Raw genomic sequence first — 108,863 nt, forward strand, 5'->3', positions numbered from 1 at the left:
ACCGCTGCTATTAGTTTAATTTGTTAACGACCTCTGCAGAGTGTTTAATTCTTCTAAGCTGCTATTCGCGGACGATTTTAAGTTTTTTCGGTGCATAAAATCTCTCATGGATTGCTGTGCACTTCAGTCCGACATTGATACGCTTACTGCGTGGTGTGATATCAACGGCATGGAAGTCAATATACGAAAATGTAATATTATGGCATTTTGTCGAGCACGTTCTTCCGCTTTTTTTATTGCAATATATCGTCAGCCAATCGCCATAAAAGATCTAGGCGTCTATTTGGATCAAAAACTAAAATTCTCCGAACACGTGACACAAACGACAGCCAAGGATTTCTCGATGCTGGGAATTATTTGTCTCAACCTTCAATCTTTCATAGATGTGCGAATCGTTCGTAGCATGTTGGAGTACGCTGCTCCAGTATGGACACCGTACTACATCGTTCATATTAACAGAATTGCAAAAATGCAAAATTGTTTCATACGCTACGCTCTTCGTCCCCCCCCCCCCCCCCCCAATTACGAGGATCTTAGACTTAGACTTATTAATTTGCCTGCACTGGAGAGCAGGAGAGCTGCTTCACAGCGTCTTGTGACTTTCGACATAATTACAAATGCTATCGACTGTGCTGAACTACTCGGAAAACTGCGATTTTACACTCCGCTTAGACAGCCACGACAAGCGGAGCTTTTTCGACTACCAACTCATCGTACTCAATATGGACGAAACAACCCACTGGAAGCATGCTGCCGATCATTTAACGACATTCACGATAAATTTGATTTTAATGCGTCTAAAAGTGTTTTTAGATTTAGAATTTGTATACAAGTGTCTGTATGGTGTAATCTATCGAAGACTAAATAAATAAATAATAACAGGGACTAATATCTTTGGGGGTAAGGGGAGGAGTTGCTTCTCTAATCTTCCGGTCATCACATCACATGCTTTGGTATTCTTAGTATGTATAACAAACATAAAGATGTGACACAAGGCGCCAAGAACGCACCAAAATCCTGTCAATCCTATTTTTCATTGGATTGTCTGCTCTAAAAATATCACCAGGGGACCATTCATAAGTGATATCGATATTGACAATAGGGGAAGAGCGTCACGCAACGAGATAAAAACTAAAAATGAATTTTAAACGTATCAGCGGATCAGGAATAAAACAAAACGAACAACATTGTTTATGAATGGCCCCCAAACAAAGAATATTCCATAACGAATATCACGTAACATCGGCGACAGAGCATTAGGATCAAGGCCAAGTTCTCCCTGGGTCGTGCAGAACTGAGAAGCAACATCAATTTAGGTACAGATAGCAGACGTCCATTTATTTTCATTTTTTGTCTTCATTTGTTTCTCTTGCTACAATATATGCAACTCGGTGCAAGAGAACGTGACGGCCAAGGAAACGGAAAGCCAATAACCCAAACAGATCAGGAACAGAAAGGAGGACTACGAACGAGGAAACAAACAACAGATGAGAAATCGTTCACTTATTTATTATAACTACGATACTAATCACAATTGTTTTGCTTTTCTTGTTTCGTTTCAGCAAACCAAAATCTATACGGACTAGCACATACGAACAGTTAGGCTTTGTAGGTTCTCATCTTGACAGAGTCTAGATGGGCGGATGAACGTCTGCCAGGGTGTGGGCTGAGAAATGACAATGACACTGTACGAGATGGCGCTGGGCCTGTGGCCTTCGACTGGCATGGTCTCCATTCTCATTGATTCGGAAGTCTTCTTGGCTGGTTGGTAGATATGTCGACTCTTTTGATCGTGAGTATGAGGCTAGGTCAAGAAAGGAGTGCAGGACTGGCACCAAAGAGATAGTCAATTATTCAGGACTTGTTCTTATGATTATTAAACTCGACCAAGCCCACCGGCTCTCAGAAATGATAAGCAACCCTTTCGGGTCGGTGTGGTCTATTCGAATCGAATCAGGCGCACATTCGGTTCGAGCAAGCTTTATGGGGAATAGTGGATAAATATTTCTTACGCCTTTATTGGCAGAGATTCTTTTTGCGAAATCCTAAAATACCTTCACTGGTATAGCTACTCAGCATAATAATAATAGAAAAATTAAGGGTTTGCCTGGTCCATAATGTAATGAATACGTATATAGAACAGGGATAATCGAGTTATGTTATAAGATAGAGAAGAAACAGCACAGTTGTAGGAAAAGTATTCGCGAGTAAGGACTAATAATACTGCTAGTATGTTTACCGTTTCAATTAATAGTCGATTGATCCGCTTCGGACCTAGGAGACAAAAATGAGATTAGGAAGAGACAGAAGCGGATTCGATGCAAAATTTACCAATATGACGTTGACCCTACGGCGATGGTAAAATGATTTTCCATAGGATGACATACTAGATGACACGACGTTACACGCCCTAAACTTGCGCCAAATAGTTTGTATGTATGTATGTATGAATGTAAGCCCGTATGTATGCCTGCATGCATGGATGTGTATAGGATCAATGCATCCCTGAGCAACATGGAAGGACTGTACACACTGTCAAGTGCAACGGAGAGACGGTAGGTGTACAGTTAATGCACATAGGTTGCAGAAAAAGGGTTGTTGGATTAGCGACAGATGCAAGTATTTTTTCGCTTGCGTCATTTTTTGTGAAAAATTTGAAGCTGCTCCAAGAATAAGATTTTTTCGGTTTTTGTTTGGTTTCGAAGTAAATGTGCTTGCAGTCACAAGTGTTGGGTCTCCGAACCGTTCCAAAATCACAGGATCGCTGTTATGTTTGTCTCCGATCTGGCTGTCACCGACGGACAGGAAGCATTTGAAGATTGCGCACGTCACGGTCTAATGCAGCCAACAACCGACAGGCTGCGGATTGGCCAGTGGAGGTGGCCCGAAGATGCGGTATGGTGCCCAGATCAGTGTACAGGCTGCGGAGTATTCTAATATATTGGTGAGATCCATCCTGTTTGTTTGGTTTTTCTGTTTGAATAGCTATGTGTCTGTATTTTTTTCTCTACTAAACAATAACAATAACCAATTAATTCATATATCTTCTAATTATCGCATCATATATATTTTTCGCCTTTTATTATCTCCGTCATCTATGGAAACTGTTTCGGTTCCGAGCGTTTTCATTAAGTAGATGATTGGACTATTATAAAATAAAAACGCTTGTAAGGACGTGGCCAGTTGTGTGGAGATGAGCGAGTCTACGCCATTGAGGATAGTGGCGAAATCTGATATGACAATGGATATGCTCATTTTCTGCAACTCCATCTACGATTTGTGCAGGTGTTCGTGCTATGCTATGCTATGCTATCTTCAAATCCAACTCTGCACAGGAGGTCTGTCTGTTTAAATATGTGTATTATATTTTAATATACTACAAATATTAATCTTGACAAGAAAAACACTAAAGCATAACTTCAGTGTTTTCCGAGCGAGTAAAGGCGCTTTATCCTAGGCTTATTAGCCAGGGCAAGGTGTAAATACCTCTGTCCCATCCCAAAGGCCCAAAGGAGTGACAATAACCTTCTTAGCAAAGTCACTCCCAACGATTTATCATATCCCCTTCAAATGGAAACGGTTGGTACGGTTGTCCTCGTTTCTTCCTCCTTTAAGATTCGAAATGATTCGTTAATTAAATTATTCATTATTTGAATAATTTAGGGTAGACGAGCCCTTATTCATCTCATTAGTCAGGATATCACACTATTTCGTTGGTAACTCGACTTAGAGTTAGTGGATTGCGCTTAAATAGGTATCATCATCTTTGCTTCGTTCCTAAGAAGCAGTACAGTTTAAAAAATTTTCCTGGGAAATGTAAAATATTCGCGTTTGAGCGAAGCGAAAAGTCGAGCACAACATACCCTTATTCATCCTACCATTTGAGCTAATGCGTTGAATAGAGATAGCAGATACTGCTCTAACTAATGTGTTCAAATGGGTGAGATGAATAGAGGTGCTAAGATGAATTAGGGAGCAGTTACCCTAATTGCCGTTTAACGTTGAATCATCTTTAAACCCAACTCTGCACAGTAGGCCTGGCCGTTTTAATATTTGCGACATATGAAAATATGCTTCATATATTAATATTGACAAGAAAAACACTATAGAATAACTGTAGTGTTTTCCAGGATGCTTTTCAATACTGGTTGTGTAAGGGTTAGAATAGAATAGAATAGAATAGGTTGCAGAAAAGGGTTGTTGAGACAGCCCGATTTGCACACTGATAAATAACAATAACAGGGACTAATATCTTTAAATTGAGCACTAATAGTTATAAATATTATCAGTACTAACAGAAGTTATTAAAATTAATCTGATTGGGTTTTGCTGAAGCAGTGCTGCCAGGAATAGTTCTGTTAATGGTGAAAATGACATCTTAGAATATTTTCGTAGCCTGGCCTGGGAAAAAAGTTGGCCAAGAAATGGTTAACAAGATTTTGATAAGAGACCCGGAAGTCACTGGAGGCGAATTCTTGGATAGCTCAATCAAAAACGGATATTAGGTTATGTAAAGAAAGTGTCCAGCAGTACTTCTCACTGAGGCGGCCGGGAACCAATCGTCTACGTAACCTTTGCTAGTCCTTCGCTGATAACAAATATGAGTGAGAGAGTTTGCGAAGGCTACATGCGTAGTGATCACCTGACAATCCGGTACGACGTTGGTCAACGAAATGATGGACAAGGATCGCTTTGTGGAGGTACAACGCGCACTCTTCTGACTGGAATGAGGGTTAAAAGAAAAGTTAGGTCGTGATATATGACACCACCACGTAAATTAAACTGGAGCCAAGAAACAGACGACCCTTAGCTTACTTACCTACTTTATTTTTTTGCTAGTATACGACTAATCGAATCATTTTCCCCGTAAAATCGAAGTCCCGGGTAATCGAGTTTGACCTGTATTGCAAAAGACACACCTTATTAAAAAGTTTGTCTTAGAATAATTGCACAAATGGCTACAAACAACTGATACATACCGTTAACTCGTAACCAATATAAATAATAAAAGAAAACCAACTAAAAAAATCACAACTTGAAATTCTGAAAAATCGACTAGGACCGAAATAGGTACATTTACATTTACTATAATAGAAAAAATTACTCTGACTATTTTATTCCCAATTTCTTCGCGAATGAAGCTTAAATTCATGAAGTAACAAAAAAAAAGTTTGACTCGATTATCCGTGGTGAGTTTTTTTTAAATCCCCGGATAATCGAGTCCGACCTGTATTTAGACTACGTTTTGTGAAGATTCTAGGATAATTGTGTTGAGCATTTGAACAGCTTCTAGGTCTGTGAGGAAAGTACCTATCTTCATAACAAAAAGTTTTTCGTGTTTCTTGACCACACCATTTTCAAAAAAAAAATACTTTTGGAACTCTAAAGCTTCAGTTAGTCTTTGGGCATGAAAGGGTCTAAATTGATTTAGTTACTTAAGCCATTACAATATTAAAAGTACAGCAAATCGTTAACCGTTTGGCAATGTACATTTTCTTACCCAAACACATTTTCTTTCTACTCGGACAATAGTAAAACGTTCATCATTCCGACAATCCCAGCATATCCCTCAGTATAGTAAAACCTGATCAGTTGCATCAGTTGATGACGTACCACACCAACATCTCACTTAATATAAAAGGTGCTTCTCCGCTGAGTGTCCTCCTAACTAAACGTACTTTGTGTAGCACCTATATTGAAAAGGCTGTCTACATACATGCGCATATGTAGGTACATATGATGTGGTCGCTAGCATCGCAGTCATTGTTTGCCTTCATCACTCGAGCCAGGTGTGCTTCAGCTGGTGTGTTTCTTTTGATTCTGCAGGAATCGGAAAAGGATATGTGTGCTCTTCTCGCGACGAGCCTACCTACCACCTACCTAGTCCAACAGCAAACGGCTAGCGGTATGGCTATAGACAATACAAATTAATTTGCCATCTTGCATTTCACTTGCAGATTTACGCTACTCTTCTCCCACGGCAATGCCGTCGATCTGGGACAAATGACGAGCTTCTTTATCGGGTTAGGCCAACGGATAAACTGCAATATATTTAGTTATGACTACTCTGGGTACGGCATGAGTACCGGAAAACCAACGGAGAAGAATCTATACGCAGACATTGACGCTGCCTGGCATGCCCTGCGGACCCGGTATGGCATTAGTCCGGAAAATATAATCCTATACGGACAGAGTATAGGAACGGTACCGACGGTGGACTTGGCCAGCCGGTATGAAGTAGGAGCGGTGATTCTGCACTCACCCCTGATGTCCGGCATGCGGGTGGCATTCCCAGCGACCAAGCGGACCTGGTTCTTTGACGCTTTTCCTAGGTACGATTAATCCGCAAAGTTATGATTCCGGGTATGATAACGTTTTTTTTCTCTATATTTTCTAGCATTGACAAAGTGCCCAAGGTAACCTCACCAGTTCTGGTGATACATGGAACCGAAGATGAGGTGATTGATTTTTCTCATGGAATGACGATTTATGAAAAGTGTCCCAGGGCGGTGGAACCGCTGTGGGTCGAAGGTGCTGGACACAACGACGTCGAAATGTACGAGCAGTATTTGGAGCGACTGAAGCAATTTGTGTCGGTGGAGTTGGTCAACTGACAAAAACTGAACAAGGGTGGTGGTGGTGGCATTGCGGACGGCGGAGCTAGTGTAAGTGGTGACAGTGGCCGGAACAAACGAAGCACAGAAAAAAAGAAACGCAACAAAGACGAAGGAGATGGAAAAGACGAAGACGTACTGCCGGAGGAGGATGAAAATGAAGACGATCTTGTAACAGGTAAGTTGTATATCCTACAATCATCGATACACTTTAATTTCAAATATTGATTTTTACCTTATGCAGACGATGAAATTCTCAATGCATCGATTACGATCAGCTCAAATTCAACGAACGTCTCGACAGGGGAGAAACTTCTCTAGCATCAGGGGTCGGACGCCGGGAGCGTGGTAAATCTTGCTTCTGGCGTCTCGGCCGTCATTCCGGCTTCCGCTGACGTACTGTCGCCTTCCGCTCCGGTTCACGGTAGCATTAGTAACAACAATAGCAACAACAATAGCAAACGGAGTTCCAATTCGGCCCGCAGCAATACCAAAGCCACGGTTCACATAAACGGCATCACGGTCGATCACTTTCAACAGAACTCGGATGTTGATGAAGATCGTGCCTCCATGATCGCCGGTTCTGAAGCTGCCTGCCGCAACAGCGATGTTCAAGGTTTCATTTCATACTCCAGCGATAGCAGCATGATTGAACTGAATCTGAAGTTTAAAAAGTGCGCCTGCAACGAGAACATAATCAACATTTCCAAAGAGAACTTACAACAGCAGCAACGGAAAGACCAACGAAATCCGGAGCCATTATTAGGCATCGGATCCAATCCAGCAGAAACGGAAACAACTACCGCCGCCAGCACCACGTTCAGCAAAGAAGGTAACCGTAAGAAATTACTACAGTTAAACAAAGACAATTTAAACAGTTTAGTGACACAACTTAACGATACGAATAGCTCATCCTCATCGTGTACAAAATGTAGATTATCCTTAGACATAAAAAATATTTTAAACCAGATCGTTAGCGATAGGAAACTTAAATACGGGACACAGTTGCAGACAGATCAAGACAAGCAAAGAGTAGTGAACCGAGCGCCTGTTCAACCCGAACCGGGCGTTAGAGCAGAGTGCAATCGAACCCTACAGGTGGTAGACAAGTTTGGTGGCAGCCCTTCAAAGGCAGCCAGCTGGTCTCCGTTACTTCCATCTCCCCTTTCCGTGTCCCCATCACCGAGCGTAGCCGATGACGACATCAATCGCCTTCAGCGTCGTCACAGCGAAACTGTAGAACGCAGGTCCATTGGCGTTCAACATGGACTACGTTCCGGGTACCGTAAAAGACCTCAGCTACGCAAAGGCAAAACGCAAGTAGAGGAAATCATTGTCATTTCTGATGAGTTCCGCCGACAATCACTATCCGACCAGAAGGTTAGAATCCACCGTGCAAGAAAAATTTCCAAATCAATGGAAAGCATCGATCAACAGGTGAACGAAACCTCGAAGGCACTCGGTGCGATAGAGTGCTTGCACCTGGAAGATGATACCTTGACCGTCGTGGTAGATTCCGATGCTACCCTTGGCAACGGTCACCAAAAGTCCAAATCCAAATCCGTCGATGACATTTCGCTCAGCTCCAACCACAACGAGGACGAGTTTGCACCGTTGACGAGAAGCTACAACGCGGCGAACAGCGTAGAACTGGTCTTCATTTCGGACGAGTTCGTGCAACGGAAAAGTAAACAAGACGTAATCATCGTCGACGCGAACCCAAACGTCCTGAGGAGAAAGAAATCAACCTCGAAAAATGCGATCGTCATCTCCGATGAGCACAAGCAGAAATCAACGGCCGCCAAGAGTAAAATGGTTAAAAGTGCTTCACTGAAATCTAAGGACCCACGCCGGAAGACAACCATATCCAATTCGAACAGCTTTCTAACCTACGAGGAACCATTTTCGCCGGATACGCTGGAAAATAAGGACATTGGGACGATGTTTGCTGAGGCGACGGCTACCGCAGAGAGCAAGTAGGCGAACAACTTTTTAAGCTCTCGCGACGTTTTATTGCAATTCGTAGCGGCTACTTGTTTGTTTCGTTCGTATGTTCAGTGGTTTCAGTGTCCGATACGAGGGGTGTTCATAGGAACAGCAAATTATTGATTGGCTTACACGATATTTTGCTATGTGGAAATTTTCTTCATTATATTAAAGAAATAATTGTTTGTTCGTTCCATATTCAATATGGATTTCAATGTTAACGATAAATCTTTTGTGCTACAAAAAAGTTTTCTTGTTTATTGTTAATTGCATACGTTGATTACGGTAAAATGCAATATATTTTCGTGATTTTTAGCAAACTACCTCTCCACGCACAATTGTCCCGTGTGCAGACGGAATCCCATAGCGCGTGAGGCATGGGACTCCAGCTACACGCAGTAAAAGTCTATCACAAACCTACAATAGAGTATCCTAAAGAATATTTTTAGTGTGTTCGTGGGAAATAAATATGTGAAAGTAGTTCAGAAAATACAAATTTCACTTGACCTTAAATACCTTTGTTGGTAAACTATATATTATAGCTAAAAATTACTGAAAAATAGGACGTGTCGATGAATTAGAAATAAAGATATTACGCGTACCGCAAACGCTTTGAAAAAAACAAGAACAGTTTTAAAACATCGGCCAACGTCAATTTTCATAATTTTTCCATTTTTTTTTCTACATATACATTGAAACTGGTCTAGGTCATTTAGCATGGTCATTTGACATCAAGTTATTTAGCATGACGGCCTCGGTCTCGGTTGACAAGTTTCGGCTTTACACTTCGACGACAAATCGCAAAACTTGAAAATTAGATTTGAATTAACAGTCCAAGTGACTTCACGACACTTCAGTTATGTCGTAGACATTACTACCATTTTTTCTTTATTGGGAGCCGCCTTTCTGGGACTGAGACGGTTTTTGTATCAGCATGGGGCTTGGATTTGGTGGAGCAGCTGAGAGTTTTGACGTTGGGGGAAGGTTGAGGCTACATTTCCGGGCTCGATTCAAACATTTGGTAGGTCCATAAATGACAATTCTCTTCGAAATGGCATTTCAGCGTTTCATGCATTTCTGGAGAATATGGAGTGGGGGTACCTAAATGATCTCTGGTAATTTTTCACGGTTGAGGGATTTCTGACTGACCGCTTTTCGGTGCCCTTGGTCGTGTTTGATTGGGCTGGGGTTTAACGTGGGGCCTTTTTCGGGGTACTCTGGCTTAACGGTGGGTTTGTGTAGTAAAATTCAAGGTAGCCATTTTTGTTGTCACCCATCCCCACGCGATCATGAATCTTCCACGCTCGAAAACCGAAAATCTCGGTCTTAGCAGTCTAGGTGCATGCCTTCAATTGGACAACTCATAAAAAATCTACATTAGAATCATGGCCTGCTCGAACCACCTCATGGGAATATACAAACTACAAAACGGCTATACAAACGAATGTATGCACACAAAATACAAATGCTCACGCGAACAAATACGTAGACATACGGCCGCTCGAGTCCTTCGCCATAATACAAACCAAGTCTGCAGCATGAAGTACAAAGTACTTTACGCTCGTCCGGACATGCCGCAGACTCAAGTAATTCGCATTTCTAATGCCAAAGGACCTGCGGTAGCAGACAAAAGGTTAAGTCGCCGGAAACTCTAAGCTTGCTCATATGATCCACGCTTTTCTTAACATTCTTCCATCAACTTGTTGCTCTCCCTTGAGTACTATGGCTCTTAATATTGAAAAATATACTTCATCTTCCAGTCTCTTGCTAATTAAACGCCGTTACAAGTTAAAAAATGTACCCAAAAGGTCGACAACAAAAAATGGGAAAAGGAAGTAAATGAAAATTGAAATACGCGACAAGGGTCGCTCGAACGGCATACTCAGCAAAAGGCGACTGTCGTCCATAAGACAGCGAAACTCGATGACGGCTACACATACAAGCAATCAGTATGAAACTAGCAAATAGTTGGTATAGCTGCCGGCTAGACCGGTCGAAGTGGCAAAACGTGGGTCACCCCAGAAAGAAGCGTCCCGAGTGAAAATAATCGAAGGTGTGTCGATTCTCATGCCAAAATGGAAAACTAATTGACACAAATAGCGCTATACTCTGTATTGTCCGCACGAGAAGCGTCAAACGGTGACGACATTGCATAGACCGGTAGGTTGGTTTTGTTTTTATGACAATCGCCATTTTGGGGTAAACGACGTTAGATATGCCACATTTCTGAAAAATCTCTACAATGAGGCGTTTTCAGATTCTTGAAATACTGCTTGGATACTGAGATATAGCGAGAAACGTGATGTGAAATTGTGAGTTTTCTGCTCTAAATCACTGAATCTTGGGATTGGCACAACTTATATTGAATTTTTAGATGTTTTTATGTGTAAAAATGTCTAAGAAACACAATGACAGAAGAAAAAATACATATGTTCCAAGAAAAATCAAGTTTTACTTTCAAACTGAAAACATTGCATGATTGGCAACACTGTAACCAAAAAATACTGTTTTTACTAGTTTCCTTGATTAATTTCCTTTAAAATGCATCTCACCGATTGTTTCTAGACCCACAATTAAGCCGAAGATATTAATAAAAGTTAATAATTAATGCGTTATTTGTATAGAAAATTTTCCATGCACAATTATGACACGTCATACAAATTTTGTCATGAATACGTATGACACGTGTGACTACGAGTTTTGTTTATATTTTAAGCAAAAACTCTCAACATAGTCAACGGATCTTCGTAATATTTGAAAGATTAATACAGAATGGATAGAAGCATAAATTAGGTTTTAGATTTGTTAGGAACTTCGTGAGTGTGAGCAGTACACCGTTTCTGATGTTCTGTAAGAATAGTAATAACGGCTCTTTGATATTTTTTCTCTTTTTTGACGGATTTCTTTTTGATGTATTATAACCGGCTCGGTAAGGCGTAGACAATGAGCTAAATACTATATTTTAACTAATTATTGCAATCTACCTACTTACATTTTATAGACAGCGCATGTGTTTAACTAATTACCCTTACTGCTGTTTACCCCAGTGTGTCTAGGTTTAATCCCAGTCGAGGTCTTGGGATTTTCTAAGATGAAAAATTCAAGCCTTCCTTCGTAAGGTAAAGTCTCATAGCTTGACTTTGCGTTCATCGGTTGACCTAAACTACGGTTAGTTTCTCGTAAAAATATTATTAATGACAAATAGAAATGAATCGCTATTTATTCACAATTTTCATGGTGTTTGAGTTTATTTGGGATTTGACGGCGTCAAGATAGCTCAATTGTTTTCGATAGGGCGAAGTTCTAGAATTTTGGAAAGTTGACCTCTTTGAGTTAAAAAAACGTACCAGCCTAAGAGGGTTCGGGCATAGTGGAAGATGGCAAATTCGGCCATAACTAGATTTGTAGATTTGTCCGTTGAAAGTCCGAAACGTGATGTAGACCTGAAACATTTTACCACATCCTCAGAACGCTTGCCAGACACAGTGTTATTGGGCATCGTGTTCTGTTTGTCACTACAGTTCGATAGCTTTCGAACTTTATATACGAGTAGTCCGGAATATATCATTGTCCTTGATCAAAATAAACTAAAACTTTAATTGAAATTTTCAAGCCTTGCGCTACCGCGTTTCCTGCCCCTGATATCACTCCGCTTGGTTGTCTGATGCTCTTTAAAAGGGATTAATGTGCAATTCCGAACTGCTCTGCTATCGATCCATCGATAGAAGGCATTGGAATATTGATAAAACAATATAAATATAAAAAATTAGTACGGATGTATATCCATCGTCAGTCCTAGTGTGCCCATGCGTAAAGACGGTACCGAGAAGCATATAAAAGCGCGACAGAATGCGAAGGAAGAAGACAGCTAGGGCGATAGAAGGGCAGTGATGCTTTTCATTTGTAGAAAATAAAAGGTTGCACATATTATTGTATACATTTGTGGCGTTCAATTTGTTTACCAGCCGACCGTCTCCATTCTGCAGCTGTCGTGTCACAACAAGTTAACGACAAAACTGATTAAGCTGATTCGTATGACGCTGGATGGGTCAAAATCAAGCGTCAAAATAGCCAAAGAGATTCGTTTGTGGCGTTAGAAGGACTGGAGCAGACTAATCTATTGTTCAACATAGCGCTCGAAGGTGCAATAGGAAGATCTGATGTGCAAAGGAACGGTGCGATCACCACAAGAACTCACATGCTTCTTGGCTTCGTGGACCATATCGACATCATTGGTGTTGATCGCAAAGCAGTGGAAGAGGCCTTTTTCGCCTATTAAATGGGAAGCTTGCGAGAATGGGACTGACTATAAACGGAGCAACGTACCTGGTAATTGGTAGAGAACAAGGCAGTCCGAACGGTGTTGATTATGAGGTGGAAATCGATACGGTACGAGGTTCCGATATATCTTGAGGTTGTTCCTATATCTTGGAACACTTGGAATGACATGTGATAACGATTTTGGCCGCCACTAACTTTAGTTAACTAAAATCCTATAGCCTACAAACGTGCGCAAAATTTGCTCTATATAAATCGCTGATAATCCCTGTTGTTCTGTACGGCCATGAGAAACGGGTGTTGAAGCCAGCAGACTATCGAGTGCTCGGTGCGCAATTTTGGAATTAATAGTCGGCGACAAACCAAGTATACAAAAATGTTGACATTGGAAGGTTAATAAAACATTGTGAACTATAGTGGGCTGTACACGTAGTGTGAATGCCTGAAGAGAGAAAAAACATCAGGAACAGGTTTTCCACTTCGTGGCAGTCCCCGCACTCGCCGGCTGTATGCAATGGAGGAAGATGCGCGTGCGCGGACGTTCAAGAAGACTGGAGACTGACGGCCCAAGATCGAGGACCCTGGAAATCTAAAGTACATTCGGTCAAAATTCGGAGTTCCCGGATTGTTCGGCCATTATGATGATGATGTTTTTGTTTCGGCATAGTTTCCACTAAGAACTGTTCGAAATTTTCCTTTTCATTTTTCGCTAATTACTGACTGTCGGTCAATTGAAGTCATAGTGAATAATTACAGGGTGGCTTTTTAAAACGGTCCTAATTTTTTGATCTGTGAAAATTCAATTACAAATCGCTCGGAACAAATTAAATGCCAGTGTATGTGGAAATGTTTTCTTCTGCGATAACATTAATGTAATAATCGTTTAATGAAATTGTGATTTTCCAGAACTATGGAGTGCGGTTTTGGAAGGAAATTAAGGAAACAAGTCCGCTTAAGACATAACGAGACTGCTTGGTGTGAACCGAAAATTTGTCTGGCTATGCAAAAATCTATTGCAGAATGGAAGAGGAGCAGCTAGACGTCCAGTATCGAAAAGGATTGATTAAAGCTGCGACCAGTAAAATACGTCGCAATCCGGCCAAATCCATGAACCAGATGGCTAAGGACAACAATGTATCACGTAAGGGACCATCCATAAATGACGTAGCATTATACGGGGGAGGGGGGAGTTTTGTATTTTGTGATGATGTGTGACGACAGGGAGGTAGTAGGTCATGTCATGCTACGTAGCTTTTTTAAAGGGGAATAAGGGTTGACCTGATGTCACGAGAATCTTACCCGTTTCCTCTAACCAACATCGTGTTTGATTTTTTTAATTTTTTTACGGGGACAACGAGGGGGGTGAGGGTTACGGTCAAGCTACGTAATTACCAGGGGGGGTATATAGAAGTTTGTGACGAAATGCTACGATGGGGGAGGGGGGTGTTAAAAATCACTCAAAAAATGCTACGTCATTTATGGATCATCCCTAAGACGGTCCGAATTTCGATGAAAAAGATCTTGGTTTATATCCATGCAAACATCGACAACACCTGCTTCTTTCTGAGGCAACACAAAAGAAATTGGAAGGATAAAAAATACTAAATGGGTTGGTTTGCAGATGCAGTCGTCGTTATCTATTCGGATAAGAAATTATTCGACGTAAGTCGCAAATTTTATCCTACAAAATATGGTACTCGGTAAAAATCTTGATTCCGTTGATTCCAGCAATAAATGTGTATACAGGACGCAAAAACCGGATTCGGTTATATTTTGGGCTGCAGCAGCTTTGAATGGTAAAAAATCTACTGTTCTCCGCATTCGGGATAGTATAAAATTCAACCAGTACGTCTACGTTTAAATTAGTTATGGAATTTGCGTTTCGACTTCGTCTCATGAAAATGCGACACTAACTTAGTGACATGAGTAAGCTAGCGCCGAATTGACGCGAGCTCCAAAAAACGGGGATACAATTTGTGTTTCTGAGCGAACCCATAGTCAAGGCGAATGTTCCGCAAGAAAACTATCCATAACTAATTTAGTTGTACGTTTTGTGCTTTTCACGCGCATGATCAACGACGGATCAAAGGTTTACAAATTAAACTCAGGAATTCAACTTGCGAACTCACCATCTGTTTATGGATTTTAAAGCGGTGTACGATTCAATGAAATGAAACGAACTGTGGTAGATTATGCTTAAACATAGTTTTTCAACGAAACTGATTAAGCTGATTCGTATGACGCTGGATGGATCAAAATCAAGCGTCATAAAACAGGAAAGACATTCGACTCGTTTATGACGTTAGATGGATTGAAACAGGCGGTGCATTCTCTAATCTAATCAACATAGCGCTTGAAGGTGCGATACGAAGATCTGATGTGCAAAAGAACGGACCCATCATTACAAGATTTTACATACTTCTTGGCTTCCCGGACAACTTTGGTTTCTTTAGCGTTGATCACAGAGCAACGGAAGAGGTATTTTTACCTTTTAAAAGGGAAGCTGCGAGAAGGGGACTATCTATAAACTTTGATAGAACAACGTACCTGTTAGCTGGTAGAGAACAAGGCAATCCGAACGGCAATGGTTCCGAGGTGGAAATCGATGGGATACGGTACGAGGTTATCGACGAATTCACATATTTTAAAAAACTTAACGAAGGTAGCCGCGATATAAAAAGGCATGCTGCGGCTGCGAATAGGACTTTTGTAGTGAACTAAAATCCAGTAGCCCACAGACGCGCACATAACCTGCTCTATGCATATCGCTGTGTACATCCAGGAGACATGAGCATTGAATGAATCAGATAAGCTTTTTTCGATTATTCTAATAATGCCATTAAATAAACTGCCTCAAGAATATTCTACGTTACTTCAAGTATGTCCCCGACATTACTCAACCATCTTTCTACGGCAACTTTTAGAGGACCTAAATTTTGGTGGCGACCAACAATCCATTCGCACTGTCAAATTCTCAACAAGTTTTACCTCTGTTAGATTCGAATTAAATCGACTTTGAAAGGATTATATTGTTTTGCCTGATTTCTTCTATCGGTTCGCCATTTAAATGTAGAAAAGCTTGTTTCCCTTGTGTTCGTATGTCCGAGTGAATTCATTTAAAATATTTATGATGGCCAATCTCTGCCGACATTTCTTTAACCCTGAAATGCACACTGTTGCCATTTATGAAAGAAATCCTCAAGAAGAGGTATATATCCCGAAAAATTTATGCCAAGAAGAAATAAAAATCATGCAAATATCGATTTTCATTGACAACTAGTATAGTACAGTCGTTATTCTTAAAATACACATTGGCTCACTTAAGGACGGTATCGGTTACAATGAACACTCGCAATTTGAAACCATTTTAAAAATTGTCCCTCTAGCACAAAAGAATAATAGTAGTAGTAGTAGTTATACACAACCCCTCTGAGAGGGGCACTAACATTCATACGCATACGAACTACACGTACCAGCAAACCAAATAGCAATCTAAAAGTACCGATAATCTCACACGATTGTTATTTTTCCACCTCTATTGCAGATCTGATCTGAATTCATCTAATTGCCGTCCCAAGTAGCAAAAAAAACTAAACACAAGTGAATATCACGTAGAGAAGACTTCTAAATAGTATATGACAAAAAAAACCATTACATTACATTACACTCGCACAAAACCTGAGTAGAATATGTGTGTATATACAAACCGGTGAACCGTGAGATACTAGCGATTCCTTCTCGTCAGATGCTTCCTAAAAGTATTTCACCATTAACTGATCGTGACCCAGAAACCCCTAATGTTGCACTAGAGACTGCATACTATGTCAACTGAATCATTCTTCCTTCCTACAACAGCCAACCATGCATTCCCTTTCTCCAGAATGAAGCACAATTAGTTTCCTCAGCTATAACCGTTCAGTGATAGCTTGAGCTATCTCGTAACAACACTATGTATTGCATTTACTCGTCGTATGTACTAATGCTAATTCAATCGAAAACTCGCGACATTTGATTGAGCTTTCTTCCCTCGGCAGTGGAACTCAGATGGTGCAATTTTTCAAAATTTTAGAAATAATGTGTCACGAACGCACTCGTGCAAACAAGGACTGCATTAACACTAATCTAAAAACTATGCTAAGGATCCCTCGACGTCTTACCTATATCATAAACGAATCCCACAAATCTATGACTGTACTAGGAAATTTCCTTCTAAATATTGATCTTCAAACATACAATAACATACTGACGCGATGAAAGTAGATAAGAAAAAAAACACATCGTATCTTGTAGATTAAACTGTACGGAAATTATCATTATGACATACGAAATTCTTCATCGGGTAGGTGTATAACATAGAAATAATCACATTATGTTCTGATAACACACACAAATAAACAAAATGGTAAATTATTCCGCAATATTATAAAAATAACAAAAACTGCAGCAATGCGAAACATAAATCAGAAAACACCCGCACATTGCAATTTAATAATCGAATCAAATGTTTGTTTTTGTTGTGATCTTTTAGCTTAAGTAGGATTGAAGCAAAGTGTTGAATAGTTGTACTGCAAAGTACCTTTATTCCAACAATATGGGTGTATGTGTGCGTGCATGTATGTGTGTGTGTAAAAGTGTGTAGTGTAATGTTGATTCAAGTGTGGCAGGCTGTGGATGAATAAATGGTCAGCCATCTAGCAATTGTGGGGAAGCAGATTTTTATCATAAATTAGTCCAAGCTGAAATTACCCGAAACCAGATTATTACGATTATATAAAGTAAAGGTATATATTAGTTGTCAGTTGTAAGATGATTATACAAGTAAAAGCAAGATAAACATAAGAAATTATATTAAATCAATTGTTATAAGTAAAATTCGGCAAATTAACGTGTTTTTCTTCATACTCTTTGTATTTTTGCAAATTGTTTCCGTCGATAATATCTATCCAATATTTGAGAATTTTGTGTTCGCTAAGTAACGTACCTACCTCCTAAGAACCAAGCGCAAGGAAAACTCCGATTGAGTACTTCAATTATCGCCTTACCATTTGAGCCAATGCTTTGAACAAAGATGACAAACGCTGATCTAACCAACGGTGTCAAATGGGTAGGATGATGATAGAAACAGGGCCAAAATAGCTATCTCAAATTTGAAAGATGGGTGAGTTGGAATTTTCACAGTAACAAAAGCAGGTGGGATCAATTTGATAATTTATCTAATAGTTCTCTTTGAAGTTTTTTTTTCAGATTCGTATAGTTTTGAGTTATAATGCTAATGGTAAAGTCTATGCAAGGAAATTTTTTTAAGTATCTGAAGGATTATTGAACTATCACTAAATGTTTTCTGCAAACTAGTATTCGGCTGCAAACTAATGTTTGTCTTTGAAAAAAGCAGAAACTCGGCGACAGGATATGGTACCATTGATATAGACAAAACAACATCTCTGGGATGTTCATATAGAAGGCAATAGAGACACGAAAACGTAATATGAACAATGAATTGCAACAGCTTCTACACAGCAAAAATTTTCAACACCAGTTGTTTCATTGCGTCGCCAAAATGTCAGACGGCAACCCGATGAAAATGGTTCTCGCGCAACTGTTCCATTCAGTGCAAGCGGAAAGGGAGTACATAATGCGGCAAAACTGAATAAGATCTAAGGAGTCTACGTGCATCCAGAGGTTGGTACCGAGCAACTATGGACCGAATAAACTGGAAACGTAAGGTAAGGTAAGTAACACAATGAATATGCGATTACATGAAATATAAACGCTCGTTCATGATAATTATATAGCGTTTATTTCATCGATTGGACGCGAGTTTTCCGAGCTTTTATAGACGAATGGGATTTATTATTTTTGGGAAAGAGCGCCCTATTTCATATTTTATCACCGTTTTACAGGGTGAATGCCAAACGGCATACGTTACTTATGAGAATCAAGTAACAACGTGTCAATACTGTCATATACCCACACCACAAAAATTTTGTTTTAGAGTAGTTAAGGAAAGAGAGACAGTCTAAGATATGATATGGAACACGCTATAAAATGAAAACGGTTTGAGATAAAAAGTTAGCATCTTCAATAAAGTTACTCAGAATTAATTATTCTAGAATATTGCAGAAGGAAGTATCATTCTATCTCAACTTGAATTTGAAATAATATCTACAATTTTGACACTTAAAGGACCACCCCAAAACCGTTTCAGCCAAACGATGCACTTTATCACGCACAATAAATGTTTTTAAGACACCAAATTTCTAAATCCAACGCTGAATGCGTGAACAATTGGTTTCCGCTAATTTCACTTCCTGGACCACTGTGGCATTATCGTATCATTGTCATACATCCTTGCTGTGATGGCAGTTGGCTAAGTCTGTCCAAAACGTAACGAGATCGTCTTAATGAAGAGTAACATCCGTTTGTTAAGGCACCTTCCTTACTTTCGAAATCAGAGTGTTATCTGTCACAAAAACGCTGGTGTTCATGCCACATATACATCCCTAGCTAAATCATAATTTTTTTGCATTTTTTTCATTTTTACTACTTTCAATTAGTAAGAGATTACTTGGTAGAGAAAGTTATGAAAATTTAGAGCCATAGTACTCAAGTGAGAGCAAGGATGTGAAGTATACAGATTGGAAAACTAGAAGTGGTAGGGTCATTAGAACAGGCCTTATATCGGCCTTAAATGCAATTTTTAAGTTCCTCAGGTAGCAGCAAAAAATATAAAAGGGTTGAATTTAATTATTTTTTTTTTTTGTTTTTAATGCATTTCTTTTTAAGGATTAACTGCACTGCTTACAGCCACATTACTGCTAACTTTGTTTACTAGTACTAAAAACATACACTGGTGTTTGATGTGGAATCTTTTTGTGACGTGATTAACATTAACAGTAGGTATCACAGCAAAATAAATATCAGAAAATTTTTATTTTTCTTCAATGTTCCGATTTATGTAAAATAATATCACTAGTTCATGAAGAATAAAATAATGTATGAGTGCTTTAAAACTAATTATTAGTCGAGTAGGTATGTCCATACGAGGTTTAATAAAAAATAACATCATTTAACGCAAATTTAATAATTACGGAATATTTTCTATAAGGAAAGGATTTTTTATTCCAAACTTTTAAAATTACCTTATATGACCGAAATGGGTATAAAAATATTTTTGAGAAAATTTTATGAACCCAATAGTACCCGAGCAGAGTCTGATAACAAATTGAGAACTAAACTTAATGTTGTGATGTAGTAGGGAATAATTGCTCAGGTTGTGATCATTTTGGTCGTTTTAACGGTTAAAAGATCAAAATCGAAAGCAGAAAAATTGCACTGTGACATCAAACAGAAAACTATTCATGCTATCAGTAAAAGCAAATTGAAAACTCATTGAGATGGTGAAATATTTCATTGTTAACAAATTAAGTAATCAATTTGATGTTTGTCAAAGAAATAGAAAGAAACATTTTTTTCTAAAAATGTAAGCACAGATCAAAATATGATGTCGTATCCGAAAAAGTTTAAACTGATATCAAAATAAGATTTCAATTTGATGCTTGATATCAAAATATGTTGTCTATTTGCTGTAATTTTGATGTTGGACTTTGCTCGGGTACACGTCATAGCACTTGGTCAAGTCTCCCCATGTTCCCCTACACTTCACATCCTTGGTCTCACTTGAGTACTATGGCTCTAAATTTTCGCTACCCAATAATCTCTAGCTAATTGAATGTCGTTAAAATGTAACGAAGAAAATGTAACTACATATAGTCAAAATTAAAAAAGGAAAAAAAAAGATTTTTTTGGCTAACCTATCCACGAAAAATTTGAACCACGGAATTTGTTTGAAATCGGATATCACATAGGTTCCATTGTCAATCAAAACACACCCATCAAGTGCTTAGAATTTTTTTGGCTCTATCGGATCCGAATGACCTTCAACCGCAATTGACAATATACGGTTGCATTCCGAGGCTTGATTTGCACTTAATTGCTGCGTACATCAGGGTTACCACATTCACAGATTTTTCTGTAATATCACAGATTTTTTTTCACAATTTTTGATCACAGATCACAGATTTTTGCACTTTGATGAAAATTTCACAGATTTTTTTCTGTATTCTGTATCACAGATGGCAAAGAGATTTTTTTGATCGAAACGCAGATTTCAATGTGGCATCCCTGACGCACATACTTTTTAAAACGTCTCAAGATTTCATCAAGATCGGAGCACAGCAACTTTAGTTACTCCAAACCAGCCATAGGTTGAAGCTGGTTAAAGTTGAATATGTGTTCTGAATGTTTGGATTCCTGTGCAATAAAAGCAGTTGTAGCCAACTGAGTTCACAAGAACCATGTATTTATTAAAAAGAATACAATCATTACTAGTAATCTTTGGGAAATCTGATCCAAGTTTTTCATATTTTTGTCGAGTCTACTTTTTTTTAAAGCTAACAAATTTCATTGTACTAAACTAAATTACATTATATGTGCATTGATCAGTTGGACAAATATTAACCAAAACGCAAAAACTGTCGAAAATGACACAGAAAACCCGAAATTTGGTAATGTATTTTAGGCAGAGTTGTAGATATGGTGCATCTAAGAAACCAAATCGAATATTAGGAAGTTATATAAGTCCCGTATGTATATTTGTGCTAAGTGCTTCATTCATCGTTCGCTAGTCGAATGAGAAGCATGTGGATACACGGTCAGACGATGTAGTAAGAAGAATACAATCAATCAAGTATTTTTGTTAATCAGCCGTATTCTGCATTATGACGGATCGCTTTTTAGAACAAATGTTATAATTCTCAACGTCGACAGCACAATCAAACGGGCGGCAAATTCGATCAACAATACAGTCGTAATGCAACAATTATAACATTTTGTCGTAAATATTTCGGGATGTAATATTTCAAAATAAATCTGAAGGCTACGAATATTTTCAAATAAAACACGATTTGTTCAGACTATTAATAAAAGATTCAGGTGGACAATACATGAGAAGTTTCCTAGAATTTCCAAAGAAAAATCTGGCAAGTTTTGGCAATATTTATTTGGTTTTTCAACCGAGCAAAATCTCAAAAATTTTATTTTATCGTCTTCCGCAGGCCCGTTTGGGGGTTCAAACCCCCCCCCCCCCCCATGAGCTTTCGAATTACTTTTAAAAATTTATTATTTTCCTGTCCAGGAAAAAATAAACTGCAAACCGTTTGGACACATAAAATGTCATTTAAGTTCGGTCATTCTAGAAACAAGTCAATGAAAAAACCAAGGACGAAACTTTGCGAGGGTGGCTGGAAAGGGATGTATGTCAAGTTGGACGGCTTCTCTGAAGGATCGGTTAACGTTTCGACAAGCTTCTGTATTAGCAAAAGTAGTGAGCAGACAGCAGATGTCGGTCAGCGGGCTAGCAACGGCAGTTAAAGAGGAAAAACACGAAGTTGGAGAAAATCGGAATATCGTTATCTAGATAAATTTTACCACCGATGATTATTCCGTTAGAGTGGCAGCGAAATGGATCGCGAAAATGGGCATCGATATAGGGTGAAATACTGCCGCCAAGAAGTTCTCAGCACCAGCTAGCATATAAATAGGAACGACTAGCACCAAGAAGAAACCCGGCGAAGGTGGTTGTAAACAGATGTAAATCCTTATGGTCGACACGCCCGGATCGGTTCATGTACCAACAGGGTACGATATTTGCAGCAGACCTGAGCAGTTGAGATATATCGCGAAGGTTTGACAGCTAGTAAGGAAAAGTAGCTATGGATAAAAACATAATCGTCAAATACAAAACAAAATAAGCAAGAACACAATCCTTACTAAAGCAATACTTAACGGTTGCCCCGGATGAGGATTACGGGATACAAGTTGGCTTAACAACTACTACAAACCAATCCGAATCCACCACGAGCCAGCAGGCAACGCACAGTGGTCGGAAATGCCAAAACGTCACTAGAGGCCAAACCATTGAATATATTCATAGGATATCCTTGGAGGAATTGTTCGTAAGAATATTCCCCACAATCTGATAAAAATTAAATAGAGGCATGGCTTACTATGATTGAACTAGAAAAATTAACTTTTTATACTGACGAGGCAGAAAGTTGGTGTCTTCAACAAAGTTTTAGGAATGCTCATAATAAAGAAATTTGTCGAACAAATCGAGCTTTTAGGACTTAATGTTATAGATTTATAAAGCGTTTTCTAAGGCAAACCCCTTAAATTTAGCTTTTTAATATAGATTTTTTCGCTGTGACAGACAAATGTTGAGGTATTAAAACCACATAATATTGTTGAAGACTGCATGTAAAAATTAAATTATTGTTGAACACTGCATATAAATTTTTTACCTAAAATCGGCGGCGCGGCGCACACCTCTTGTAAAAATACTCATTCGTTTTAGAGTTATTGAAGAATTTTAAATTTTTTACACTAAGTTAAACTGCGTATAAGAGAGAAAGGTGCAAACCAAAATGGACGAGCAGGCACTATTTTAAATGTCCGGACTACGCATAATAAAGGTAAGAAGGTTTTAAGCTCATTTTGTAATGTTTTTTTTTACTTGGGTATTTTTACTTACAGTTTTCAAAATATTATATGGTTTTAATGCCTCCACTTTTGTCTGGAGCACGGTTTGCACGAAAAGTCACAGTGGAAAAAGTTATTAAAAAAACTAAATTTGAGGGTGTTGCCATAGAAAACGCTTTACAAAACGATAACATTAAATCATACATACAAGTTCAACTAGTTCAACAAAATTCTTTATTATGAGCATTTCTAAAACTTTGTCGAAGACACCAACTTTCTACCTCGTCAGCATAAAAAGTTCATTTTTTTAAAAATTTGATTGTAGTAAGCCATGCTTAATTTAAATTTTTATCAGTTTATGGGGAATATTCTTACGAACAATTCGTCCAAAGATACCCTGTGAATATATTCGATGCTTTGGCCTCTAGTGAATTAAGTTCGCGTTTCTGGGATTTCCGGCCACTATGCAGCGGTGTCTTTTGATGACTTCTTCTCGATAACAAACATTTACCCAATTTGTTGAGCAGAGTCGTTTGGTTTACAAGACTGGGTCCAGGCCTCTGAAAAAATCATCAAAGTTTGAGGGTTTCTGTACGATTCTTTTAAAATAAACTTTAAAGTTTGAGGATTTCTGTACGTTTCTTTTAAAAGAAACGTTAAAAAAATCAAGCCCCCCCCCCTTAAGAATTTTCTGCGCACGGGCCTGGTCTTCCGTAACGACCGTTTTTGTCAGAAGCGTTATAACACATCTGGATTTTTGTACCATAGCCACAGAGAAACATACATATCAATATGAAGATCATTTTACCAGAACGCCATTTGCAAGTGCTCGGGAATAATCTTTCACTTATGTCAGTGACGCCATCATCGCATAAGCGACAAACATGTTTAAATTGATAGTTAAAGCAGACAAAGAATTTTGTTTTGTGTTTTTCTGTGCGATAGCGTTGTGGTTAATTGAAGCGCCCTCAGGCTTAACCGTAAATTGAAAAACAAAACATAGGGTTCAATAATGAAACCGCAAAATGATAAACTTACAATTATTGCATGTTTCTTGAAATGAAAATATAGAAAGCTTTTCTTTGAAAAATATATATTCTCATCATCAACAAAAATCAAAATCCTTGTGTAACAATGTCCAGGAGCTACATTATGTAACCAAGCGAACCGACCTTTTATACAAGCAAATCCTTTCGCTTCCAAATGCGGAATCTCACCACCTGGATTTCACCCTTCACGAATCGTCGGTTTGTCGCCAGCATAGATAATCTAAAAATTCTCCGCATCCAACACTCGGAACACATCCTTCCTGTAGTTTTGCAAATCCTCATTCTTCCTCCAGTTGCTCGCTATATGCATTTTTGCCATTACCGGTGGAATCGGTTCAATACCGGCTGTTTTTGCCAAGTCATCGTAGTATGCAGCCTGTACGGTACCGCCCATCATGTGCGCCTGCCGTTTCTTCAAACCTCGTACCCAACGAGCTTCCATTTCAGTGTTCTGATCGTCAACCATTACTGTCTGGGTTGGAAGTGGTTTCCGGCCCGAATAGTACTCGAGTGCAAATCGAGCCTGCAGATCGAACATCAATGTCGTACAAACATAATAAGGAATTCCTATAAAGGCCATCGTTGGATGATTGATGTTTAGAATGTGTTTGTACAGCGGTTTGACCCAGTTATTGTCAATTTCGATTTTGCACGACTCGTGCAAGAACGGGAAACTGTAGCGATATCCCGTACAGTAGACAATGAGATCAACCGATTGAAAGGATCCGTCGACAAATTCAACCTGAGTTTGATGTAGTCGAGTTACATCGGGGACCTGCACAACATTGGCCGGGAATCGCATGTCTTTCAGTTTATCTGGAACGTGGTGACTGAAGAAGACTTTATTGGCTTGAGGGGCAGCGGCAAAAACTAGATCTTTGCCGCTAGGGCCAGCTCCGATCAGTAGAACATTTCGATCCTTAAAAATGTCTGGTTTACGATACTCGTGACTGTGCAATTGAATACCTTGGAACAGATCATTTCCTTCAAAATTTGGTTTCACTGGTTCAAAATAATGACCATTACAAACCAACACGTAGTCAAATATCAACGTTTCACGTTCATTCCGTCTAAGATCTCTGACTTGGACTTCCCACTGATCGTTCCCGAAAGGCTTCACTTGTTCAACCGAATGTTCAAACTGTATGTGCTTCACCACACCAAAATGATTTGCATAATTTTGTACAAACTGTAACACCTCGCTCGAGTGAATGTAGGACCGATCTTGTGGGGGCATTTCATAATCCGGAAAACCCATGACCTCCTTCGGAAGGTTCGTCCACAGTCCTTCGTACATGCTGCTGTGAATCGGCAAACCATTCTTGTCTTTCCCGGTCGCATCGGTGTACACCCAAGTACCACCGATTTGGTCCGTTTGTTCGAAAATCACAACTTGTCCCCCAGCTTGTAGTGCACATTTGCCAGCACACAATCCAGCCACTCCAGCACCGATGACACAGTATCGCGGCTCTGACTTACTCTGAAAATGTGCAGTGTAATTAGAATGATTCTAAAAAGCTAGATATATAATCCAATCGTTACCATCGTAATACAGCTGGTATCAGTTGTATGTTGGTCTACTATCAGAAGAGAACTGACGATGTCACATAACCGGCAACTGTTCTGTTGCTACTGAAATCGGTGAGCAAATGAAATGAATTAAAAAGCTTTGCTGGGAAGAGAGAGAAGGAACAAACATACTATAAGCGTTCAGTTCATCAATGTGTTAGTTTCATAAACAAACAGCCGAGTTAATTAACATAAAGATAAATATTATAATTATTTTAATATTTGGCGCGGATTAAGTGGGCGTCTGGTGTAAAGTGCTCAAACTGAAGGTTATTTTGTTTCACGATTTTGAAGGCAAAGCAACAGTGGATCATTTGTGTAATGTTAAGATTTATTTATACATGGGTCATCCCACGCGAAGTGATAAAAAAAAGATGCAAACTTGAAATTGACCTTCGCGGATTTTAACCAAATTTTGAGGAATAGTTTATCTAGGGCCAATATATAAAAACTATACACTCAGGTTTTTTTACGCGGGGATACAGGACGCGTAAATGAAAACCGCGTAAATTTCAAAATCCGCGTGAATGAAAAGCGCGTAAATTTCAAAATCCGCGTAAATGAAGACTGTGTAAATTTAAGAATTCGCGTTAATGGAAACCTCGTTAATGGATACCGCGTAAATTAAAAAATCCACGTAAATGAAACCCGCGTAAATTTCAAAAACCACGTAAATGAAAACCGCGTAAATTTCAAAATCCGCGTAAAAAATGCTGCGCTAAAAAACCGCGTAAAAAATAATGTAAAAATCTCTGAGGAATACGATGGCATTAGAATTTTCAAAATTAAAATATATGGATTGGAAGAAAAATTAACTTTTAATATTTAGCTGAAAAAATCTTAGTTGGCAGCACTACCGCCAAAAATTAATGTTTTTTCCAGACTCCTTGAACAATTTTCTTCAAAAACCATCTTGCGGTTTGATTCTAGAGTAAATAGAACCGGAGATATGACCAAAAGGAAATCAACTGTTTTGGCAGTTTGTCAGAACGGAGGGGGGGGGGGAGGGTGCTCCCATGGCCCGAGAGGTCGTTCAATTGACACAAAAAATTGGATTTTTATATATTGACCCCAGATGACAATTCCACAAAATTTGGTTCAAATCCGTGAAGGTCGATGACCCACATTGATTGTGTATGAAAAAACCTGTTTTAATCCACCTAGCGGTGCAATTATGTCTTTCTCAATCATGAACAGGAGAATTATTGAGTTGTTCATATTCATTAAAAACTTTCAAATGTAAGGGAACCCGGGGGCTATTCGGACCTACTTAAGCAAATCGCCCTTTTAGGTGGATAGATGTGAAAAAAGTTACCGGTCAAAAGTCCTAATTGTTAGTTTGAAACCTCAGCTACATTTTGGTGCCATAAAAGGTTCATTTACACCACTCAATGGCAGCGATTTGCAAACCTTTACGTTTTTCCATCCTTTTACAATGTAGGGGTAATTCGGACCTCCCTACGGGGCAATTCAGACCGTCATTTTTCTTTAATTTTTTTACAATGGAATTATGTTAACCTATGAATTAGTTACAAGAGACTCCTTAAGAAGCAAAAAAAAATTGCTTTACAAAAACTTGATCTGTTGTGTCACAGCTGCCGATCGGCGGCCCAAGTATTTTCTTTGCTGTGACGTGTGCAATGGTGTGCGCAGCCGCAAGCCGCTGAACGATGGATGACGGAATAGGGGGTCCGAATAGCCCCGTACGCTCATATTGCACAAAAGCGGTGAGCGTCTCGAAAATATCTCTGTTTTCACCCAAACAAAAAGCATTCCATAAAATAGGAGCCTCAAGCTTTCCAAAACACTTACCTTTTATTTTTTCACTTTTATTTGTTGCTGTAATCCCGGTTTTTCCATTATAATGATTTTTGTTTTGAGAATGGCAAAATAACGAAACACCTTGTATCTCCTTTCTACAAAGAACAAAGAATCAACTTTAGCTCTCAAAATTTATGTTTCAGAATAGCGGTTCCACGAATATAAACGATAGTCAGAAAGTCTTGCTATTTTCTGAGAAATCGAGGTGGTCCAAATTACCCCCACTGTATTAATAGCCCCAGGTTCCCCTATATATGAAATTTTTATTATACACGACATGACAACTATATACAAGAAAAAAAATCGTTATTCGAGTTCTAAAATTTTGTAAAAGAAAAACCAGCTACGGCAATATTAAATTGAAATATTGAGAAAGGCAAAAAGTGCAAAATCGACAGTCCCAAAAAGTCGATTTTTATGAAATTTGTTTTTTTTTCGAGATAACATAAAATCTCGACGTTTCATGCATTTTAAAGATATTTGGCATCAAAAATACGAATTCGATTTCTGAAATTTCAGAATTTGAAAAAATTTGATTTCCGGCTTATATGGGAATTTCATATGTGACCGGACGATTCAGTCTATATTTCCGGAACCATATAAGCGATCCGTGCGAAATTTTATAGACATCTGTGGGGATAATATAGCTATCATTTGGGACTAAGTTTGTGAAAATCGGCCCAACCATTTCCAAAAAACTGATATGATTTTGCTAGTTTTGAACGATGGCCACTTTTCCCGGGCACTTCCGAAACCGTCTATGGTGGTCAATATAGTCAACGAAAGTTTGTTTGACCGTCGGTGACCTAGAACTGCAAATTCAAGATGTTTGAGAGACATTTTAGCGAAATTTTTACCTTTTTTGCTTTCATCGGAGTATCGGTTTGAATCACAATTTGCTATGTGATCGCACGCCACAACCCGTAACTCCGGAACCGGAAGTCGGTTCGGGATAAAATTTAATAGCCATTTACGGGGACGCAACATCTTGAGACTAAGTTTGGTTGATTCGGTCTAGCCATCTCCGAGAAACCGATGTGACTGTTATTCTGAATTTGGATACTTCCGCCGGGGCTTCCGGAACCGATGATGGTGGCCAATGTGACAAAAAAGACTTTGAATGGCTGTTAGTGACCTAGTACTACAAATCGAAGCAGTTGTGGTCACATTTTGGAAAAATTTGCACCATTATACATTCATTGCAGAATTTATTAAAATCGACGTTTTCTACGTGATCGTACTCATCACCCTGTAATTCCGGAACCGGAAGTCGGATCCATTAGTAATTCAATAGCAGCCTATGGGAACGTTGCACCTTGGGACTAAGTTTGTGAAAATCGGTTCAGCCATCTCTGAGAAAAGTGAGTGAGATTGTGTTCGCATACATACACACAGACGCACATACACGCACACATACATACATTTGCCGAACTCGTCGAGCTGAATCGAATGGCATATGTCACTCGACCCTCCGGGCCTCCGTTAACAAGTCGGTTTTCCAGAGCAATTGCAATACCTGTCTATTGAGAAAGGCAAAAAATGTTTTCAGTCACGCAGAGCCACACATACGAGTATTCCAAGAGTAGACGTCAAACCATTTCCACGTTGAGGAGCGCCGCGGCGAACACGATAACTCTTGATAAAATTGTCTGACACAGGAAATTCAATAACATTTGTAAGGCTTAGACTTGTAGTTAGTCGATGAACCAAAAACAAATTGAAAAAAGTTCGAGTTTCGGAAAATGGCTTCATAAAAACCATAAAAATCTCATAATTCGCTCACTTTTTTTTCTTTTTTTTATTCGGTTTTCTGTGGTTGATCGATAGGCTACACATATTGTGCATTCTCATAAAAAAATAAAAAAAGTCAATTCGTTGTTTAGTTTTTTAGTTATCGTGTTCGCCAATTTGAAAAACGCGGTTTCGAGAAAAACGCTATTAAAAGGTGTCCCACATCAAATTTCATCACGGAAAAACGCTGTAGATTGGATATTTTCTCTCGAAAATGTGGACAGAAGTAGTTTAGAGTGTATTGTTTACACTGTATTTTTTATCGCTGTCAGTTTTTCGAAAGCCACTGGATTGAAATCTGCGTGTATTACAGCAAATACGCGCGAAGAATGCATGGCTGTTTAAAACAAAAGAGGTTCATCGTGGCCACCGAGTTTGTGGTTCTTCGAGAGGTTCAATACTAACAATTAAGGCTCAAGTTACTTTCTTTGAGCATGTGTAAGAATTGAACGCTTGGTAGTATGCGTAGGAAAAATTTATCCTTATAAAGCATTCATTAAACTCTAAAAGAAGAAAATCTGTCGATTCATTAGATTATCAGGATTCCAACTATGCAAAATAGTTGGTGGAAAAACAATTGACCGGGCGGGATGATGCTTTTGAAAAAGCGGCTATGGTTTTTTCACTACGTAGTTGTGTTGCGTGCCCCGGGACAGTGTAGTGGTGTGAAGAAAAATCTCCAATTTTTCAAAATCACCATTCCACCCGGTCAATTGTTTTTCCACCAACTATTTTGCATGATTTGCATAAAAGCATAAAACAAATATCATGCGCCAATTCCAATTTCTACATAAAATCTGACAAGTATTTCAGAAATCTCATTGGAGATTTTTGATCATTTATTTATGTAGCCACTTTTAAACAGATTGAATTTACATTTTGATACATCAATTATATGAAGATATTGACAAAAACGTTCATATATGCCTGAATGCTATTTTTGGTTGTTGTAGGTACAAAGATGGGTGAGTAATGTCAGAGACATTACCGCAATAAAATAGAATACACACAAAAAATAATGAAATTTAAACGACATGTAAATCAGAACGAATGTAAACATACAAAGATTGAATCAAAACTTTGATTGAAAATTACGTTAAAATCAATGCACTCAATTGGAGAATTAAAAAGCATACAATTTTACACTTTCATTCTTGTAATATTACATGTCATTCATATTACAGCAATATACGTGTAAAAATACATTGAAGTCCATTGGTTTTCCGTTTGAAGAAACTGTAATTTTCAATCCACGTGTAGAATTATAATAAAATTCATTGAAGTATCCCAGCCAACATTTTGATTCACTTTAATAAGTTGCAATTTGATTAACTGTACTCTTCAACGATATGAATTGATTGTATAAAATGCACAGATCTCTTCTATGTGAACAAAAGTGGAGGCCATATACGTACAACAAATCGGTATAGTAGAACTATGTGATTTACGACGAATTTTGATTTCATCAGAAGCATTATACAATCATCTAGCTTATCATTTTGAGTTTATATATGATCAACTTTACAATCACACATGAAGGTTTACGCAGCTTAAGGTCCCCAATGTGGTAACAAAAAGTATTTTTAAAGAAATAATATGAAAATAAAAAATCAGGATGAAATTTCCATAATTCTGTTATAAGACACAGTTACGCCCACACAGGTAGATATGTTTTTCATGGGTGAGGTTGGAGTTACTGGAAAATCAATTATTAAAATTACCTGCTACGATTTACTTCCAGTTTCAAACCTGAGATCTTCGTATTCCCAGCATAGCCGCTATGTACTCATCTATTTATACACTGTCAAGTAACGATTATATTTGATCATTTTTATCGCTTTGTGATTACGATCTAAAAATACCATAATCCAACCTAAATATGGCACTCCAATGATACCTTCTATACCTGTCAAATCACAACCTACATTCTGTACTCAAGCCATTTTTTATTGCTCAAATATTGAACTAGTCTGGCGGAGAATTTGCGAAGTGCTATAAGGAGGTGACTATTTTTTTGGAACGATTTTGTAGCTTAATCCAATTGCAAATTAATTTCTATACAATGTTTCAAAATTGTCTTTATTATTCCGCATGTACAATTTTGTTTTAAGTTGTAGTGGACTAATAAATAACTTCAAGTCAACATTGTATTTCGATCACAGATTTGCATTTTATGTGAACTTTTTACAACAAAACATAATTTTTGCTTGCACTATCTGTAATTTTGATTTAGTCTGTCATTATTTGTAATTTATAGTAAACTTTTATATACGATTACTGGTTTGCTGGGTAAGCGCGACAAGTCGTGTGGATTTTGGTAGAACTTAATTTTACATTTATTTTCATGCTCCAAATATGTGCATGAAAATAAACTTAAAATTACAAAATATTTTGTTCTGTGTACACTTAAGTTTTTCTCTTCTAATTTATGCCGAAAATTGTCATCGCTATGTCCAAGTAAGGCGTTTTGGATGACTTCTTTTTAGTTATAGTTATCGCAATTAAAAAACTCCATTATTTGAAAAATGGCTGGTTAATATACAATGCACTTCTTGGATTTCCATTCGTTTTTTGTTTTCTCCTTTTCGTTTTCGTTCGTTATTTCGTGACGGCGCACAGTGGCGGATCTTTGAACAAATATCGGACAAAACCTAAAATGTTGTCTAATTTGGCTGAAAATCACAAGTTAAGGTAATTTTGAGATGCTAAGTTGAGTTTTGATGTCAAAAATCATACAATAATAGATTCATTTTTCTATGCAGTGTCATCGAATCTTTCTTATAATGTTAGGGGAATGTGGTCGGTTGTCAGCACCCTTTTGTATTTGGCTCATAACATTTCTCCAATTGCATAATATGGGGATATAAGCATACCAATGAAAAGCCAAAGGCCTTAGCTAATATCTGGTGGAAGAATTTAATTGACTCTGCCAACATGAAAAATTTTACTAACAATTTTGTCAACTTATAATTTTTTGTCATTTGCAAAAATCTGGTCGGTTGACGGCACCCTAAGAAAATTTGCTACAAATGGAAAACATATGTATGAAAATCATCAGGATTCAAAGGGGAAAGGAAGTTTAATCAATTCAACAACTATCGAATGCACTTTTAACATCATTCTTCATCAACAGCACAATGGGTGCATGTGAAAAGTTGGTATGCATATTTCGCACCACTAACGCACTGGCGGATCGCATTCAAGGCAAATGAGTGGCTTTCAGGCGATCAATTTTTCGACAAAAGCTTTAGACAAATAAGACTAAAGTCCACGCAGGTATGTAGTCAAAGGAGGATGGGGATAGGGGGTACCTCCCCTATATTTAATTAAAAAAATTAAAAAAAGGCGCAAATTAAAAAACTAAAAACAATAGAATAGTTTCCCTGGACGTGACAATCTGGTGTCTACAGTGCCACCCAGCGATGAAAACACGACCAGCGGCTCTATTCTGCGCGGCGTATGCCGTGAGACGACTAATCTCACCTCACTGGAGTGTCGAGTTCCACCATGAACAAGATAATACCGACTAAACTCCATTGAGCTCCGCCATTGTTCTCCTCAGGGACTACCTCTCGGTATTACTTCCGGGAGAACAACTGTATATCCGACGACAAACGTAACCGTGCCATTTTCCTGATGATTTTTAAACATTGAGGTTCAACTGAGAACATCTCTCACTTGAAAAACGAAAAAAGCAGTGCTCTCTAATACCGTTGGGAAAATCTTCATGAAAATGCATCAATATATTCGAGGCATTGGTAGAGTTTTACTGATTGATTTTCATGAAGATTTTTCCGACGGTGTTAAAAATACTGGTTGCTTTTCCAAGCTTTCTCAGTTGAACCTTAACGACTTCATCATTACGTAAAGGGTGACCAACTTATACCACACAGAGGTGAATTAGATTATTTATTAAAAGTCAGTATGTCACCCAGGTAATAAATAGGCATGGAAAGTGCTTTTTAAAAACCGCTTTTGCAAAATCTGTCGCTCCATTACTGCTGTGCCACGAAAATGTTTTTTTCTGCCTTCAAAATGCTGATTAATGAAAAGAAGTTTTAAAATAGTTTATTGAAAGCAGGTTTATAATAGTTATGCATTAAAATGCTAATATGCTGCAAAAGGCATCTGATACTTGCTGGTTACTTGGGTAATGTTGAGTTTCGAGATGATCTTTAGGCTTCAAAAATTGATGTTCGCCGTTATTCTAAAACAAAGATGGCGGAGGCAACAAAATTCAAAATGGTGACTGTTCCTTGGCGAGTTATCATATGAAACCGTACAATGTAGGTATTTTTGATTTGCGAAGGTTATACATATACCAAAGCTATAGTAAAAAATTCGTCATAATAGATGTGACGGATTTTTTACTCTAGACCAATCTGAAAACCTCCATTCTGGGAGCTTTTAGAATAGGAATGTCGCCATCTTGGATTTCAAAATGGCACCAGACATCGATTTTAGGCATCGACTTACAAAAACCGTGTCGATAATATCCGCATTGATTGGGATATAGAGATTTCCGCTAAACCGGACGTCATCTTAGTTTTCAAAATGGTGTCAAAAATCAATCTCTTGCTTGTTCCGAAAATACTCATACTGATTGGGTTATAGAGAATTCAGAATTCGTTTTCGTGTGTGTTTATACAATACATATCCCACTGCCCGACAGAGCTTTTATGGAAGAAACTTGTCTGCATCTATTTATTAATAAATTCTGTATTATCCATAGATGTACACATGTTTAGCCCTGGAGATGAAAGGCGATAGCTCTACTGTACGTCCAACGACCCATTCCAAGAATGCCTGGTCATACACGTACATTCTGAGGCCGTCTTCATATACAATAAGCCCCGTGCGAATACATCCACATATCAATTGGATATGTGCAATATGTTCACGCTTTCAGATTGAAAAAATATTTTAGATTCTGGCACGTATTAACAATAAGGTAAAATATATAAACATTGAAGAACAACACAAAACGATCTCACCAACGTGCTGCTCTGAATTTGTTAATTGATGGCATTTCTGCGAAGAATTCTCCTCCATCCACAATCAGTGAAATCGTTGCATCAACTAGCCAAGTTCAGATGGCGCTGTGGATGCTAAGTAGGCGTATTTTTTGGTGAGTTGATTCGCGAAAAAACATAAGTATGTGACGATAAAATCACTACGTACAATTACAAAATTCGCCCGACCGGGTTATAGAGAATTCAGCATTTGCCACAAATTGGGGTGCCGACAACCGGCCGAAAATCGATTATCGTAATCGTAACCATTTTGAAAACTGAACCAAAAAAATTGTGGCAAACATTTCTTAGCCATTCAATTTGAAGCACAATATAGAAATAATTCACTTCGTAAATATTCAATACGCATATTTTATCGATTGATTTACTTCTTTCTACAACACTAAGCAAATGATCAAAAAAAACTTTTGAGTAGATTTTGGTTGGAGAACAGAACATGACTAGTCTGTTTGCTTCATCTATCGGCACAAACATATCGTGCGGATATAACAAATAAATTTTGTCGGAATGATCATATCTACTTTCTGTCAAAAGTTACGTAGGGGTGCCGGCAACCGACCACTTTCCCTTACTGATGCAATTTCTATCCAATCGTATGACTAAGGGATTGCTTAGAAACACAACTAGTGTTTTCGTTTTTTGAAGCTATGGTCAATCCGACGCTAGCTTAGTCTTATCACTAAGTTAGTGTCGGATTCTGATGAGACGAAGTCGAACCGCAAATTCCATATCTTATTTAGTGATAGGTTTTGAGCTCTTCACAGGCAAAGATGGTTTATCTTCTTTTTAATGGAGAAAAAATAGTTTTTACCAAAATTTTCTCCACTAAGGAGAAATATAGCATAGTGGATATTTTGAGTCCTTACATCCTTATTATAAATAATGCAACTGGTAAATTTTGTGCCATGATCAGTATAACATAAATCTTAAAAGAAGTCAAGTTTTCACTAGAATTTTAGGATTCAAAAATACTGTTGATCTGTTGATTCAAAAGTACTGTTGATGATGAAACCACGAGTATAATATGAATATGAATTATATGATAAATCTTTTATCTCACTACTAGGTTGGTTACTTGGTGATCTGTGCTTTATAATACCATCCAACATCCACCTCGCGGTTGAACGGAACGCTTAATCCAAGAGGTAAATACATTAACTCTAGAAAAAGTTGAAGTGAACTTACACATTATTTTGTCTTTGAGGTGAACTTACTTTAATTTTTCAGAAATAGTTTGTTTATTATTAAACTACTTCACAAAATATTTTCGGAATTGAGTTCCTTGAATCACGTAGATGTGTTTTCATTCTGCCGATATGCAAAATCTGTTCAGTAATACAATAGGCTGTATGTAACGGTCTCAGTTAGTTATTATTGGTAAGTAAGGAATAAAACTATAAAATGTTCAATATCTCCGCCGTTCTTGAACGAATTTTGACAATCTATAGCTTATTATAATGGTATTGTTCTAAGCTTTTTAATTATGACTGCTACGTTCAAAATTTATATTCCTAAAACGTGTTTTGACAAAATTACTCATATCTCAGAAAGTAAGGAAAATATCCAAAAACAAAAATAATAGTGTCAAATTATCACGTTAGGCATTTCATTCGAAACTAGTTTCGATACGATCGGTTCAGCCATTCCTGAGGTAATTACATGGCATTAGTGCACATACATACATACATACATACACACACATACAGGCATTGTCCCAATTTGTCAAGCTGAGTCGATTAGTATATGAGACTCGGTGCTCTGGGCCTCGAAAAAAGTTTTCAAATATGAATCGAATCCTATACATTCCCTCTGTAAGAAATGTAAAAACGATCAATGATAAGAACTCGTAACCGCCTCTCCCTTAAATTTAGCTTCATTTCAAACCATTTTCGTCTGATGAACTGGAAAGTCTGTGAAGTACTCCACGCAAACCAAAACACGCCGTACATGATTTTCCACGGCCAACGATAACGTCCTCATCTTATTGAAAAATGCAATACATTTAGTTGAAAAAGGAATTTAAGAAACAATAAATGACAGCCAGATAGCCCCTCTCAATTTCTCGATTATTGAATAGTCTCGTTTAGTCACTTTCTGGGCTTCATGTTGTTCTACGTAATAAATTTTGAACTTGTCCAAATATCAAGAAACGCTGTTTAGTGAGTAAAATTCCATGCTTTCACATCGCAGCCACTCCGATCTACTACGTAGCTCGTGCTTACCCGCCTCACAAGCAAGCTGTTTGTCAATCAATAAACAAGCAAAGTTGATCACCACCATTCACGGGGGGTAATGCATATAGTGCATGGTCAATGTTCCTCTCTCGATCGATCGCTTTGTGCGTTCATTGTGCACAGCAAAAACGGGCACCTGATAAGGAAACGCAGTTCCAGTTTACATCAACTGCTCAGTATAAATGAATAGCGCTGAGAACTAACGGGATTTAGTTCACCGAGGCACTCGGATTCAGTTGCACTGTGGTATCGAAAGTAATGGAACACGGGACTCAGTTTTGTATAATCGGTGCTGGAACTGCTGGACTTGGTACGGCTAAGCGTGTACTGGAAGCCGGAGGTCAAGTTGTAATATTCGAACAGACTGACCAAATCGGTGGAACGTGGAACTACACGGACGCTGTCGGAAAGGATAAATATGGGCTGGATATCCACACTAGTATGTATCAAGGGTTGCGGACGAACCTACCGAAGGAGATTATGGGCTTTCCGGATTTTCCGATTCCTGAGCAAAAAGAATCGTACATTCCTTCGCAGGACATCTTAGGCTTTCTACGAATGTATGCGGACAAGTTCGATTTGACCCGACACGTGCGTTTCGAGCATCACGTTGTGATGGTTGATATTGTTGATATAGGGCTGAAAAAGTGGAAAGTACAAGTTAAAAATTTGCCTGAAGCTAAAATAGAACTCTTTTATTTCGACTACGTGTTTGTTTGCAATGGGCACTATCATACTCCACTGACGCCTAACTATAGGAATGCGAACCTTTTTCAAGGAAGGCAACTGCACAGTCATGATTACAGATCGGCGGAGCATTTTAAAGGTAAGGGCTGTGAATTTACAATAAAATTATAAACCAACTAGAACTGTGATTACAGATGAAAAAGTTCTTGTGATCGGTGCCGGCCCATCCGGGATGGATCTTGCGTTGGAAATCTCTAAGAAAGCACTTCACGTGTCCTTGAGCCATCACTCAAAGGATCCAATCAACACTATTTTCCCAAAAAACTTTAGGCAAAAACCAGACGTTCAAGAACTCACATCAACTGGTGCACTGTACGTGGATGGAACGAGCGAGAATTTCACCGTTATCCTTTATTGCACAGGATACCGGTACAGTTTTCCATTCCTGAGCTCAAACTGTGGAGTTACTGTCGAAGATAACTACGTACAACCGTTGTTCAAACACTGCATCAACATTAATCATCCGACGATGGCCTTCATCGGACTTCCGTACTACGTTTGTGCGGCGCAGATGTTCGATTTGCAGGCGAGATTTTGTCTCAAGTATTACTGCGGAGAGGTAAAGCTTCCCAGTCGGAAAGAGATGATCGCTGATATGAACGAAAAAATGGAACAACGATGGGGACAAGGATACAGAAAGCGTCAAGCGCATATGATGGGACCGGCACAAGGCGAGTACTACGAGGATTTGGCGAGAACAGCCGGACTGGAACCGCTCAAACCGGTGATGACCAAGCTGCATAACGAAAGCAGTCGGAGGTTTAATGATGATCTGCTTAACTTTCGAAGAGATAAATTCAGAATAGTCGACGATCAATCGTTTGAAGAAGTTGTTGACGATATGAAAAGTTGAAAGCATGTCAGTCAAGCTATTGCATTGCATTTTGTCAAATATTTATTTTAAGAGATATTATGGATAATTTTTTAGAGAGAACTTATGTTCCGCAAAGAGTTTAAAAGGTGTTGAATTGTTCGCAGAGTAGCGAGTAGATGTCTATGTAATTAGATAACAGGAACATTGACCAAAATTCTTTGGTCTGAAGAACAGCATTTTGGAATCGATCCTGTTATTTCCCGAAAATGTTGCTTACGAAAACCTACACTTTAGAGGCATGGAAAGTTAAAAGTTATTTTGGTGTGTCCAAAAATGTTTCCAATTTTTTTGAACTATAGCGTCAGTCTGGTGCCTTGGTCAAGTGCCAGATTTTGAGTTGAAACGTAAACAACTAGGTTATTTCATATTTTGTACAACAATATAATATGATAAAGAGTAATGTGTCTATTAGGGCAATAAAGCCTATTGTTACCATATTAAGCACCTCTTAGTTTTGAACCAAGTACAGGCCAGATTCGATTATCCGTAGGGTGCAGGAAAATTTCGCTTCGGATAACCGAATCAAAACAAATGTTTTTTTTTTCTTCATGAAATATATTTCTTATATGTTGAAAAACAGTATCTAAGGTACATGCATCAATGTTTGACTCTTAGAACATTTGTTTGATCAAACCCTTTTAATAACGAATCGATCACTTTATATTCTATAAAGTGATATTAAGAACAATAAGTTATATAGCCAAGTTATTTTATTTTAAAGTATTGTGTTCGATTGATTGGGATACTTATGTTTAGTCTAATAATCATGCGGCATAAAACTAAATTCTCTGCGTGAAACTTCAGTTATCTTAATGCTGGTTTCGGTAAATTCAGACAGAAATAACAACTGAATTTATGATTACGCACTACTGGTTTGTATATAACAACAAAACTTTGGGAATCCTCTAAGGGCCGATTTCTTCACCCTCGCTTAACGTTTAAACCAGGTTCACCGGTACGTTTAAACCCGGCTTAAGCGTAAAGCGAAGGTGATGAAATCGGCCCTAAGAGAAGCAACAAGCTAGATTCCACTGAGAAGCCTAAAAATTTGTTTCAAACCCGTCCAAAACAGGTCCAATAATGGACGCCAGCTGAACGGTCTGCTGGGCGTCGCTTAACGTTTGTCGAACGAAAGACCAGCATTGGACGATTTTAAAACATGGATTTCTAGAAGGATAAGTTTTGCACACGTTACAAGTAAAAAAACTTTACGCGCGACACCAAGGATCGTGCGTTGTTCAATCAGCAGCAGCATCATAATCGTCGTCATGCGCTCTAGGGCTTTGGAGAGCCACTCAGAAACTAGCTGATTCTTGGTTCTTGGAAGTTTTAGATATAAATATGTTCAAACGCATTGAGTGATTCAGTTTGTTATACAACACAGTAAACTTTTTTCTCTTGTTTGCTTGGTGGAAACATCATCCAGAATCTTTATTTGGCCATTGTTCGGTGTTCTACGTAGCCGAGCCACTTAAAGGATGTTCAGTGCATCTACTTCGTATCGAATTATTAGCGCTGTTCTACAGTGAAGATCCTATTTTACTGGTCCCCGTGTTTGTCTGCCTCCGAATTTGTCAGCTTTTTGACCCGATTTTGCCAGCCACATTTAAGACAAAGTCTTGTGGTTTGATTCTCCTATGTTACATGTTGGGATTAAAGTAAAAGTCTTTTACTTAAGTGTGCTAAGAATTCAAAATGTCGATGTTCTTAAAGTGATCAAAAAGTTTCGATTTTTTTAACTGATGCGATAATAGACTGATTCAGAAGATTTGAGTGGGGTTTTAGATAGTCCCAATCAATATGAAACATATATGTTCAGATTTTGTCAATCTTCAATACATAATGGGGCTGACAAAATCGGTTATTATATTCATTCTAAAAATTACAAAAAAAATCCCAGATTTTAAAGTTTTGTTCTTCTTGTAATTATAGCTGGCATCTACAGGAAATTATAGTTTGTATCCAATCTATTAGGTACATAAAATTTTATAGGACACTGCACTGAATTGAAAGATTTGTTGATTATATGAAATTTCTTTATTTTCCCAAATTAATTTTCACGAGAGTTTAAAATTTTGTACTACCAGGAATTTTAGCGGATATCCATTTCTATCGATTTTTGTATTTATATATTGGGACAAAAAAAGTTTTTTTGTGAATAATGCGATATTTCTGTATTTCTACGTATTTTTGTGAATATTTTTTGAGAACATAAAATTCTGGTCTTCCAGAAACTGTTGCTGGTATCAATTGTAATTCATTGGTGTACGAAAATATGTAAGTCATCGCATCGAATTCAAAATTATATGTTAAATAATTAAAATTTCTGTATTTCTACGAAGTTTTCATTATTTTTTAGAAAATACTTATTCTTTCAGAAACTGTAGTTGATAGCAAATAATAAATTATAAATATGTAATGTAGCTTGAGAAAAACTAATGTTCCGATAAGCGAAACAATTTGTTCGGATTGTCGTACTACGGATAATCGAATCATTTTCTACGGATAATCGAGACTACGGATAATCGAATATGGGCTGTATATGAGATAATGACATTATCTATTTGGCTAAAAAGCGTGCAATGCCAAGTTCATGTTAGATTGAAAATATTTGTTCAGAAATATCGACCAAATTCAATTTTTAGTTACAATAAAATTACATTATGTAGTGAACCGAAACAGGATGGAAATGGTCTTAGCAAAACTCATGAATACAGGCGCTCAATATCCCATCCTTTCGCCATCGATATTTTGACAGAAACACTGAGACATAACCAAGGACTTAACATTAGTTTAACTTAATAACCATTTATTATTAATTCTCAGTAAAACTATTTGTTAAACGCTAGGACACTCTTAGTGTCATACATTATTTCGAAATATGGTTGAGCAAATTATCGATATATTATTTCACACCACCACAATCAAAATAATCATCCTGCATCCGACACACAGCACAGTGTTTTTTTCGATCAAATTCATGCGATCTATTGATTAGGCCTAAATCGTTACATTTGGGTCAATGATGTATTTCCATATGGTGTTATTTAAATAATTAATCTTCAAAAAGTGAGATATATTTACCACCTTTCTTGTGAGTGCGTATATTAAAATGAAAGACATCAAAGTTGTAGATCAAGCTTTTGCCAACAACTTCGCTGAAGACACAAAATCTTTATCTTTAATATCTTTAACATTATTGCTGATTGTTTGTGGATGATCCCTTTAAAGCCAAATCAGTTATATTACTTTTTAAATATCATTCTGACAAGTTTGGAATGTTTCGTAAAATGGTTTGAAATATCAAAATGGACAAGTTACTGCGTTACAACATTGGTTGATCTCGTGTATCTTCAAATCAATTCGGCGAAAAATACGTTCAAATAGTAATTGGTTGTTTACGGTGAAACGGTTGAGTTTACGTCAATTGTGTTTTCGGGATACTTATCAAAAATTCAAATGTGTCAAGTCAGCATGCCGGTGGCTGTGTTTAGTGTCACCACCCGCACGACCCCGTCGTCTCCACGATGGATAGCGTGTATTCTTCCCATCTTCCAGCGTAGGGGAAGTTGATTATTGTCCTGTATGATAACAAGCTTTCCCACTTCCACTTGTATCAGCGGGCGCCAACGTTTTATTCGAGATTGGAGCTGAGAGAAATACTCCCTTCGCCATCTCGTCCAGAAATCTTGAAGGCTTCGCTGCATCAGTTGCCATCGGTTCAGACGATTTGTTTGGAGGGCTTTATAGTCGGTTTCGGGAAGGGGCGGTAATGACGTTCCTACTAAAAATGTGCTGGTGTCAACGGTTCCAGTTCGTTTGGGTCAGTAGAAAGAGCTGTAATAAGTCTGGAATTCAAGCATCCTTCCACTTGAATCAGCAACGTGTTTATATTCTCCGGCGTGACTGGATTATTTCCAAGGACTCATCGAATATGATGTTTGGCCAAACGGACAGCTGCTTCCCACAGTCCTCCTGAAATGCCACTTGGACACTTTGTCCCGGTGTTGCTTGCCATTTAGTAACTGCAAGAGCTCCAGTAGTTTGTTTCGTGCTCCGACGAAATTGGTACCATTGTCGGAATAAAGGTCAGTGTACCTGCCCCTTCTTGCCACAAACCTACGACGTGCTTGCAGGAACATGTCCGTAGAGAGGTCCGAAACGAGCTCTATATGTACTGCCTTTGTGCATAGACAGATAAAAATTGAGACGTACGCCTTCACCGCTGCTCGCCTGGGAACAGGTCTTAAATATATTGGTCCAAAATAATCTACCCCGTTTTTGAGAATGGGCGAGAGACTGTCACCCGAGCCGCTGGTAGTTCTCCCATGAACTGCTTCACGGGTGTAGGTTTAGGATCGAAAGCATCTCTGGCACTTGTACACTATCTGCCTTGCCATATCTCTCCCACGCAAAGGCCAGAAACGGAGTTTAACGACGCTCAAAAGCAGTTGAGGTCCAGCATGAAGTAACCGCTCATGATAGCGTTGCAGCAACATGCGAGTGAGACGACGGCGATCTGGGAGTGCCATGGTGTGTTTAGTATCTTCTGATGCCGTGGAGTGCTTTAGTCTTCCACCCAACCTAATGAGACGATCTTCGGCGATGCCTGAATTGTGCCACCGCAACGGTGACTGACCTGGTACCGGCTCACCCTTTGATAGTGCCTTCCACTCCTCGGAAAAAAAACTCCAATTGCGCACGGTGAACTCAAACACGTTCTGCTTCCCGTAGCTCGATACTAGTGAGAAACCCTGATCGACGATCGAATTGCTGTCTGTCGTATACCATTTCCGAATATGACGAAAATTCACCGATATACCAATTGTTGAATTTTCTCACTGGAGCCACAACCACTGTACGACGCCTTTCCTCTTCTCCCTCCTCGCTATTCAAATCGCCGGGGTACTGGGGCCACTGATCACGAGCTTCTGCCAAACAGGTTGGACCATTCCACCAAGTTTCGTTGTTTATAATATCTTGTGGGAAAATTCCCCTGGAGATCAAAACAGCAGGACTATGTATTCCGGGAACATGACGACATTCCCCACGTTCCGTTAGGTTTTGTATTTTCGCCACCCTGTTGGCAATAAACGTGCTCCATGAAGATGGTTCCGCTTTAATCCACCGCAACACACAAGTGGAATCTGTCCAGAAGAAAACGGGCGAATTGATTCTAATAGACTGCTGTACCTTCTCATATAATTGAGCGGCTATGAGCGCTCCACAAAGCTCAAGTCGCGGTATCGTTTGGCATTTTAAAGGGGCAACTCTCGATTTGGATGCTAACATACGAACCGCCACCTTCCCTTCTGCATCTTGGCATCTGTAAATGCACGCTCCATATGCCTTCTCAGAAGCATCCGAGAAGCAGTGTAACTCTATTGCCACCGCGCCGGGTAGAATAACACTTCGGTTAATTCGTATCTCATTCAATAACGGTAACTGCAGGTGGAACTTTCGCCAATTCTCACCCACCGTTGAAGGTATAAGTTGATCCCAGTCTAATCTGTTGCCATCTTCGTCTCTTAGCGTCCATAACAGCTGCATGAATAGCTTGGCGGTTGTGATAGTGCCTCCTATGAGTCCCAATGGACTAAACAGTGTGGCTATTATCGAAAGAATACGGCATTTAGAGAAGCCATCCATAGTATCAAGCGTCGGAATATTGAACTCAAACCTGAAAACATCGGTATTGGGCAACCATGTAAATCCCAAGGTTTTCACTGAGAGGTCTTGGTCCAAGTTGATCCCATCAGCATCACGTATCGCTAAGTTTTCTTCAGCGATTCCATCCAAAACTGGAGCTGCATTCGATGCCCATTTCCTGAGACGAAATCCACTGCTGGACATCATCTCATCTAATTGGATTCGTAGTTAGGTCGCTTCTTCAACATTATCCGATCCTGTCAAAACGTCATCCATGTACGTGTCCTTGATAGCTGCTTGGGATGCCAACGGAAATCTTCATCTAACGTCAGTTGCTTTAGTGTGCGCGTTGCCAGTTCGCACGTTGCTACCTCATCCGTAGGCGATGGACGCCAAAAAATCCATTGCAGTGGACTCTCCTCCTGTTTGACATCGATTTGCCAATCGATCGATTTTTTTCGACGTCGGCTACAATCATGATTTGCTTGGTTCTTCATCGCATGATTATCGACCGTAAATCCTCCTGAATTACCGGCCCCACCATTAGTACATCGTTCAACGAGACGCCCAACGAAGTTTTGCAAAATGCGTCAAAGACCACTCGAACCTTTGTGGTCATGCTTGCCTCCTTAACCACCGGATGATGTGGTAGATAGGAACGCTTGATCGTATCGTGCACATTTTTTCCCAGACGACAATACTCGTCCATAAACAAAAGTACTGTTCCTTTAGGTCAGCGTTCCTTGCTAACCTGCGCTCCGTTCCTAGGAGCCGTCGGAATGTGATGTCCTTTAAATCGCCCATTCTTCATATAAATGAAATTTTCCAACTAAATATTTTTTTGGTAAAAGAAATGAGTCTTTGGAAAAGGTGTGCAGATTGCTTTCACGAATAAACTACTGAATAAACGAAGTCTCTTCTTTAAAAGATGTTATAGCTCATTATATTTAGACGACTCCCATTTTTTTGAATATCTTTTCAATTGTTATTCCTACGGGTTTCATATATTCTACGAAGTTATTTCATTTGTCAAAATGCACAATTTTTATTATAACGTAATTTTTGATATCTCGAGTATTTTCGAAGATATTGTCTTCCTTCGGAAGGGAAGTAAACCGTTGGTCCCCGGTGCATGAGTTGATGGATCGATATCTAGTCCAGATAGTGGAGTCACCTCTCTGGCGTCGGTAAAGAAGATGTAAAATTCAACTTCTATACTTACTCACAAATATCTCCTCCTCCCGTGATACTTGTGAAGTGCGCAGTAGTATATACGGTCTTTAGCAAAAAGTAAGTATGGGACTAGCATTCCTTTCCTTCTGCGATCTACGTTCGGGACTGGCCGGCACCAGTATTGATCAATAAAAATCACTTTAGGATTACCAGGAGTTGCACATTGAAAGATGTTTTGCTATTCGATAACGGAGTGACAGCTAGAGGTGATCGCACAAGCTCAAGCTCTCGAATATTTTCAAAGATATTGGACTTTTTTTTAAACAGCAACAGACAAATGAGCTTTATTGAGTTTTGTTGTGTTGATGTAGCATTTCTAATTGCAACTAGAGCTGGATACCCGATTTTTTCCCGTTCGAAAGTTATTACTTTTAAAACTTTTGCTAATTGTACCAAAAATATCGAATAACTTCTTAGTGCCAAGAGATAGACCGATGATCTTCTGGAAAGATATGTATCTTGATAAAACGAACAACTTTTTTGAACTTAGCGAATCTACGATATTTAAGGAGTTAGGTTTAAAACAAGGGTTTTATGAAGTCATTCACAAACAACGGTCAATAACTTCGAGTCAACTGTAAATAGAGACTTTTGGTCTTCAGTAAAGATGTTGGCATAAACAAGTTGTTTTGCATTTCTGAAGACTTCATCTTGCTTTTCAAACTTTGAAAAAAATGTTGCAAGGATCTCACTTCAAGAGGGATTAATCGCTATATCATCATAAAACATCCTAGAAGACATCATTCCTGTACGCTGGACCGTTTTCGCGTGAATAATTTTTCGCACGTCTTTGGCGATTTTTTTTAACTTCTAATTATAAAGGTTTTATCCTTAGGGTATTCGCCTCTTTTCGGATTAGAGAATCCTCTTTTTTCATAAATCTCTAACCCTATGTGCGGGGTTGGGAATCGAACCCAGGGGAGCTGCGTACAATGCAATCGATTAACCAACTACGTTATACCCGTCCCCCAATTTTTGGCGATAAAAACCACTGTGCATAGGAAAGCATCACCAGTGTCGCCAAACCATAGCATTTACTAGAAAAGTTATTATACAGCAATTTTGAAAATAAGTAACCAATTCTAGAGAAAATTTTCAATAGGACGTAAGTAACATTGAGAGCCTCTCTTTGTTCACTTTCTCTTTCGTTTATTACGACGTCATTATAACACTTTGCACTAATTTTCCAGTACATATCGAAAGGCGACGGTTTTTACTAGAATATTATGCAAAGAGTAGAGTAGTAAATGTTGAAATGGCCGAGTAATGAACAGAAGAGAAAGACCCCAAAGAGAATCTCTCATTGTTACTTAAGTCCTACTAAAAATTTTCTCTAGAATTCATTGAACTCGTGTAATAGAACTGATTGTTGAATGCTGTAATAGAATTTTCATTAATGAGAAACTAATCATTACCAGTTGTTTCCTTTTAGCTTGGTAACGTTCTGGAAGCTCTTCTCCTAACAGCTGATGACGTACTTACATGTGTGTGTGATGTTTACGTTTGTTTTTATCCGGAGAGGACAGTAAAATGATTCATAAAAATTTTCACAAATCATGCGAAGGCGTCCATGTTTGGTATAGTTAGATATTCGTTCAAAGCACGGAAATCCAAAATTCGGGTATGCGTCTGCGAACGTCTATTGTATAAACCTCTCATGTCAGACAAACGGCAGCGATTCTTAATAATTTATTGCTCGGCGTCATCCGGACGTTTTATGGCCGTTATCACCGTCCATCCTTTATCAAGCACAAACGTCCAGCTAAAAGCAAATACGGTAGTGTGATAAGCACTCTCGACTAACCATCTTGCGTGCCTCGGCCAGTTGGGTGAAAACGATGACACTGCACAGACCAAAATACTGTATCATAGGTGCGGGAGCAGGCGGTCTAACCTGCGCCAGACACGCCCTGAACACAGGAGCCGAAGTGGTGGTATTCGAGCAGACGGATCGTATCGGCGGTACCTGGGTGTACACAGAACAGGTCGGTCAGGACCGGAATGGGTTGCCGATCCATACCAGCATGTACCGGGGATTACGCTCGAACATTCCCAAACAAACCATGGGCTATCCGGATTCAGATATCGAATCGAACGATTCCTACGTCAGCCAGGAAGAAGTACTCAAATGGTTGATGGGATATGCCGATAAGCACGATCTAAGTAGATTAATCAAACTGGAGCATCAAGTGATTAGGGTTGCTCCATTTCGCGGCGACGGGGATCAGTGGGTAGTGAATGTGAAAGATTTGCGTGACAATTTATTTTTCACATATAAATTTGATTTCATTATGGTTTGCAATGGGCATTACTCTACGCCACTGATCCCTGAGTATCCGGGATCCGATCAGTTTAAAGGATTGCTCATGCACAGTCACGATTACCGCAGCGAGGACCGATTTAAAGGACACGATGTATTATTGGTAGGAGCAGGCTATAGTGCTTCAGACATTGCAATCGCGACCGTTAAGCATGCGAAAAGTTTGGTGATTAGTCATCACAACCCAGAGAAAGTAAAATTCAATTTTTCATCTCTGATTAAAATCAAGCCAAGTATTTCGGAACTGATGGCTACAGGTGCCCGATTTGTTGACGGTACAGAGATCAATTGTACGACCATAATCTTCTGTACCGGATACAAGTATTCGTTTCCGTTCCTGAGCTCGGAATGTGGAATCCGCATCGAGGAAAATCACGTTACACCGCTGTTCAAACATGTTATCAACATTTCCCATCCAACAATGGCACTGATCGGAATCCCGTTCTATGTCTGTCCCACTCAGATGATGGATTTGCAGGCACGGTTTTGTATTCAATTTTTCACGGGAGCCTTACAATTGCCTGGAAAAGAGAAAATGCTGCGCGACATGGAGGCAGATATTGAGGAACGTCGAAGGCGAGGTTTGCCGAAAAAATCGATGCATAAGTTGGAAGGTGATTTACAACCAAGATACTACGATGATCTAGCAAAGACGGCTCAGGTTGAACCACTGAAGCCCATAGTGATGAAACTATTTGACGAGTGCATGAGACGCCGGGCGGAGGATCTGCTAAACTATCGGAACGACAAATTCGTGGTTACTGGCGACGGTCATTTTAGAGTGCTGTAGAGAGGTATAGTTGATTGGTATTATATGAATAAAAATCGTTTTCGGAAGATATAAAGAATATATTTATGCTTTGGGACAAAGTGTGAGGATATTTAATTTATGCCATTTTTATTTGGCTCTGAAACGGAGTAAAACTCTAAGTTGGGATTAGCATCTAACTCAGATTTGTGTCAAGCAAAATCCACATTAGACATTCCAACAGTTTGTTACAGCTATAGAGTACTCACAGACTCAGAAAAAAGGAAAAAGCTCTACAGTCTCAAAGCATTCACTAGGCGAACAACATATAGGTGGTGGTTAGAGTCTCTATACAATATAGAGTCCCGTACAGAGGAATGCGCAACACTGCGTGGAATACAGACTATTTATTTTTTTCTGGCAACCGGAATATTTGCTGTAACTTTGAGTGACTTTGATCAAATCACAAAATAAATTCATACTGAATGAAAAATTAAGCAACTTTATCGTGGCAAACGGAACATCCCAGCGAAAACCATTTCAAACATTATTTAATCTGATTTATTGAATGCTATTTAATCAATGAATAACGTGTTTAAATTTATTCAAAGGATTTGAGTCAACGCAGGACTCAGGTTATTTTAAGCGGATTTTTCAGGTTATCACCATATCACTGTGACAGAACAATAATTACCATTTGCAGTGAAGTCCAATGTTATACTATAATACCAAAACAAGACTTTTACAGTATTTAGGGTTGGCTATGTGTTGATTTTTATTTTTTCAATGTTATTTAACAAATCATTTTGTTCCACGCATTTCACATTAATGCTAATTTACTGAATCATTGTTTATTAGAAAATGAAATTAATTATCACTTGAAATTTTAGTGTAAATTTATTGCAACACACTGCTTGAATAACGTCCAACTGTTCTTCAATTTAAAGATAACTTGAAGTTGCTTTCTTTATCATAGTTCATATCTGAAATTCCTTCATCATCTTATAAGTTGGACGATATAAAATGGTTAAAATCAGTTCAGATCAAAAAGAGTATAATGAACAGATGGAAGAAAAAGTAAACCAGGTGGTACCAAATATAGTCTTGGTCTAAAATGTCTTCCTTTTTTCAGGTGGTTCTTGTGGAGTTGGAAAATTCTGAAGATTTTTGACGATAGCGTGTTCGATAACTCAGAACGTAATCTAGTGTACCATATTGCAGGATACCTTCTTAAGAGGGCTGGATGTTGTTGGCTCGAATCAAAACTTGTCGAAAGTAAACAAAGTTCATTTTATATCGTCAAACTGGCGCCCAGGTGGTGAAATTGTTAGAATTCCACAGGGTGCTGGAGTGACTAGTTAGAATCGCTTGTGTTACTGGTGCCCGAAAACGAATTAGAACCAGCTAGATTTCCGGCTCCTTTACGGTTGAACTTTACTGGGTTCCGGTAACCATCCAATACCCTTCAGGAACCTCTGTTTAAGGGGTACCATTTCAATGCGGCTTAGACGCATAACCGATGCCTAGGAACCGAAGCGGCGCAAAGCCGTACTTGTTTTGATCGCGCTGGAGAGAATATTTCGGGACGTCACGAGTCTCGTCACTTGTAATGAAAACGTTTCATCAAACCTGGTAACACTCAGGAAATCACCTACCATAAATACCTTTGAAGAAGAATGTCATAATATTCGCAATTAGATAATAGAGTGTTTTGTAACGTTCCGTTTGTGAATTTATCAACTATACAAAAAAGGGAAAATAAGCCTGATAGTCGTTCAATGGCACTGTAGAAGTTCGATGAATCAATTAAAATATGCATTCATCACGTTCTTGTGAACTTGCTGATTTTTATAAGCAATATAAGAAATGAGAAAAGGTAAATATATAAACAAATAGTTTTTCACTCCTATTAATGTAATATTTTTCCTGCCAATAACAATACTCCCCTTGCGAGCACGCATGATGGCATTGCTAAAGAAGTATGTTTGTTTACTTTGCACGATAGGTAGCCGGTGACATGTTCGATTGGTAGATTTGGCTTCATTCTGTGCGAGCCTTTATATAAGTAAACAACGCCTTTGGTGGTGGTATGGATCCATAGACCAATGGACCAATGTTTCCTATAAGCAAATCGTAACCGCCCCCTCTGCTTATAGGAGACATTGGGGGTCAATGGGCCCCTTAATAGGTATTAGAGCTATAGTGGAGATCAAAATACTGATAGAAATTTGTGATGACATCATCATAGTTCCTCGATGGCGGAGTGGTTAACGCACCCAACTAGAGACTGGGAGATCGCAGGTTCGATTCCTGCTTGAGGACATATCTTTTCTAAGTGTGCCAAATAAAAAAGAGTGAATTTTCACCGTATCTTCATTCTCACCGTTCAGGTCATTCTTTCTCTGTCTATTTTCCATTGGGCACGTTCCTAAAACATTATCATATCATTTCTTCTCTTAGCTTGTTATAAAAAAAATATTCGAATTTAGATCAATATTTTTATTTAAGTGTTTAATATAAATAGTGAATAACCCATAACTACCTTACCCTTATCTAACAAATCTTAACATACGTCTCATCGTCCACAATTCGGAACTTGTCATTCCGGAAGTTAACCAAATCTTCACTGAACCTAAATGCGCACAGCTTATGCAGTTTCTTCACAACCGGCTTGATGGGATCCACCTCCGCCGTCGTAGCCAAATCGTCATAGTACCGATCCTCCTGGGGTCCCATCATGTGGGCCTGTCTCTTCTTCAAACCTCGGCGCCAGCGTTCCTCCATTTCCGCACTGGTATCCTCTTCCATTTCCTGCCTCGAAGGCAACTGTTTGGCACCGCTGAAAAACTTGATACAAAACCTTGCCTGCAGATCCATCATCTGAGCAGCGCAAACGTAGTAGGGCAAACCGATGAACGCCATCGACGGATAGCGGATGTTGATGCAATGTTTATACAACTTCTGGACGTAGTTATCTTCTACGATGATTCCACAGTCGCAACTTAGGAAGGGAAACGTGTACCTATAACCGGTACTGTAGCAGATGACACTAAAATCCTGCGAGGTTCCATCCTCAAAAACGGCACCCGTTTCTGTCAGCCGAACAACGTCCGGTTTTGGTGTTACATTGTCTGAGAAAACCGTTTGAGGTTTATCCTTGAGATGGTGACTCAATGTGACGCGGTCTGCTTTCTTCGATATCTCATGGGCAAGATCCATCCCAGATGGACCAGCACCGATTACCAGAACGGTATCACCTATACACAATACAATTGTTAACTCAAGTTAATTTGAATAAGATGAAAGTTTCGAAACTTACCCACAAATGGATCATTGCATCGATAATCGTGACTGTGCATTTGTTTTCCTTTGTATATGTTCGTTCCCGGATAGTTCGGTAACTTTGGCGTATGGTAGTGACCATTGCATATTAACACGAAGTCAAAATAGTACGTATCCAGCTTATCGTTGGGACAATCGCGAACAATTACCTCCCACTGCTTCTCATCCTTAGTTGGTTTAACTCGTATCACATAGTGGTTGAACTTGATGTTTTCCGTTATCCCGAAACTGTCGGAAAACAGCTGAAAGAAGGCAAGCATATCCTCCGCCGGTATATAGCTACTGTCCTGTTCCGGAATCGGGAAATCCGGATAACCCATGATCTCCTTCGGTAGGTTAGTCCGCAGTCCTTTGTACATACTCGAGTGCACATCGATGCCATACTCGTTTTTGTCCACCTGTTCGTTATACACCCAAGTACCGCCGAGCTGTTTGGCCATTTCGAATACGGTCACCTCGCCGCCGGATTGAAGGGCGTGGCGGGTTGCACACAGGCCAGCCGTTCCGGCTCCGATCACGCAATATGTGGGCTTTTTGCCGCATACGGCCTAGAACGGGGAAGATGGAGAATGGGATGGCGTTAGTGTTGTGTTCATGCATGATCTTTCCATGCAGCTACTCGAAGAAATGATAATTTTTTTCCGATCGTACCACGCTAATATACAGTATACATCCAAACTGCTCTAAGAAATAAAGCATAATAGCAAAGAAATGAACTTCTATTCGAGCAAGATTTTTCCAAACTTATTGAGTGCACTATGATACAGAGAAACTATAGAGAAATAGCTGAACATACATTAAAGTCGATTTTTTTTATATTGTAACGACATATAATTAGCAATTATATGTCGTTACAATATAAAAAAAAGGAAAAAGATTGACTCACTATAAGTCGTTAATAAAAAAGGAAAAAATTAAAGTCGATATATATAAACTCCTGTCTAAAAGTTCTACCTGGAAACTGGTCGTGGATATTCTTCGACAGATACAAATATGTCTTTGTTGATAAATTCACATAAAACGAATGATATGGCAAGGAAACTGCAGCTGTAGTCTTAAATCCAAGGCTTCACATCATCCACAATGATATCAAAAATCTGCCGGTTATGTGGACTACAAAGAATCATCAGTATAACAAACTCTACGTATTCTTCAAGTTGTAGTTTCAAATAGTCGGATTTCCACTAGATAGAGTTCTCATATTGACAACTGTGAGGGTAGGGTGTAAGAAATTAATCTTGTTAAGGTCTGGTCGTGTGGGGATTTTAATTAGTCTTGAGTCGGTTTTGAGAGTCTTGCAACTGACCGATGTATTACCTATAATGGATCAGAACGCTATTTTTCTTAGTAGTTTATTCTTAACTTTTTTACTTTTTTAACGACATTCAATTAGCTAGAGATTATTAAGTATGGAAAGTTATAAAAATTTTATCTACCAACAGTAAAATGGTGTTACTGGATAAGATGTGTAGTTTGTGATTGATTCGATATAATTAGCAGAAAAATATTGTGAGCTCGACTCACATAATGTTTATGCTTCACTCTCAATTTCCTGTACCGATGGAATTCTACAGAAATCAAATGAGATGAACCTTACAGTATAACAATAATCACTTATGCCGTCATTCAAGGTCTTGTCTCCATTATCATTGCTTACTGTTGCCAAGTCTGGTGTAACTCTCTGATCTCCGAGTTGCTTTCGTTTTCCTGGTCGGCGCAAATCACTTTCCTCAGTCGATGTGCTCATATAATCTTATTGAGTTCCGACAGCGTTCCCGGAATGTTTACAAACAGACCGACTAATGCGCTGCGACTACAATCCCCCATATTGACGTCGCCCACGTTCACATATAGATTGATTTTTGCATGTACTCCATTAAACTACATACACCTTTCTCGCAGTACATAAACAACTGGCAGCATCGTTTACTGCCCGTCTACTGATAAGCGATGCATCGCTAATGGCACCGAGCTAGACCAATTTACGCCCGTCCTCCAGCTAATGGGATTCCAAAGCGCGATTGCGTCTCTCCTGTCCAATTTTCGCAAGAAGCATGATGTGGCATCAGAACCCAAATATGTACACCAAAAAAGAAACAAAAATTATGTTGTCACGCAGGTTTCATTCATTCAATAACCATTAGCACGACTGATAAAGAGTAATTTTTTTAAGTGAAGCAAAGAATGTGTCGTTACACTTTAACTTTTGGATTTGGTTTTCGTCGGTTGCAAACAAACTTCACTCCAGATGTTTTTTTGCCTCTCATCCTATCAAGCGTTCGCGTAATATTCATTAGAAACTTAAAACACTGTTGCCGGCCGTTCTTATTTATAGTACGAGTTCTTATCAATCACGATTTGCTTTAGTGGCAGTTTATAAGATGCAAATTATGCATCTATACAATGTAGCTGGGTTGAAATCCTGCTTCGTTTCTGTTCGCTATTCATAATTTGTCGTTAATTTGACGGCGATAAGTAACTGAATCTAATACGCGGTAAAGCAGCTCACCTTATATTGCTCTTGTAGGCTAGACAGATGAATTCGCGTTGAAAAATTTGATTATAAACATCATGATGAATGCTTTCACGATAGCATGATTGTCGTCAATCCGACTAGGGGTTTGCTCTGAAACGGAAATTGTGTTTTCGTTTTTAGACCTAGCGTCAATCTGGCGCTAGCTTATCCCTGTCACTAAGTTAGTGTCGGAATCTGATGAGACGAAGTCGAAACGCAAATTCCATAGCTAGTTTAGTTATAAGTGTCCTTAACACGCAAATTTGATTTCAACAATTTTCGCCTTAATCGAGAAAAAAATTATTTTGGCTAATTTTTTTTTCCAATTTCTAGTCGACAAACGTTTTCCAAAAACTTGCATTACGTTGGTGACTGTTGATTTGGTCACATTTCGCCAATTTGCCTTGCGAGTAGTTCAGATTATCGCGATGTGCGAGCAAAATGTTGTTCCACATGTTTCGATACCGTTTCGACAACTGAAGAGCAAATATCAAAAGCAAACAGTAGGCATGATGTTATACACATACATCTTTAAAATGAGGGGTGTGACGGTTTTTTTTAATACACGATGAAAAAAAAAGTGCCATGTTGAAGTTGACCAATTTATGATCGTAACACCCTTTATGGTTACCAATTGGTCGGTGTTAAGTCAGACTGAACTAAGTGACAATTTACTGATTTCGAGAAAAACGTACTTCTCGGCGGTTATGGTAGCTTGCCAAATCACGCCAGAACTTCATTGGGCCGAAGTTATCATATATTTCTCCAGACACTCTTACTATTACAGCTTCGAGTCCATGATTTTCCTGGGGAAGAAAATCTTAGTTTTGAGTCCGCAGTTAAAAATTCCTTGTCAGAAAGTTAGTTTCTGTGTAAATTTATCGGCGCAAACACTCGAATTTGCTGGGGACCTCAAGCTGTAGTCAGATAAAACGTTTACCCGGATGCCTTCAAAACGGATTTTTGATGTGCGTGTGTGTAGGATCAATTTTCTGTTGTCGTCTGCCATCTGGCACAAGTTATTACTGATCGTATCAAGATGAAATTTTCACTATTGAGACAGGTTATTTTCTAAATAATTCACTGTTAGAACTTCATAAACTCGACCATTAGAGGTGTCGGTACATAAATATTAAGGTATTCAGAATCTAAGTGCAACAGGCTTTAACATTTGATTTAACGTGTCCTTAATTTGCGCTCAGCTCATTTGATAACTCTACCTCTGTCCCAATTCCAATTCAGAGACCGTACATAAACCGAGAGGCTTCATGAAGGAAGGTGAAGGAATTTCAAGAATATCTACGTTTGTCTACATTTCGGAAAGCTGGAAGCATAATAAGCATTGGTCATCCAGTGGAATCATGATTGCTGACTTACTGAAATATGTTCCAGGTATCATAACTAATTTTCTAGCGTCACCCGTAAAGTTGGATTCGGACCTTTTGGCAGTCGCGAAAACTATTCAATACCCGACTCGAATTAATATCGTGTCTTTCTACATCCCGCAAGTACAACAGACCGCCGTAAGAGACCTCTAGAAACTCATTGGTCAACTTTTGAGAACCTCTTCAGTTACAGGACTACCTCATCACCCACCAGCGCAGAGTGGAAGAAATTCGACCAAAAAGGCATTTAATTCGAAGCCCCTGGAAAAATATAATAATATATATACTAAAAGTTGCGGAATTTTGTAATGTAAATGTAATGTAAATGTAATCAAATTTGTTCACCGCAAGCAACTCGCGCCAGTGATATAAGACTTTGAAAAACCGGAACATTGCCGATTTTCTTCAAATTAGAAGCCGAATTCAGAGCCGCTGCAAAACTATAAAGTATTATACACCAAAGTTGAGCAAAACTCCAACAATCAAGACGCATTCAAGTTTGTTCACCGCACGCTGCTGTGGCCAGAGTTATGTAGCTTTGAAAATCCGGAATTTACCGGTTTTCATCAAATCAGTAGTCCAATTCAGAAGTCGCAGCAAAACTACAAAGAATTATACACTAAAATAATTTTACCAGATACCCTACCCAAACCTGTACCCGTAGGAATTGGGCTGGATTCAGGTTTTGTTATCACAGGGTACGGGTCGGGTCGGGTACTTTAACTGTTATGTGTCCAACAAAAACACCTTTAACAGGCCAACTTGGGTACCCGGGTACCCACAAATTGAAATGCTCATAACTATGGCTTCCTTTATCCGATTAGGACACTTTTAGATTTTTTGGATTCAGGAACTCGTCCACTTTCTAATTTGTAAAATTGAACCGAATCAATGGATCTGGTACTTGGTAATCCGGATTTTCCGGAATAATGTTCCAGTACTAGGTATGGTTTGTAAATTTTAATAATGTCCTAGAAATATGAGTATCAAAACTCTTCAAATTGTCTCGGAAGTTTGTTATTTATTGTTGCGGGACCCTATGGCAATTTAAACAATGAAATTGGAATGGAATGGTCACTCACGGCCCCACGGGAACCTGCTCCGGAATGTCCGTTCCGGGGAAAAATCCCCAAATGGTTCCAAAACTACGAGATACAGCCTACTGATGCAATGCCAAGAATTTTGATACCCATATTGCTAGTATTCCATTGAAGTTCATAAATAGTATCCCAGTACTGGAACCTGCTTCCGGAAATCCGGATTCCCGGGAACCGAATGAAGTAACCCGGTTCATTTTTACCAAGTCCAAAAGCGGATGAGTTCCTGAATCCAAAACACCCAAAATCATCAAAATCGGGCCGAAATTACCTTAGTTATTGGTATTTCAGTTTTGTGGGTACCCGGGTACCCACGTCGGCCTGTTACGTAGTAAAAAAATTCAGGAGCCCCTCCTAACTCCTCCCCTTACTATATCAACAATATTATTAACCCAAAAGCTTGACTTAGTGAAGTTCTAAGATGTCACAAAGTTTCAATTTCCAGCAAAGGATAAAACATAGGAATTTCATTAATTGGAACCTTTTTGCTAAGAAAATGATCATTTATCAAATTGAAATATATTTTTATGGTCATTATTTATAATTTTTTGCATATTGGTTCATAATTACAAACGAAATACACAAAAACTTGATAAATATAGTATTCGTCGAGCATTTGCTCCGATGTAAATGGGAATATCTTTACGTGCTACTGCTCGTCATTTTGACATTCCAAGATTGACCATTCCATTTGCATTCTTCATGTAACAATTCAATAACATAACATTCATTGATTTATCATTGAAAAATCATAAAATTTGGGTAATATCTGTACTAAATCAACCAAAAATATAGGCGGTCGGATTTACCCCACCATTTTTTAAACAGCAAAAATGAACGTTTTCATAAAACGCTTGTATCTCAAAGTTTTCTCGATATGCGAATAAAATTCTATATGCAGAAAGTTGCCCAGAAGTCTAACCTTTAATTTCGTATATAAAACGACTTGATCCGATGTAAAATGAGCATTTTACAGCCAAAACCATTTACTAGGTCGAATTTGCCCCACCTTACCCTACTGTTAGTCATGGAAATATTTATGACTTTTTGTGACAAATTTGATTGCATTTTGTTTCTTAACATTCTGTTGGTTCATTGTGCATTTTTACTCATTCGGCCAATCACGAAATGCAACTACGGGCAATCTACCTAAGCTAAGCCAAGCTAAGCTAAGCTAAATTTGATTGCTTTTTATTTCCTATAAAATTCCGCGGAGTACTCAAACAGCTGACTTAGTGAGGAACCGACAACCTAATAGAGTCCCTCATGGTTCCGTACTCGCTGTCTCGCGTTTTTAAATATAAATAAACTCTTTTCGAAATTGTAGAACTGTTTCATTTGCATCGTCACCAGTAAAAGGGTTCACAGAATTAGAGGGTTCACAGACTGCGTGCCGTTGGCTTCATTGTCGCCGCTTCAAAGGGTAGTACACTCAAGTTTTTTTTACGCGGTTTTTTTTTGCGCGGTATTTTTTTACGCGGATTTTGAAATTTACGCGGTTTTCATTTACGCGGATTTTGAAATTTACGCGGTTTTCATTTACGCGGTTTTTGAAATTTACGCGGTTTTCATTTACGCGGTTTTTGAAATTTACGCGGTTTTCATTTACGCGGATTTTGGAATTTACGCGGTACCCATCAATGAGGTTCCCTTTATCGCGGATTCTTAAATTTAAGTGGTCTTCATTTACGCGGATTTTGAAATTTACGCGGTTTTCATTTACGCGGATTTTGAAATTTACGCGGTTTTCATTTACGCGGATTTTGAAATTTACGCGGTTTTCATTTACGCGGATTTTGAAATTTACGCGGTTTTCATTTACGCGGATTTTGAAATTTACGCGGTTTTCATTTACGCGGTTTTCATTTACGCGGCTCGTATCCCCCGCGTAAAAAAAACCTGAGTGTATCTCAATTTATCTCGAAATGCAACATTTCGGTGCTCCCATGCGATTGGGCGGAAAATCATTATTTCCAGGATCCTCGGTATAACTATTAACCGGAAACTATCCTTTTTGACGCATTTCCAACAAACGAAGGACGATTGCAAAGTGCTCCTCATCAATACTATAAGTACTAAACGCCCGAAATGCCCCCGTATGCAAAACCCTCATCGTAAAATATAGGCAATTGTACAAAGTCGAGATCCCCAGTCAGAACCGGAGCTGTACGATAGACATTCTTGCCAAACTTTACCATAGCTCGACCAGAATTGCTTCAACTTTGTTGCCTAGCACCTCTGCCACCGCCTCGTGCCCGGTCCTATGCATTACTGCATCTTACAGTGTACACTGAGCTTTTTGAGGAGGACTTCGAGCGACTACTGCCTACTTTCCAAACTACCATATCATAGTTAACTCTGCGCTGAAACGCCTGCATCGTGTACCAAAACATACTTATTTTTTACACGACTTTAAAATAAAAAATAACGCTTCGCAAGTCGCGCAGAAATTCAGACGAAGTTGGAGTTAGTAGTAGTTAATGTAGTTGTTACTCTGACCATTCCAAAACAATACAATGATCTTGTCCCATATTTCGAGGTATGTACAGCTAACATAAATTACGGACATATAGATTCAATTTTCAAGTCTGGCGTTCTTATTGTTCTCTATTACACCGATTTCTGTTGAATGTTTATCTATAAAAGCACGAACACCGACTTAGCAACTATCTATTTTTATTTTGGACGACGTGTGAATCGCATTGAACTGTAAGATACGGTCATTTGCGTAACGCGAAAATTGACTCCCCAACCATGTAACAAATTGTCACAAATTTATTTATAGCCTCCACCCTCCCCTAGTACGTTACGTAACAAAATCTTTAAAAAAATGTCTTCAGTAAAAACATGCTCCGTAACGGGGAGTAAAATACAACCCCTCTCCCATATGTCATAACATGTCACACTTTGTCGCAAAAAAGCGATACGTAATTTATGAATGGTCCCTAATTTACAGAAAACCTATAAATATTTCTCATGTGTTCTGGACAAAAAAGCTTAGTTTTACTCTTAATTAGTCGAAATGTAAAAAAAAATGTGCCATGAAAATTTCATTTATGGCGCAAATTTCCGTGTAAGTATTGATTATTTGCAACAATTTTTATCGAAAATGTTAGAAATTCTATAAAACATTATGTTCACTATAGTGTGTATGTAGGATGAAAAGCGTAGTTTTAAAAATGGTAAAATTTTATTGATATTCAAGATTCCCGTGCCTTAAAGTTACTTGCTAAATAAATTTCCTTAAGGATTCAGAATATACTGGTCGAGATTGCACATACCCCGCGTGTAGTCAGAGATTTGTACCTTGCCAAATCACCTTCAAGTCAAAGATTCAGACTGAGTATTGAAGCGTATCTATTCCCCTAATCCAATTCCTAATGACGCCGTGTTGGTTAATTGAGTCAAACCTCGCTGGACTGAGTAATGGCATAGTAAATGGGTTTACCTAGCGACTTAACCGATTTCTTCGAATCGAGGAAACGTCTATAGTAAGTACTCTGTATTTGATAACTATACCTCTTTTATAGTTAAAATAAAAAAAATGTTACAGGTGCAATTTTCCTAAATCTGATCAATACTATATTTGCATAAATATTTTTTTGAGTTTTGGCGTGATCCCTTTATTTTTTTTTGTTGGTTTGGTATCAAACATTTTTGTGGTAGATTTTCTTTCCTTCCGTTGCATTGACAAAACAACTTGATATTAGCGTTTCACAATAAAAAGATCAATTAATGTACTCGAATTGATTACCAAAGAAAAGTAACAGCTCAATTGAATATGTTCAGGAAATTCACTTCGCCTGATTGTCTGTGATTGGTAGGTTCTAAAACATGAGCAATATTCCCCCAAAATGATGTAAGAACGGTGAACCGTTGCAACGAGCACTCTACACTGGGCAATTAGTCCAACTAACAAACCGGCTTCGGTGGAACCAGTAACTTACCGTTTCATTCACCATCCTAGCAAGTTCACGTTCAACTGATACGCCGAAGAAGGAAGTATAGTACTCTAAGCTTTTCACTATTTAAAATCACTTCACTAACAGCACGCAACTGATGGACTGGATTTTTCTCCGATAGATCCTTTCATTTACACCGCCCGTTCAAGACTACTGATCGATTCTTTACTCCAGTTTATATTTATTGACTTCATGCGGCGTTTACATCGACCCCAGTTCATACACGATCAAGCTTTCCACATAATTAAAGTTTTGCTTCATTTTAAATATACATACTTGTAGTATTTCCATTGATTCCGTTTATATAAAATATTATAGGGTTCATGTGGGCACTGATAGAGCACACCGATTAGACAAAAAAATGGCGCGTGTTGTCAAATCAGTGCAAATGTTAAAATGACGACTAGGCTAAACCAGAATGATGCAATTAATCTAATGATCGTTCTCCTTAAATGAATATGTACATTTAATTGCGCTGCAGAAACAGTTCAAGAATATGTTTCAGGAAAAATTCCGTTGTTTAGTCTTGTCACTAAAAGGGTTTACCAGAAGAGAAATAAATCACTCTGACCGGGTATTTTTGTTTTCCGCAATCATGCGATACACTCGTGTTGTGATCTGATGACCCTTCGTGTGCGTTAGTTTCATCGAACTAACTTTTTTTAAACACAAACAGTGACTATAGTACTGGGAGTCGAGCCCCCATCGAGGGAACGCATAACTATGACGTGCGCACGCTACGCTCCAATACTATGGAAACCACGTGCTCGACCTACTACCACCAGATTGAGAACGCTCACACAATGTATATAACCTACAGACAGGACAGTAGCGTACGAGACCCATTCATTGATAACAGGACGAGTGGAAGAATACATGTGTGAGATAAGTGTTCTCAGCGTCATCGGTATGAAATGTGGCTGAAGATGGTACAAAATCCAACGTATTAGGTGTCTATCAATGTTGATGCATGAAAGAAATTTTTTCGTCTAGCCTACGAACCCTGTTTTGTCTGGTTTCGCAACCCTGTTTCAGCTGGATCTTTTTTGCTTTTCGTGGCCTGATAACGCTTAGAACCATAAACATAACGATGCAAATATTCATTTTTGGCATTAAAAAGTCTAGCTTTGATTACGGCATAAAAGCTAACCCTCAAAATTAACTTTGAAGGAGGAACTGTTATAGTCCAAGGACAGATCAAAGAATGCGAATCATTTTCTCTTCTGTTTACTGCTAACAGCTGTACTGGATGAGAAACAGTTCGTCCAGAATTTCGCATCAAAATGAATTTTGACAGTTGGCTTTTATACCCTAATTATAAGTTTGGTGAGGACTGCACTGTAATAAAAGGAAATGTATCAGTGTCGTGAAGTTGTGTCACCGTTTGGACCTTTATAGCTATTTATAGTTTACCATTTATCCGTCAGTGTCATTCCAATCGAGCACGAGACCTGTCAATAGCCGTCGTTTGAGAAGGATTCGAACCAACTTTCTTCGGATTAAGAGCATTTGACAGGTCTCTTACTCGATTGTCGCTGTCTAGCAAGTATTTCGTATCCAATATCACATGGACCGGACCTGATTATCACGGTTAAACAGCAATAAATAATGCCTTTTACAAATATGCCAACGACTATTACACGAGATATGCGAAACCGCTTACCCTATATTCTCTTTTTGGGGTGAACTAACCAAAAAACGGGGTCCAAAGGGCTAGACCGTTTGTTACCGAACTTGAACTACTTTCTTAGTTTATTAAAAGTTAATTCAAAATATCATTTTCATCAATCCAACAGACCAAATAATCTGTCAGGTTCCTACATTCCGAGTCATGTGATGGTTCTACATGCAATTTTCATCGAACGGGATGTAATACCGCCGTATTTCTTTGATCAGTGAATAACAGTAGCCGATATATATTTGAAGATTCAGTAGGATGTTGTACCGTGGATGAATAAGGTGGCTAGTGACCGTAATTTTATCTTTCAACAAGATGATTGTAACACCTACTCACAATTTTGAGAAAACTCGGAAATGTGCAAACATCTTGAAGTAAGCTAGATCGATTACCATCGAGCAAACAACCCTATGCCGTACCGTAAGAATTAAATTCCCCTAGGTACCAGTAGCCAGTCAGTAGTAACCCAAAATTGCCTGTGCTCAACCTAGACTAAACTTTTCCTGTACCAATTGTATTCCCTGGTTAAAATTTTAAGCTACTCCAGACTTTTGGTGTTCCTGAACGCGCTTGAAACCCCTCGTTTGATCTTAAATTTTAAGACCAGAGGTTGTTCGCTTCCGCTTTGTGTCAGCACTATCGTGAATTGTTATATTTGACGATTTCTCAAAAGAAAAAAATTGGCCTTTGCAAAGAGCAGTAACAGATGTCCTCACAAGGTGATCGTCAGAGCACCACTAAGCCAAGATAACATAATGATTCGTCGTGGTGAGTTGCCTTGCTTTCTCTAGTATTTCTGCAAAAAAGTGCTTAGAACGTCTTCTAAGAGGACGCTTCCGATTCTCCAGACGCTGTTTGTACGCGGGGCATAGTAATAGATCATGTGCACTCTGTCCACAATAGGCATACTTTTCAGCATTCCCTATGCAAGTGTCATCTTAATCGTTCTCTGCGCACTTGCTACACCGGGACCTTATCACTACAATGGGCTATTTGCTTGTATTTAGTGCGATGCATGGCGCGCAATACACATAACGGAACACACAGACGAAGCTAGTCGAACAAGGCTGTTCCACCAATGGTCCCATTCGGTACAAGATTCAAGGGGAATACAATTTCATCCCGTCCTGTGCGATTGCCATTGAAAATCTACACTCACTGCAGCAAGGGTTCCTTTAAACAGCAAACTCGAATCGGTGAGCACACCGTCGAGCTCAATTTTGTGACCCGGTATGTAGACGCAGTAGTTTTTCGTAAAAAACTTGCCGCCAGTAACGTCATTTGCTTGCTTTAGATAGAATATAACAAAAGTAAAAGTGATGTTTGACAGCTGAGACTCGGAAAATATTTCACTGAAAATCAGAAAACAAATCTCTCTTTACTGAGATATCAGTTTCCAAATTTGCTGACTACACGGCTTTTGGAAAATTGCCGAACCGAATTGAGTGCGTACGGTCTCTTGTAACTATCCAATGGTTTTCAAACAAAACAGCCTTGTCAAATCAGCAAATCTTATCCACAAATGAGAAAGCAACAAACTGAATTGTAACGATACTTTTGCTGTTCTCCTAATTCACGAACGAATTTTGTCATATCGAAGCGCAAATCCTGCTCATCCAGTGTGTACCAGTGGGATGTTATACAACTTCTGTTGTATTCACAACCTGAAGTATTTCTTCAGGGACGGAGAGGCACAGAACTAAAACTCCGCCAAGGGCGCCAAAAGACCACACTACAGCCCTGCCCATAATACCTCCTATGGCCATGGTCCAATTTCACCTCCACTGCATTGTGTTTTGATAGTGATTTAAGTTGGATCAACCCCTGAAAACTCACCATAGTACGGTAGATTCCATATAAAAACCATATCTTGTTATATTTAGAGAGTATAGAGACCATTTATGGTCTTTTTAAGCGGTTGTATGGTGTTTGAACGCACGAGAATTTGCTATGGCTAACAACTGTCCTCAAAAGGGAAGGCGATTTTTTAAGCGGTTACATCCCTCTTTATTTTTCAAAAAATCGAATTGTTATTTAAAACTTTATCTGAAAGTACAACTTCTTGAGAATATTTTCCCAAATTTTTATAGAGATGCGAGAAATAGATCGGAAGTTACAGCGCGCTTCGTCTACCATCGTATACAAGCGCGCTTCGTCTACCAAGAGCAATGGTAACATGAAATTTTAAAATCGATTATCTAGAAATGTCTTATTTCCAAAAATGGTTTTTCCATGATCACGATTGCCGAAAAACTCTTCATTTGTTTTTCTCAATTTATCGTAATTAATACTTCTCGTACCTTAACGATTCCTTTTTTATGCATAAATTTCTGTTTTGTAGATAAGAATTTTTTAATACAATTTTTAGAGCTCAACCCCAACCCTAGACTTGCGTTTTCTGCCCTAGAACGTTGCTATGGGGTACAAACGCGTTTGATCGCAATTTTCGCAGGTGAAAATGTAAACAAAAGAAATGTATAATGTATCTTTTTCTTCATTTTTTAATTGCAAAAACAGCTGTGCAAGTGAAAGTACGGAATTTATTGAATCAATGATACATAAATTGGTTTAAACAAAAAAAAACTTTAACTTTGCGAATTTTCAACCGAATTGAGAACAATCAAATGACCCTAAAAGTTAAAAGAATGGTCTAGAATTGGCATAAAACAGAAATTTGATATTTTTGGAAGAGTGAAAGTTTAAAAACCAGGTTTTAGAAAATACCACGAAATGGGGTGGAAATTTAAATTTAAAAAATATTTCCGACCAGAAATACATTGGTAACTGGCTATACCACCTTTTCTTACTCTTAGGAACTCTAAATTGAATTTTGGTTAGGGTCGCAGGTCGATAAATGCCGAATTCTCCTCTTCAAGGCCGAATTCCGAAGAAGGCGTGGGGTACATTTGTCCCCAGTGCAACGTTCTAGGGTTAAAACAGCGATTTTTTAGGAAAAACGTGCCGAATGCAGGAAAAATTATCTATTCAACTAATCGTTAAGGTACGATTAATACTCATATTCTAATGGGTTTTTTAGTTTTGAGATTTTAATTGATCTATTGGGCTGCAATCGTGAACACCGCAAACCTAGGGTTTCGGGGAAAATGCCATAACTCCGCCAATTATCAACATATTTTTATGAACTTGTTTATTTCACTACAACATATTTCACTGAAAAATTTACTACCAAAATACTAAATACATATTGATTCTCGTCGAACACGGAAATCAGTGCAATTTTTTTTTTTAATATTGCGGGATTATGGCGATGAGCAGGTTTGTTTTTAAACATGAAAAAAATGATTTCAAAATACTATTTAAAACATGGTTGATTTTTTTCTGGAGAAGAGTTGAACAGAAATTATTTCGAAAGAGTACCTGTAACTGGAGCAGGTACCGCTTCTATATGTTACTGCTGCCGGTCGCTAGAGAATTTTTGAGAATAACTGAGGCTTTGAATAAAGCAGCTGATTCAGCTGCTGCAAGTCGGACTATTAAATCTTTTTCTTTTCAAATTGCCGTAGGTTTCCAGCACCATCGAAACAACTTGATTACGGCTTAAAAGCCAACTGTCAAAATTCTCTGAAAGGAAATTCCGGACAAACCGTTACTGGCCAAACACAGTTCATAGCAGTTAATGAAAGGGAAAACTTTTCTCTTTTGTTTACTACCAACATCTGTGATTGGTGTGTAACGGTTTGTCCGGATTTTGCTGTGAAAGGGAATTGTGACAGTGACTTTTAAGCCGTAATCATATGTTTGTCGAGAATTGATGTATCAGCTAGAAGTCCGTTAAGGTTGGACAGAGATTGGGCAAAAAACGTTAGATCTTCATAAAAATCAATCAGCTTATGTAGAATGTTGTTACAGTACTGCTGATTAATTTTTATGAAGATCTAACACACGGTGTGGAAAAAAACTGCTTTTTTCGTTTTCGATTTTTGCACTTTCTCTGTTCAACCTTAAAGTGTAATTTTCATAATAATATTTTAGCTTTGATTTTTCAAAAATATTATTTAATTTAAATCTAACAGCACATACGCCCCTTGAGTACCAACGCCAACACTGTTCATCACAAGCGCTCACATCTTCATCCGCCATCTCACCACGAAACGTCAACACGGGCAATGAGTGCGACAGCACTTTTCACTGTTCCACCTGTTATACCACCCACTTTCAACCTGTTTTCCATTTCCCGCACCGAACAATCAAACATCGCGACGCTCGCTCACAGTGAATGCGAGAGAGCGTGAGACGAACAGAACCACTCACCGGTGTGAACAGAAGGAAGCAAACGAGCAGGCGGCGAGTGGGTGTGTTTGCTTGCCGTCCTGCTGTCGCGTGTGAGTGCTGTATTCGTTTGGCTGTGCTGTGCTGCTTATGCGCTCATCCACTGCTCTCACCGCTGTTGTTTTGCGTTGGAAACCAGCTGAATCGATAATCCAAACAAAAGTGCGAGTCTAGTCATCAAGATGTGCTATTTTCCGTGAAAATTTGCAGAAAAGTGCGGAAATTCGCCGAAAAAGTGCTGTTTTCGGTGTTAAATGGTGCATTATCCGTAGGATTCGAGAATGAGTCGCAGTGCTAAACAGAAGAGCGCCGCGGTAAGTTAAATTTTGCAGCCTTGAGACTCCACAAAGTCTGGGCTGGTCCTCCAGTGTAATGCCTCAAGGCGAAAAAATGAAGTGAAAAAGTTAAATTTCATTGATGACGGCGGAGGGAAGTTGATGCGATCAAAAATTAATATGCTTTTGAATGGGTTTAAATCGATATTGGTTAAACCTTGACCTAGGGAAAAGTGTATACACGAAAAGCAATTAACAAAATAAGGGTTGGTCATTTGTTAGGTGTTGGAAGATTTGTCAAAGTAGCCTTCGTCTACGGCGTTTTCAACGTTTCTGTAAAAGCGAAAAGATCATTCGACCAATTATTGCAACCGTATATCATTGGTGTTATGAAAAGTTAAATAACGAAAGTGAATCGCTCTCGGCACGAAGCAAACGTGATTATCAATTCATCCGAGACGACCGTAGGGGAAAGCGGGGTGCTGACTATAGCGTTGAACGGAGTTTTGCGTTTGAGTAGCTTCAAGTATTCAGGCGTATTGCGTGAGCATGTGCGGTTTGTGTATTCCACGCGAAAAGAAAAGGCTTCGAAACACATCCTATCTAAGAAATAAAGAAGATGCATTTTTTAAAGTAATACAGTAACACCACAGATTTGAGGCCATTACAAATCAGCTGGAACGCAATTAACAAGCTACGTGTAGCAAACAGTTGAGCAGATGGTAGTACCACCCTAATAAACATCGTATGACTTAAGAGCCTAACGACCTGTTCAGGATATCATCCAAACAATATGTGGAGTCGTCGCACTATATAGATTAAAGTTCTTCTATTTTTTTCTAATTAGGCGTATATCGATTTTAATGTTCACATTGTAAATAATTTTAGTTTTGTCCTAAACATCTGTTACCTTTGGTAAAACTTAAAGTTTAGCTTCAATTTCTTACTCACATACTTAACGGGCCCTATTCTCACAGTCACGCCACTTAGTGACTAGAAGAAAATTTTGCTCTAGTCACTAAGTGACGTGACTGTGAGAATAGGGCCCAACATCTCCAAAATATCGATCCGCCAACTGTCCCAGAACACTAGCTCCATCTTTTATATACGGTTCCCAACACTCGTTTGCTAGTGAGTGATCCCTCGGGCTTGGGAACCATTCTTCACTAGTGGTCTATCCCGCACATACTTGTTCATATATCAGTGGCACCATCATCGCAGATGCGACCACAGTCCCAAATAAAAATATATTCAAAATAGCCATTAAATCGGGTGAAGTATTATTTTCCAGTGTTATGTAGGTTAGTCTGTGGTTCAACTGAAAAGCCTCAAAAAACGGCCATACTTGAGTAAAAGAGACCTTTAGACAATCTTCATGTAAATCAATCAAAGTATTCGTGGCTTTGTTAAAATACTCTTGAAAATATTACCAAAGGCATAAAAAATGTTTTTTTGTTTTCAAAAATGGCCTGTTTCCAGGCTTTCTCAGTGGAACCTTATGATTAAATATAACGCTTACTGGTATTTGAATTTTGCAGAACGAATTTATTGAGCAGAAATGAAAATGAAGTGAAGAGTGAAATCTAAGAAGATTAATGTTTGAATTTCGGAGCTGTCATCCAAAACCCTCCACTCATCAAGCCTAATTCGTGCATCAGTGCTAAAGAACCTCTGACAGACAATTGCTTGAACCCTTTATAAGGCAGTGGCAACTATATTGCCACCAACAATATTCTTATTTTTTACTCCTCAATAACTACACGGAAACAATTTCTTTTTCCTCCACTGCAATCATATATTAATCGAAAGGACCTAATCATTTTTTGGACCTCAACAAACCCAAAATGACGGATTGAGAGCAGTTTGTATGTCTAAAGATAAGCTCAATCTTCTGTAAAATCCACAATTCACCATATATTTTATAATAAATATGATTGTCAGGATCACAGTTTTTTTACATGGATTTACATGCAATCTATAAAAGAAAAGCCTTTTTGATTGCTCACAAATATATCAAATATGTTTTCGCACCTCTAAGGCAGAGGCAAACATATACTCAATGTTTTTGGGCGTCGTGGGCAGTGGCAACTATATTGCCACCAACAATTTATATTGATACTGTTTAATTATTTTGGTTGAGAACAAACTTTCTATTTTTTCTGAACCAACTATTAACACGACACTTCTAGGTTCTATGAGAAAATATCCTTTGCAGTTTCCATGAACTTACTTCTGTGAAAATGAAAAACAAACTAAACCATTTTATAAATTTTACTCTGTCTAATCGAAAACTTTATGTCATCCATTTTTTCAAAAATCTATGCAAAATTTTAAATATTACAAAATCTCATCAATGAGAATGCGCTTAAAAAGGCAAATTTTTGTATGTCATAATTAATGGACGGTCTCGAATCTGATACGGGGCAATTATGCATAATGATGTACTACTAGCAGAGGCAAAAATGGTATATACTATGTTTGTCTAAGATAGCGGCAAATATATTTCCACCAGCGTTTCTGGGTTTCGCGGGCAGTGGCAACTATATTGCCACCAATTTTTTAGGCTTCGCGGGCAATGGCAATTGTATATTGCCACCAAGATTAATTATTATTTTCAAAAGAAAAAAATACGTACGTGTTCTAAATGATGTAAATGGGCCTTTTTATGTTTTGTGTCGACTAGGGTTTGACGTTAGCTGACTTGCTGCGGGCCGTGTTTGCAAACATTGTTCCATCGTTTTATGGTAGTCTTGGTCGAAACGGTTCACAGTAAGGGTCATTGTGTGTCGATTTATCGGCCGAATTCACCATCGTTCACAGGGCAATTAAACGAGTTTAAGTAGTCTCATTGCATGTTAAATGTACTCTTTTCTTCTACTTCATTCGTCTGTTTGTGCTGTACTTCTATTAGTTTACTGTACTATTTTCTAAATTAGATGCATGCTAGCACTCAGTAACACAATTAAATGCTCACAATCACAATCTCTTCCATTCCATACGTACAAACGCTCGTTGCCTTCGCGAAAACAGAAACCACCGATTCTGTGGTCAAGCCGGACATAAAAAACATGAGTGCAAACAGTTGCTAACCCGGAAGAACACCGGTGATGAAAAGAAAAAGAAGAATAAACCGAAGCAGGAAGAAAAAGTGAAGCAAGTGCGCGAAAACGACAAAATCGTTCATGTTCATGGTGCGTCGGCATGACAGTTCTGACGTTTCTCTTTCGTGGTTAGTCGATTCGAGTGCCACCTCGCATATGTGTAGCGACAAAAGTGCACATTCATTGTACTTGAACACGATACGCGTGCGTGCGTCATAGTCACGTATGGAACTAAAAGTCGCGGATTTGACGATTGCCTAATTAAGTGCGCGATTGATATCGGAGAGATAATCAAACTCACACTATGCGGTGTACTGTTTGTCCCAACATTGGAGGGAAATCTGATTTCGATCGGCAAGCTTGCGTTAAAAGGTGTAAATGCGGTATTTGACAACACCGGTTGCAAGCTCGTTCGCGGGAATACAGTAGTCGAGGTCGCGCATAAAGTAAGCGATATGTATTGGCTGCGATTTGTGAAGGACGAGTGTTGAAATCCGAAATCCGAACACAGCACACGAAAAACTGCCAACATACATGACATAGCCGGTTTGGACACAGGGATCCAGATGTTATTGGTAAAATAATGCGGCACGATTTGACGACGGGACTGAAAATCGTCGACTGTGGTATCCGCTGGACCTGTGGAATGCTGTATTGAAGGCACAATGGATCGGCCGAAAAGACATCAACCGAAGTGCTAGATATTACACACAGATGTTTACGGACCAAAAAAGGCAACTCCAGGAGGCTTTTGCTATTATATGACCTTGATAGACGATCATAGTCGATATACTTACGTTTATTTCTTGAAAAAGAAATCGGAGGTCGAGGATAAAATTCGCGAGTAGAGGAAACCGAGGAGAGTTCGAAAAAGCCCATTTCTAGCTGTTCGGATTGGGAAGAATACACGTCCTGATAGCAGCTTACACGCAGCTTCAAAGCTGTAATTTATTATATTAGATTGCATACTGTTTTAAATATAGGTTAGCTTACATTTTCGTTTGCTTCTTCCGCGCTTTTCCGAAACAAAGTCTTCTTTTTATGGGTGTCTGTACTGTTCTAGGTTTAACAAATTCATTAGTTTTAAGCTAGATTTTAATTAATAGAACTTACTTGTCTTGCAAATCTGTGATAACTAGCATAGACTAACCAATTAACCGTACTGTTAGCTTTAGTATCTATAACAATTTATGCATAAATATTCACATAGTTTTTAAGTTGTATGCATGTTAAATTATAGTTACCTAGTTTAATCACAAATTCACTCCTTTAACTAGTATTTAAGTAATTGTAGAAATAAGTTTTAATTGCAGACTATATTATTTTATAGAGCTTTCAGATCTTCGACCACTTAACTCCTCGTGTGAAATCTATGCTCCATCTGACAGTCCAGCACACGAGGGTATGTTCTGACGTTTGCGCAACTGACATTTATGTTTGCTCGAATTGACAGCACCGGGTGGTACTGAACTGAACTCATCTGTCTGTTGAACGAATCTGCCCTGTGGTTTCGTAACATCCCCCTGCCCGTGAAGTTCCGGACCGTCTCCAGGTGTCTGAAGATCCAGGAGTGCTAGCTTTACTGCCGGTCTATTGATTACTCCATTCTTCGTCTGTACAACTGCTCGCCGAATTTGTCCATCTGGTGCCTTAATAACGTTCACGATCTTACCCCTTATCCAACCGTTCCGCTTACTCTCCTCCACGACGATGACTAGGTCTCCTGCTTTCAACGGTTTAGTAGGTTCAAACCACTTTGTACGCCTGGTTAAAGTTGGTAGGTACTCCCGAACCCAGCGGGCCCAGAAGTGGTTTACCAAGCATTGTGCGAGACGCCAGCTGTCTCGCAAGGCACTTGCTTCCACCTTTGTTGATGTTTCCGGTTGTGCAACGCCCTTTGTACCGAACAACAGGAAGTGGTTTGGCGTCAGTGACTCTTCTTCCATCGACTCAAGCGGAATGTATGTCAATGGCCTTGAGTTGACAATCGACTCGGCTTCTGCCACTACTGTTTGCAAAACTTGGTCACTAGTATGCTGTGGATGGTCTGCGATGGCAGACATAGCGATTTTTACTGAGCGCACCATGCGCTCCCAAGCGCCGCCCATGTGAGGCGCCGAAGGCGGATTGAAACACCAGCTCGTCTTACTGTTGGTAAATGTAATCGCACAATTCTCCTGGATCTCCTGCATCTGTTTCTCAAGAATGTTGCTCGCTCCCACGAAGTTAGTCCCGTTGTCACTGTAGAAGGTTTCTGGAGAACCACGGCGAGCCACAAATCGTCTGATGGCCATTACGCACGACTGGGTAGAGAGACTATGTACTACCTCTAAATGTACAGCGCGTATCGTGAGGCAAGTGAATAACGCCACCCATCTTTTCACCAGGTTTCGACCTTGTTTGACCTGTATTGGCCCGAAATAGTCTACGCCAGTGTACGTAAATGGTCGAATCATTCCAGTGACGCGAGCGGCCGGTAGGGATGCCATCATAGGTGGTGCTGGAACAGCATTTCTAACGCGACAGGTAACACACTGTTTCGATACCTGACGAATTAGCACTCGTAGCCCAGGTATAAAGAACCGTTGGCGCATCTCGTTGCAAACTGTCTCCCCATTTCCGTGGAGGAATTTCCGATGGTAGTTTTCCGCTAGAAGATGAACAGCGAAGTGCTTCCTTGGTAATATAATTGGGAACTTTGCATCATACACCACGGTAGGTGCTTCGCAGATCCTACTGTTCATCCGAATGATGCCTGTTTCATCTAAGAATACTGATAGTCGGTACAGTGAGCTGGACTTCGGGATGGGTGGTGAGCTTGTCGAATCCCCTAGGCTTCGCCGCAGAATCGCGTACTCGTCTGGATAGGTTTCAACTTGGATCTGCTGCCAAATTAGGTTTTCAGCCTCGTATAACTCCTTCTGTACTAGAATATTGGACTGAAATCCCTTTCCACCCTTGAACTTGCACACGGCTCGTAACACGTAGGCCGTCGCTCTCAGTAAACGATTCCAGTTTGAGAATCTAGAAACATCCATCAGTGGTTGCGGCATCATACCATGATAAAGAAATACGGTACGTAGTTCAGCTTCTACATCCACCCTGTTCGGCTTGGGTTCTGACGGCCACCGATCTCGCGCGTTGAATAAGAACTCCGGTGCATTGTACCACGGCCCATTCGGGTCGAAACTTGGTCCATCTTTCCACTTCGTGGCCGCATCCGCAATGTTCATTTTCGATGGCACATAATTCCATTCATCTACGCTCGTTGAAGTGAGAATCTCTCCTACACGGAACGCAACAAATTGATGATATCGTCGAGCGTCAGATCGTAGCCAGTACAGAACGGTTGTTGAATCTGTCCAGCAGTATCGTTCAGTTATCTGGATATCCAGGGAGCTCAACACTGAGCCCATCAACCTTGTTCCGATCATCGCCGCTTGTAGCTCTAGACGCGGGATGGATAGTGGTTTCAACGGAGCGACCTTCGTTTTTGCAGCTACTAGAACACATCTGGGTCTACCGTTATCGTTGAGTCGAAAATATAAGGCAGCCGCACAGGCCACTTCGCTGGCGTCCACGAATAAATGGGCTTCTACATCTTTGAGAGCGGAAATGTTGACCCCCTTCAAGAAACAACGAGGCACCCTCACTGCATCTAGATGCTGCATGTTCTGACACCAATGCCTCCACTTACCATGCAATTCTTCTGTGATGAGATCATCCCAGTCTGTTCCACTTCTCCATATCTGCTGCATGAGAATTTCCCCATGTACGACGAAGTGTGCAATCAGTCCTAGTGGGTCGAAGAGTGACATTACAGTTCGCAAGACTTGGCGTTTAGTTGGCGTACTTCCCCTTTCGATTAGTGCTTTAATTTCTTCCTTCATGCTGTTCAGGTCAAAGCAGAAGACATCCTCTGTTGGTTTCCAGATCAAACCTAGCACCCGTTCCGAATCAAGCGATTTGTCCAGCTTCATGGATATTTGCTGACGTGCTTCCGGCTCTCCGATTTTTTCTAAGACTCGGACTGAATTTGAGGCGAAGTTACGAATTTCGAAACCTGCTTGCGAATGGACGTATTTCACTTCGGTGATTAATCGGACAGCTTCCTCTTCCGTGTCTACACTGTCCAGAAAGTCATCCACGTAGTGGTTCTCGGTGATAGCTCTTGCCGCTCTCGGAAAGGAATCAGCAAACTCTGTTGCGTTTCTGTTTTTTACAAACTGTGCTAGACTTGGCGAGCAGGTTGCGCCGAAGGTGGCCACATCCATGACGAAAATTTGGGGTTCTAATTCTGGATGCAGCCGAAAAATGAACCGTTGTGACTGCTTGTCTTCATCTCGTATCCTGATCTGATGGAACATCTCTTTTATGTCTCCCACCATTGCTATGTTTCCTTGCCTGAAGCGCAGCAGTACCGATATCAGATCCACTAGAAGATCCGGACCTTTTAACAGCATGTCGTTGAATGATACGCCTGCCACACGTGCTTTAGCGTCCCATATCAGCCGTAGCTTGCTCGGTTTTTTCGGGTTCTGTACTATTCCCAACGGTAAGTACCAGACCTTTGTCGGGTCAGTAGATCGCAGTTCGTTTGGCGTAATACGATGGGCGTATCCCTTCGATTCGTACTCTACAATCTGCTCTTTCACCCGTTGTCCGAGAATCGGGTCCTTACTTAACCTTCTTTCCAACGCTTTCAATCGCCGAAGTGCCATCGGGTAGCTGTCCGGAAAGCAGAACTGGTCATACTTCCATAACAGCCCTATCTCGAAGGCACCGTCCACGCGCCGGGTTGTAGCTTCCATAATCTGTCGTACTCGCTTGTCTTCTTCAGCTTCAGGTTTAACTGTCACGCTGGACTCTTCAACTGCGAAGAATTGTTTCATCCATTGATGCAGCTCATGATTTTTCATCTTTTCTGTTAGATGTAAATTCAACTGCACTATCGAATTGCCGCTCTTGTCGTTTTTCCCGAAGATACACCAACCCAGACGCGTTTTTGTAGCTACTGGTTCGTTATCTCTTCCCTCGCGCGTTCGCAACGCAGTTAGTAGCCGAATATGTTCGATGCCAATGATAATACCTGGAGTCGCATCCGTGTAACTTTGAACCGGAAGACCCTTTAGGTGTTGATAGCTACGTGCTAGATTGTCGTAGCACATCGTTTGCGCAGGTAACTGCAGCTGCTGAACTGTTCTCACATTGTGGAGTTTAAACTTCTTGCTATTCCCGCAGATAACCACGCTAATACGCTGAGATTCCTTTTCTTCCCTCGAGATATTTCCAGTCCAACTCAAACAGAAGCCGTCAGTTGGACCCTTGATACCTAACGACGACGCAATATTGCGTTCAAGAAGAGTAGAACTAGACCCGTCATCCAGGAACGCATAGGTACTGACTTGCTTGCCATTCCCATGTATAGTGACCGGCAAATATCGGAATAACGAATATGACATCGAACTGTGTAAATTTTGATGTACAACAATATTCGTATTCCCTGCTCCGCTCGTTGTATCCGCTTTTCCCGAACCGTTTGCTGAGTGCAGAAGGTTATTGTGGTATATTCTACAACCATTTATACCACACTCCTTTTTGGTTCGACATGGCCATTTCCGATGTGGTACAAGGCAACCCCTACACAGTTTTTTCTGCTTCACGACTTCCCATCTACCGTCGATATCGAGCGCCTTGAACTGCTTGCAGTTTGCGATTTCGTGACCGGTTCTAGCGCAATACATACAAGTATTCTTTTCCCGCTCCCCTGTTGCCATATTTTTCCCAGCGGATTCACTATTCCTCTCCTGCGGACCCTCAGAGTGTGTGTACAGCTTCGGTTTCTCTTTTCCCGGTTTGATGGGTTTCGAGTTCATACTGAGCGCTTCGACTGGAAGCGTAACATCTGAAGCCATTATCAGTAACTCAGACATGAACGCGCTGAAGGTCGCCAGGTTGACGCAGGTGCTTTTATTCTTGTAGTAGGACCACTGCATTTTAATTTGCGGTGGTAGTTTCTCGACTAGCTCGTGAAGCAGCGTAGGATTCCACAAATGATCAAAAAGATTAGCAACACACATGTGATCCACGACATTTTGTACAGCGAGACCAAAATTTATTTGCGACTGCAAGTTGTCAGTCTTCGGAGAGGGAACTGTTCGTAGCTTTTGGAGGAGAGAGTGTATCAGAATTTCTGGTCGACCATACAAGCGCCGTAATATGTCAATTACGAAAGGCACCGACTGCGGCATCAGCAACCGGCTTCTAACTGCTTCCAACGCATTCCCCTTCAAACAACGCTGTAGTCGCGCTAAGTTCTCCGAATCAGTGTATCCACATGTTTCCGTAGAGTTACAGAATGAGCTATAGAATAGCGGCCAATCTTGAGGGTCGCCTGAAAAGTTTGGCAACTCCCGCGGCATAACTTGTCTCGCAGCCATTTGCTCGCTAGATGGCCCGCTTCGAACTGGTATAGCAGGCTGTTGTTGAGGCCGTTGGTCAATGGAGGGAGCACCGAATGGTCCGGCTGGCATCGGTAGTTGGGTACCCGGAATCACAAACTGAGGTGCAGTACTACTAGACACAGGTGGTACCAACGCATTCGTACTTACTAACACACCCCCATTATTAAAATACGTTCCTTCTCTCTGCGTTGAAACCGGGATATGATTTATATTTAACGATTGCATTCCACTCACGGTGGTACTGGCGATATTGCTATTGATCCACGTTGGTTGACAAATGGAACTTAACGTTGGTCGGGAGTGTACTAAAGGCACTGATAAACTCGGATGTTGGAAAGTAACTGAACACCCTCGAACCGGGTAACCCTGACTACCAGTGAGAAATGACATTGATGGGTTAGTTGCAACGTACGGAGGGGCGACGATACTGTTATGTATCGGAATATTTGTAGTGTGCAGTTGATTCAGCACTGAGGTTGTTGTCGAGAATGTGGGATTATGGTTAGACATAGGCGTATACCCATAGTTGAGGGAGGATACTTGTGGTACACTTTTACCTACTATGCTATCGTGAAACACTGGCCTACTACTAGAGGAATATGTGGCAATGTTATCACCACATTCCGATGCCCTACTCATGAGTATGGATGGGATGCTGTTTACTATTGCCTCTGGTACTTGGTTACGACCCGATAAAGGGGGAAGGTCGATGACCGAAGGCGGAGCACTATTGTTGATCTTCCGCGATCCACTTTTATTTATCGCAACGAGTTTATTGACTCCGACGTAGGAGTTGCATCTAGTCACCAATGACGAACTTACCAGAGGTCTCCCGGGAACGTCTAAAATAATTTCGGTGTGGGATACGAAGTCACCTTTTGATCTTACTGGAACTGGACCTTCAGGTGCACTCATTGCTACGGAGCACTTTACCGAACTTGGTGTAGAAGTTGACACAGGGCTCGAGGTTGCAAGAGCAGGAACGTTTGACGCCTTCGGGCTGGAGGTGATGAGAGCTGGGATTATAGACTGCTGAACTGCTTCTGTATCTACGGTTCTCGGCAAGGTGCTGCTGGATGACACTACTTTCACTCGACGTGCTGTGTCGACTTCCTGCTTTCCAAGCCACGACCGTACCTTATCTAGACTAGCTGGACTGCTCAGTCTTGATGTCCTACTGGCTCCATCCTCTGAATTTTCCTCATCCGCGAGAAGTTTATACTTCTTCTTTAGAAACTTCTCCTCCTCATCCGCTAGCTTTTTCCTGGTTGCAGCTTGAGCTGCTTCTTCTTCCAGAATTCTTCGCATTCTCATGGCCTTCTCTTCCTCGATCATCCTTAGATTGAGGTCTATTCTCGACGAGTGCTTGCTAGAAGACATACGACTGACCGACTGCAGCATTGAATCTTCCTCCCTGCACTGATCGCATTTCCAACTGCGATTAACCTCAGCGATGGAATCCGTCACTCCCGCACACCCAAAGTGCATCCACGTCTCACAGGAGTCGCATCCGACTAAATTATCCGCCGAGTCCGGTCGATCACACTTGGCACAATGTTTCGTCAAATCCATCTCCTTCTTCCAGGAACTGTGTTCTCCAGAAAATCTTTGAAGATTGTTCGGATTGGGAAGAATACACGTCCTGATAGCAGCTTACACGCAGCTTCAAAGCTGTAATTTATTATATTAGATTGCATACTGTTTTAAATATAGGTTAGCTTACATTTTCGTTTGCTTCTTCCGCGCTTTTCCGAAACAAAGTCTTCTTTTTTATGGGTGTCTGTACTGTTCTAGGTTTAACAAATTCATTAGTTTTAAGCTAGATTTTAATTAATAGAACTTACTTGTCTTGCAAATCTGTGATAACTAGCATAGACTAACCAATTAACCGTACTGTTAGCTTTAGTATCTATAACAATTTATGCATAAATATTCACATAGTTTTTAAGTTGTATGCATGTTAAATTATAGTTACCTAGTTTAATCACAAATTCACTCCTTTAACTAGTATTTAAGTAATTGTAGAAATAAGTTTTAATTGCAGACTATATTATTTTATAGAGCTTTCAGATCTTCGACCACTTAACTCCTCGTGTGAAATCTATGCTCCATCTGACAGTCCAGCACACGAGGGTATGTTCTGACGTTTGCGCAACTGACATTTATGTTTGCTCGAATTGACAGCACCGGGTGGTACTGAACTGAACTCATCTGTCTGTTGAACGAATCTGCCCTGTGGTTTCGTAACACTAGCAAAACCATACCGTTAGGAATTTTACAAAAATGTTTTTAAACATATAGGAAAGATGTACAACAAAAGTACTTTGGCCAGATTTCTAACGGCAGGGTTTCGCTAGCAACGGGCGTTGTTAAAACTTTCATCTGTTTCAACTCTCCTCGGTTTCCCCTACGTGAGATTGGTTCAAAACCACGTTATTATTCGCTCGGATCGCGGAGTATTCCAGCCAGGCACTACTAAAATTCTATGTGAACGAAGGGATCAAAGCAGAGTACACTACAGCTTGTTCACCACAACAAAACGGGGGTTATCAGAGCGGAAGAACCGGTCTTTAAGCGAAATGGGTCGCTGTATGCTTCTAGACGCAGGTCTGCTCAAGCGTTTTTGTGCGGAGGCGGTAAATACCGCTTGCTACCTGCAAAACCGTTTGCCGTCAGCTGCAGTGGATCGAACGCCGTACGAGATTTGGTTTGGTAGGAAATTGAATTTGAACTACCTACGATTGTTCGGATGCGTTGGTTACGTTATGATTCCATCGGTGAAGCGAAAGAAATTGCAAGTAAAGGCTGGCCGAATGACATTTGTCGGCTACTCGGCCGAGCATAAAGCGTATAGATTGCTGAACACACGGACGGGAGCAATCGAAATTAGTCGTTATGTCCGTTTTATAGAGCTCGATGACAGATCTCAAGCCGGAGGGAACGAAGAAGTCGTTGTCTTTCGAAGAAGTTGAGTAGTCTCTTGATAATATGGCAAGTGAATCTATTGTGGCGGGTGACTAAAATTCTGGAGCAGATTTCTACGGATGGGACGACGACGATGGTGGCTGGCCAGGAGGTTTTGGAACGATAACGAATGGCTTCGCGGACTGTGGAATGGTGATAACCTTGGAGATCCGGTACCCGAGAATGAAGCGACTGTCCCACCTCCGCATGTTCCTCGGTCGCGGAGAGAAACAGCAGGTTTCCCGAGGAAGTGAATTCAGTTGAGCAAAATTTGGCTGACCCAAGATCATATAAAGAAGCTGTGTCCGATCTACAATGCGTCGAGTAGAAATTAGCGATGGACGAAGAAATTCAATCTCATCGCCAAAACAGAACATAGGAACTCGTCGAATTGCCGGTACATCGAAAGGCCACTGGATCAAAATGGATCTTTAAGCGTAAGTCAGATGAGGATTTCAATCTCGTTCGGTTTCAAGCGAGGCTGGTCGCACAAGGCTTCTGCCAAAAATATGGGACAGACTACGATCTGGTTTTCGCTCCCGTAATAAAGCAGATTACATTTCGTACGATGCTGAGTGTGGCAAGCAGGCGGAGGTTGTTAACGAAACATGTTGACATTCATGGATAGCTGCAGGAGGAGATCTTCATGCGCCAACCTCCCGGGTGTGAGATAGGCAATCCGAATGAAGTCTGTCGACTGAAACACACTATTTACGGACTCAAACAGGCAGCCCGTGTTTGGAAAACAAAGATCAACGAGGTGCTGAAACACATGGGTTTCTGCTAATCGACGGCGGATTCGTGCCTTTACATACGCCCAACGGTGGCCAACTCCATCTTTATGCTGATCTATGTTGACGATGTAATTGTCATCTGTTAGACGGAAGAGGAGTTTGCTAAGATAGTACAAGTACTGAAGCAAAACATCGCGATCAGCGTCATGGGTAACCTACGATTTTATCTCGGCATACGTGTTCGGCTGGATGATGGACGATACTGTATTGACTAGCAGGCCTGTTTGGAAAGAGTTCTGGAGCGGTTCGGGATGCAGAATGCAAAACGGATCGGATGTATCTATTGCTACGACAATCTTTGGGAGAAGAGTAAAAGAGCCATCCGAGGCGAATTGGAATGAGGCCAAGCGGGTACTACGTTATCTCAAATGAACACTGCACAACGTACTGTACCTCGGAGGTGATGTACAGGAGCTTGAGTGTTTTGTAGACGCTGACTGGACAAGTGATGCCAGCGACCGCAAATAAAACTCTGGGTTCGTGATTAAGTGGACTCATCGGATGGGGCTGCCATAAACAGAAATGCATGGCATTGTCTAGTACCGAGGCTGAATACGTAGCCCTTACCGAGTGTCTGCAGGAGATAAAGTGGATTCGAAAACTAATGTTCGACGTTGGCGAGCAACTGGTTTTTCCGATCCTGGTCAATGAGGACAACCAGAGTTGCATCGTGCTGACTCGAGGAGAACGTAATTTTGTGAAAGATATGGTTCGAGATGGCATCGTGCAACTACGTGTAGCGATTGGCGCCAAGCCGTTCAGAGTTGAGGAGGATCAACATTCTGGCAACACTGCTTATGTCAAATGATATATATTTGAACACAATAAAAATTCATTTTTAAATGTAGCGTACTAGCGTCCACACGGGTATGAATTTCCTCTACTTAGCCCTCATTTCCCACGTTTTCTCTTAACCTCAATACAAAAAAAACCATAAAATGTTCTCAATGATTGTTTGACCGGTCGCACCAACCTCCCGGCTTGTTCACTCACCATTCGGTTATATCTGGCCGACACGCTGATGGAGTTCTTTGATCCGGGGGTAAGCCGGTGGTGATCACAAACCATTGAACCTATTTGCTACACTACTTTCGCCATGGTTGCCGTAAACGAAAGGATAGAGCTGTCATTTTTTCTGTGCATTCATTGACAATGCACCGGTTGACCATCACCACAGATCGTGAGATTATTGTGATTGAAATGGTTGTCAAGCACCCACATTTACTTCTACGTCAGGAATAGCCCAGAAAAGCAAGTTGGAGCCGTTGATGTTTCTGCTTTACTTCAATGACGTATATTTAGTGCTGAAGACTCCTCTCCGGTTCTTCGCCAGACGATCTCAAAATATTCCGTTTCATCAATTCAATTGAGGATTGCAATAATAGTTTGAGACCTTCGCTGATTCTGGTGTTTAAAAAATTATAGTGACATTCTGACAGAGCTCCGACTGCCAGACCGCTAAAATAACGGCGGAGGGAATAATGTCCTGGGTTTTAATCACCGGATATGGTCACCCTAAATAACTTATCGAGAATAATATCTAAATTTAATCAATAATAACATCTAACATTAATTCACAGGGCGCCAAGAACGAGTGCGTACAGGTGGTGGTACGCTGCCGACCGCTCAGCAACAAGGAACAGGCTGGCAACTTCCAAAAGGTGGTTGACGTATTCCCAAGCCGTGGCGTGATCGAGATACTGAACTGCAATGAGACTTCCCGGGAAAATAAGAAAATGTTCACCTACGATGCGGTTTACGACTGGAGGTATTTATCGACTATCTTGAAAATTGTAACGATGCTCTAACCATTCCTGATTTTCAGTTCCACCCAACAACAGCTGTACGATGAGGTCATTCGTCCGCTCGTATATTCGGTGTTGGAGGGTTTTAACGGGTGCGTTTTTGCCTACGGTCAAACGGGTACCGGTAAGACGCACACGATGGAAGGTATCCGGAATGATCTCGACCAGAAAGGTATTATTCCCCGTGCGTTCGAGCAGATTTGGGCCCACATCAACCGGTCGCAGAACATGAACTTTTTGGTAGCAGTTTCCTATCTGGAGATTTACATGGAAGAGCTGCGAGATTTGTTGAAACCAAACTCGACTACGCCGTTGGAATTGCGTGAACGCGAGGGCGGCATTGTGGTGCCCAATTTACACTCGGTACTGTGCAAAAGCGTAGAGGACATGTTAAACGTAATGCACATGGGTAATAAAAACCGAACCGTTGGGTTCACCAACATGAATGAGCACAGTTCAAGATCGCATGCAATTTTTTTGATCAAAATAGAGATGTGCGAAGTTGGTTCCACTCTAGTCAAGGTTGGTAAGTTAAATCTGATCGATTTGGCCGGCAGTGAGCGCCAGTCCAAAAGCGGAGCCACCGCAGACCGTTTGAAAGAGGCTAGTAAAATTAATCGTGCTCTGTCATCGCTTGGCAATGTGATTTCTGCCCTAGCGGAAAAATCTCCCCATATCCCGTATCGTGATTCAAAGCTGACACGACTGCTGCAGGATTCCCTCGGAGGTAACTCCAAAACTATCATGATTGCCAATATCGGTCCCTCGGAGTACAATTATAACGAGACACTAACCACGCTGCGGTACGCTCATCGAGCCAAGACGATCGAGAATAAACCGGTTATGAACGAGGATCCACAGGACACGAAATTGCGCGAGTATCAAGAAGAAATTGCTCGATTGAGGCAACTTATCACCGAGCGACAAAAGCGGGAATCCGTTCCAAAGGTCAGAAAAATTAAGCAAAAGGCAGTCAAGAGAGAGGAAAGCGTCGAGGAGGAGGACGAAAAGTCCGACTCGGAAGCGGAAGACGAAGAGGATGAAAAAGAAAGCGAGCAGGACTTTAGTGAGCTAGATGCGAAAGCACAGGAAGCTCTCCTGAAGGAACGTGAAGCGACGATCGCGCTGGCTTCAAAGTTAAGCGAACTGGAAAATCAACTAGTCAAGGGAGGCAAAAATATTCTCGATACTTACACCGAACGGCAGCTTGAGTTGGAGAAGAAAATGGCAGAAATTGCCGAACGCAAAAAGCGCGAAATAGAAATGCAACAGCAGCTGGAACTGCAGGAAGAATCTACCATGGAAATTCGGGAGACGTTCACTTCTCTGCAGCAGGAAGTTGAACTGAAAACGAGGAAACTGAAAAAATGCTACGCTAAGTGTATGGCCCTTAAGCAAGAGCTGCAGGATACTCGGGATGAGCACAATCGTGACCGGCGGGAGCTTGAGATGACCCAGAATGAACTGATCAAAGAACTCAAGCGTTTGCTGCTGATAATTGATAATTTCGTCCCGGCAGAAGTCAAATCGCGACTCTACACCCAGGCCAAGTACGACGACGAAGCGGAAGAGTGGTATCTCAATAGTAGCATGATACTGAACAACAACCAGATGGTGGCACGACCTGTAGCTGATCCTAACAGACGACGACCGATGTCCGAATATGCTCTGCACATAATTAAATCCAACACGGAGGATGCCGTGCGGTATAAGGTAAAGACGATACTGTTTTTAGCGTAAGCGGATTATCATGCATTTTTTTCTATTGTAGGGAGAAAACATCATCAACTACGAACTGGACATGCCCCTGCGCACTACTTACGAGTATTCGAATCCGAAGGTATCCGCATCGCTACAAGCGGTCCTGGCGGAAGCAATGCAAACCGAGGATGATATTGACATCACTGACCAGTCCAACTATGCCAGCATGATGAAACAGCGGTTGGACAGGATCACCCGACGGAACGTCGTACAGGATGCACAAAACGGTGGCAGTTCCTCCAGTGGATCCGTCAATGGATCAGCCGTCAATGGTATTCCGCCCAGTAGCAGCAGTAACAGCAACGGTATCGGTCCCGCCTCGAACCGTGCCCGTTCGTCAATTTACAACCGCGGAATGTCGGCTGCTCCGACCTTCGGTGCTCACTCGGGGGTTTCCGGGACGGCTAAAAAGGTGCCGCCGACCAGTGCAGCTACATTTCCGAAGGCGCGTGGGCTAATTCCCAAGTAGGTCCAGCGCCAAGGTGAAACTGAAGTACTCATTTAACAAAACACCCGACATGTTGTCCCATCTCATCTCATCGATCGAATTCGATTATTTAGGATTGTTTGGGCTTAGTTACATTTTTTTCTCGATTGTTTGCTTTCGAGTTCAGGATTGGTGGTTCTGGATCAGGAACTTGAATGTAGGAAAAGTTTCACACGCGCGCGCTTATTGGCAAAAAAGGCAAACGGCAGGCGGAAGCAAAACAAAAAAAGACAAGCGAATTGTTTGTCAGCACTCTCACGGCACGTTAGGATGGAGAATATTATTTTTTGTAGATTTAAGAAGGCTTAGATTTGTTGTAGTCTAGATGGTGTCTGTATCGTATTTCGGCTTTTGTATTGAAAATTTTCAGTTCTAGTTGTCGACAGATTTCAACTGGTTGTAAATAGGATGTACTTTTTGTTTGTTATATTTTCTGGTCAGATTATTTTTTACCGAACGAGTTTATTTTGTTAAAATTGTTGTATGTAGGCATCTCTATTAGCTGCTTATGGTTTACTTATCAAACTATTATCGATTGTGTTCCTTACGTATTATTTCCTATACAATTTGCTTGTTCATCACGTTCTAGTTTGACTGATATTCTACTGTACTAAGCATTTCGTTCCAATTCTCGAGGTTGTACATTTTATTTTGCCAAAGCATTTGTAAATCATATATATCATATAAACTTCACAAACTTCCTGTATTTCATACTACGAGTATTGTTGAATGGCAAAAGAATGCACGTTGAGCAATGAATTGAAACTGGTTGGAAAGTTGTTCATGATTAGTTCTTAACGGATTACAACCAAGGCACTTAGCGCAGACGGAACCCGACGGAACAGTTGCATGCGATGATGTTTTTGATAACTACGTTGATATTTAATCACCGGAGCTATGAATATGTTTTATGTGATGTATCACTATTTCGAGGCTAGCACCATTAGATCATTACTGAATGTTCCGATCTGTACTATTTCTTTAGTATAGGCTCACGCCCAAACGAGGTGTACACTGGTACAATTTCTAAGCAGTTTGTTAGGAATACTAAAAAATTACGCTGTTCGAGTAAACACTTAATCATGAACAACTTTCACCCACGGTTCAAAACGATTGTATTAGCAAAATTGTGAAGACCGCTTCAAAAATTAACCAAATATTCAAAGTTATTCAATTAGGAACTGAAGCGACAGTGTTAGTCGAACATTTCCTAAGACAGAAAAATCTAAAGGTTCCATAAAATTTTAACCAGAATTGAAAAAAGGCAAAGTAATTAAAACACTAATATATTGCATAAAAATTACGGAATCTCCCGACGTATAATTTCTGATCGCAACACAAATTTTGTTCCTGCACTACATGAAACATTTTTCCGCGCCATTCGCTATCAATTTAAAAAAGCCTGACATCTCCGAACATAGTTGACAAAATATTACAGAAACATGTAAAGCATGTAATAAAGATATAAACCAAACTGTTGTTTATCTACCAGGGCCCTTTCACATTATAGAAAACATCCATCGACTCCATTACGTCTTCAGCTGTTTATTACCGGCTTCATTGCCAGCATATACACCGGGTATAAATCCTTGGGAAAATCCTTTTGCTTCTGTTCTTTGATTACCCGAAAACCTCCCTTCGAAAGAAGCTTCTTCATCCACGGCAGTGGTCTCGTGACCGATGAGTCCTGTTTGTCTGGCTCAGAACGCGGTCCGGTCGTAAAATTCTCCTTAATCACCATCACCCCGTTTCTGTTCAATCCTTTTATACAACGTACTAGAAATTCAACCACATCGTCATCGGTCAACTGACCAAGCACCCACTGGGACCAAATGACGTCATATTTGCCCTCCTCCGGGCTGAAATCCTGCAGCCCTACGTTAAAAACCGTACCCAGTTTCCCACTCGGAGTCAGATCCTGCTCTGCTGTCCTAGCAAATTGCTCATCCTGCTCGACCAGGTCAACCTTTGCAAACACCGGCATCAGCAGATTCTTACTGACCCGCCCGATTCCGGCTCCGCAGTCCAACGCCCACTGCTTACCGGGTGCCGGTTTCAGTTTGTGTAAGTGCTTTAAAAACTGATCCGATCCTCGAACGTCGATGGACGAGATGCTGGCAAAACCGCCCAGCATACCGTCAACGGTGGGTGAGATAGTTGACCAGTACTTTTTGGCATCCTGATAGCACTGGTCGCCCTTTGGAGGCAGTGATGCGGCAATGGTCTGATGTTCGTTGTTGTTCGATTCTTTTGCAATCACTGGGATACTTTGATCCGATAAGCTTGTTTTTGTTTCTGCAGATGATTCCATGTTTTTACTAGGATGAAATTGGCACTAGTGCTTGCGGTTGCGGATCTGGGAAGTAGAATACTGCTCTGCTCAATAACTTACTCTAACCAGGTAAGGTAGAAAAACCAAAAACACCGTAAAATTAATAAGGAATCCGATATTAAATATAATTTTAATCGCTAAGCAACAAAAACATTATTTAGTGACGACTGACATGTTGATTGCTAGAAAAGCATGCGACAGACCGGGCCAAAAAGAGCGGACAGAACTCAACATAAATGAGTACCTACCTATGCAGCAAAACAGATCCGAGAATTACACTGTGGAACAAAAGGAAAGCGAAATCAAATATAATAAAATGAAACAAAACAACCCACAGAATAAGTTCTTTTAACTTAAATTTAGGTTTGCATCGCTTTCGCACTTATTAGTGTTGTCAAAAACAAAGCGAGAGATTCGACTCAGTTGACGTCTTCCGTGGAATAAGCTACTTTTGAGTTGTTTGAGGTATACTCAAAATTAGGTAGTTTCAACATAAATTTAAAAATATATTTAACTCAAGGTTGAGTTTAAAAAACCTATCAATGAGCTGTGATTTTTGCCGTTGTTAAAGGAAAACTACCTTCAATACGGTTTACCTAATTTTACCTTATTCCACGATCCCCCGAGAGCTCAACTTAGGGTAGTTTTTCGTATCCGTGAACGGTGGAGGTACAATAAACAAGAATAAAAATTTGCAGAAATAAATGATTTTTCGTTTTGAAATCTGAAATTTCCGTCTGTGGTCACTCTGGCTACCAGAAGTATAGCAGGGTCAAACGATGGACGTCTGTTGAACGATTATTTGGAGGTCATCGAACGTTGGTCCAACGAACGTTCTTCATTGGATGATTTTGAAACCAACTATTCTTAGAGGGCGATGGGCGAAATCCTGGTAGAAACGGTTGTATCGATTGAGGTGTATGTCTTGCAGCAATTTTTCATCCACTGGCAGCCGGGAGGCTATGATTAAACAGGGTTGCCATGAAATAATAAAATCCACTTGTTTTGAAGTCATGCTGCTTTTTTAGTTAATAACTTTTCTCAGCGAATTTTCACAAACTTACAATGTTCCACGAATGTGTTCAGTAGAAGAATACCTTTAGAAATATATAGTGTTCTCATGAATTTTGATTGACGAGGTGATTTTTTAAGAATTTATTTTCAATTTTAACCGATTTTCCATACTAATTTCCATATAAACTTTGAAATTTTTGGAGAGTCCGTAGACCCAACCGATCGGTACCAAAATTTGCACAATTACTAAGGGACATAAAAGGAATCAGTAGAGCCTGGTGGAGCTAAAAGTCAAAAAATTGAACCAGTCTACTGTACACATGATTTGTAGAGCTAGCGCTATGAACCTATTTGGTCACTAAGAATTACTCCTAGGTAGTCCTCGAACAGTAGTTCACTCTAATATAATTGCATTTGTAAAAAAATGGAATATTTTCGCAGCATATCCGTATGTCACAAATATAATTATTTACGGTAATAGCGGCGTCTTGATGCAATACCAAACGAAGACGCAAAAATTGAACAGTTGTGTAGTCAGGTGTAATACAAAGCATACTCAGTTGAAAATCACTATACGCCAAAGGTGTTTTCGAGAAGGGTCATGCTCACACAAGCAGTGTATTTAGTTATTTTAACTTTTACATTCTTATAACAATGATATTCTTAGTCTTCGTCACTGCCCGGATAGAATTTTACAATAGCATTTACCCTACAAACAATCATAAAACAATAAATATTATAGTTATTACTGTTTCAACATTGTTCGATACAAAGTTTTCACAGCAGGTTTAGAAAAAAATTTCATGTAACAATAAATTTTACTGTTAAGCAAAAAACTGATACGGTAAATTCACATTGAATTTTACTGTTCTCGAGAAAAAAAATGTATGGAGAAAAATCGATTTTTTTAATGTTAAGATACATAACCACCCCCCTTTTTTACTGTAAAAGTCTATTTTACATTGTAATTTACTGTAAAAACGTTAAAGTTTATTGTTTTTGTATTGTAGCATAACACTAACACTCACTGTAAATTATTGTAAAATTACTGTACTGTCACAGTGAAAATTATGGTTTTGTTACTGTACATTTCTATTCGGGTGATCATAATGTTATGCTTAGAACAATCAAAAGAATTGTTCTTTTAACATTGACATTGGTTTTATTCAAGATGTATACCATGGTCGCATTTACATTTTTACTTTATTTTTATAGTGGTACAGACTATTTCATTCTCAGTTTTATGATGATAAATATTATTATAGTAAACATGTTCAAAAAGCCAAAAATACCTACAGTAGGTAGTTAAGCCAGGGCTTTGCCTCTAACATTTGTTTTTTGGTTCATTATGGAATCGCCAATAGGTAACTCATGGTCCCTCAAAACGTCAAACTCAGCCATGACGTTTTACTGCTAACATCAAAACACGAGCACTCAATTTTCTATCTTTAAAAGGTATCTAAAGAGAAAAGAATTCCCAGTAGTATCTAAGCAAAAAAGCAACCGAGCTGGAAAAAAACATTCTCAAGTACACAGAAACCAGCTGAAGAGTATTTTTGCTTATGTTGGATGATTAGATTACTGTTTGAGGCTCATATTTTAGCGTTTCTACTACAGGTTCCTGGGCTAAAATACATTCCAATATAGTTTAATGATGGAGTTTTTTCTGTTACCTGCATAGGAGACACATTAGCTGGAACCCAATCATCGTGCTCTGGCAGGAAGTTAACAGAAGCTGAGTTTAGGACGATTCAGATGATACGTCAGCTTCCGTCAACGTCAACGGAACGTCACCGTTCTGTCAGGACAAGTTTAATAATTTTCTCTTGTGCCCGTTCACACATGCCGTACGTCAAAACGTTCCGTGCCGTTGATGCTGTGTGTGAATGCTTCTATTTAACTGCATGTAACTAATCTTGACGTTCCGTTGACGTTCTGTACCGGTGACGGAAGCCTGATGTGTCGTGTGAATCGTACTTTAGGCGAACTTCATCCTGACAGAATTTCTGCCAGCATTAGCGGGATTGTTCATTAATTCTAACAGAAGAACAGCTCAAATGCAACAACCTATTCTGGTAGGAGTGGCGAAATTACCCAGCGCTGCTCGGCCAGATAGAGGAGTATCAGGGACTTTTCTCGGTTCCTGCTAGAATTCTGATACGGTTTCTGCTCAGTTCCTGCCAGCATATTTATTTGGTTTCTTCCAATAAAAGGGCACGCTTTTTTATTATTGTTATAATTTATATAATCTGGTACTTCATTTTATTACGATAAATGGCAAGAGGTTAACCCACACAGTGCTGTCAATATGCCCTATGTTTGGATCAGAAGCACATACCGACCTTGGACCGTTATTATCAGTTTACTGAATCGAAATTGGTGGACCCAAAAATGATCTCATCCAGCTGAGACCATGCGTATTGCTAATCAAATTATAATCAAATATCGTTGTCAAATAAGCCAACGATATTTGATTATAATTCTTCAAAATGGGACGCGTGCCTTGACGTAACACATACAGCAGAGCACCTTGATACTGGAAGGACAAATAAAGGAAAGACAACTCATCGTTTTTGGTGCGATGATAGATTTCCTTGCATGAAGGCAGTCTGGAAAGTATAGAGAAAGTTAGTATCCAAACCCAAAGTAGAACACTCAATTTACCTGCACCGATCGCTCCCCAGCACTGCTTATCATCCATAGCCTTTGCAGCGCCCAGTACACTCTCGATCTTGCAGCACTCCAATATTGAACCAAATCTAGACTTCTCTTTTTTGACAATCGAGTTTTTCGATTGATTTGCACCGGTGTAGTTCCGTGCACTGCTTTTGCTCTTTCGAGCAGAAGTGCAAATATGTTCCATGGACACTTCAGCCCAAAAGTACAAACCCAGATCTTTTCAATTGTTTCCAATACACCGGTGTACTGCCACCGAAAACGGGAATAGTCACCTCCAAAACAAAGCTTTTTACTGCGAATAAGCAATTATGCTACGCAGATTACGAATCGAGTGCTGCACTTCCTCGTACTTGCGATTGATCATCGCCAGCTTAATCTTCTTCGGTAGTGACAATCATCAGCACTCGTGTTCCGCATTAGAGGACTAATCAAACAACTTGACATCACATGCACAGTGTAGATCGGAAGATAAAGTGCCGATGATTGGAGGTGTTTTGATGCAAGCAGGGGCGGCGAAACACTTTACGCCCGTGTGGGTAGAAAGCATAGGGTGAGGGGTCCATTAGTAAGGATTTTTTCCCTTTTCGCAATGCACACGCTTACATTACATTCACATTAAATCACATTCGTTTACGCAAATGGAATTGTGGTACATCGATGTTTTCAAATGTGTGTAGTGCGAGATACATGCGTTGCACATCTAAATTTTTTGAAATGGTTCAAAATTTCGAGTGGGTAATTACCCACTCGGTTATTTTCGAGTGGGTAGTACTACCCATACTACCCACGCTTTCCGCCGGCCTTGATGCAAGCGCTTTCATTAATAGAACAATGCGAATCCAATATACGGTTGAACATATTGAAGTGTTTATTTCGCGACTAATTAACACGTGGCTCATCACCGCACACCAGACCATGTATTTGCACTTAGCCATCTTGACTCACGTCAAAGTACGTCAAAATGCGAAGATGTTGTGCATCGAACATAATCACGTGTTCCACACAACAACATCCCGATATCAACATTGAACTTTTCACCTCATATCGATGTTCGCTATTTGACAATATGGCAACATCCGCAGAAAACTTGCTCTCGTTTTCTGTGTTCTGCGATCTGCTGTTCTGCGGAATATGTACTCCATAGTTGATGTTGCAGTAGGCAACAGTGCGGCATTGAATGCTGCATTGCACAACAAATTCCACACCGGTGCTTTCTCTCCCTGTAGAACGGTTGTCAAAGCCACTTTTCTTGATATTGTCTAGGCAGATGTCATACACTGCGTGTGATGGTCATTCTCGTTCCAAGTTAAACACAATCATGCCAGAGCCATGATAAGCAACAAAAGGGTTGATATTACCCCAGTAACTGGGGGGATATGCAGCCATAATCCAGAAACGTTCATGTTCCTTTCAGAACGTATGGATGCTATGACACTTGGTCATATCTCATAAGCAAATGCTTTTGTCACTGGAACCGTGATACGAACTCGAACCAGCCAGCATTCTGTCTCATTTTTAAGCTGGACTGGTTCATTTTCCGCATATCAATCTGGCGATCATCAGCTCTGGACATCTTCTACATTATATATAACATTAAAATAAAATATCACATTACTAAAAATATATATACCTACTCATCTTACTGCCCCAGAAAATGATGCAAGGATACCAAGCTTTCTTTATATTTATTTACCTGCATCTAGACCTGCGTTGATGATTTTCGTTTTCTCAGAACACTATCAAAAGAAACTTCAAACTGAGGCGCCATCAAGCGGTGAGTGTGGTCAAATTTGAAGGGACCGGAGTCAGCCCTTCTAAAATTGTGAAATGAGCCATAAATTTTCAAAACTTTCTTTGTAAGTTTTACGTCTTTATTATTTGTCTTTGGTTAAGCGGTAGTCGATTTGTCTGTTATTTTTCATGATACAGAAGTCCAATACTACCAATCTCATGGTCATTTTTGCTATTTTGGTGAATAGTTAAATCATACACAAAAGTCGGGTCACAGATACTAGTTTTTCGCTCACTATTTTTTATTAGAGCGAACCTAGGGCGGCTCTGATCTAAAACCGAAATGAGCATAAATATGTAAAAAACACAATTCTAGAGCATTTATTCAAAACGTCATATCTAGAATGAGTGACTCGCTTTGTTTACTTTCTCTTACGATTTTTAAGGCGTCACTATTGCACTTTTCACTTATATTGCAGCGTAGATCGAAAGACGGTGGTTTTGACTAGCATATTATCGAAGATTACATATTAAGAAGATTGATGTCTCTTCCTTCCCCCATACAGACAAGAAGTGACAGAAGTTACAGCGCCTCTATTGGAGGATGGTTGGAAGCTTGATGTAAAAGTGTATGTGTGTGTGTGCATCACTATGGGAAGTATTCAAGGAAGTACTACCTTCACCCGCAAGTGGCGTTGCTGTAACTGTCTCCAAATTCTGGACAGAGTTGCCAGTCTATTGATATGCAGTCTTCGATATTAGGCAAAGAGATTAGGAATAATGTTAAAGTGACCGAATTATTAACAGAGTAAACAAAGAGAGTCACTCATTGCAGATACCCAATATCATATTTCTTGAGCGTTTTTTCAAAACGTCATATCTGCAATGAGTTACTCTCTTTGTTTACTTTCTCTTCTGTTAATAATTCGGTCACTTTAACATTTATCCCTCAACTCTTTGCATAATATGCTAGTTAAAACCACCGTCTTTCGATCTGTACTGTAAAATAAGTGAAAAGTGTTATAGTGACGCCGTAACAATCGAAAGAGAAAGTAAACAAAGAGAGTAACTCATTGCAGCTATGACGTTTTGAAAAAAACGCTCAAGAATTTGTCTCTGAAAAATGCCTGAAGAATTTACTTATTATTGCGTAGTTAACGAAACCGTTGAGTGCCTTTTCGGTAGCGTGTAACCCATGGAACACAATTCTTATAAGATAGTTCTCAAAATTATGAGAAAATTTTGGATCTCACTGATTTTCTTTGTGAGATTCTTCTCTCTAAAAGTGTCAAAATACGCAAAAGAATAACAAACATGGCAGACAAAGCGGAAAAAATTGCTGCGGCTCGAAAAAAGGTTCGTTCTATTATGATTTTTACAATTTGTGATACTGTTAATCGATACGTGGAGTTGATATATGCTAATAGCAAATCATAGGCATAAAAAAGATAGCATAAAGTACCGATTATGTTACTAAATTCGTCAAAACAATTTCCTCTATCTGCCCATTCGCTGAATGTAGTTTGACACGTCAGCCTATCGTCTGTTCGAAATTTTTTATGTTATTGAAACGTTTAATTTTCTTCCCCAGCTTAAGCAATACCAATCCAAGCAGAAGCAAGACTCGGTAATCAAAAGCGACACAAACTCTGCAAGAGAAACCCCCGTTCCGGTTTCTGCCAGTAGCTGTGAGCCACATCTCCCACAAGTTAATGACGATCGGAATCAGAACCACTTGACTCCCGTAGTACCGGAATCTCCGGTTTTGCAACCCTCATCACATTCCGGCGTGGCTAGTTATTTCAACAACAATAACAATGGTCAGGCTATACCGGATTTCTTCGCCATGGAACCACAGTTGGCTCAAGTTGCAGATGCGCCGGTCATGGAAGCCAGTGTGCACAACATTAATCGGATGTCGGACGAAATTGGACAACTGATTGCTAACGCAAGTGCCGATCTGGGCCCGCAGAATACTATTCTGGAGTTGGAATCGGAGAAAGCTGATCTTGCCAGGGCTCTGAATGCTCAGAAGCTGGAAAACGACGAGCTTCGTTTGAGACACCGCAACAATCAGTCGGCGATGGAGGAGCTTAAAAATGAAATCGATAAATTGAGGCTGGAAAATAGCACTAAGGTGACCAGCGAGATGGGTCCAATCCAAGAGCAGTTACAGATGCAAATTCAAGCAGTCGGAATACTAGTCGGGGAGAAAGCAGATTTGACTGCAACGGTTAGTAAGTATCAGAGTCTGGTTAAACAGAAGACAACCGAAAATGATGAACTACAAAATCGGCTGAAGGCATCGCGAGGGACTGTGCAGAAGTTGGAGAAAGAATTGGAAGCCATGAAGCAATCTGGCAATCGTTTCGGAGAACTAGAACGTACAATTAAAGTGCAGTTGAACGAGTATCAGAATGAAGCTAACAAGTTCCGTAAGCTGTACGAAGATTTGCAGGAAGATTTGGGTGAACTCAAGCACAAGTTGAACGTACGGAATCAGGAGTTCCAGTCACTGCAAAAAGAGTTGGAGCAAACGCGATCCGATCTAAGTTTATCTAAACTACGAATCGATCAGCTGTCCTCGGATGACGACATGGATTTTAACATGAAGATCGAATCACTTAGCCAGCAGAATCTTATCAAGGCTCAGCAGATCAAAGATCTGCAGGAGATCATCAAACAGATCGGAAACGAGCGAGATCAGAGCAACCAGCAGTATCAGAACTATGTTCTACATCTCAACAAAGAAGTGGCAAATTTAGCCGAAAAAATTCAAGAGTTGACCGAAGAAAATAATCGACTCTCATCGCGTGAGGATAATTTGGTTCGACATGTCGGTGAACTGGAACGGCAAATTCAGCAACAGATGACAAAGCAAAAGACGTATGCTGCTCAACAGCACGACATCGGAGAATTTGAAGAACAACGTAAAGTACTCGAGACAGAGATGCAACTGCTGAAGGAGAAGATCGCTAGTATGGAAGCCCAACGTGTTGAGTTTGTGGTAAGTTGATTTGAATTTTGATCGTACAGTCTCTGAAACATGAAGGATAACTCTTTTAGCAGCAAAACGAATCTGTGGAGCAGATGAAACAAATGTACGAAGCCAAATTGAAACAAAGTGACGAACGAGTAGCGGAACTTCAACTGACGGTGGAGAGATTACAATTGGACAAGCCTGATATTGCTAAACTTATGTCGGAGTTGGAGAGTGGTAAAGTAGGAGCATCGCGCGCCGTAGCTCAAAATATGGACTTGAAGGCTCAACTGGAGGAAATGCAAAAGGCTTTTGTGCAAATCGTAAGTTTTGAGGAGAGTTGTCCACTTTTAACAAAATAACTAATCATTTGTGGTCGATTTTTAGAGTAACGACAAGTTGGAATTGACTGAGAAACTACAGACAGAAATGCATCTGGGCAAGGAGATGAAAGCCACGTATGGTCAACTGGAAACGGAGCTAAGCTCTATTCGCGAGAAGCTGCACTACAAGGATGAGGAAATGATTCGGCTTGCGCACGAAACAACTGAACTCAACAAGCAAATCTATCAGCAGAATCAAGAAATCGATCGGTTGCGGTACTACGAATCTAGAGCCAATGATGGCAATGTTTTACAGACCGAATTGCAGCGAGCGCAAGAACAAATTCAGCTCTTGCGAAAAACTGGTTCTCCTGTGGGACACAATTGCAGCCATGACAATGGAATAGACGACCACAAACATGCTCATGGACATGGTCATGATCATGGACATGAAAATGATCATGCACATGACCACGGAAATGGTCAGAATCATGATCATGAAAATGGGCACGGTCACGACCACGGTCAACATGATCTGCACCGTGAAATCGATATTTTGAAGCAAGAAAAGGATGAATTGATCAAGGTGATTAATTTTTTCCAGAGCAGGGCCAAATCAAGCCCGAGCCATCTTCAGAATGCAGAGCATTCCACCGATCAATTTGATGCCGTTAGTGACAATGTTTCCAGTGTCAGTCTGCCAACGCACGAAGCCATGGAGAAGCTGCAGGAACGTTTCAAACGAACCATGCTCGAAGTGGCCGAACTGTCAGACGAGAAGCAACGACTGGAGCACCTGGTAATGCAATTACAGGGAGAAACTGAAACCATTGGGGAATACATCACACTCTACCAGCAGCAACGACGACTGCTCAAGCAGAAGGATATGGAGCGAGATCTTCAGCTGCAGCAGTTGGCAAACGACCGTGAAGTTATGAGACTCAAACTTAAAGAACTCAACTATTTAGTTCACCAGTTAGTTTTGGAAAAAGGTGCAAAAAATTCGACCTCCAATGTATCACCGCTGGCGGATCCATACCATCCCCACGTTGCGCCACCCATTGTCGATTTACCGGCGAGTCCCCCCTCCGCCGAAATTGAAAACGGACATAACAGCGAGACAAAAGTGCACATACGGCCAACTGAGACAGCCGGCAGGATTCTTTCTCTTCTGACCGATATCAAAGAAGCAAACATCCCCTACGGAACCGGAGTGCAACACTGTTCCTGCTGCTCTGGTCGTCTGGAGACGGTTTAGTAGCGATGTCTGTACATGCAAATATGCAATGAGTGAAGGCGGATCGTTTTAACGGAACGCTAAATTCAAAATTAGGCGAAATATTACAGGTTCGTCTTTGTATGTTGTGGTACTGATCTATTATTCTTTTATTATCAAAGCAGATCCGCTAATAATATTATGTGACACGCATCTGTAATACTACTAGTTGAACAGTTTCCTTTACGCAAAGTGCTTTGTAGTGTAACTGTAGTTTATTTTTTATATAAGAATAAATTTTATTTCCACGAAGTCTTAAACTGACATTCAATCAGTATGGGGGGGAAGGGGAGGAGTTGCTTCTCTAATCTTCCGGTCATCACATCGCATGCTTTGGTATACTTAGTATGTATAACAAACATGAAGATGTGACACAAGGTGCCAAGAGCGCACTAAAATCCTGTCAATCCTATTTCTCATTGGATTGTCTGCTCTAAATATATCACCAGGGGATCATTCATAAATGATGTTGGATATTGACAATAGGGAAGAGCGTCACGTAACGAGATAAAAAAACTAAAAATGAATTTTAGACGTATCAGCGGATCAGGGATAAAAAAACGTACAACATTGTTTATGAATGGCCCCCAAACAAAGAATATTCCATAACGAATATCACGTAACATCGGTGACAGAGCATTGGGATCAAGGCCAAGTCCCCCCTGGGTCGTGCAAAACTGAGAAGCAACATCAATTTAGGCACAGATAGCAGACTTCCATTTATTTTCATTATGTTTTGTTTTGTCTTTTCATTTGTTTCTCCTGCTACGATGTGTGCGGGAGAGCGGGACGGCCAAGGAAACGGAAAGCCAGTGGCCCAAACAGATCAGGAACAGGAGGGAGGACTGCGAACAGGGAAACCGACAACAGAGGAGAAATCGTTTATTTATTTATTATAGCTACGATACTAATCACAATTGTTTTGCTTTTCTTGTTTCGTTTCAGCAAACCAAAATCTATACGGAATAGCACATACGAACAGTTAGGCTTTGTAGGTTCTCATCTTGAGAAATGACAATGACACTGTACGAGGTGGCGCTGGGCCTGTGGCCTTCGACTGGCATGGTCCATTCTCATTGATTCGGAAGTCTTCTTGGCTGGTTGGTAGATATGTGCTCCTACTTACAAGTTGATCAATTCGCTTGGGTAGGGGACATGTGGATCCTACTAGTTGTCGACTCTTTTGATCGTGAGTATGAGGCTAGTTCAGGAAAGGAGTGCAGGACTGGCACCTAAGAGATAGTTAATTATTCAGTATTTGTTCTTATGATTATTAAACTCGACCAAGCACACCGGCTCTCACAAATGATGAGCAACCCTTTCGGGTCGGTGTGGTCTATTCGAGTCGAACTAGGCGGACATTAGGTTTGAGCAAACTTTATGTGGATAAATATTGCTTACGCCTTTATTGGCAGAGATTCTTTTGCGAAATCCTAAAATACCTTCACTGGTATAGCTACTCAGGATAATAATAATAGAAAAATTAAGGGTTTGCCTGGTCCATAATGTAATGAATATGTATATTGACTAGAACAGGGATAATCGAGTTATGTTATAAGATAGAGAAGAAACAGCACAGTCGAAGGAAAAGTATTCGCGTTTACCGTTTCAATTAATAGTCGATTGCTCTGCTTCGGACCTAGCAGACAAAAAGGAGATTAGGAAGAGACAGAAGCGGATTCAATGCGAAATTTGCCAATATGACGTTGACCCCAAGGCGATGGTAGGATGATTTTCCATAGGATGACAGACTAGATGACACGACGTTACACGCTCTGAACTTGCGCCAAATAGTTTGTATGTATGTATGAAATTCGCGGACATCACGGCTGACTGCGATCTCTAATTTACTTAACAGTCGATTGATCCGCTTCTGACCTAGGGGACCAATGAGGAGATCAGGAAGAAAATAGAAGCGGAATCAATGCGAAGTTTTAATTGCATCACTGACGACTTAGCACGCGTTGTTAGGAGCAGGATACATTGGACCAGACAAAATAGAGAACTTGACGTTACGTTAAGCTGCAGTCCCATCTGCCCGATAAAAAAAAAACTAATCAATTATTTTGCTTTTCTTGTCTCGTTTCAGCAAACCAAAATCTCTTTACTATCTCTTCATTTTCTGTCTCCAACTATCCTCTATGTAATGTATCTGAAACTTGTGGGACTGGTTAACAGCCGGCGCCTGCTTGTGGAAGAAACTGGTGTGCTATACGGACTAGCACATACGAACAGTTAGGCTTTGTAGGTCCTCATCTTGACAGAGTCTAGATGGGCGGATGAACGTCTGCCAGGGTGTGGGCTGAGAAATGACAAATGACAATGAATAAATTTTATTTCCACGAAGTCTTAAACTGACATTCAATCAGTATGACATTTTTCTTGGCTTCAGATCCATTGATAATTTACTTATTTACAAAAAAACCATCATATGACAGAAATATCATAAGATATACAATTTACAAAAATAAACTAAAATATTAACATTAAATGTACCGTCATGGCTCTGGCTGTTCGAAAGATATGTAGGTCGGACCGTTGCAACTACCAATGAGGAAAGGTCCCAGGTCAAATTCCATATCCGTCAAAGAAGCGTCAAAATCTATCCCTACACTAGATTCGTATAAATGGTTTATGGTCGGCAGATACGACTTATCACTCAGTTGTTCTGTCAAATTCTCAGTTTTAAAACTCGACAATACCTTATTGTCTGCCACCGATGGTAGCTCGGAATTATCGCCTGCGTCATCATCGTAATCATCTATGTACCGTGATTGAACCATATCCTGCTGAAAGGTAACACGTCGCACGTTCGATTTCGGAACAGCTTCAGAATTGGATTTAAAGCAAAAGCAGGTGCACTGTGTGCCGGATTGTGAGAGCTGAAAATAGAACCAATATCATTAATAGTCAAATTTACCCATTCTTTGGAGTTGACAATCAACTCACCGAGCTGGCCATCTCATCGACAAGTCGTTCCTCCGGTTCTAGGGACGCCTCTAGGAAGCGCTTCGCAATTCTCATTTTTTCGAGTGTCATCCCGTGGACATACAGTTTGTAGTAGCGAAGATATTTTTTCAAGTAACGCTTTTCCAATAGCAAGATCTCTTCCTCTTTAGTGCGTCGAAACAAGTTTACCTTGCTGTTAGAAAAATAATATATTATTATGTATACTTTATGATCAATAGTTTTGCTTACCGCTTGCCTGCCACATTTTGTGAATTAATTTCGACTGGCACATTTTTCATCAATTTTTTTGGAGCTGGTAATTTAGTTGATCCCTTCCAACAGCACTTCAATAATTTGGCGAACATTTCACTATCAACAATATGAAAACCTCCGTTAGACTTTTCACACAGCCATTTATATTCGAACCTTCATGAACCAATTTGCGCAACCTACTCGCGTTTGCTAAAAAACCGTTAGTTTTACCGTTTTTTTTTTCTTTGCTGTGTCAAGTGAGCTTGACGGCTAAGACCGTTCACGGTCCATCTCGCCGTTTGTAGTCTGGGTATGCATCGGTGATAGTGTGTTTGGGTGGTTGGTATATGTTGCGTTGGTTGTTCATGTTAGAGATGTATGTTAATTTTCTTCAGGTAGTGGACTATTTCCTTCAAATCGCTTTCAATGTTTTCTTTTAATAGGTTTGTTCCAGTACCAGGAGAAACTGGAAGTACTCCGGAGCAAACAGGGAGAAAATCGTTCCTGTACTATCTTCTTCTCTTTTTTCTTCTTCTAGTGGCAAACCGGAGTGAAAAGGAGCAAAAATTTTTTGCTCCGGAGCAACAGGAAGTAACTTCCATGTACTGGAACAAACCTAATATATCTCTCAGTGGTTTGCAATATTCTAGGATTGGGTAATTCACTCTTTGGTTGTTGTACTTTGTGCAGAAGTATAGGATGTGCTGTAGATCTTCTGTTTCTTCGCAAATATCACAGAGTTCGTCGCTTTCCCATCCCCAACGGTACAGACGCTCTTTGGTGAGGGTGTGTCCAGTTCTGATCCGATTTAGGATGATTTTTTCTTCCGAAGATAGGGCTAGCGTGTGGCTCCAAATTTTGTTTCCGGGTTCGTTCATGAATTCGAAATGCCATTTTCCTTTTTCTTCGGAAAGTTTTTGGTATGTTCTTGTCCAGCTTTCCTTGATTTCGTTTTTCGCCAAAGTGTAGACATCAGCGAGAGGAAGGGCAGTGAAATCATTTTGGGGTTCACTGGTGGTGATTACTGCTTCTTTGTCTGCTCTCTCATTCCCTGGTATCCCTTGGTGCCTCGGGATCCATTGGATAAGGATTCGTTTGTTTATCGTCAATTTCAGACTTTTAATTATCTGCCATGCTATGAAGTTTTCTTGTACTATGTTGTTGTTCAGTAGCATCTTGCATGATCCCTGCGAGTCAGTGAAGATAACTGCTTTTTTGTAGTTCTTTTCCGATATCACGTCTACAGCTTTGGAGATAGCCAAAAGTTCTGCATTGGTGGTAGAGTAGTTTCCATTTATTTTCTTCCGTATCACCGTGTTGTCCGTTTCATCGAACACCGCCATGGCAGTTCCAGATGCCGTTTTGGATGCATCCGTATATAGAAAATTGAAGTTCTTGTACTTATTTCTTACCGATAGGAAGTGTTGTTGCCAAACTTTGGGGTTGAGCTCCTGCTTTGCTTTCTGTCCTTCGAATAAGTTCGGCTTGATAGTATTTACCGTGTCTAGTCCGAGATAGGTTCTTCTGTTGTGCCAGGATATCGTCCCATCCTTTGGGTGGATCTGCGATACGATGTCGTTATGTTTGATAGCGGTGCTCGTCAGGAAGGATCCATTTCATTTTTCTAGGTTGATCGCCTTTTCGATGAACGGCTGGATCTGGTTGGTGTGATAGGTGCTTTTTGCGATGTCTTTTATGGTTAGCCATTCAGTTCTCTCTTTGACTGGCAGCTGTCCTGTTTCCGCGTGGATGACGTTTATGGGTGTGGTTTTTAGGTAGCGCATTGCCGTTCTCAGGGCAGCGTTCTGGATTGTTTGAAGTTTCTCGATGTTGGATTTTGCCGCGCTACCGTAGATTTGCGCCCCATACTCGATTTTGCTTCTTACGATTGCATTTTCGATTTTGATAAGGGTTTCTGGGCTGGCGTTGCTGTTTCTATTTCCTAGCATTTTCATAATTTTTAATTTTTCTGCTCCCTTTTCGCGTACGTACTCGATATGCTTTCTATAGGCAAGAAGCCTATCGAGGATGAATCCCAAATACTTGTGGGTGTTATTGATTTGGATTGTTTCTCGTCCTAAACGAACTCTTAGTCCTTCAGTGTTCCTTTTCGAGAAGACGATTCCCGCACTTTTGCTTGCGTTAGTTTTTAGGTTCAGTTTGGTTAGTCCTTCGTTTAGTTTCGCAAGCATTCGATTTGCTTTAGCCTCTATGTTGTCCATAGACTCACCTACCACCAGTATCGCGAAATCGTCTGCAAACTGGATTAGTTCACAGTCCTCCTCCATATTGTCGTGCAGGGATGTGGTGTAGAGATTGAACAGGATCGGTGAGAGCGGGCAGCCTTGTGGTAGTCCTTCACTGATCTCTATTTCGACACTGCCTTCGTCTGTGCTTAGTTTCATGACTCTGCGATGCAGGTATGTGTGGAGCCAGGACAGGATCTTGTTCGGAATTTTTAGGGATTTCAAGGTAGTTAACAGTGTTTGGAGCTCGACTGAATCAAAAGCTTGGGACATGTCGAGAAAGATGGCCATTCCTATTTTTCCCTCCTCTTGCGCTTCCTTCACTTTATTTACTAGGTAATTAACACAGGTTATTGCGGAGCAGTTCTTCCTGAATCCGAAGGAGAGTTTTGAGATGCTACCTTGAATTTCGGCGATTTCTGCTAGACGGTCCTTTATCCCCGCATTTATGAGCTTGAGATTTACGTTCATTACACTGAAAAAAATCCAAACGTTAATTCTATTTGCTTCAAACCGCTTAAAATTCATATGAAGAAGAAATGCTATTGTTATCTCGCGCACACATATCTTCTATGTGTCAACTGTATAAACTATGTATGAACACACATAAGTTATATGTGCATATTGTTATAGAATGGGGTTTTATGTGCCCAATAGTTATGAAATGTGAATGTAAGATTAATATTTCTTGTAAATACACACATTAGGTTTATGTGCCAGCAAATAGTGTCTATATGCCTCCGTTAATTGCAAAAATCTATGTGTAAAATCAATAGGCATAACGTTTACTTTTTTTTGAGTGTAGGGAAATTGGTCTTTTTGAGGCAGGATGATTTGGGTCTTTCTGTGGTTTTTGGATTGGTCTGACGTCCGTTATCCTCCATTTTTCAGGGATTTCCTCTGTGACGAAGACTCTGCTTATCATTTCGCATATTTTTTGTTGCAGTCCGTAGTTTAGTCCCTTCAAGATTGCATAGGACATGCCATCTTCGCCTGGAGCCGAGTGGTCACTCCTTTTTCGTAGTTGCCTAAATAGTTCCGTGTCGGTGAGTGCCATTTCGTAGCCGTTCATGTCCGGATTTGTTTCTGTCTTGATTTTTGGGACCCACCTCATTTTGCCCTGGTAGTAATGCTGCATGAATGTCCTCCCTTCCTCGAGGCTTAGTTCACGCTTTTTATTTGTTGGCTGTGTTAGCGCTGTGTCTATCCCTTTAACGATGTTCCACAATTGGCGGCTCGGGGTGGACTCGTCTATCGCTTCCGAGAGTTGCTTGCAGTATCCTCGTTTTGCTTTGCGGATTTTCTTTTTAACCACTGCCCTCGCTTTTTGCAGTATTAAGTATTTCGACATTGTTTTTTCCCTATTGTATTCTTTGAGGATTTTCCTTTTCTCTTGGTAGGCTTCGTTTATTTCTTCTGTCCACCACTTTTTCAGGTAATTTCCTTTTTTATTTCTCACTGTGTATTTTGCTTTACCGATGCACTCGTCAAAGATGTTCTGCATTTCAAGTGGGTCGTAGATGAACTGAGGTCGTATCTGGTTTAGCAAGTTTATCGCTCTTTTTGTGTTTATTTTTGTTTTGGTTCCGGGTACTATCGGGATTTCGCTTCCTATTTTTGCTACTATAGATAGATGTATGCTGCCAAATTCGTGCTCTAAAACTGACCAATCTGTTTTTACAGCTATTCCTGGTGTGGCTATCGATATGTCCACCGTCGAACTGTTTCGCCCGTGCGTCGTAAGGCATGTTGAGCTTCCGTCGTTGAGTAGGACGAATTTTGACTTCTCGATCAGGTTGTTCAGATGGATTCCCTTTGGGCACTGAGTGGATACCGGGTCCCAGCTTTTATGATGTGCGTTCCAGTCGCCTCCCACAAATATTTCGCCTGGTATACTTTCTATTATTCCAAAAAGCTGTGAAATTTTGTCCCGGAGTTCAGCGAACCCGATTCTATCTGGGGGAACGTAGACCGAGATGAATGTGATTGGATCGAACCCTCTTATAATTTTAATGGCGATAGCTTCTACTGGCAATAAGTCTCCCAAGTCCACTGTTATGTAGTCGATGGATTCATGTACGAGGATACCCACTCCTCCGTAGCCTGTATTTCTTCTTTGTGACTCGAGTGTGTAATGCTTTAGGGTGAATGGTTCGTTTTTCTTTAGCCAAATTTCCTGCAGCATAGCTATTTTTATATTTTGTTCAAACATGAACTGGCTGATTTCTTCCCTTGTGTCCATTGGTCTGATGCTTTGGACGTTGTGCTGCAGGATGGCGATCGATTTACACTCCACCGTGGAGTTGTTGGTTGATTCTGTCATTGCCTTCGTTTTGCTGATGGGTTACGTTTTCGTCAATGATATTTTTTATATCAGCTCCAATCTCGATGAGAAGTTCGTATCTGTCTATTTCCGAATTCGCTGTTTGAATTCTAGATACGATTTTTGTTTGTAGGGCCATCAGGGGCTTCAGCCAGTTCCTTGACCTTACTTCCGCTAAGAAGTCCTGTCTAAGTTTGTGGATGAAACGCTCGAACTCTGTTGCTTTATAGGAATTATTGGCGCAGTTGCACTGAGTATTTTGGGGGCGGTCTTGCCAATTACCTTTTTCCTTCGTTCCTGGATTTTGCTCACTCCGCGGGCTGATCGGTGAAGTACGTTGGCTGCGAGTGAAGCAACCGCTGTAGTTACTGGGTGAAATGTCGCCAAGGGAGGGGAATGCTTCTTCTTCGTTAAGGATGCTGAACCGATTGGCTAATCTTGGGAAGTTTTGTTCCGCCTCTGTATATTTTATTTGCTTTTTCCTCATCTCCTGTAGTATTTGCTGCCTTCTTTGTCTTTCCGGGCATTCGTTGGCGCTTGCGTTATGGGAACGTTTGCAATTTGGGCATTTTACGGTCTTTTTGCAGCCGTTTACTTCGTGATCTCCACCGCACTGTTCGCATCTTCTTTTGGCTACACAGAATTTGGAGCTGTGTCCAAATCTCCAACAGTTTACGCATTGTCTGATCGGGAACACGTAAATTTCTGCTTTAAAATAGCAGCCGTATATTGTGACCTTGCTAGTGACGTTTTGGCCTTTGAGCGTCAACTTCAAATTGTTTGTGTCCACTAGATTTCCATCCTTGTCCTTTCGCTTTATTCTTTCGATTTTGAGAACCTCCGATTCCGCTTCAATGTTGTTCATTATTTCCTCCTCCTTTAGATCCAGTGGGACCCCTTTTATGAAATGGATAGTGTTGTTTGCGATTTTCGGTGTGAAGATTTTGAGGTTTTCCTTAGCAAGATCGATCCTTTTTAGCTCTTCCGCCTGGTCTGTTGCAACTTTGTAACGGAATTTACCGATTTTCGTTATTTCGACAAACTCTTTGAAGCCGGCCGCACTAAGGAGCCTGCCTACTTGTACTGGGTGTCTAGGGTAGTTTAACTGTATATCGATCTGTTCCAGTAGGATCTCGTGTGTTTGGTCACTTTTATTTATTGTGCCGTCAGGCGGCACTTTTTTATTACGCTGCTCCATCTGAGTGAGTTTGTTCTTCTCAGGAGCGTTTGGTGCACTCTGTGAGTTTTTCGGGATGACCCCAGTAACAACGGTTTTACTCGCTTGTAGTCTGGTCCCTGTGCGTAATGACCGGGTTCCCGGCTTCATTTTGGAATTTCCCAGAGCTCGCTTATCGTAGTTTTGTCACGTAGGTTCTCTTCAATTTTTTTTTCCTCTGTTCTATCTCACTATATAACTGTCACTTATCGTAATCTTCAATCGTTGAATCTCGAAAAATTTAAGTTTAACACCGGGATGAAAAATTTTCACGTTCGTACCGACGCCGATTTTTACCGCGAATGTAGTTTTACCGTTTTTAATGATAAACACAAAAAGTATGCTGCTGATGGTGAGTATCCGATAAGTTCTCAGGGCTAGGGGTCCATCAACACGATTTAATTATGTGTTTAACTATTCCCACAGAAAACAGACGTCCACCTGAATCGTTACCACCGTTCATTGAAAATAATGTTTCGGTAGATGTGTTAACAGAACTGCTCTTAAAATTAGCATTCACAAAAATTGTTCGCGATGGAAAGAATGTTTTCAGCAAAACAACATAATAGTCGAAAATACTATGAATATCTAAGGGCGTTTTGGAGCGTTTTATTTTATATAGGAGTTTCAAAGTAGAACTGGAACTGAAACATTCAAATCTCCAGCAGAGCGTTTTGATTTATTATTTCGAACAGATTTGTTTAAAAATTTAAAACTGTTATACGACGCCGTTTTATTTGTTGCTGATTTTAAAACACGTTTAGAACTGTGTTTAAAATACATGCAAAGTTTTCAGCAGAGACACTTAGAACAGATAGACTGGGGAAAAATAAATTTGAATGCAGTAACGCTGAAGGCATGGCGAGACATGAATTTTAAAGTGAATAGAACACCCGCTAAAACTGCTGCTGGGGACAGAAAGTTCCAGTTTTAAAATTTCCAGTTTTTTATTATAGAACTGTCAAAATTATAAATCTAAAACTGAAACTCTCCTGAACATGCTCTAAGGGCATGTTAAGGAGTGTTTGAGTTATAGTTGCATAATTTTGACAGTTCTATAATATAAAACTGAAAATTTTAAAATTAGAACTTGCTGTCCCCAGCAGCAGTTTTAGCGGTTGTTCTATTCACTTTAAAATTCATGTCCAGCCATGCCTTCAGCGTTACTGCATTCAAATTTATTTTTCCCCAGTCTATCGGGTCTAAGTGTCTGTGCTGAGTACTCTTCATGTATTTAAAACACAGTTCTAAACGTGTTTTAAAATCAGCAAGAAATAGAACGGCGTCGTTTAACAGTTTTTAAATTTTAAAGCAAAACTGTTCGAAATTATCAAACAAATCGCTCTGCTGGGGATGTGAATGTTTCAGTTCCAGTTCTCTTTTGAAACTCCTATACAAAATAAAACACTCCTGAACATGCCCTAAAGATGTTCATGATACGTTTTACTACTTCCAATCAAATGGAGAAAATCTTGTAGTTAAACTACACTCAGGTTTTTTCACGCGGTTTTTGCTCGGCATATTTTATGCGTTTTTACGCAGATTTTTGAAATTACACGGCTTACGTTTACGCGGATTTTTTAATTTACGCGGTTTCCATTAGCGAGGTTTCCATTAAAGCAGATTCTTTAATTTACGCGGTCTTCGCGGATTTTTAAATTTACGCGGTTTTTACGGGCGAATGACCATCCAGGTAAAACCCTCAATAAACTAAATGACAAAATTTACGCGGTTTTTCAAATTAACACGGTTTCATTTACGCGGCCTGTATCCCCACGTAAAAAACCCGATTGTAATACTTCAACTCTTGTCTTGGCGAAACCTTAAATAAACAAAAATACAGTTTCGCCCGTTGTATTTTTTGCTGTAGTTTAAGAAAGCAATTTTGTAGAATCAAAACTTTTAGGTCAATTTGTTGCGTTTCAAAACCTCCATTCGCATGTATAGAAAATGCCTATTGTTTACATTTGTAAGTATCGTCCTTTTCACAAAAAAGCGTTTATTATGGTTTTTGTTTAGGGCGCTTCTATTTACGCGACTTGTACACAATGATGCTGTCAATTTCGGTCGTATACACTACCTTACAAATGTAGAGGCGTAACCCGCCTGGCGGTTTGTTTACAGTTGAAAGTCGGATCCGCCGTTTTGTTTTTTATTGATTTTCATGAAGTGTGAAACATTTATAAATGAGTTTTTGTGTTTATTATGAAGTATTTTTATTCCTCTTTACGATATTAATCAAATCTCCGTTTGTTTACATTTGTTGTTTAGGCCCATTTGTTGGTTCACGATCGATTTGTTTCTGTGTACATAAATGAATTTGAAACACATGTAAAATATACGTTCGAAAAACACTTTGCGTATAGCCTGGATATAACAATATTACCCAGACATTATTCATTTCAAGAAAATGAGATTTGCCAAGGTCCGGTTCGCGATGACAGGCCATTGCCGGTGCGCGGTGACATTTACTTTTTCTCACTTTGCCTGTCCCGTCCCAGATTGCTATTACTCATAAACTGCATTCTCGGATATATCCTCTCTAGTGCAATGAAAAACGTGTAGACAGGCTCAGTAACGTATATCAATGCGTTTCCGAATTGCATGAGTGGGTATTTTGCAAAATATTAAAAAAAAAAGTATTCGTCAATCATTCATTAAAATTACAAGTCACTCGCAGTTTATACAATATTCCTGGTTGCCAAAACTAACAGACAAAATAACTTTTCAAACCGTATACAGCCAAATTTACGGTTTTTCTCTCCGCGTATGTCTTTATATTTAAAGCATCGTCTTTGGTGTACATTATACACGGAAACGAAAAACTACCTAAAAATGAGTTCCTTTGACTCAATCTCGTGGTATTGTGGGGGAACTTAAAATTAGGTAAACCGTGCCCAACAAACAATTTAGCTGGATAAAGGCTTAAACAGTTCTTGTTCAGCTCATTTTCTCTGATAAAAGGCTTGTTCAGCTTTCGTTGTTTGCTGGGGTGTTGAAGGTAGTTTCCATTTAACCACGGCAAAAATTACAACTCATTGATAGGTTTTTATACTCAAATGTAAGTTGAATTTACTTAATTTTGAGTATAATTTTATACCCCAAACAACTCAAAAGTACCTTCCTCCACGGAAGACCTC

The 108,863-nt window shown here is 39.9% G+C and overlaps 10 protein-coding genes across 12 annotated transcripts in view; 6 read left to right on the forward strand and 4 right to left on the reverse strand.

The window, feature by feature from the left end:
* LOC131687378 (alpha/beta hydrolase domain-containing protein 17B-like) overlaps window positions 1-6,995 on the forward strand; it is a 14,467-nt gene extending 7,472 nt beyond the window's left edge. Inside the window, exons 2-4 of the mRNA XM_058971462.1 lie at window positions 5,958-6,332; window positions 6,398-6,792; window positions 6,859-6,995. Of these exons, the coding sequence (XP_058827445.1) occupies window positions 5,958-6,332; window positions 6,398-6,614 (592 nt within the window). The 3' untranslated portion in view covers window positions 6,615-6,792; window positions 6,859-6,995. The remainder of the gene's footprint in view (window positions 1-5,957; window positions 6,333-6,397; window positions 6,793-6,858) is intronic.
* Window positions 6,874-17,779, forward strand: LOC131686904 (uncharacterized). Its single transcript, XM_058970917.1, has 3 exons — window positions 6,874-6,891; window positions 6,936-8,590; window positions 16,423-17,779. The coding sequence occupies exons 1-3, from the start codon at window positions 6,874-6,876 to the stop codon at window positions 16,457-16,459; spliced, it is 1,710 nt and encodes a 569-aa protein (XP_058826900.1). The 3' UTR covers window positions 16,460-17,779.
* A 6,739-nt stretch (window positions 17,780-24,518) lies between these two features.
* On the reverse strand, window positions 24,519-46,980 carry LOC131691212 (senecionine N-oxygenase-like). Its single transcript, XM_058977442.1, has 3 exons — window positions 46,897-46,980; window positions 26,006-26,095; window positions 24,519-25,943 (listed from the first exon to the last, which is right to left on the reverse strand). Exons 2-3 carry the CDS (start codon window positions 26,006-26,008, stop codon window positions 24,684-24,686), a joined length of 1,263 nt encoding a protein of 420 aa, XP_058833425.1. The 5' UTR covers window positions 26,009-26,095; window positions 46,897-46,980; the 3' UTR covers window positions 24,519-24,683.
* Window positions 37,123-38,969, forward strand: LOC131691211 (senecionine N-oxygenase-like). The gene is made up of 2 exons (XM_058977441.1): window positions 37,123-37,737; window positions 37,793-38,969. Exons 1-2 carry the CDS (start codon window positions 37,170-37,172, stop codon window positions 38,509-38,511), a joined length of 1,287 nt encoding a protein of 428 aa, XP_058833424.1. The 5' UTR covers window positions 37,123-37,169; the 3' UTR covers window positions 38,512-38,969.
* A 272-nt stretch (window positions 46,981-47,252) lies between the features above and the next one.
* On the forward strand, window positions 47,253-50,261 carry LOC131692950 (senecionine N-oxygenase-like). The gene is made up of 2 exons (XM_058980375.1): window positions 47,253-48,528; window positions 49,615-50,261. Exon 1 carries the CDS (start codon window positions 47,253-47,255, stop codon window positions 48,522-48,524), a length of 1,272 nt encoding a protein of 423 aa, XP_058836358.1. The 3' UTR covers window positions 48,525-48,528; window positions 49,615-50,261.
* A 705-nt stretch (window positions 50,262-50,966) lies between these two features.
* LOC131691010 (senecionine N-oxygenase-like) lies at window positions 50,967-60,944 on the reverse strand. 2 transcript variants are annotated; one of them, XM_058977135.1, is made up of 3 exons: window positions 60,769-60,944; window positions 51,802-52,372; window positions 50,967-51,739 (listed from the first exon to the last, which is right to left on the reverse strand). In XM_058977135.1, the coding sequence occupies exons 1-3, from the start codon at window positions 60,781-60,783 to the stop codon at window positions 51,036-51,038; spliced, it is 1,290 nt and encodes a 429-aa protein (XP_058833118.1). In that variant the 5' UTR covers window positions 60,784-60,944; the 3' UTR covers window positions 50,967-51,035. The 2 variants fall into 2 exon arrangements, with proteins under 2 accessions (XP_058833118.1, XP_058833117.1); XM_058977134.1 differs by lacking the exon at window positions 60,769-60,944 and adding an exon at window positions 53,482-54,521.
* A 5,818-nt stretch (window positions 60,945-66,762) lies between these two features.
* On the forward strand, window positions 66,763-85,876 carry LOC131688609 (kinesin-like protein Klp68D). The gene is made up of 4 exons (XM_058972974.1): window positions 66,763-67,065; window positions 81,930-82,117; window positions 82,175-83,867; window positions 83,926-85,876. Exons 1-4 carry the CDS (start codon window positions 67,033-67,035, stop codon window positions 84,382-84,384), a joined length of 2,373 nt encoding a protein of 790 aa, XP_058828957.1. The 5' UTR covers window positions 66,763-67,032; the 3' UTR covers window positions 84,385-85,876.
* A 51-nt stretch (window positions 85,877-85,927) lies between these two features.
* Window positions 85,928-86,948, reverse strand: LOC131688610 (N-terminal Xaa-Pro-Lys N-methyltransferase 1). Its single transcript, XM_058972975.1, has one exon. The coding sequence runs from the start codon at window positions 86,711-86,713 to the stop codon at window positions 85,940-85,942; it is 774 nt and encodes a 257-aa protein (XP_058828958.1). The 5' UTR covers window positions 86,714-86,948; the 3' UTR covers window positions 85,928-85,939.
* Window positions 86,949-93,460: 6,512 nt separating this feature from the next.
* Window positions 93,461-97,008, forward strand: LOC131689648 (golgin subfamily A member 2). 2 transcript variants are annotated; one of them, XM_058974886.1, is made up of 4 exons: window positions 93,461-93,514; window positions 93,750-95,165; window positions 95,225-95,461; window positions 95,526-97,008. In XM_058974886.1, the coding sequence occupies exons 1-4, from the start codon at window positions 93,473-93,475 to the stop codon at window positions 96,717-96,719; spliced, it is 2,889 nt and encodes a 962-aa protein (XP_058830869.1). In that variant the 5' UTR covers window positions 93,461-93,472; the 3' UTR covers window positions 96,720-97,008. The 2 variants fall into 2 exon arrangements, with proteins under 2 accessions (XP_058830869.1, XP_058830870.1); XM_058974887.1 differs by having other exon boundaries at window positions 95,228-95,461.
* A 2,054-nt stretch (window positions 97,009-99,062) lies between these two features.
* Window positions 99,063-100,374, reverse strand: LOC131689649 (uncharacterized). The gene is made up of 3 exons (XM_058974888.1): window positions 99,936-100,374; window positions 99,687-99,879; window positions 99,063-99,619 (listed from the first exon to the last, which is right to left on the reverse strand). The coding sequence occupies exons 1-3, from the start codon at window positions 100,049-100,051 to the stop codon at window positions 99,236-99,238; spliced, it is 693 nt and encodes a 230-aa protein (XP_058830871.1). The 5' UTR covers window positions 100,052-100,374; the 3' UTR covers window positions 99,063-99,235.
* Between the last annotated feature and the right edge of the window lie 8,489 nt (window positions 100,375-108,863).

This window comes from Topomyia yanbarensis, chromosome 3 (assembly GCF_030247195.1).
Source record: "Topomyia yanbarensis strain Yona2022 chromosome 3, ASM3024719v1, whole genome shotgun sequence".
Taxonomy (NCBI): domain Eukaryota; kingdom Metazoa; phylum Arthropoda; class Insecta; order Diptera; family Culicidae; genus Topomyia; species Topomyia yanbarensis.

Excerpts from the sequence above, each read along its gene's own strand:
- LOC131691211 (XM_058977441.1), top strand. The coding sequence starts at position 37,170 with ATGGAACACGGGACTCAGTTTTGTATAATCGGTGCTGGAACTGCTGGA. Across the intron at positions 37,738-37,792 it reads ATCGGCGGAGCATTTTAAAG|ATGAAAAAGTTCTTGTGATC; the intron begins GTAAGGGCTGTG and ends CTGTGATTACAG.
- LOC131686904 (XM_058970917.1), top strand. Across the intron at positions 8,591-16,422 it reads ACGGCTACCGCAGAGAGCAA|ATCTGATCTGAATTCATCTA; the intron begins GTAGGCGAACAA and ends CCTCTATTGCAG.
- LOC131691010 (XM_058977134.1), bottom strand. The coding sequence starts at position 53,571 with ATGAGCACATCGACTGAGGAAAGTGATTTGCGCCGACCAGGAAAACGA. Across the intron at positions 52,373-53,481 it reads TTACACCAGACTTGGCAACA|GCCGTATGCGGCAAAAAGCC; the intron begins GTAAGCAATGAT and ends TCCCCGTTCTAG. Across the intron at positions 51,740-51,801 it reads ATGCAATGATCCATTTGTGG|GTGATACCGTTCTGGTAATC; the intron begins GTAAGTTTCGAA and ends TATTGTGTATAG.
- LOC131688610 (XM_058972975.1), bottom strand. The coding sequence starts at position 86,713 with ATGGAATCATCTGCAGAAACAAAAACAAGCTTATCGGATCAAAGTATC.
- LOC131689648 (XM_058974886.1), top strand. The coding sequence starts at position 93,473 with ATGGCAGACAAAGCGGAAAAAATTGCTGCGGCTCGAAAAAAG. Across the intron at positions 93,515-93,749 it reads TTGCTGCGGCTCGAAAAAAG|CTTAAGCAATACCAATCCAA; the intron begins GTTCGTTCTATT and ends TTTCTTCCCCAG. Across the intron at positions 95,462-95,525 it reads AAAAGGCTTTTGTGCAAATC|AGTAACGACAAGTTGGAATT; the intron begins GTAAGTTTTGAG and ends GTCGATTTTTAG.
- LOC131688609 (XM_058972974.1), top strand. The coding sequence starts at position 67,033 with ATGAGTCGCAGTGCTAAACAGAAGAGCGCCGCG. Across the intron at positions 82,118-82,174 it reads GATGCGGTTTACGACTGGAG|TTCCACCCAACAACAGCTGT; the intron begins GTATTTATCGAC and ends CCTGATTTTCAG. Across the intron at positions 83,868-83,925 it reads AGGATGCCGTGCGGTATAAG|GGAGAAAACATCATCAACTA; the intron begins GTAAAGACGATA and ends TTTCTATTGTAG.
- LOC131689649 (XM_058974888.1), bottom strand. The coding sequence starts at position 100,051 with ATGTTCGCCAAATTATTGAAGTGCTGTTGGAAGGGATCAACTAAATTA. Across the intron at positions 99,880-99,935 it reads CAAAATGTGGCAGGCAAGCG|CAAGGTAAACTTGTTTCGAC; the intron begins GTAAGCAAAACT and ends TTTTTCTAACAG. Across the intron at positions 99,620-99,686 it reads TCGATGAGATGGCCAGCTCG|CTCTCACAATCCGGCACACA; the intron begins GTGAGTTGATTG and ends TTCTATTTTCAG.
- LOC131692950 (XM_058980375.1), top strand. The coding sequence starts at position 47,253 with ATGACACTGCACAGACCAAAATACTGTATCATAGGTGCGGGAGCAGGC.